The sequence below is a fragment of the Erinaceus europaeus genome, chromosome 12, assembly GCF_950295315.1.
Source record: "Erinaceus europaeus chromosome 12, mEriEur2.1, whole genome shotgun sequence".
NCBI lineage: Eukaryota > Metazoa > Chordata > Mammalia > Eulipotyphla > Erinaceidae > Erinaceus > Erinaceus europaeus.
The window spans coordinates 54,476,841-54,619,249 of NC_080173.1; the positions used below are offsets into that span (position 1 = coordinate 54,476,841).

The 142,409-nt window shown below is 48.9% G+C and overlaps 1 protein-coding gene and 2 long non-coding RNA genes across 4 annotated transcripts; 1 reads left to right on the top strand and 2 right to left on the bottom strand.

Annotated features, from left to right (window-relative positions):
* Window positions 1–34,522: 34,522 nt before the first annotated feature.
* LOC132541955 (uncharacterized) lies at window positions 34,523–100,776 on the bottom strand. 2 transcript variants are annotated; one of them, XR_009553066.1, is made up of 3 exons: window positions 100,671–100,776; window positions 37,553–37,610; window positions 34,523–35,242 (listed from the first exon to the last, which is right to left on the bottom strand). It is a non-coding gene; the product is annotated as an uncharacterized LOC132541955 (long non-coding RNA). The 2 variants fall into 2 exon arrangements; XR_009553065.1 differs by lacking the exon at window positions 100,671–100,776 and adding an exon at window positions 71,595–71,686.
* A 3,704-nt stretch (window positions 100,777–104,480) lies between these two features.
* On the top strand, window positions 104,481–107,031 carry LOC132541956 (uncharacterized). Its single transcript, XR_009553067.1, has 2 exons — window positions 104,481–104,880; window positions 105,032–107,031. It is a non-coding gene; the product is annotated as an uncharacterized LOC132541956 (long non-coding RNA).
* Window positions 107,032–128,827: 21,796 nt separating this feature from the next.
* Window positions 128,828–132,902, bottom strand: DLX3 (distal-less homeobox 3). The gene is made up of 3 exons (XM_007525618.2): window positions 132,321–132,902; window positions 131,201–131,391; window positions 128,828–129,479 (listed from the first exon to the last, which is right to left on the bottom strand). The coding sequence occupies exons 1-3, from the start codon at window positions 132,643–132,645 to the stop codon at window positions 129,132–129,134; spliced, it is 864 nt and encodes a 287-aa protein (XP_007525680.1). The 5' UTR covers window positions 132,646–132,902; the 3' UTR covers window positions 128,828–129,131.
* Window positions 132,903–142,409: the final 9,507 nt, after the last annotated feature.

Genomic DNA, 142,409 nt, shown 5'->3' on the forward strand with positions numbered 1-142,409 from the left:
GGTGTTTGGAGCTTGCTTCCCAGCGGCGAAGGGGATGAGTGTGTGTCCACAGGGGCTGGGAGGTGGCAGGTTTCAGCAAGAGGAGGCCTGAGCCACCAGCCCGGGCTGGTCCTGGCACCCACTGCTCCTCCCAAGATCTGCTGTGGACTCTGCACACCACCACCACCCAGAAGAGAAGCCCTAGGTGCCCGCCCAGGAGGACAGCCAGGAAGGAGGGATAAGAGGGAGGTCACTGGTTGGGAGCAGGGCAGGGACAGGGGAGGATCAGCCTCGGAGACAGGGTGGGAGGGGAGGAAAGACAACAAACTGGGGCCTGGATGGGGTGGGGCAGGCTCCAAAGAACTGGAATTTGTCTGGAGTGTCTCCAGTCTTGGAGAGGGTATTTCTGCAAGAAAGACTTGACTAAGGAGAGGCATTTCTGGTCTCCACGCTGAGAGGGCTAGGTCTGTAGAGGGTAGGGCTAGGAGAAAGGCACAGGGGCATTTCATTCCTTTGTTCTCTAGTCACCTGAAGGCGGGTTGGTGTGGGCTGGAGAGAAGGCCTCTGCTCTGTGAACTGCAGAATGAACAATTGTCCCTTGTATAACTCTACTAGCACCCTCTGAATTCTAAGTGCCAGGCACTCTAACATCTTCATTTAACTCCCACAATGGCCCCATGAAGTGTGTGTGTGTGTGGGGGGGGAGGTTCATTATTGCCCATTTTACACTGAAAGATGGAGAGTGAAGACTGTTCTTTTGGAATTCAGAGGGTGCCAAAGAATCTGTAAGGAAATCAGGCAAAAGACATACACTGAAAGCTCTTCAAATTCTTTCATTCATTCATTCATTCTAGAACCAGCTGTCTTAACTGTGCTAGTGGCCATTACACAAAAGGCCTGTGTGATCTGCAGTCTTCACAGTGATCTTTTTTTTAAAAAATATTTATTTCCCCTTTTGTTGCCCTTGTTGTTTTTCGTTGTTATAGTTATTATTGTTGTTGTTATTGATGTTGTCGTTGTTAGATAAGACAGAAATGGAGAGAGGAGGGGAAGACAGAGAGGGAGAGAGAAAGACAGACACCTGCAGACCTGCTTCACCGCCTGTAAAGCGACTCCCTCCGCAGGTGGGGAGCCAGGGGCTGGAACCAGGATCCTTGCCTATCCTTGTGCTCTGCGCCACATGTGCTTAACTTGCTGCGCTACTGCCTGACTCCCCACAGTGATCTTCTGTGGTAGCTTCCCACTTTACAGGCAAGGAGGTCAAGGCTCCAAGAGGTTACATAATGGCTCAAAGGTATGTGCTAATCACATGATCATTGTCACAGAGCAAGTAAGTAGCAGAACTAGAATTCATACCCAGGTCAATGTGATTGTATTGGCCAGAGGAAGAACACTCGTGAGTAAGGAAGATAAGCAGCCAAAGCAGCTGGAAACCACGCAGCAGAACAGAAGGCAGAAGGTGTTTCTGAAAGCAAAGCAAGGAATTTCTTACTGTTTGCAGTCGGCAATCTGAAAGCCAGGTTTATAACCCTGCCAGGAGAGGGCACTCTGCTTAATCAGAAAAGAACCAAGGAGGCTGGTGAAGAAGGGAAAAAAGCAGGAATTGTTTACAAACAAAATAAAACAGCAATGAATTGGGCAAGTTATGGAGAGGGATGTAGTCTGTTCAGGATTTTGCTCCTTCTCCTTTCCTGCTCAGGATGCCATCTGCTGTTGCCTACAGATGTTTGTCTTGTTTTTGGCCGTAACAGCACTTACTTCTGGCTATTGATGCTGAGGATCAAGTCTGGGACCTCTTACATGCAAGCCAAGTCACGTGTGCTACCACCAGGCTGTCTCCCTGGCCCCAGGCCCTCTTTTCCTCTTTTCCTTCCTCCCTCCCTCCCTCCCTCCCTTCCTCTTTCCTTCCATTTTCTTCTTCCCTCCCTCCCTCCCTTCTTTCTTCCCCTACCACCATTCTCTCCCCATGTCTTTATTTCTTCCTCTTTTATTTTGAGAGTGAGAGACCAGATCAGAGCTCTATTCTGGCATATGTGGCACTAGACATCAAATGCAAGGTTTCACACATGCAAGCTCTAAACTTTATCCACTGAATCACCTCCCCAGCCACTACTGCCTACAAGGCTTTGCTGCCTCTGTCATTTTAGTGTGTCTCCTGAGCCATTTGTTTCCAGCTCTGTCCTGTTTCTCTCTCCTGGAGTAGGTCATATCTGCTCTACAGGTTATCACGCCAGGTAGCTTCTCTGATTCCCCAGTACCCAGTGACCCATCTGTCCCTCAGGGCTGGCCCTGTCCCACCCTTACTGGTTTCCAGGAGTGGAATTCCCCCCAAGAAAGTAGTACCATAGCAACAGGACCTCGAGAAAGTTTGGAATTTGGAGTGAAAGATGATCTGGGAAAGCTCTTTAAAAACATACACACTTTTCTTCTTTTTTTTCCTCCCCTTTTCCCCCCTTTATTGGGGGATTAATGTTTTACATTTGACAGTGAATACAATAGTTTGTACATGCATAACACTTATCAGTTTTCCACATAACAATACAACCCCCCACTAGGCCCTCTGCCATCCTTTTCCAGGACCTGTACTCTCCTCCCCACCCACCCCAGAGTCTTTTTAAAAAATTTTTTATTATCTTTATTTATTGGATAGAGACAGAAATTGAGAGGGAAGGGTAAAGAGGGTGGCAGACAGAGAGACACCTGCAGCAGTGCTTCACCACTTGTGAAGCTTCCCCTTGCAGGTGGGGGCTGAGGGCTTGAAACTGGGTCCTTGCACACTGTAACATGGGCACTCAATCAGGTGTGCCACACACCCCCCATAATCTTTTACTTTGGTGCAATATACCAAAAAATACACATTTTTTGAGTGCTCTGATATATGGCAAGTTTTTTGGTTCCTTGCTATTACCCCAGTATGTGAGCTCAGACCTATAGGGATGCAGAGGTTGCACAGGCTCCTGTGTTGAATATAGGCCCCAAATCAAATTGATGGGGTTTACAGTTAATGGTATTTATATACTTTTCCCATATTTGGGAGCTACTGATCCAACTTTCTAGTTCTATTTCCAACTCTGACATCATCTCCCCAGACAATACTTTTAGCCTGCCTACCTGCCTGTTAGCTGTTGGGCTCAGAGAAAGTTAGTAAAGTCAAGGGCCCCTTGGAATATACCTAAAATAGACTTCCTAGTTTTTTTTTCCAAAATGGAGACCCCAAATCTCATTTACTCTATTCTTACCTTTAGGTTCCGGATTACTAAACAATTTGTTCTGCTTTATATCTTAATGCCTTTCAGCCACCAAGTTGCAGATGCTACCATGATGCCAACCTGACTTCCCTGGGCAGACGATCTCACCAATGTGTCCTGGAACCCCACTTTTCTGGAGCCCTGCCCCACTAGGGAAAGATAGAGACAGGCTGGGGGTATGGGTCAACCTGTCAACGCCTATGTCCTGCAGAGAAGCCAGACTTCCCACCTTCTGCACCCCATAAAGATCCTGGGTTCATACTCCCAGAGGAACAAAGAATAGAAAAACTTCCAATGAAGGGGATGGGATATGGAACTCTGGTGGTGGGAATTTTTTTTTCATCTCATTTTTTCCCATTTTTTATTTGTGGTTAATCGTAGGTTATCAGATTGTAAGATTATAGTGTATAGTTCCATACCACATCCATCAAAGTTCTGTATTCCCTCCCCTCTGATGGTGGGAATTGTATGGAATTATACTCTTCTTATCCTATAGTCTTGTCGATCATTATTAAATCAATGAAAAAAATACACATATATGTATATTTATTTAAGAGAGAACTAGAGCATCATGCTGGTACATACATTGTCAAGGATCAAAGTCAGGACCTCATGCTTGAGGGTCCAATACTTTATCCACATCCCCACTCCCTGGGCCTATGGAAGTTCTTTTTAATTTTTTATTATCTTTTTAAATTTATTTGTTGGGTAGAGGCAGCCATAAATCAAGAGGGAAGGAGGAGGTAGAGAGGGAGAGAGGCAGAGAGACACCTGTAGCCCTGTTTCACCACTCATGAAGCTTTCCCCCTGCAGGTGGGGACCAGGGGCTCTAACCTGGGACCTTGTGCACTGTAACATGTGCACTCAACCAGGTGCGCCACCACCCGGCCCCACCTATGGAAGTTCTTAAGGGGCAATCCCAGGGACAGTAATGGTGCCTCCCAGAGGTGGGAAGAGCCAGGGCATGGAGATGAGTGGCTCCCCCCAGAGCTAGCCCATTGGGAGGATCTGGGTATATTTTACCTCCTCCCAGCCCTCAGGCAGCAAGCAGGGGTCATAAGGACTACTATTCTTGGGCTGGGCATAGGGCCCCTGTTTTGTAGCCCAAGATTAATAGATTCAGTCTATCTTTCCAGCCAGACATCCCCTCCCAAGAGTGAGGACTCCAGGAAGTCAACAGAGGTTTGGCATAATTCCTTTTCTAGGCCACAGAACCTTAAAATTCCCTATCCAAGTAACTCTGAGTCTTAGCCTCAGGGTCTTGCACAGGCTTTTTCCTTCACTTCACCTCCCCTGGGCTAGGCCCATGGAAACCCCTGGATGTGGGGTGGAGTGGATGCTCACCTTCTTACTTCCCTTTGACCTGCACCAGAGAAGCAGAGATCAAGGTAAAGCAGAAGGTGAGGAAGGAAATTTATGCCAAAACCACAATGTTTTGGCATAAATATTGAAAGGGTCAGTCAGTTTAGGGCAAAAGATGGCATAATGATCAGGCAAAAGACATTCAAACTTGAGGCTCTGAGGTCCTATGTTCAATCCTCAGCACCACTACAAGCTAGAGCAGAGCCCTGGTGTAAACAAACAAACAAACAAACAAACAAACAAATTTGGGCCAGAATTGGAAAGGATTTGGGACTCTCCTTTGCTTCTTCTCCCCAGCCTGCTCAGAGTCTTTTTTTTTTTTTTTTTAATTATCTTTACTTACTTACTGGGTAGAGAGCCAGAAACTGAAAGGAAGGAGGAGGGAGAGAGGCAGACAGACACCTGCAGCTCTACTTTACCACTCATGAAGCTTTCCCTCTGCCAGTGGAGACCAGGAGCTTGAACCTATGTCGTTATGCACTGTAATGTGGGTCCTTAACCAAATGTGTCATCACCGGGCCCCAAGAGTGTCTAGTGCTAATAAGACTAGCTTACCTCTAGCACCTCTAAGAGGTGATATCATCTTGTCCAGTCTTTCCCAAGAACCTCCCTGCTTTCCCTGGCAATGTCCCCAATTCCCTGGTTTCTACCTGTACCACTGGTTTCCGTGCCCTAGCCCCCTTATCTTCCTCACTCCTCTCCCTAGGGTTCCTAGACTGTGTATTCCTCAGCTCGCAGGGCCTAGGGGGCTGGCAGAGATGGAAGGAAGGTAGGCAAGCTCTATAGGGAGGAGAGTGCATCAGTCTGGGCTCACCCCCTCTCCCTCCTACCAGCCTGCTGTCAGCTGGCCAGCCAGCGCTATCCCAGAGCAAAAGTGCTTCCATGCGGGAGGGAGGGAAGTCTCTGTTCAGTGGGAGAAAGACTGGAGCTGGTCCCCCCATGTGTTGGTGAACAAATTGGGCCAATTTGGTGTGATTAGTGAAGAATTCACATCTGGCCAGCAGAGTCCTCCTCCCACCCCAGCCCAGCCTGGCTCCTGCTCCCCATTAGAAGCTATTTTCTCTGACGGCTCCATTTGTCTCTGTAGTGGGGTATTTGACAGCTCCCTGGCCAGCCTGGGGGGCCTGGCTCCAAGCAAGAGGCCCAAGGCCAAGCTGCTTTCCCACCCCCTTGACCCTATGCCAGGAGGGGTGCCATGCTCCAGACAAGACCCGGACACCTGTATGTACCATCTCCCCACTATGTGTGCACATGCTGGTGGGGGTATGGGGAGGCATCATGCTCCATATTTCCCCACTGGGGCTTACTAGGACCTTGGTTTTTTGTCTTGCACAGTGATGGCTATGTTTTGAAACCAACAGAGATTTGTGTGTAAGCCTGTGAGTGGTGGTGATGGGAGGCAGGGGCCTGGGGTTTCCTAAGAGAAAACAGCTGGGCATGTGAAAGGGAGGGCCTGCCTCATTTCCTTCACCCCTTCCCCACCCAGAGACCCCTCAGGAATGCTTGTGGAGGGCTGCTGCACAGCTGGAAGGCTCACCCCAGAAGTGGCTTCAAGGTGATACCATGGGGGTGGGGCTGGCCTTCAAAGCCTTAGGTCTTCCTCCCCCAGCAGTGACCCTACATTGCCTGTGTCAAAGACAATTTGGGCTATTTAAAGGAGTCTGACCTAGAGGTCACCTGGGCAGATCTCTTCCCTGGGGAATTACCACCAGATGGCAACCTGGGGCTGGTCTCCTGGAAAGTTCTCCCTAGTTGTCCGAGAGTGCCAGGACTCTGGCAGAGTGTGTGCTTTGGAACAAGGGGCCAGGACTCCCACCCTGGAATGGCATTTCTTCTGGGGAGGGTGTCCTGTCTTCATAGGGTCTGGGGTGTGAAGGAGGGCTACTTTTCCTTGTGATGTCATATAGTTGCTAGGGTGGGCGGTGGAAGCTTTTTGGGCCTCTCACATCTCCCCACTGTCACAGAGATACCTCAAGAAAGCCATGGAGAGTGAAAAGAGTCAGGCATCTATGGTCTCTTCAGTCTTCACACCCACCATGAGAAGGGGTGACCAACTGTTATGGTGTGCACCAGAGTACAGGGTTTCAAGGAAGGTAGCATTCATAGGGGTAATACCAGTATGGCCCTCCCTGGGTTATCTGAGATATCTGGTCACCCTACCTAAGCACATGCTCCAGAGAGCAGGCAGAGGGAAGAAGAAATTCATTTTTTTGATATCTGCGCTTGGTTTCTTCCTGCATGTTATTTGTTTCTTGCCTGAATTTACCTTTTTTTTTTTTTTTTTTTTTGGTAGGTTGTCAGAAGGACTCAGAGGGCTGTTGTGACTGAGGTGGGTGGTTGGGTAGTTCTTATTTATGTGGAGGACTGTGGACTTGGGGTACGATCACAATAACCAAACCCTCCTGCTCTCCCAGTGCACCGACCACTTGGCACCCATGGCTAATTAGGAGATGAACTCCAGAACACTCACTGCATGTGGTTTCTGGATTATTATCCCGTTTCAGAGATGGGAGAACTGAGATGAAGTCACTGGCCCCCTGAGGAAGCTGAGAGAGAGTGAAGTAGGATCTCTCAGTTGCCCTCACCGCCCCCCACCCCACATCACCCCAGTTCTTGCTCAGGCAAAAGGGATATTTTCTTGAGGTCAGGAATAGCCCTCACCCCAAGTGTATGTGTGTGTGTGTGTGTGTGGGGGCTTTGAGTAGAAGTTCCTGAAAGTGGCCTCAGTCACACTCCTCAGACATTAATTACATCATTAACCAAGGACAGAAGGAGGCGGAGGAGGTCATCCTGACAGAATTCCAAAGGCAGAGAAGAGCTTTGGGAAATCTACACAGTAGAGGTCAGCCAGTGGCATACCACGTAAAGAATGCATGTTACCATGCGTGAGGATCTGGGTGGTTCAATTCCCCTGTCTCCACCTGCAGTGGGGAAGATTCATGCAGAATGAAACAGTGCTGCAGGTCTCTCTCCTCTCTAATCCCTCTTTATCTTTCTCTCACTATTGATCAGAAAGAGAGAGGGAGGGAGACTGAGAAAACAGTGGAATCACACAGGTACTGAGCCTTAGTAATAATCCTGGTGGCAAAAAAGGAAGGTGAAAAAAAAGTCTGGACAGTAGACTAAGCTTCTACCTGCTCTAGCAGCAGCAACTGGAGTTCTTGCAGAATCCACAGAAGCTGGGATATGAAGGGGGTCTCTAACAGAAGACTGGTGGATAGACCTGTGCTTCTGTGGGCCTGGGAATTGGGAACTGGAATAAATTCCTACACAGACCAGTTTCCTCCGTATACCCCTTCTCTCCCTCTCCTCTGCACCCCCACCTCCTATACCAAGTGTGTGCACCCAGAGAGGCTGGAAGCAAGAGCTGAGCTTGAGTTTCAAATTGAGCTGGAAGTGCCAGCTTGCAGACAAAAGCAGACAGCTCTCAGCAGGTTTCTTTGCTGGGTCCCAGCTAGATCCTTGGACTCTGGGGCTATAGGCACTTGGGAAGCTGTGAAGTTTGGGGCTATATTGCCCACGACTCTCTTTTCTTGAGTACCCAAAACTCCTTTTTCCCAGAAGACTTGGGTGGGCAGCTGCTCCCCATTCTAGTTTAGGGGGATGGTAATGAGTGTGGGGGTGACTTGGGGAGCAGGATCTCTCTTTGAAGTCCCCCTCTCTGGATCTGCTTGCTGGTCATTCCCTTCACCTCCAAGCCTAGGGGTGAAGGGACAAAGGGGCAAAGGGATATGAATTTCAAACCACCCCCGTTTCCCTTGTCCAAACGCTGCAGTCTCTCTTCTGGGGAAGCCTAAAGGTGGGGTGCCTGGTTGTTTACACCCTGCTGGAGTTTGTTGCCAGGCAAAGGCGACTTCCTGTTTCCAGCAGCCGAACCCAGGAGAGATCAAAGGCAAGGGCTGGTGAGTTCAGGGAAGAGGAATTGAGGATGCCTGCCCTGCCACAAGCTAATAGGAGGCTTCCGATTTATGTGGAGGGCTGGACCGGGCAGGACTCCGCGGACAGAGGCTTCCCAGGAGGCCCTGGCCTCCTGTGCCATCCTGTGCCTGCTCCCCTCCTCCAGGAAGCTCCCGGCAACTCCTCTCCATTCCTGTCCTGACCCCTGCTTCACTTCTCCAGAGCGCGGCTTCCCCATAGCAGGACTTTGGTGCTCTGTCCTAAGCTAGGGCCACAGCCAGAGGGGCCCAGAGGAGCCTTCCTTCGGAAGGAGGCGGCCCCCTCCTACTTTCCGCGGGCGGGCTGGGCGGGCCGCAGCGGCGCCCAGCGAGGGGCTCAAGCGAGGTGGCGGCTGTCACTCACGCACTCACGCGGGAGGAATGCAGACGGCAGGGCTGCCCTGTGGTCACGTCTCCGCCCCACCGACGGAGGTAGGCGCCCAGGTACCCAGCCTGTGGGCCTTGGGAGCCCGCCAAACTGCTGATGAAAGGCGCTGCAGATTAACCCTTTCTTAGCCGCACCCCCTTCACTGCCTCAGGCTGAGGGGTCGCAGACCTCAAGGGGCGAGAGGCTGGAGCAGAGTAATGAGTGGACCGGCCTCGGTTTCCAGGAGCTGGCTGGGGTCTCCCAGCTGGCCTTAGAACCCTCTCGTTTCTAGGGCTGACCAGCTAAGAGACCTGACCTGATTCTCAGTAACATATGATCTGCCCCAACCTTCTCCCTTGGACAGTGGCAATTCTCCCCTCAACCCCATCCTCCCACCTCCCCCCAAAGCCCCTATAACTCAAGAGCATTGGGTAAAGAGTCTAGAAATCCGTGTATTCATTCAGGAATGCAAAGGGTCAGATCAGCTGTTAGTCTCAAAGAAAGCAGTCGCTCAGCCTCAGTTTTCCCAGTCCATAGAACCACAGGGGTTTTCTTTCAAAACGTAGTCTTATTTGGGTCTGTAGTAACCTGCATGATTTCCCCCAGGCTGAATCTCAGGCAGAGGCCTCATGTATCACTCAAACAGAATGGTTTCTGTTTGAAGTAGGAAGTGAGCTAGTGTCCCTGTTCCCCCTGCCCCAGCTCCTGAGAATTCCCCAGCAAGAATTCAGGCAAGAGTTTGGGACTTTCTGAAGGCAAGGTCGGCTGTGAGACTCCATGGGCTCTGAGGTTTTCTCTTGCTTTTACCAGCACCTGCTGCCCTTGCAGATGAGTCTCTGTTCACAGGGGGTGTTTGCTGTGTGCTTGGGCTCCCAGGCATTTTGTCCTGAGGTATGGGTGCTGCCTAAGACCTGGGGTCTGAGCTGACACTGTTACTTGATGTGCAACTGGACTCAATACCTCCCCACAAACCCTGTGCATCCCTCAGACTCTCCTTTCAGTTCTTCTGAGTGTCCAGAGAATCTAGGTGTGTACTAGGGTGTCTGCTAAGCTGGGTGGGGAGGGCAAATCTCTTGGAGCTCAACCTGTCTCAGAGTGAACACTCTGCTGGTCCAGTCCCCCCAACTCCTAACTGCCCAAGAGTCCTCCAGAGATCAAAAGGCTTTAGTAATCCTTACTGAGTTGGGCCAAGGCCTTGGGAGTTCCCAAGTCTCTTCCCCCATCTTGGTCAGCCCCTCTGAGAAGGCTTCTCCCCACATATGAGGGATGGGGCTGTAAGAGGGGCAGGAGATCAGAGGTCCAGTCTAGAAGTAGTGCCAAGGTTGGGCAGGCAGCCAGGTAGCCCCATGCCCAGGTCAAACTCAACCACTCTCCCACTCACTCTCCAGTGGTCTCTGTGAGCCTCACTGTCCTGGGGTAAGTGGTGCCACCTTGAAGCTGGGCCTCTGGGAGGGGCAAGGCAACATGAGCTTTGGTTATGGTAGGAGAATGCAAGAGTAGACATTAGGAATAACTTCCTGAACTATTAATATATGTCCAAGTAGAACACATCTCTCTTGAAGACTGGCGCCTTGGCTATATCTTACTTATCAATAGTTTATTTTTTAAAAAAGATTTATTTGAGGGCTGGTGGTGGCACACCTGGTTGAGCACACGTTGCTATACTCAGGGACCTGGGTTCAAGTCCCTAGTCCCCACCTATATAGGGGAAGCTTCACAAGTGGTGAAACAATGCTGCAGGTGTCTCTCTTTTCCTCTTAATCTCCCACATCCATCTCAATTTTTTTCTGTCTCTATACAATAACAATACATAAATATTTTTAAAAGATTTATTTATTTACCTACTTATGGTAAAGAGAAGAGAAAGAGCCAGAGCATTACTCTGGCACTTCTGATGCTAGGGATCCAGAGCTCTAACCATTGTAGTACCTCCCAAGCCACCACCTTATCTCCAAGAGAGCAGGAACAGATATATTTGGAACACCTTGAGTGTTGACTCCCTCTACCATTCAGCAGGTCTCCAAGCCCTGACCTTTCTGTGATCTTAGAGATTCAGACGTATTGGTGTTTCTTTCCACTTCACTTGTTCTGGATTCAGCTGATGTCCTTTCTGAAGCCAGTCCCTGAAATTATCACAACAATAGCTGCTTCCACCACTACTCCCCTTCACTCCCCAGTTCCAGGGGAGAACACCCCTCCCCCACAGCCCATGCCTCCTCCGCTCTGCACAAAAAGGGATGGATCTTAGAACACAGGTTGGAACACGCCACTCTCATGCTCAAAAACCTTTGATGGCTCCCCATTGCCAGCAGGATAAAGTCCCAATGTTGCCTGGCATTTACAGCCTGCCCTGATCTGGTGCCAGCTTACCTTGCCAGCCTGGCCCCCACTATGTACCTCATCCCCTTCAACTTCAGCCACATCCAATGACTTGTTTTTCCCCCAGACCTGCCTGCACCTTCATGGCAGACCATCTTGGCTCAAGGACAAGCTTGTTTCTGGCACTTTGGATGTTGTGGAGGAGAAGCATTAATCTTATAATCCCATAAATAAATAGATCCTTACAAACTGTGATAAGTTCAGAGTGTCTTTAGGAACTCCAGGAGAAGTTATAAAGGGGGCGGGGCAGATTTAAATTGGGGACTCAGAGAAGGCTTCCAGGCAGAAGAGGCACTTCAGGTATTGGAGTTCCTTTATTGGTGCCCTTCTTAATATACAGTGAGGCTGTCTTTGATCTCTCCTTGGGATGGGTTTTCCTACTTGCACATCCCAATTTCCAGGTATCTTCTTCTAGCTTGTATTTGTGTTGCCTTAAACCCTAGTTTGTCTTGTATGCTGAGCCTCTGAACTGAGAACAAATTGGGGAGGGGACTATTTATTCTGGGAACACCATCATTTAGTACCCCAAAGGTCTGGGACACAGTAGACTTTGGTGTGTATGTGTGTTAAGGTTGGATTATTTAATTAACATGAGGGAGAGAAAGAATCAGAGCCATTACTCTATCTAGCATATTTGATTCTGGGGGTTAAACTTGGGACCTCAAGCTTTTAAACCCAATACTCTAGGCACTGTGCTATGCCACCTCCTGAATAAAACCACACTGAATTTATTATTTATTTTGGGGGGGATGAGCAAGTGATGACTTCTCCACTGATATACATGAGAGTAGATGTGAAAACAGGAGATTCTCCAAGAAGTAGTCAATGACACAGAAGGGAGTGAGGAACAGGTGGTCTATCAGTGATCACCTCTCTGCATAGCTCTGTCCTGGCTCTAAGTGACACTCACCAGTTTATCCCAACATGCCCTAGAACCCCTCCAGCTCTTTTGCCCTGGCCCCCACCCCAAGTCTCCCAGTGACAAGTGGTCCCAATTTGAATGGACCAGTCCATTTTTTTCTTTTAATTATCTTTATTTATTTGATAGAGATAGCCAATAATTAAGAGGGAAGGAGAAGATGGAGAGGATGGGACCAACAGACACCTGCAGCCCTGCTTCATAACTTGCAAAGCTTTCCTCCGGCAGGTGAAGACTGGGGGCTTGAACCTGAGTCCTTGTACACTGTAACATGCACACCCAACCAGTTGTGCCACTATCCCTCCCCACAATTTGAATGAGAAGAGGGACTTTGGGGAATAATAAGGAGACCAAATGCGGGCATTAGAAGCCATAGGCAAAAAAAAAAAAAAAAAAAAAAAAAAACCATAGGAATTATCAGACTCAAAGCTAGGTGTCCTTTACCAGCTTTCAGATGGTCCCAGGCAGCCAGGAGTGCCCTCTATGGGCCCTGCTTTCCTTGGGTCTGGCCCCCTTCACTGCCTTGCAGTTCTGTGGGGACAAAGCACAGAGGGAGAAGAGGGGCCAGTGGGTCTGGCTTTAGCACATACAGGAGGAGATAGAAGACTGGCTTGGGACTGACTTCAGTCTCCAGGCTACATTTCTACCCACACTGTACTTCACACCTTTCCTCCTTTCTCCTTCCATCCTCCCTCCCCTCCCCTCAAACAGCCAAATCTGGATCACAAGGCAGTAGGCAACAGATCAGACTCTCTGGGGATTTCCCCATCAGTGGAGAATTCAGGATCTGAGCAAAGGCTGGGTGATGGTGGGGTCACTGGTGAATCCCAGAAAGTGCCCATTCCTAAATCCTGTAAGCTTGAGGTCTAGCTCTGTCTCAGGGAGTTCCCTCCCCCCTTATTCTTTCTATTACTTATTTATTTATTGACTAAAGATAGAGAAGAGTAGAGAGGGAAGGGGGAGATAGAGAGGGAGAGAGAAAGAGAGATACCCACAATACTGCTTCACTATTTCTGAAGTTTTCCTCTTGCAGGTAGGGGTCAAGGGCTTGAACTGAGGTACTTCCACACTGTAACATGTGTGCTCAACCAGGTGCACCACTGCCTGGCACTTTCTCCCCCTTATTCTGAGAGTGGAACTCTAACACCTGCAGAGAGCACAACTCCAGAGTGAACTACGCAAGACCGAACCAGCATCCAGATGTTCAGCCCCTCCATGATGGCCCCATTAGGCTGTCCAGGTGGGCCTGCTTGCTTTGTCCTTCCCTGTCCCCTGAGAATGCCTTGAGGAGCTTCACAGTGTCCAAGAGAGTGCCAGTACTGGCAGCCAGCAGGTGGGGAAGGCGGGGGAGGAGGAATGTGCCCAGGGCCCAGGCAGGATGCCGCTGGACAGTCCCAGCCACCCCAGCCCAGCCCCTCCCTGTGACCTGCTCACCCCACCTCCTGCCTGCCACAGTCCTGGTCCCACTGCCAGGGGTCATGGGCCAGGTCCTGAGTTCTAGGGAATGATTCCTGGGAGGAGACCTGGCCTGCATACACGAGGGGCATCTTATGGGGCATTAGTCACTGCCACGGCCGCCCTTCCTCAGGCACCAGACCTGGGCTGGCTTATTTTGTGAAGGTAGTTAAGTGCTCTCTCCACCCCCTGCACTCGTGGGGAAAACAAGGCTCAGGTGATAAAGTCACCAACACGAGTGGCCTTGGCAGCCTGCCTTGTTGAGCTAGGGAGGTGGGGGGCACCTAGGGGGAGAGGAAGAGGCTGACTTGTAGATTGTGGCTAGCGGTGCCCATGGGTTTGAGATTCAATCAAAACATCCTCAGCCCAAGAAGGAATTTTTTTCTATGGTGACAGGGCTCAGACATGGGGTGGGAGTGGGAGCATAGAGGCAAGGTGGGACAGTCACCTGAACATGCCAGGACTCTGCACAGGAACACCCCTCTCCCCTTTCTGAGGTTGACTGAGCCCTAGTGTGAGCAGAAAGCTAACCCTGGTGGCAGCTTGGGCGTCCCACTGCCGGTCATAATTCTGAAGATTCCTGTGCTTCAGAGACCTCTCCTTGCGGAAGTTTCAGCATAAAGGAAGGGACCCAGACCAGTGCACCAGGAGAGAGAGACTGCCAACTGCTCCCCGGATGACTGCGCCCCCCCTCTCCTCCCTCCCCACTAGCTTCCCTCCCAAACACTCACTCATTCATTCCCCAGACCACCTACAAACCACCCATTTGCCCAGACCACACAGCTCCTCTGCCCAGCTCAGCTCCGGGATAATGGCCACCCCACCCCCACCCTTCCAGGACACCCCCCCCACACACACACACAAGCCTAATTATCACCTTGGCACCTCCGGGGCGGGGGGGGGGGTTGGGGAGTGGGGGGAGAGGCACTGACCTCCTTTATGCTTGGAAATCTCTCAGGCATGGGGGGCCTGTTTTCCTCTGGACATCAAGGGACAGGGGCAAACTAGAGTCTCTCTCAAGAGCTCTGAGCTCCAAGTCCCTCTGCTTCTTCTCACCTCCCCACCCAGGCTCTGGACCCTTGTTACTGGTACTGACACCATGGTTTGCTCCTCTGTGTTCCTGACTGCCTTGAGGTGTGGTGTCAGGTAGGGTCCCTCAGAAAGTCCCAGACCTGATTTTGGTTTGCTCACCTCTGACTGCACTGTCCTCACCTCATTTGGGTCTCAGTCTCCTGGCATGGGAGAAGACAGAACAAGCTTCCCATTCCAGCTCTGAGGGCTCACCCTGCTTAAGGGATTGAACCCTGGGGAGATAATGGAGGGGAGCTTTTCAAGATGTACCATCAAGATGGCCCTGAGCAGGGGAGTGGGCTCTCTGGATGGAGGGGTCAAGTGGTGCTGGCCCCTATATAGATGGGATTCCTTTGGAGCAAGGGAGGGAATCCTCCCTGAAGCAGCTTGTGATCTAAGAAGGGGTCTATGCTTTTCCCACTGTAGTCCTGCACTGACCCAGGTTCTTGAGCAGCTCAGAAGGATGGGGGCCAGCCCACCTCCATGCCAGTAAATGTGGGGTAAATGAATCAGGGTGCAACCATCCGGGAGAGGTGGAGGCCAATCCAGATGTGTAAGCTTTACCTGTGGTAGGGATAGGGGAGAACAATGCGGGTAGCATGGAGGGTAGGGGTTCACCCTCACCAGGCTGGGCTGAGCCAGGCCTAGGCCCTGGGGGCCAGGGCCACCAGGGCTGGGCCAGGGCGGATGAGGTGGTCTCTGTGGGGTCCCTCTCAGGATTCCTCCTTCCCCCATAATTACTTCTGATTAGCTTTACCACAACAGCCAGGCTGGAAAGAGAGGGTGTTTGGGACTTGGGGGAAGGGGACGAGGTGGAGCAGAGCCACTCAGGACAAGCCACCAGGGCCCCCAGCTGAGCTCTTTCCTCAAAGCCACACACACACACACACACACACACACACACACACACACTCTTCCTGATCTGAAAAATTCCAAATGAATTTCATCTATACAGACTGGATGGAGATTAGTAGTGACCCCCACAAGTAGAGCCCTTTGGACAATTCACCCATATGCCTCCTGGGAAAGTCCAGGGGGACACAGCTCTGAGGCAGAGGGGAACAAGGAACAGAACAGTTTCAGCAGGGCATGTGCTCCATCACCACTCAGACCCTACCTGGAACCATCTAGGGGGTATCCCTACCATTACTCAGAATATCCCTCTAGTGCCCAGCTGGGGGTCTGTCAGACAGAGTCCTATCAGCCATTCTTCTGGGGCAGTTCATGCTGGCCTTCTCAGGAGACCAAGAGGCAGGAGTCCTCTGTACCCTAGGGACAGGACCCTTCCTTAGCAGGCCAAGCCAAGCTCGGGTCACTCATCTACCCTAGACTCTTTCTGAGAAGGCTTCTGGAGGGAGGGACGGGAGGAGGGACAGCATTTGGGTAAGCATTGCTTTTTTTTTTTCTTTTTTTCTCTGTTATTACTGGGGCTTCACGGCTCTGGGCTTACTTTTTCAGATAGAGGTACAGAGAAAGAGAGGAAGAGAAAGACACCACAGCCCAGAAGCTTCCTTCAGTGCAGTAGGAGCCAGGCCCTGAGCCTGGGCTGCGGACATGGCCAAGCAAGTACACTATCCAGGTGATCTATTTTACCAGCCTTACTCTTCCTTCTGGACTGTTCTGGGGGTAGAAGACTGGAAGCCAGGTGAAGAGAAAGAGAAGAAAGGTGGGACTGCCTCCTTGCTCGGGAGCCCAGAGCTCCATCTTTGGAGGAACAATTATAGTCACCAACTGCTTAATAATGCTTAGTCAAGGGAACACCACATAGAGGACAGTTACCAGAGTGGGCTACACCATAGAGCTGGGGTGTGTGGTTGGTTTATGCCACCTGGGTGTGTGTCACTGAGGGCTGCAGGGTGACAGCCTGCCTTCCTATTCCTTGGGGTAAGCAACATACGACTATATCATGTCATAAATAACGTAGAAACTGTCTCTAAGCTCTTCCATTGGCCCCTTAGTCTCTTAGGTAAACCCCAGCTCCTCCATCAGCGATCTCCCATCCTGGTGGGGCAAGGCAGTACCCCAAAGTCTCACCTCGTGCGCCTCGAGAAGCAGTTTTTGTCCTCTAGTCTGGGGGTGGGAGGGCACAGTGGACAGACAGAGCGGGCGCCCTGACCTGGTCTCCCTTCTCCCGCAAAGGGACCTACGAGGGCTTTTAGAGGTGAAGGGGACCGCAGGCAGCGGCGACTTGGGGCGAGCACGGCAGGCGGCCTGAGGGCGGCGGGCTGCCTGGAGGAGGCAGTGGGGAGGCCGGGCACAGAAGAGGCCGCCCCGGCGGCGCTCCCACGACCGGGGCAAGGGTGTCTGGGCGCCGTCTCCGGTCTCGGGGCCTGCGGTCGGGGCTCCGCGGGGCAGTGTTTGAGCCGGTCAGCTCCCCGCGGAAATTACAGGGGCGCTCGGCGCTGCGGTCGCGCCCCCCAGGGCAGCGCCCGCTGGTTGGAGGCGTTTAAATTGAAAGCAGCTTTGGGGAGAGGGGGCGGGTTCGGCCCGGGGAGCTCCGGGAGGAGGTGGCCGGCACAGGGACCCCATTGTTTGCACCCGCCGGGGGGCGGAACCTTGCGGTGAGCGCGGCGCCCCCTCCCCAAGCTCTGGCTCAGCCGCTGCTCCCAACCTGTTCCCACGCTGCCCAGCCACCCGGTCCCTTGTCCCCTGTCCACCTGGGTCCCTCCCTCCTCTCTCTGGCACACACTTCCAGGAGGTCCTCCAGGATTAAGACGTACAGAGAATCAGAGCTTGAGCCTCCTCTAACAGGCTCTGTGAACTTGCACAAATGAACTCCTCTCTCTGGGTTCTATAAACGTTTACATCCTTAAAGATGTAAAGGTTTAACTCTGTTGGCTTCTCAGCTATTTTAAAGATGAGTTGAGCTGATAGATGAGATAGTGTCACGAACACTGTGAAAAGCTGCAAGTATCTCCCTGCAAGTATCCAGACGTGTTGGTGCTGTGGATGGGGTGGGAAGAGGAGTTAAGCAGCCAGTAGTACAAACATGAGAAACCAGGTGGACTTCCTGGAGGACTGGGAAACAGGAAACAGGGCTAGAACGGAATAAAGGGAACAATACTGGGAAGAGAAGAGGGCTCCCACGGCCTCTTGGGGTTGGGGTGCTGGAGAAGGTGAGGCAGCAGCATTGGGAGAGGGGCTGTTTGGTCCCTTGCAGGTGGCATGTCTCCTGGGAAGGTATGGTGGGTGGGGCTGTGCCTGTTCCCCCCTAGGGAGAGTGGGTGCTCCCTGTGGCCCCTTTCTGATTCTGGGCTGGTCCCTGGGCTCTGGGCACCAGGTGCAGGATCTTGGTTGTGTTGTTTCCTTGCTTCCAGCACCGCCTCAAAAGTTGTTTGCCAGGCCCAGTGCCCAGGGACATGTCCACATCCATAGACCCACACATTTCTGCCCTGCTCTCTGGAGGTCCCCAGCGGGCAAGCCAGATATGGAGGGCAAGCCCCTCGGTGCCAGGCTTTTCTTGTGGGGGTAGGGTGGCCTGGCACTCACACACATGGTATCAGGGAGGAACATTCAGCTTGGCCAGAGGGAAGAGGGGTTTGCAAGGATTCCCCCAAGAGGAGGCTGGGGAGCAGACCTGGGAAGGAAAGAAACAAGAGGTGAGGCCAAGGGGGAGGCTGGAGCAGGTGTTTCCACCATGGAGGGGTGGGGCTGTCAGATGGAGTTCCTTCCCAATCTTCACCCCATCACTGACACCTTCTCTGGGCCCCAGTCCCTCCTCCAGAGTGCCTCAAAGAGGGCTTTGATCTGGCAAATGGCATGAGAGCCACAAGGGGGCTTTGGGGCCCAGGCTGGGCAGGGAGGCTCACAGCCTCAACCTGCCCCTTCTCATCTCCTCCCCTGACTGGAGCAGCTGATAGAACCACCTAGACTGGTTCCCTCACCTCCGTGCTATGCCTCATGCGCTTGCCAGCTGGGCACAGGGCAAAGATGCCAACGGTCACCAGAAATGGGGTAGTGACCATTAAGGGGACCTAACTGGTTAGAGCTAGCTGCCCCCAAACTACCCCCTATTTCTGAAGACCTACTGGGACTAAAGGAGTCTCCTGACTGCAAGCCTAGGATCCCTGGCCATGACCCTTCCTGGGGACAGAGGCCCAGGTTTCCCTTGGGTGTGGGGAGGCAGGTGGAAGGTAGAACTCTGTCTACACATATATGGTCCTGGGGAGGGGTGGACACTTATCCTTAGTCATATTTTTTCCTTTGGAAGAACTGAAAGCATCTCACCTGGCCAATTTCTCCTTCCTCAGCCTTCTCCCTGTAAGTCTGGTAGTAGGGGTGACTAAGCACGTTTTGAGGGGTGGGGTAAATTGAGGCTTTGGTCCTCACAACACCACACTGTGTAAGCAGCCAGATCCCCACCCAGACCAAGGCCCCCACCAGATGTTCTCTGAGGACCTTGCCCACCCCAGCCCTCCCTTGTCCATGTTCCTACCTTCTCAGAGCCCAGATTGGCTCCTGCACATACCACACATCCCTCAGATGATAAATGAATCTTTCTCAAGCCCATCTCTTATGGGCAGCCCACCAGGCTGAGCAGGATGGGAAGGAGCAAGCTGAACACACAGGCTGAACACACAGCCCAGCCCAGGTTCATCTGACCTCAGAGTCTATTTGAAGGCAGCTTTTGTGACCCTAACACCTTGCTCTCCATAGGGTTGGGGATTCAGTGAGTCATCAAGTCCAAATCATGATTCAGCACCTTTGGTAGAGAAATAGCTGGTAGCTGGGGAACTAAGAAGACAATAGTCATCTGTCCCTTTCTGGGTCTAGGAAAGCTTCCTGGAGGAAAATAAGAGGGTGTTTCATCACGGTTAGGGGCTATGACCTCTCCAGGACAGCCCCTTGAAGTGAAGTGAGAATAGTGGATGGGAGGGGGTCAGAGGAAGCAGACAGGAGGCAGATCTGACTGCATTCTTCTCTCCTCCAGCCTACAGGCCAGTGTCTGAGGAGTCAGATCCCAAGGGCCAAGTAGGGCCATCACTCTCGGCTCTCTGAGAAAGGCTGCAGCCCCCTACCCCCACCCCACCCCACCCCATCCCACCCCAACACACACACACACACACACACACACACACACACACACACACACACACACACACACACACACACCTCAGTCCTTGCTCCAGGCTGCAGCCACTTGCAGTCATCCGTAGGCCAACATCCCTGGGGGAGACCTGCTTATCTCCCCTGGGACTGATTAACAGCAGACATGTGGAGGAAAACATCTGCTCTTCTCCCAGCGGAGGCTCCTTCTCTTCTCCTCATTCCCTCAAAGGTATGGACACCTCCCATCCCCTCACAGGCACTGCTATGTAGAAACTGTGCAACAAGAAGAAAGGAAAGAACCGTTTCTTGAGGGCCAGCCTTCAGGCTAGTGAAAACACTTTTATTCTATGAAGGAGTTACCTAAAGCTCCATCAGGTACAGCCATTTGCCCAAAGACTGAGGCCAGCTGCTCTAGTCATGAGTCTGGCTCTTTTCTAGTTACATAGTCTGTGCCCAGTAGGTGCATTCTGCCTCCACTTCCAGACCCTTTGCCTATGGAGGAGCCCAAGCTTCAGGAAGGAGCCATGGTCTTGACTGGGTTCCTCTGTGACAGCATGGAGGATAGCAAGGCACTCAGGGGCCTCAGCAAATCCTGTGCAAGCCCACTGCCCACTGCCAAGTTCTTGTTGATTTTTGCTGGTTAGTTAGTAGAGAGTCCACTATGTATCAGGCACTGGGATAGACTTTTTAATAGTTGGTACACTAGGGAGTCGGGCGGTAGTGCAGCAGGTTAAGCGCATGTGGCACAAAGTACAAGGACCAGCATAAGGATACCGGTTCAAGCCCCGGCTCCCTACCTGCAAGGGCATTGCTTCACAGGCAGTGAAGCACTTCTGCAGGTGTCTATCTTTCTCTCCCCCTCTCTGTCTTCCCCTCCTCTCTCAATTTGTCTCTGTCCTATCTAACAACAACTACATCAATAACAACAACATCCAACAACGACATCAACAATAACTATAATAATAAAACAACAAGGGCAACAAAAGGGAATAAATAAAAATTTAAAAATAATAACAACAAGGGAAACAAAAGGGAAAATAAATAAATATAAAAAAACCATTTGGTACACTTAGCTCTCTTTTTCTTGTATTATTGTTTTTTGTATGTCATGACTTTAAAAAAATATTTGGTTGTCACTTTTTAAATTAGTGGCTAATGGCTTGCAAAATTGTAAGATTATAGAGTCCTACACCACACCCACCATACAAGCATGCTTAGTTCTCTTGACAGTCCCCCATAGGGTCCACTACTTTCTATTTTACAGATGAGGAAACCAAGACTTGGTGAGGTAAAGTGACTTGATCAAATCACACAACTATAGGCAGTGAAGGCAAGACTCTTTGGTTGTCTCTCCACCACTTCCTTCAGTGATTCAGTTGCTGAAGGTGAAAAGCTTTTCCATCTCCCCTAACTGGGTTCTGACCCCCTTCTGCTTCTTAGGAAAGATTGCTCTGGGGTTCTGCCTCTGAGAGAGGGAGCCTCTTCCCTAGCCCCAGGAGGCCTGGATGGTCAGCCCCTGTGCTCAGCCCTGTCACACACTGGAGTTTTGGCTCCATCCAGAATCAGAAAGAAATGGCTTTTGTAGTCCCAAGTATTTAAAAAGTATGTGAGGATACAAACCATTCTTCCAAGTGCTTGTTGTGGGGTCCTGGGGAAATCACTTCACTTCTCTGTGTCTTATTGTTGAACCTGAGAATGGCTGGCTCTGAGGGCTAATGAAAGAATTGAGTTGGACCTGAACTGGAATTGGCATATTGCACCAAAGTAAAAGACTCTGGTGTGTGTGTGTGTGTGTGTGTGTGTGTGTGTGTGAATACAGGTCCAAAAAGGATCACAGAGGACCTAGTGGGGGTTGTATTTTATATGAAAAACTGGGAAATGTTCTGCATGTACAAACTATTGTATTTACTGTCAAATGTAAAACATTAATTCCCTAATAAAGAAATTAAAAAAAAAAAGAAAGAATTGAGTTGTAAGCAGTCTGTAGTGTCTGGAGCAGTGCCTGGCACATTGTAGATGTCACTGTTAGTATAATTAGCTGGAGCATCAAGAGAGGGGCATTTCAAAAAGGAGGCCAGGAAATGCAGGCAACCAAGTCCATAAAAAGGACATGGTTGATTTAGGGTGGGGGGAAGGTGTCTACATTTCCTGCTTGTTCAGGCCCTGGGTTCCTGAGAGGTGGATGGATGGCTTCCAGGTCACATCCCTTCTTCTCACTCCCACCCTCAGGAGGATAAAAATTCCTCACAGGTTTCCAAGTGTTTTTATGTGGAGTCTGCCAAGTCCTAGTCAGGCTGATGTTCTGTGCCACCAGCTCCTATGGTTGAGGGCTGCTGGTAGGGGCCCCTTTTCCAGCTGCATCTAGTGTAAGAGTAGAGGCCTTTACCTGAGGTCCCAGCAGAGCCCAGTGGAAGGAATTTGAGGCTAAAGACTAGGGGAGGAAGGCATTCTGTGTGAGCATTAAAGACTGCCACCCCTTCCACCAACACATCCACACACCTGCAGTGCATGCTCATGACCATAATGGTGACCAGGGACGGCCACAGTTAGTCATGTCCTCTGCCCCTATCCACCTCCTGCAGGCTGCTGGAGACAAGGCTGTATATGAGTGACAGGGGACAGGATCCTCTTGGTCCTCCAAGAGAGGCATCCAGTCCAAGTGGTCAGAGCAGGGAAGCCAGGAAGACAGTGGGGAGGTAATGGCAGGCTTCCTGGAAGAGAGGGTAGGAGAGATCGGGTCTTGGGAGTCTGGGAGATAGTCTAATGATTATGCAAAAAGACTCCCATGCCTGAGGCTCTGACATCCCAAATTCAATCCCCAGCACCAACATAAACCAGAGTAGTGCTCTTGGAGCAGTGCTCCACGTTGGGAATTGGAGAAGGGAGGATAAGGGCTGGAGTTTGGTTGGGCATGAGGGATGGAGAGAACAGATTTTTAACTCTCATATGCTCTGTGTTAGTCCATCCATCTGCACACTTTGTACTTACTTGCTTGAACATGACGTACAGAGGCCCTTTCCCCAAAAGCTTGAACTGTCCGACAGTCAGACAGTTTGGAAGCTTCCCTTCATTGAGGTTATGAGCAGCTATTTCAGGAAGGAGCCCTACATGGGATGAGCGTCCCCATGACTGGAAATGTTGTGAGGTCTTTCAACTTCTCCTCAACTGTTTTACCAGCTTCTTCCATCTCTATCCCTGCCATCTGCAACTCAAACCTTGTCTCTGCTTGAAACAGGCCCATGCAGACCTCACATCCCTCTTTCTCAGCCTCTCTACCTCCATTCTGGACTCTTCATTGTAAACACGGCTCTCTCTGAAGGGCCTTGCTGTAAGTGTGCACTTAACCTTGCTCACAAGCCTTCCACAACTCCCTATTGCCTGCAAAAGAAAAATAATAAAAAAAATTAACCAAACTCTTGTGACTACTTTTCAAACCCTCTCCAAGTCTCCAAGTGAGCCCCAAGTCCTCACTCTCACATCTGCTGCACCTTCAGTGTCCTGGGTCCTTGCCAACAAGTTCACTTAGGGAGTTCCAACTCTCTGTTTAGTCTGAGAGACTACCATCTTGATAGAGGCTCTAGTTGGTACACCAAGGCAGTTGTGGAGCTTCCTTGAAGATTTTCTGAGGACAGAACCACATCTACGCATGTGTTCCACCCACAGCATTTCGTGGGGGTGCAGCAAGTGGAAACCAGCAGTTGAAGAAACCAGTGAGTGACTGAATCAGTGGACTGACTGCTTGTCTACTTGGCATTGCTTGTCAGAATTTCTCGGGCATCTCAGTGTCCATCCCTACCCCCTTTGACTCTCCTGGGTCCTCGCCTAGAGTCTCTGCTTTCCCTTGGGTCCTGGAAAATTGTGCTTGCCCTTGTGACTGATCCCACTGACCTGCTTCCTATGGGCAGGTCCTGAGTCTTCCTTCATGGTGCTGGACTGTTAGGAGGGCTGAAATCACTTTGAATGCTTTGTATTTGTGGCAGTGGGGTTTGGACCTGTGAAGTATGTGTTCTATGGCCTCAAGTTTTAATGCTGTAAACACTTTTATTTGTGACCTGGGAGATAGCAGAGTGGCTAAAGATCTTGACTTACAAATATAGGGTCCCAAGTTTGATCCCTAGCATGGTGTTTGGATTCTCTCATAAGTAAATAAATAAATATTTTTTTAAATTTATTTTTTCTATTTTTTTATTGGGTATAAACAGAGAGAAACTGAGGGGAGGGGGAGATGCATTAACCCTCTCAATAAAAAAAAAGAAAAATAATAATAATTTTTTAAAAAAGAAGCAAAACTGTGATCCGGGAGGTAGCACAATGGATAAAGCACTGAACCCTCAAGCATGAGGTCCTGAGTTCAACCCCCACAGCACTTGTACTGGTGTGATGTCTGGCTCTTTCTCTCTCCTCCTATCATTCTCATTAATAAATAAATCAAATATTTAAAAAAGCAAAACTTTCACCCAGGAAAAGGAGATCACTTATTCAGTAGAGCATACATCTTATCATGTAACAGGACCTAGGTTTGAGCTTCAGTACCACATGAGAGTACCATGGATGGCACCAGGGGAGATTCCAGGAATGATGGAATAATGCTGAGGTGTTTAATCTCCTCTCTATCTCTCTCTCTGCCATCCTAGTCCTCTATCTGAAATAAAAAAGTGAGTCTGTCCTAGAGCACTGGAATTTTGTATGGCTTAGGCCCCAGTGCCACAAAAAATAAATAGAAATTAAAACTAAAACTTCCAGGGAGGTGGCACAATTGATTAAGTATTAGACCTTCAAGTATGAGGTCCTGAGTCCAGTCCCCGGCATAGCATGTGCCAGAGTGATGCTCTGGTTCTCTGTTTCCTCTGCTCCTCTCGAATAAGTGAATAAACAAACAGGTCATAAAAGAAACCTGCAAGATCACTCACCTGGATAGCCCGCCTGCTCTGTCATGCACACAACCTAGGCTCCAGCCTGGCCTCTGTGTTTCTTTATCTCTGTCTGAAACAAACAAACAAAAAACAACCAACTCAGAGCTGTAAAGTGCTGGTGAAGAAAAAATGTTTTCACCCATACCCCACTGGTGTCACATTCTGAACCATGATTCTGGTTCAGGACACTGTTCTGGGCATTGTTCTGGGCCAGGGTCGACAGCTGCAAGGCCCCTTAGTCCCATGGGGAGCCAGCATCAGCAAGCCTACAAGGTCAGGATTTTATGGTTTCTGTCCCTGCTTCAGAGCAGAGTGACTGAACTCCCAGAGGCTCATCTCCTGCTGGGCCACCTGGGGTGGTGGTGGTGCTGGAATAGCCTCCAGGATGCCCATTTGCTCTTGTGACTCAGTAGAAATCCTCAGCAGCCCTCAGCCCTGAGCCACCCAGCTGGGAAGGATGCCCACTGCAGGAATGAAGTTACAAATAGCAGCAAATGTAACTTCTTGTTTAATTTTATTCTTGCTTGATTATTTAATTTTATTTTTCTCTGCCATCAGGGCTTCTCTGAGATTTTGTGACTCCACCACTTCTGATGTACTTTTTTTTATTGTTGTTGTAGTTATTGTTGTTGTTATAGATGTCGTCGTTGTTAGATAGGACAGAGAGAAACGGAGAGAGGAGGGGAAGACAGAGAGGAGGAGAGAAAGACAGACACCTGCAGACAGGCTTCACCACCTGTGAAGCGACTCCCTTGCAGGTAGGGAGCCAGCACCTCAAACTGGGATCCTTACGCCGGTCCTTGCGCTTTGTGCCACATGTGCTTAACCCGCTGTACTACTGCCTGACTTCCTTACTCTCTCTCTTTTAGGATAGAGAATAAAAGACAGAAAGAGAGAGAGAGACAGAGAAGAAGGTGAGCTATCACCCAGACCCCTGCATAATCTTATTTTGTTTGGAGTATATTTTTAAAAGCTAGAGACAGAGACAAAGTGGCAGAGAGACTGTGAGAGAGACGATAGTATCAAAGCTTCTTTCAAAGCAATGAGGGTTGAGCTCAAACCTGGGTCATGCACATGGCAAAGCAGCACGCTACCCAAGTGAGCTATTTCACAGGCCCTTTATAATTTATTTATTGGATATAGACAGAAGTCAAGAGGGAAGTGGGAGAGAGACAGAGAGACACTTGGAGCACTGATTTGCCACTTGTGAAGTTTTCTCTGTGCAGTGCAGGTGGGGACCGGGGGCTTGAAGCCAAGTCCTTACACCTTGTAACATGTGTGCTCAACCAGGTGCAAACGACCACCCCCATCCCATCACAGGGTGAAGTCTTTTTGACTAGGAATTCAGAAGGCACCCTAACCAGGTGATGAGTCATTTCCGTTTCTGACACAAAAAGTTATTTCAAGAACAGATTGTTACTTGTAAGATAAGCCAAGGTCAGGCGCTCTAGGTCTTCCACCTGCTTTCTCCCAGCAGCTTTCCTGGGAGTTGGCCTCCTCTGCAGGACCTTCTTCCCACACAGGAAGCTCCTGAGATTGGGAGTGGGTCTTGAGTAGCCCAGTGCTTCCTCTCAGAGCAAAGAAGGGATCCATCCTCTGCTCATTCCAGGCACCTGACTCCCATTCTCTTCTGCTTTGCCTTCTTGTTTGGGGTCTGTGTGTGTGTGTGTGGGGTGGGCCGGGAGGGGGGAACCTCTGCTCTCCAGATTCCTGGCTCTGTCCCCAAAGCCCTGCCTTCCTAGCTGCAGAGCTGACTGCCAGCCCCCTCTAGGCTCACCTGCTTGGCTCCTGTCCCAGGGGACTCAGAGATGTTATCCCTGGGGGCGTGGGTCTCAATAGGAGCATTGTTCCCACCCTGTCCAGAGCAGGATCAGGGAGGGACAGGGCAGAGACTGGGAATGTCCCAGGTGCCACACAGGCCAGCTTTGTCCTCCTCCTCCTTCTCTGTCCCTGACCTCCTTCCTGGCCAGCCCCCTTCTTCTGACCTCCACCCAGACCACAGACTCACAGCTCACCCCCACCCCCTAGCCTGGGCTGTAGCTGTTACAGGAGGGTCTCGGGCAGTTCTACCAGAACAAGGTATCCCCTCTGCCTGATACCACTCTTTGGAATTAGGCATCTGCTCAGGTTGGCACAGCCCTGCCTACCTGGGACAGCTGGGTTGGGTTTCACTCTGCCTAGCCCTTGCCCTAGATCTGCCCCTTCCTCTCCAGGTGCCAGCCAAACCCAGCATTCCCTTGCTGCCCAGGTGAGATTTTCTAAACACTGGCACATGGATAGGCCCTGGAGGAAAAGCTAGTCAAAGATCAGCCCCTGAGCCCTGACCCTTAGTTCCCAGATTCAGTTTTCATCTTCATAAGCAGTTGTGCAGCCTCAATGAGTCACCTCACTCAGGAGAGAAGAGGCTTCCTTGGTCCTGGCTGGAAAACGACAGTCTTGGACCATCTTCTCATAGCTCCTGTTGGTCTTGTGCAGAAGCTACTGGAGACTGACCCCCTACTCCACCCCATATTAAAGAGTGCCCCCCCCCAGCCCCTCCTTCCCCTCCAACCCAAGCTTTGTCCCCAAAGCTTGAGTGACAACCAAAGACAGCTAATGGAAGCCTGCATGTTGCAAGTGAAACTGATCCCCAGTTCAGATCCAATTTCTGCTCTCCACAGCCCCCAAGGCTCCTCACACCTGCTCCCCTTTGTACGTTAGGCCAGTGGGCTGGCTGTCTTTCATCTGCCTCCTGCCCCATTCACGCCTTAAGCCTGGGGGCACCGCCTCCTGCCTCCTGGCTAGTACACCATTGCACTAGGCTGGCCAGGGGCACCCCAGAGCCTGGCTTTCCTCCTCCCTCTCCTCACCTGGAAAGATCACAGGGATGGGGGGGATGGAGAGGGGGCAGAAGCAAGGGAGGCACTGTGTCCCAGAGGATACAGCAAAAAGCATTCTACACTAAGGGTTTTGAGTTTCTGTTGAAGGAGGTATAAATTCAGATAGGCTACCTGGAGGAGGAGCTATTTCTCACAGGAATTCTACATGCCTTTAAATCCTGCAGTGCCCATGAGCAGGCTCTGCCCTGCCTGTTAGGACCAGCCGGAGAGTCTGTCATCTGTGCACCAAATATTTGTTGCTGTGGACTCTATATGAAGCATTGTTCTTGGTGAGGGGACAACAGCTGTGAACTAAAGCTCTTGTTTTCACAGATCTTAAAAAAATTTCTTTCTTTATTTAATAGGACAGAGATAAACGGAGAGGTGGGGTGGTGATAGAGAGACACCTAACTAATTTCTTCAAGCTCCATCCAAGATGAGCTGAAAATGGCAAATTCACCATTTTTAACACCTGAGTAGTATTCCATTGTGTATATATATCACAACTTGCTCAGTCACTCATCTGTTGTTGGACACCTGGGTTTCTTCCAGGTTTTGGCTATTACAAATTGTGCTGCTATGGACATGGGCATACACAAATCTGTTTGGATGGGTGTGTTGTGTTCCTTAGGTTCCTGTTAAGTGAAATAAGTCAGAAACAGAAAGATGAATATGGGATGATCTCATTCACAGGCAGAGGTTGAAAAAACAAGATCAGAAGAGAAAACAGTAAGCATAACTTGGACTGGAGTTGGTGTATTACACCAAAGTAAAATACTCTGAGGTTGGTGGGGTGGGTACAGGTCCTGGAAAAGGATGACAGAGGACCTAGTGAGGCTTGTATTGTTATGTGGAAAACTGTGAAATGTTATGCATGTACAAACTATCATATTTACTATTGAATGTAGAACATTAATCCCCCAATAAAGGAAAAAATAAATAAAATAAATAAGGAAAAAAAAGAATTCCACACCATTAGAGAAGATAACATCACACCTTCCTGGGAAAAAATGGGTGGAAGTGGAGGTGATGATGGTAGGCGGAATTAGGAGGTGAAATACAACCTCCAGGTGATTTCTTAATATGTGGAATATAGATAACGAAAGCAAATAAACTTGTAAATATATATAGTATTGTTTTAAATATTTACTTTATTTCTTTTTTTATATTTATTTATTTATTTTCCTTGTTTTTTAATTGTTGTTGTAGTTATTGTTGTTGTTACTGATGTTGTTATTAGATAGGACAGAAAGAAATGGAGAGAGGAGGGAAAGACAGAGGGGGGAGAGAAAGATAGACTCTTGCAGACCTGCTTCACTGCCTGTGAAGTGACTCCCCTGCAGGTGGGGAGCTGGGGGCTCGAACCAGGATCCTTACGCCGGTCCTTGCACCAGTCCTTGTGCTTTGCACCATGTGCGCTCAACCTGCTGCACTACCGCCCACCTCCCATAAATATATAGTATTAATGACAGTAGTAGTAGTAATCATAATAATAGTAATAATAATAAAACCTTTCTGGGATTATGTTCATGTTTGTTTGTTTATTTTACCAGACCCCTGTTCAGCTTTGGATGATGGTGGTGCTGGGGATTGAACCTGGGAGCACAGAGCTTCAGGCTTAGCAAGTCATTGACAAAACCATTAAGCTATTTCTCCAGCTGGTCTGCTCATTCAGGCTGTTGAGCTTCTGGCAAAGCCTTTTCTTTGCATTTTCTTTTTTTTTAAGTTTTTAAAAATATTCATTTATTCCCTTTTGCTGCCCTTGTTGTAGCTGTTGTTGGATAGGACAGAGAGAAATGGAGAGAGGAGAGGAGACAGAGAGGGGGAGAGAAAGACAGACACCTGCAGACCTGGTTCACCGCCTGTGAAGTCACTCCCCTGCCGGTAGGGAGCTGGGGGCTTGAACTAGGATCCTTATGCTGGTCCTTGCGCTTTGCGCCACCTGCGCTTAACCCACTGCGCTACAGCCCGACTCCCTTCTTTGCATTTTTATGGTCTGCTGCATTTTGAAAGTCCACTGCAAGAGTTTCCACCAGTATCAGAGATTGGTTGCAAGTCAGATCTGCGGGGTCTAAGGAAGCAGAACCAGGGAATCCATGGCCTCCAGGGGGGAGGAGAGTCTGAGGCTGTCTGATAAAAAATATTAAAAAAGAGAAAGAAAGGAAGAAAGAAAGAAAGGAAGAAAGAAAGAAAGAAAGGAAGAAAGAAAGAAAGGAAGAAAGAAAGAAAGGAAGAAAGAAAGAAAGGAAGAAAGAAAGAAAAGAAGAAAGAAAGAAAGAAAGAAAGAGAGAAAGAAAGAAAGAAAGGAAGAGAGAGAGACATCCGCACCACTGCTTGACCACTTGTGAAGCTTTCCTCCTGCAGGCAGGGACTAGTAATTTGAACTTGTGTCCTTGAGCATGGTAATGTATGCATTGAACCAGGTGTGTCACCATGCAGCCCTTCATAGAATTTCTATTCCTGAGCAAGAGTGAGGCAGACAAATAAACACAATGTGTTTTGGTTATAAATGTTTAGGAAAAAACCTAAAATAGGTGAGGACAGTTGGGTAAGTACACACACCATCATAATGTACAAAGTCTCAGGTTCAAGCTCCCACTCCCCACTTGCATGGGAAAAGCTACATGAGTGATAAACCACTGTTGTAGGTAACTCTCTGCCTCTCTCTCTTTCTATATCTCTCCCTCTCCCCCCTCTGAAGTTCTGTCTGTCTCTATCCAATAATAAATAAATATCAAAAGAAAGAAAAAGGAAACCTAAAATAGGTAAGGGAGCCTGAGTTGGACAGGTGACAATTTGGATAGGGAGTTCAGGCAGCCTTTCTGGGGAGGTGGCATCTGAGGAGAGTTCAAATGATAGGTGTGTGTGTGTGTGTGTGTGTGTGTGTGTGTGTAGGGGGGGGCAGGAGGTGCCCAAGCAGAGGGAGTTGTAAGTACAAAGGCACTGGGTAGGGAGTTTACCTTGTGGAAAGAACAGCAAGGAGCCAAAAGTAGAATGGATGGTTGGAGACTGGTAGGCACTGGGTCTGGAACCCTGCCGCATAGGGCCTGGAGGACTGTGGCAATAACTTTGGATTTCATTCAGAGTGAAGTGGGGTAAGGAAACCAGATGTCCCTCCTTTGAGGTCACTGGAAAGTTCTAGCAGTCATCTTTTCCTCTCTACCTGGCATAATTAGAGGGAAATAAAGAGCTAAACTTAGGAATCTGAAAGACCCAGGTTCACTTGTATGTCTATCCATCCAGCTATCCAGTTGTCCATCCATCTCTTCACCCACTTATCTGACAGAGTTTTTTTTTCTTTGCATACCTGCTCTATGATCAGAGCTGCCATCTGCTAGCTGGCTGACCTTGAGTAAGTGGCTTCTTTCTTTCCCTCCCTGTTTCCCTCCCTTTTTCCCTTCTTTCTTTCTTCTTCTTCTTCTTTTTTTTTTTTTGCTGCCAGTTTTTTTTAACTGAGACTTTGAACCTGCATGATCCCACTGTTCCCAGTGGGTCATCCCCTCCTTGCCTCCTTCCTTCCTTCCTTTTTTAAAACTTTTTTGAGCCTCCCTCCCTCCCTTCCTCCCTCCCTCCCTTCCTCCCTCCCTTCCTTCCTTCCTTCCTCCCTCCCTTCCTTCCTTCCTTCCTTCCTTCCTTCCTTCCTTCCTTCCTTCCTTCCTTCCTTCCTTCTTTTGAGGGTGAGACATCGGCTGGGGAGAGAGAAGGAAAACTATCACAACACCACTCTGCTCCACCACTCCTTCCCCTGTGCAGTGCTTCTACGTGGTGGTCAGTGGTTCCAATCCAATGTGCCATCTTCCCTCCCCTAAGTGATCTACTTCTATCTATAAACTGAGGTCAACAATAGTTCTTCCCTACTTCCAAGACTGGGAGGACTGGGCTAGACAAAGTGCTTGATGACTTAGCACAGTCCTGGGCACACAGGAGAGCTTCATACAGGGTCGGTATGTTCTGAGTTGCTGGCACACACTTCCTTACTGTGCTTCACTTTATTGCACTTTGCAGATACTTCATTTCTGAGCAATAGGAGTTTGTGGCATCCCTATACTGAGCAGGTCTAGAAATGCCACTTCCCTGCAGCATGTGCTCACATTGAGTCTCTGTGTCACATTGTGGTCGTTACCCACAACATACCAGGCTCTCTCTCTCTCTTTCTCTCTCTCCATATATATATATATATATATTCAGACAGAATGAAAGAGACCACAGCAACTAAGCTTGTTTCAACGTGGTGGGTGCCAGGCTCAAACCTGGGCTTTGCACATGGCAAAGCAGTAATTACACTAAGTGAGCTATTTTACCAGTCCCCAGATTGGTTTTTCGTTTTTTTATTTTTCAAAGTTTATTTTTATTATTTATTTTTAATTTATTTATCATTGGATAGAGACAGAGAGAAATTGAGAGGGGAGGTGGAGATAGAGAGTAAGAGAGGGAGTCGGGCTGTAGCGCAGCTGGTTAAGCGCAGGTGGTGCAAAGCACAAGGACCGGCATAAGGATCCTGGTTCGAACCCCGGCTCCCCACCTGCAGGGGAGTTGCTTCACAGGCGGTGAAGCAGGTCTGCAGGTGTCTATCTTTCTCTCCTCCTCTCTGTCTTCCCCTCCTCTCTCCATTTCTCTCTGTCCTATCCAACAATGACAACAACAATAATAACTACAACAATAAAACAACAAGGGCAACAAAAGGGAATAAATAAATAAAATAAATATTTTTTTAAAAAAAAAAGAGAGTAAGAGAGACAGAGAGACACCTGTAGCCCTTCTTCACCATTTTTGAAGCTTTCCCCCTGCAGCGGGGAGCAGGGTCTTGAACCTGGGTCCTTGCACAGTGTAATGTGTGTGCTTAACCAGGTGCACCAGCACCTGGCCCCTTTGCTTTTTTTCTTTTAATCAATATATGATATGGATAACAGTGCTCTGTGACATGAATGGTTCACCAGCAAAGAAGGTAAGCTTGATTGATAAAGGTGTGAACTTTACCTGCTCCACCTCCCAGCCCTTCCTCACCCCCCCTTCCTTTCTTTGAGTCTCTATACTCACACAATATTGAAATTAGACCACTGGAAATCTCACAATGGCCTGTTCAATGAATGCATGCCTCTCATTTTGGGGGAGGGGGCGATGGCTAGAAATGCATCTTGGGAAGTGGCACAGCAGATAAAGTGCTGGACTCTCAATTATGAGATCTTGAGTTCAATCCCTAGCATTGCATGTACCAGAGTGATGCTCTGGTTCTCTCTCTCCTCCTACAATTGATCAAGCTCAACAAAGAAGGTCTATTCATTGCCAAGGTAGGCCTCTTATGCCTGCTAACCAAGTGGTGAGTGCAACAAAACAATTCCTTAAAATTTTTTTTTTAAAGATTTTATTTAGGGAGTCAGGCGGTAGCGCAGCAGGTTAAGCGCACGTGGCGCCAAGTGCAAGGACCAGCATAAGGATCCCGGTTCAAGTCCCGGCTCCCCACCTGCAGGGGAGTCGCTTCACAGGCGGTGAAGCAGGTCTGCAGGTGTCTATCTTTCTCTCCCCCTCTCTGTCTTCCCTTCCTCTCTCCATTTCTCTCTGTCCTATCCAACAACGACGACATAAATAACAAAAATAATAACTACAACAAGGGCAACAAAAGGGAATAAATAAATAAATATATTTTAAAAAGATTTTATTTATTTATTAATGAGAAAGATAGGAAGAGAGAGAGAAAGAACCAGACATCATTCTGGTACATGTGCTGCCAGGGATCAAACTTGGGACCTCATGCTTGAAAGTTCAACACTTTATTTATTGTACCACCTCCTGGACCACTCTTTAAAATTTTTTTGTTTTAATGAGAGAGTGAGAGAGAGAGAAAGAGAGAGAGAGAGAGAGAACACACAAGTCAGGAGCAGTGCTCAGCCCTGCTTATTATTGTGGTGTTGGGTATTGAACCTGGAATCTCAGAGCATCAGGCAACAAAGTCTCTTTGCATAACCATTATGCTGTCTCCACAGCCAAAAGAAACAAATCTTTTTTTAAGAAACAAATCTTGAAGGAAGTTAAAAATTTGACACCTTTTATAAATAAAAAATTAAAAATATTTATTAATTCCCTTTTGTTGCCCTTGTTTTTTTATTGTTGTTGCTACTGATATCATTGTTGTTGGATAGGACAGAGAGAAATGGAGAGAGGAGGGGAAGACAGAGAGGGGGAGAGAAAGACAGACACCTGCAGACCTGCTTCACCACTTGTGAAGCGACTCTCCTGCAGGTGGGGAGCCGGGGGCTCAAAGCAGGATCCTTACGCCAGACCTTGTTCTTTGTGCCACATGCGCTTAACCCACTGCACTACCACCCGACTCCCAAATAAAAAAATTTTTTTTTAAATGCGACACCCAGGTCAATGGGTAGTGCACACCTTACTAGGTGCGAGAACCTAGGTGTAATCCCTTGACTCCTACCTGCAGGGGGAAAGCTTCACAAGTAAGGAAGCAGAGCTACAGGTATACAGGTATCTATCTTTCTCTCTCTCTCTCTAAGAAAATTATTTACTTTAATTTCTTTATTGGGGGATTATTGGTTTATAGTAAAATACAATAGTTTGTACATGCATAACATTTCTACATAATAATGTAACCCCCACTAGGTCCTCCTCTGCCATCTTGTTCCAGGACCTGAAATCCACCCTCACACCCAGATCTTTTACTTTGGTGCAATACACCAACTCCAGTCCTAGTTCTGCTTAGTGTGTTCCCTTCTGATCTTGTTTTTCAACTTCTGTCTATGAGTAAGATCATCCCATAATCATCATTTTGTTTCTGACTTATTTTACTTAACATGATTTTTTTTTCAAGTTCCATCCAAGATGGGGTAAAGAAGGTGAATTCACCTTTTTTAGTAGCTGAGTAGTCTTCCATTGTATATATATATATCACAACTTGCTCAGCCACTCATCTGTTGTCAGACACCTGCGTTGCTTCCAGGTTTTGGCTATTACAAATTGTGCTGCTATGAACATAGGTATACACAAATCTGTTTGGATGGGTGTGTTTGTTTCCTTAGAATATATCCCCAGGAGAGGAACTGCAGGGTCATAGGGTAGGTCCATTTCTCGCCTTCTGAGAATTCTCCAGACTGCTCTCCACAGGGGTTAGACTAATTTGCATTCCCACCAGCAGTGCAGGAGGGTTCCTTTGTCCCCACAACCTCTCTAGCATTTGTTGCTGTTACCTTTTCTGATGTGTGACATTCTCACAGGAGTAAAGTGGTATCTCATTATAGTCTGTATTTGCATTTTTCTGACAATCAATGACTTGTAGCATTTTTTTTCATGTGTTTGTTGGCCTTTTGGATCTCTCTTTTTTTTTTTTACTTTTATTTTATTTTAATTAATTTATTTATAAAATGGAAACCCTGACAAGACCATAGGGTAGAAGGGGTATAATTCCCACTACCAGAGCTCCGTATCCAATCCCTTCTCCTGATAGCTCTCCTGTTCTTTAACCCCGTGGTGACCCATGGACCCAGGGTCACCATGGGGTGCAGAAGGTGGAAGGTCTGGCTTCTGAAATTGCTTCCCTGCTGAACATGGGTGTTGACAGGTCGATCCATACTCCTAGCCTGCCTCTCTCTTTCCCTAGTGGGGTGGGGTTCTGGGGAATCAGAGCTCCAAGACATATTAGTGGGGTCGTCTGTCCAGGGAAGTCCGGTTGGCATCATGTTAGCATCTGGAATCTGGTGGCTGAAAAAGAGTTAATACATAAAGCCAAACAAATTGTTGATTAAGGATTTCTTCTATGGCGAATATTCTGTTCATATCCTCTCCCCATTTCTCTGTCTACCTACCCTTTCCCCTCTCAATTTCTCTACCTTCCCATTCCCCTCTCAATTTCTCTCTGCCCTGTCAAATAAAAAAATAATAAATTAATGAAAAACAATAAAAAGAATGTAAATGGGACACTCATGAACACACATTCTAAGAGAGCAAACTCGCCTTGTTGCTGATATAGAGAAAGTTTCAGTGGTCTGGATAGAAGATCAAACCAGCCACAACAGTCCCTTAAGTGCATGCTTAGTTCAGAGCACGTCCCAGCTCCCTAATTCCATGAAGACTGAGAGAGGTGAGGGGGCTGCAGGAGAACATTTTGAAGGGAGAAGAGTCCACAAGACTTAAGGAAAAGATCCACTTCTGTCTCCAGAAGAGTGGAGTACAAGACTGAGCAGTAAGACCTGTTGCAGAGGCTGCAGCAAGTTGTCCAGAAGACAGGGTGAGACCAGTGATGGAGGGCTGGAAGACAGCAGGACTATGCAGAGACTCTCACACCTGAGGCTGTGAGGTTCTTGATTCATCTCTAGCACCACCCTAAACCAGAGCAGAGTCTTGCTCTGATTAAAAAAAAAAAAAAAAAAACTGGGAGTCGGCGGTAGTGCAGCGGGTTAAGCACATGTGGCTCAAAGCACAAGGACTGGTATAAGGATCTGGTTCAAGCCTCCGGCTCCCCACCTGCAGGAGAGTCACTTCACAGGTGGTGAAGCAGGTCTGCAGGTGTCTATCTTTCTTTCCCCCTCTCTGTCTTCTCCTCCTCTCTCCATTTCTCTCTGACCTATCCAACAATGACAACATCAATAACAACAATAATAACTACAACAAAAAAACAAGGGCAACAAAAGGAAAAGTAAATATAAAAAAATTAAAAAAAAAAAACTGTTGATGGAGCTGGCCACAGGAAATAAACCACCTTCAATGTAAAAGGTTTCTTTTTTTTTTTTTTTTAATTATTTTATTTTAAAGAGAGAGAGATACTAGAGCACTGCTCATCTCTGGCTTGTCATGGCTGAGTATTGAACCTGGGATCTCAGAGCATCAGGCATGGAAGTATTTTGCATAACCATTATGCTGTCTCCCAAGGGCTGTAAACTTTTTCTAAATCATAACAGTTACAGAGGTTTTTAATGACATGGTGCTAGTGTGACAGCTCTTTTTAAAAGATGTATTTTCTTATTTATGATTTCTTATGAAATTTGTCCAAATGCTTCCATGTGGTGATGGGGACTTGAATTGGTAGGGGGGAGGTGATGTGCTCTTGCATGGTCAAGTAAATTCTACCAGGTGAGCTACCTTGCAGCCCCCAGTAAGTGTATCTTTTTTGGGGGTGGTGGTGGGCAGCCAGGAACTAAACCCAGGACTCTGTATATGCAAAGCATACACTATATAGTTAAGCTCCATCCCAGGCCTGTAAACATGACTTAGACACACACTGGGAAACCAAACCATTCCTGCCACTTTCGTGTGATGTCCACTTTCATTTGGTGATCTGCCACTAAGCCTGTGGTATCTCTCAGGGTGCTGCCTCTGGGGATCTCTCCCAGTGAACATCCTCTCCCATTCCACACAGCCTCAGCTCTGCCCCCACCCGCCCTCTGCCAGGGTTTGCTCAACATGTCTGACTCCAAAGGGCTTCAAAGCCTGTTCTTTTTCCAGGTTCTGCTCCCTGGAAAAGTTTCTGTCTCTGGCCTTTGAGCGCCCTGATGAGACTCAACATGACAGGGATGGTGCTGAAGCTCACCAGAAGCTTCTCTATGGGGCTCCCATTCTAATTTGCTTTCTTTGTTTGTCAGCCTGCCTCTGCCCTAGCCTGTGGGCCACCCACTCACCCACTCTCTAGAATAGGGCTGGGCTGTCATGTTGAGCCTCATCTGGGTGCTCAAAGGCCAGAGACAGAAACTTTTCCAGGGCGCAAGACCTGGAAAAAAACTAGGCTTTGAAGCCCTTTGGAGTCAGACATGTTGAGCAAACCCTGGCTCCAGCACAACCTGCTGTTGATCCCGACAAGTTGCTTCATGTCTCTGGGCCTCAGTTTCTTTATCTGTAGAAGGGAACAGTAACACCTGCAGGTGCAGGGCTGTTGGAGAACCGGAGACCATACACATAGGGCTCCTGAGTGAAGAATGTGCTTCACAGTGGGAGGAGGATGCTCAAACCTGCACTGAGCCCAGGTTTGAGGTGCCAGAAATGGGGGATGGAAACCCCAGAAACTGTCTTCAAGTTTACCTGTGTGTTTTTCACCAGGATTAAGATCCACAGCTTTCATGGGATTCTTCAAGGGGTTCTGAGTAAAAAAGGATGAGGATGAGAGGGTGACATGTTCTGAATTAAAAAAAGAAAAAGGCGAAGAGGGCGAGGTGGTGGTTCACTCTGTAGAGCACACATTATCTTGCATGAGGTCCTGAGTTCAAGCCTCCAGTCCCCTCCTGCAGGGGAATAGCTTCATTAGTGGTAGAGCAGTTTTGTGTCTCTCCTCTCTGTCTCTCCTCTTCCCCCATTTTCTGTCTTGAGAGATCTCTCTATAGAAAAGGAAAGGAAGGAAGGGAGAAAGAAAGAAAGAGGAGAGAAGAGAAAAGAAGAAAAAGGGAAAGAAAAGAAAAGAAATGGCCACCAGGAATCATAGAGTTGCATAGGCATGAGCCCCAGTGATAACTCTGGTGACATAAAAATACAGATTAAAAAGTATTAGAGACTAAAGGGAACTGGAAGGCAGCTCACTTTGGAGAGTGCACACTTTATACTACATCCAGGGACCCAGGTTTGAGCCCTGGCCACCACATAGAAGCACTATGCAAAAGGGAAGCTTCATGGTGGAGCAGTGCTGTGGTGTCTCTCTTTTCTGTCTGTTCCTTTGTCCCTCTCTGTCTCTTACCCTCTTTTTGAAAAAAAGAAAGAAAGAAAGAAAGTTCACTGGGAGTGCTGGAGTCATGCAGACTTGAAGCCCTAGCAAAGACTTATTAGAAAAATAAATAATTGAATGAGTAAGGCAATAAGTGAGCTGAAGAAGCAGAGAGATAGAGTCCCAGCTACATTCCTGATACCTCAAGGCCACAGGTTCAACCTCTGGCACCATCTTATGCCTGAGATGAGCAGTGCTCTGGTCCTCTGTCTTTCTTTCCTACTTCTCTCATTCCCCCCCTCCTCTCCTTCCCCCACCCCACTCAGGAAATAAATCTTACTTAAAAAAATGAACTGAGGAAATAAGGTCTAGCTTTTGTTCATTTACTTATTTTAATTATATATGATTTGTGGAGGAGGGATACCAGAGCTCCTCGCCTACATTTGATACTGTGAAACTCAGGGTCTCACACATGCGCTTTACCTTCAAACCACCTCCCCAGTCCCTGTTCATTCACTAAAAAATTTGCTTATACAGACATAAACTTAATGCCTATTTTGTGCCCAACCCTGTGGAAGAGTCAAAAACATCCAAGGAGAACCCCTTTCCCACCAAGTGTTCTTCTTCCTTTAGCAAGTGAAGGCAGTGTCCCACTAGCCACAGGAGTACCACACTTCAGTATATAGAGCAGCTCATCTAGGTCATATTCATTTCTGCTCCCCAGAGGGAGAGACAGTGCTGGGGATGAGGGTGGAATCATGTTTTAGACATGGCCACATCAAGATTCAGAGATGTTAAGTGATGGAGTCAGAGTCACATAGCTGGTAAGTCAAGACCAATAGCCGTGGGCTCAGACCCCCTCCTGCCATAAATACTGACACACCTGGAGTGGAAAGCTGCTTCCTTTCTATAGGGGTATGTGGGGGGCTCCCTCTCATATAGGCTGACTCTTCCTCCTAGCCTCTTCGGCATGGGCTCACTCCATGCATCCCCTCAGGGCTTTCTGCTATGGAAACAGGCAGGTTCTGGTCTCACCTGGGCTCCCTTCTGATAACCACCTACATTTTCTTCTCCATCTATAAACATTGTCATCTGGACTTGTTGGAAGAGGTAGGCTGGTTTTGTAGCCCAGGCACTGAAGGAGAGATCGGAACGGCCTGTGCATCAGGTTGGATGTTCTATAGTTGTGAAAGATGGGGGGGGGGGGGCACCTGCTTCTACACACAATCTCCCTTGACCCCCCCCAACTCAACACACAGTCTTTTTGATGCTGCAGAGGATAAGCTGGGGTTCAGCCCACACGAAACTCTTCGCACACACCTTCAGCTCCAGGCGGTCCCCAAGACCTCATCAGGGGTTGGCCTGGTGCCTGAGTCCCAGCCCAGGGTGTAGGGCAGCCATGAGTGGCAGGAGGCCCAGCGTGTTCCAGTATTTATTTATTTACTTGTAGCCCAGCCATTTATACACACCAGGCTTTGATTAACCCCCCTGGGGCTGGGAGGAGGGGGAAGCTGTTGCCTGGGCCTTTGATGTGCTGGAGAAGAGATGGTGAGATGGTGCTCAAGTCGCCTGTTGTGGAGAATGTGTGCGTGGGGGGAGCCTGCTGATGTCACCTCAGGAGGCCTAGCATGGCAGTGCCTTGGCCAGAGGTGACCAGAAGAGGATGATGGGTGGGAAAAAGAAGAAAGGAAAGGGAGCCAGGGCCTTGGCCGACTGTTAAACAACCCTATCCAGTCATTGCCTAGAATTTGGATGTACTATGCCCTCTAGAGAGAAGGGGCAGAGAGGGAGAGGGCTGCCAAGCCCTGTGGACAGGTTTCAGCTCTAAACAACTAGACTCACTACCTCGCATCCCACCCCACAGGAACCAAGGTCTAGGAGTCAGGAGTACCCAGGCATAGGCCAGAGACTCACTTAGAGGCACACTAAGACTCACCAAAATTGGCTCCTTGAGGGGGATCATCTATGTCTAGGGTTACCTAGAGGATACATCATGAGTGGTGAGGTTTATTTACTCATATTCGAATGAATGAATGGCTGAATGAGTGAATGTTGACATAGATGAGAAGACAGAAGACCATCACATATTCAATGTGTTTCCAGGAGTGAATGAATGAGGAAGATACAATCTTGAGCAATTCAGGGTGAGGGCTGGGGGAAGGAAAGCTGGAGCCAGACCATCAGCCAGTCTTTTCACTTTTTCCTTAAAAACTATCTCAGACTTAGACAGGTACTAAAATGCAATATATATGTTGGAGAAGTCATGATGTATTTTCCTATGTAAATGCGAATATGCGTCATGTCTTTTCCAACAACCCAATATACATGTATATGTATCTTTCACTCAGATTAACCTCTTGTGAATATTTTATATCATTTGCTTTATCATTCTCTCTATATATGTATATTTGTACATATAAAAAATGTATATAGTCTCCCTGAGACCCCAGAGGTTCCAGGTTCAGTACATGGCACCACCATCTGCCACAGCTGAGCAGTGCTCTGGTCTCTTTCCCTCCTTCCTTTCTCACAATAAATAAACTTTTTTATTCCCTTTTTGTTGCCCTTGTTTTCTTTTATTATTGTTGTAGTTATTATTGTTGTTGTTATTGATGTCATCGTTGTTGGATAGGACAGAGAGAAATGGAGAGAGGAGGGGAAGACAGAGAGGGGGAGAGAAAGATAGACACCTGCAGACCTGCTTCACCACCTGTGAAGCGACTCCCCTGCAGGTAGGGAGCCGGGGGCTTAAACTGGGATCCTTATGCTGGTCCTTGAGTTTTGCGCCACCTGCACTTAACCTGCTGTGCTACCGCCCAACTCCCATAAACATTTTTTAAAAGTATATATACCTTCCCTAAACCATCTGAGAGTAAGTTACATCTATCCTGGTCATTTACTCCTAGATATTTCAGTGTGTATTTTCCTTCCCTCTCCTCTCCTCTCCTCTCCTCTCCTCTCCTCTCCTCTCCTCTCCTCTCCTCTCCTCTCCTCTTCTCTCCTCTCCTCTTCCCTCTCCTCCCTTCCCCTCCCCTCCTCTCCTCTCCTTTCCTCTCCTCTCCTGTCTTCTCTTCTGTTCTCTGCTCCTTTCCTTCTCTCTCTCTCTTTGCCTCTCAACCTCCCTCCCTCCCTCCTTCCCTCCTTCCCTTCCTTCCTTCCTTCCTTCCTTCCTTCCTTCCTTCCTTCCTGACACTAAGGTTATTGTTGGGGCTGTGCCTCAATGATTCCATCATTCCCAGTGACCATATTTTTTCCTTTTTATTTTCTCTTATTTGATAGGACAGAGGGAGAGAGGAAGAGAGAAATAGAGACACATTCAGTGCCCATGAAGCTTTCCCTCAGAAAGTGGGGACCAGGGGTTTGAACCTGGGTCCTTATACATGATAATGTGTGCACTCGACCCACTCAACTAGGTAGGTACCAGGGAGTCTATGGAATTTATGGCAAGTGGATTCTCTACCTACAGCATTGCAAGACAACTGAATTCCTCCTGTCTCTGAGACCACTCTGAAAACAGCCCCCATCCCTCTGAAAGGCTATGACTCCTTGCCCACACAGTTCATATGGCCAGGAATGGAGTCTTCCAGGGAAAAGCCCTATCTTTCTTCTTCCCTGCTGGGCTCCCATGTTTACAACAGTGCTTGGCATCTAGTAGGTATTAATGAACATTTGTAGAGTGAATGATGAATGAATGAACAGATGTTTCTTTTGTTGCTAGGACTTCTCTGGGGCTTTGTACCTGTGCAATTCCATCATCCCCAATGGACTTCCTTGCCTCCCAGATAGAGAGTAAAAGACAGGGGACCGGGTGGTGGCACACCTGGTTGAGCGCACATGTTACAGTGCACAAGGACCCAGGTTCGAGCCCCCAGTCCCCACCTGAAGGGTAAAAGCTTTGCAAGTGGTGAAGCAGTGCTGCAGATGTCTCTCTGTCTCTCCCTCTCTATCACCCCCTTCCCTTACGATTTCTGGCTGTCTCTATCAAGTAAATAAAATAAAGATAAAAAATTTAAAAAAAAGAGAGTAAAAGACACAAGGAAAGATAGAAAGAGAAGGAGAGATACCATAGCACCATAACACCACACCACTTCTCCATCACTCATGAAGCTCCCCTTTTCATGATGCTCCCTTGCAGCAGCCAGGGGACTTGAATTCAGGACCTCACACATGGTAAAATGTGTGTTCTACTGGGTGAGCTATCTCCTGACCCCCATTTCTTTCTGTTTAGGAAACCAACTTCTTCTTTTCTTGGTTCTAAGACTCAACCAAATCATTGGGAAGTTAATCCAGGTGGCTTTAGGATTTGTGCAGTAGTGGAAATTGGCCAATCTCTATTACTCCCATAAACCACCTCTGGGAAAACAGAAAAGGAAATGGACAAATAAAGTGTGTATAGTAGAGTTGGGCGGTAGTACAGCGGGTTAAGCGCAGGTGGCACAAAGTGCAAGGACCGGTGTAAGGATCCTGGTTCCAGCCCTGGCTCCCCACCTGCAGGGGAGTTTCTTCACAAGTGATGAAGCAGGTCTGCAAGTGTCTGTCATTTCCCCTCTTTGTCTTCCCCTCCTCTCTCCATTTCTCTTTGTCCTATCCAACAATGATGACATCATCAACAACAACAACAACAACAACAACAACAATATTTACAACAATAAAACAACTAGGGCAACAAAAGGAAATAAATAAATAAAAAAAATACATAAGTAAAAAAGAAAGTGTGTGGATTGGGAGGGGCAGAGAGGTGTCCCAGGTAGAAAAGTGACTGCTTTGTCTTTTCCCTAACTGATGTTCCCATGGGTCTTGCCACAAGAAGATATACATAGGTTGACATCAAGAAGGACTTTCCTTTATATTTTGGTGTATTTTGAATGATTTCACTGTAAATCAATCTTAAGACAGGACAACTCCAGAGATGAAAGCCTGACCTTCCCCAGATGGCCCTTTGGGGCCTTCCAGATCCATCCAAGTTTCCACCCACCAGGCGTGGGAGGCTGGACTGTGGATGGTTGGCTCAAGCCATCATCTTTGGAATATGTCAGCCCGGCCAAAGGTGCCCCACACATTGCCTTGCCTGGGAGGGTGTCCAGACTTGGTCCCCAGAGCCCTCCCACCCCTGCTGGACATCGGCCTCTCCCAGTGACTCAGCCCTGACGTCGTGGGGCAAGCGGAAAGGCTGAGGGTGTGGGAGGTGGTGCTCCCTCCCTCCTGTCCTCACCTCCTTGGGCTTAGTCCCCATAACCACCCTCCTACTACCCCTAGTTTGTGGAACCTCATCACGCATTTCCCATGAGCCTATACACTGTGGTCCTGTGTGCGTGCTCTGTGTGCGTGCCCAGGTATGGCCAGACCCCTGTGGCTGCTGGGATAGAAGCAGTGTTGAGAGTTCCTGGTTTGGACCCCCAACTCTGATTAGGCAGCCCCTGCATCAGGAAGGGGTGGGCTGCCAGCCCCTTTCTTAAGTGACTGAGGCTTTTTCGATTTACATTTGGGCCTCTCATTGTCCCAGGTCTGGGATCTACATGTCTAGTCCCTGCCCTCCAGTCTGCCACCCTTAGGTGTATAATCTCAGTCTGTCTTATCTTCTCCAGATCAGAGAGGGACCCTGGGACCTGCTTCCCCCAACCCTGTAGGCCAGTATTCTCAGGTCTCTAGCTCTGTCCTGCCTGCACCCTGCCCAGGTACCCCCCCCATCCCACTTCAAAGCCCAGAGCCAGCAGGAGCTAATTACATGCCCCCCACACCCCTCGCTCGTTAAGTGTCATTAGCCCCAGTTTACAGATGAGGAAACTGAGACTGGGGAGGTGGAGGACGTCACCCCCTGCATCCCCACCCTGGTCCCTGAGCCAGGACTGGCACAAGGTTTGGGTATCCTGCCAAGACTCCCTTCCAGGGAGAAATGATGGGGGGGGCAAGGTAGGGGAATCTTCCTGTGACCATTCCTGCTTCCTGCCTTTCCCCAGCCCTCCTCTCTTCCCCAGGGGTTTTGGGCAGACAACTATGGATCCCCTGGGATGGGGTGGGTAGGGCACCTCTCTGAAATCACACTCAGGCAAAATGCAAATGAGCCCCCCCCAATTAGTCCAGAGTCGGGGTGGTAGCACTTTAGGTAATGAAGCTTGGGGAGTGGAGGGACCCCCCACCCTCTCGCTCATCACCTTGTTGGTCTGGGAAGATGCTGTCACCCCAAGAAGGGCTGGGCTAGGTGGGGCTGGTGGTAGAGGGTGCTGACTCCAGTAGACCCAGGAAGGCTTGGAGCTGATGCTGTCAGCTGGCCACCCTGCCCTGGGGGTCAACCAGAAAGTCTGCATTGTTCCCTTCCCTTCTGGGAGAGGCAGGGACCTCCCTGCCAGGGTCTGGGAGTAAGGCCAGTGTCTTTGACCTTGTTTGACTTTGACAATGAAGGCCTAGTGAGCCCAGGTCTTTGAGACACCTACCACACACACGTGGAAAAGGGACAATATCCTTTACCCAGATTGGGCGCTGGGGTGTCCAGGGAAGGGAATGTTTTGTTTAATTAGGACTCTGCAGGACAGAGGGAAAAACAGAGAACCCAGAGAACACAGCCAATGAAACCAAGGGAAGAGAGAGAAGAAAAGCTTGGGGGTGGGAAGATTAGGAGAGGGGGGCCAGAGAGAGAGGTAAGCAGTTGGGGTCTGAGTGGTGAAAGTGCAGTGCTTACAAACCCATCGCCTCCCCAAAGGCCAAGACCTTATGGTAATTTTTTTTTTTTACCTCTCCTGTGGACACATGGGGTCTGGTGCCTATGGTGGAAGAGAGAGACCTAGCTGCTCTGGGGGGCTGACCACTTCCTGAAGGCACAGGGCTGAGTTGCAGCAAGAAATAGGGGGTCAGAGGCCAAAGGAGAAGAAATGTGGAGAGCAGACTTCTGGAAGAGTTGTGCCTCTTGGTAGACACAGGCCTCTGAGACAAGCACCTAGCTAATAAGCAAGCTGCTACTCTGACCCCTTGCTGGGTGAGGGCCTTCTCAGACATGTCCCCCTCCACTGTGATAGGCATAGACTCAAAGGCTCCTGGGCTTTGTCCTCACAGGGAGTGTAGCCACTGCAGCTCTGGACCAGGCATGCAGCCACCATTGGCAGCTGGGAGGAACTCAGCTTTGGGAGCACTGTGGGGAGGAGAGGTCCTCTTCCTCCTTTCTGCACATGCTGTGGCTCTCAGGACTGGTTTGCCCTAGAATTCCTTGTTTAGGCCCAGTACTGGATGAAGTAAATGACTTGAAGAAGACAGAATGCATGGAGCATGGTTGTATGTGCCTCAGTGACGCATCACTGCCTTTCTCTGAACCTGTGTCTCCTCAGCTTGTCAGTGAGAAGACCTAAACAATGGTGTTGCTAGCGAAAAAGGAGCCCAGGCTGTGGCAACCGGTGTGTCAATGGACAACTCAGGAGACTCGCATGGGGAACTAGAGGGTGTAGAAGAGGCCTTCTGTCTCTTGGTGCTCCGACTCCTTGTTCCCTCTCCCAGTGCCAGAAAGAACCTCTTCTTCATTAGTGATCGGCAGATGCCCTGCTCAAGTCTGTCCTTAGCTATGGTCACTGAGCCTTTTCTAGCTGCCAGTGGGTGCTGCCCACTTGTGCCTGGAGAAAGGGAGGCTCTGTAAGGCAGGGGTGAGTGTGCTGGGGCTGGCTGAGCACTTTGTGAAATATGGTAGAAGTTTTTTTTTTTAAATCTTTTTTTTAATATTTATTTTATTTATTTATTTATTCCCTTTTGTTGCCCTTGTTGTTTTATTGTTGTAGTTATTATTGTTGTCGTCGTCGTTGTTGGATAGGACAGAGAGAAATGGAGAGAGGAGGGGAAGACAGAGAGGAGGAGAGAAAGATAGACACCTGCAGACCTGCTTCACCGCCTGTGAAGCGACTCCCCTGCAGGTGGGGAGCCGGGGTTTGAACCAGGATCCTTATGCCGGTCCTTGTGCTTTGCGCCACCTGCGCTTAACCCGCTGCGCTACAGCCCGACTCCCATGGTAGAAGTTTTATCTTGCAACCTGGGCTATTATCCATTGATCACCCGTGGGATTTGGGACAATATTCTCCTCACCTCCTGCCCAAGACTCAGCTCCTTCCACCTGGTCTGGTGGCCAGAGCCCTGTGCCTAGTGCCAGTGTTGGACCTGCCTGCCTATGTGGCCATGTAGTGATCCTTCCTCCCTGGATCTCAGTTGCACTAAGTCTCTTCCAGCTTGCACACGGCATCAAATCTATACTCAGACAGTCACTTGGTCCCACAAATAACCCTGCCTTTCTTTTGTTCATTTGTTCTATTTATATCAATCTGCTGCACAAATCTAAACAGTTTCTGCATTTCTTTCTTTTTTTATTTATAAAAAAGAAACATTGACAAAACTACAGGCTAAGAGGGGTACAACTCCACACAATTCTCACCACCAGAACTCCATACCCCATCCCCTCCCCTGATAGCTTTCCTATTCTTGAGAGCTTGTTTGGAGGTTCTAGCAGGGGAGCGCAGCTACTCATATACCCTTGACCAAAGACCAGTCCGTCTTTATTAGGGGAAGGCCATCCTCTTCGACCGAGCGCGCAGCTTCGGGAGGGACGCACATGGAGTGGTGAGGGAGGAAGGGGACACCCGCCTAGCCAGGCAGATCAGCTGAATCAACCCTGGCGATCAATGGGGTGACAGATGTCGCAGCCAGATCGCCCTCACATCCAGCTTTCCTATTCTTTAATCCTCTGGGAGTATGGACCCAAGGTCATTTTGGGATGCAGAAGGTGGAAGGTCTGGCATCTGTAATTGCTTCCCCGCTGAACATGGGTATTGACAGGTCGAAACATACTCCCAGCCTGCCTCTCTCTTTCCCTAGTGGGGCAGGGTTCTGGGGAAGCAGAGCTCCAGGACACATTGGTGGGGTTGTCTGTCCAGGGAAGTCTGGTTGGCATCATGTTCAGCTTCATGGGGCAGGTGGGGGTGGGGTGGGGGAGTGGAATGGGACATAGTCTTTTGGTGGTGGGAATGGTGTTTATATACACTCCTATTAATCTGTAGTCATATAAATCACTATTTAATTAATACAAGAGGGGGAAAAATTGACTGAATGTCTCAAACTTTTTAATGCACAGACCATAGGCTGAGTCTTTGATATGCTGACTCTCTTAAAAGCTTAGACCAGGAGTTGGGCGGTAGTGCAGCAAATTAAGTGCAGGTGGCACAAAGCACAAGGACCAGCATAAGGATCCCGGTTGAAACCCCCAGCTCCCCACCTGCAGGGGAGTCGCTTCACAAGCGGTGAAGCAGGTCTGCAGGTGTCTATCTTTCTCTCCCCCTCTCTCTTTCCCTCTTCTCTCCATTTCTCTCCGTCCTATCCAACAACAATGACATCAATAGTAACTACAACAATAAAACAACAAGGGCAACAAAAGGGAATAAACAAATAAGACCTAAAATAAAAAAGCTTAGACTAGGGAGAACAGAAGCAACCAGTGGCACAGCTATATACAAATAATATCAAAGGATATAAATTATGGTGAGGTTGTGTATGATACAGCAAACCCTAACGAAAGGATTTTTCAAAGTTAACCCAATTGCCAAATAATATGATTATAGCAATAACAATTTATTGCCTTCTTAAACCCTAAGGCAGAAGGAACCTCCCACTTCTTCTTCTTTTTTAATATTTATTTATTTTCCCTTTTGCTGCCCTTGTTTTTTTTTATTGTTGTTGTAGTTATTGTTGTTGTTATTGATGTCTTCGTTGTTAGATAGGACAGAGAGAAATGGAGAGAGGAGGGGAAGACGGAGAGGGGGAGAGAAAGACAGACACCTGCAGACCTGCTTCACTGCTTGTGAAGCGACTCTCCTGTAGGTGGGGAGCCCGGGGCTCAAACCGGGATCCTTACGCCGGTCCTTGTGCTTTGCACCATGTGCGCTTAACCCGCTGCACGACGGCCCGACTCCCCTCTCCCACTTCTTCTATAGAGCCTATACTTCCCCAGTCCTGGAACCTCTAGAGTGGAGCTGACTTTCCTGCATGCTTCTTTCAATTCAGTCTCTGCATTTCTTTGTTGAGCTGCCTTTGCTTCCCATGTTTGGTTTCATCTCTTCCCTGAATGACATGAACAAGGAGCTGGTGCAATTGATAGAGAACACATCTTGTCTCTATGACCTGCCACCTGGCTAAGGGTCTGCGAATGGCATCCCTCAGGGGTGTGGTAGCTGCCCAAGGCAGAACTCAGAAGCCTTGCCTTCTGGGCTACTGCTGGAGAGTTTGGGGTTAGGGTCTAGAGCGTGTGTTCCCCTTCCTATGTCACTCTGCCTCACACAGCAAGGAGAGTTACACTCCATTTGGTCTCTCTGTTGCCACCAGGGTTATCACTTGGGCTCAGTGCTTGCACAGCGAATCCATTGCTCCCCACAGCCATTTCCCCTTTATTTTATTTGATAAGAAAGAATTAAAGGGAAAGGGGGGAGAGAGAGATCTTCAGCACTACATCAGTATTCATGAAGCTTTCTCCCTGCAGGTGAGAACCAGGGGCTTGAACCATGGTAATGTGTGCACTCAACCAGGTACACCACCACCCAGTCCCTCCTTTCTTTGTTCACATGGAATCAGGAACCTGTGGGAAGGGGCTGGCTTCTCTAGATGGTTGAGGGGAGCCCAACTGCCCAGGGACCTATGAAAGATATAGAATCTGACTGCAAAGGTCCTAGGGCAGAGCACCACAGTCTCTACAGCCCTTTGGGATCTGAAAGAAGTTCTGAAAAGGGAGTGAAATCCTTTCTCTAGAGGTTTTGGTGAATCAGGAGAAGACTCCTAGGTGGTTTGAGATCAGCCTGGTGTGGTATCAGGGGACAGACCCACTGAAGCTACATAAAATCTTCCATCCTGTGGTCAGCAATGACAGAGAGGGGAGGCAGAGCCAGCCCACCTCAAAGGCTGGCATGCTGTAGTCTGCGGGGGGGGGGGGGCAGGTTAATCTGGGGCTAGCAGCAAGGGGGAAGGGTTGGAATAGGATATTTTAGAGAGGGAATTAGAGCATCCAAGCCTATTGTTCCTTCAAGAAGGGGAGCTGGATCAGGCTTAGAAACTGGCAAGTGGGGGTCTGAATCCACTCTTCAGGGTCCAGCCTGCCTCTCCATCCCTCAATCCCTGCTCATGACCTACGTCCTTGCCCAGCTTCTGAATACATCCCAAGACCACTGACAAAGAATAAGGGAGAGGTGCTGGACAGTGACACACTTAGTTGAGTGCACACATTACCATGTGCAAGGACCCAGGTTTGAGCCCCTACTCCCTACCTAAGGAGGGAAACTTCACAGATGGTGAAACAGGTTTGCAGGTGTTTATCTTTTGCTCTCCCTTTCTATTTCTCTCTCTTCCTCTTCCCATCTAAATTTTTCTCTGTCCTTTCAAATAAAATGGAAATAAAAAGAGAAAAGGAGAGAGAATTAGTGAGGCACCCTAAGGTCCAGAACCCCCTCTTCTTGTCCAGAACTCTGCTGTTTGACAGGAAACCATGCCTCTGTGAATGGCCCCTCCTGAAGGGAGTCCAGTGGATCTCAAGCTCACAGCATTCATAGGGTTTGCAACTCTGCTTTCAGGGAGCACTCCAGAGTGGTGGGAGAAGCAGTAACCCATCTTACGGGGGAGGCAAGACACCAGGGAACTCTGGGTAGTGACACAGGGAAAGGCAAACAGAGTGGAGGCCAAATGAATATCGAAGGGCTAAGGTGCACAGCAGAAGGTGTTAGAGTTAGAGCTGGGGAGTCTTGGCAGGTTGTAATGGAAAAGAGGCCTAGAACCTAAAGAGAGAAGGAGAAAGGGGGTGAGGGGGTGCTTAGGAGAAGGGAGAGCACCAGAAGGATGACACTCCTGAGGTAGAAGGACTAGGATTGGGAGGGGACAGTGCAGGGCTCTGAAAAGATCCCCAAAGGGCCTGTGCAATCTAGCAAAAATAGGGCAGATGGGGAGAATGGCAAGACAGAAAGAGGGGCCTCAGTGGCAGGCAGAGGGGCTAAGGAGAGTGGAGGGAGAATGCAGAAACTTCCAGGCAGAGGGAAGGATGGAAGGGATGCTTGGCCCAAAGGCAGGCCTGGCCCAGAGCCCCAACCGCACTCCCCCTCCCCTGTGCCTTCATGGCCCACCCTGGCTCTGCCTAAGGCCAGTCGCATCCTGGCCCCCAGCTCTCTCTAAGCAAAGCCAACCCCATGCCGGTGCCTGGAGAACAGGGTGCTGCAGCTGCTCTGAAGGTTCAGCATGGAGCCTCGGTGGGGGTTGATGGGAGACTGCCAGGCGCCGCTTAATAGGATTTTAATTATACAGCTCCAGCAAGAATTTTTTCCCCCCTGGGCTTGGGCCCTCACAGATACCTCCATCTCCACCTCAGCATCTTCCCATCCCTGGCAGCCTGCTCTCCCAGGCCCCAGCTGCCCGCCCCCACCCATGGTGGGGGACTCCAGCCTATCTTCCGGGGGCCCAGGCAGGCCTGGCATCTGCCTCCAGCAAGCATGTAGAGGACACAGCTCCTATGGGCAGCAACTTTGAGGTTGGCATCCAGGGCTAGACAAGGCCAGACCTGACTTGGGCTCTGGGCAGAGGAGGGAACTCCCTGTCATTTCCTCGTGGACATGAGGTTCATGTTCCCAGAGTGACTGTGCCCTGTGCCAGGCCCTTCCACCAAGAATGCCTCATATGATGCTCACAGCACCTCTGTGAGGCATGCAGGGCAGATGAGGCGATAAGCTGCAGTTTATGGATGAGGAAACTGAAGCCCTACAAATCTAAGGGGCTTGCCCAAGGATACAGTGAGTAAGTAGTCTGTACTTCTAGCCCAGTGTCCCCTCCACTGAACACTTCAGCCAGAAGGAGCTCTGTGCAGGCCCTCAGAAAGTTCTTGTCCCTTCTCCCTGTAGCTCCACCTTACCCTTCAGCATTCGAGGCCTGGGTCTGGATTCCTATTTTCGTGCTTTGATAACTCCTCATTCTGCTGTCATAGCCCTACTGCTGCCATATTGGCTTGTCTGTTTACCTTTCCAACTTGCCCTTTGTCTGAGACTGCCGGGTCCTGTCAAAGCTTCCTGATGCCTAGTCATCAGTCACTAAGAGCCTCCCCCTCAGTTGTGCTCTGCAAAAGGCCCCTCTCCCCTCTCATGTCCTTGGCTTGCTCTGGATCCCTCCCCACCCACTCTGTCAGGCCAACATTGGTCACCAGTGTGGCAGGGCCATAAGATTTTCTTTTTTATTTTTTTTAAAATATTTTTATTTATTTATTAATGAGAAAGATAGGAGGAGAGAGAAAGAACCAGACATCACTCTGGCACATGTGCTGCTAGAGATCGAACTCAGGACCTCGTGCTTGAGAGTCCAAAGCTTTATCACTGAAACACCTCCTGGACCACTGTTTTTTTAAGTTAATCAGACAGTGGGTGTTTTGGGAGTCGGGCGGTAGCACAGTGGGTTAAGCACAGGTGGCACAAAGCGTAAGGACCGGCGTAAGGATCCCGGTTTGAGGCCCTGGCTCCCCACCTGCAGGGGAGTCGCTTTACAGGCGGTGAAGCAAGTCTGTAGGTGTCTATCTTTCTCTCCCTCTCTGTCTTCCCCTCCTCTCTCCATTTCTCTCTGTCCTATCCAACAGCAACAACATCAATTACAACAACAAGGGCCGGGTTGTGGCACACCTGGTTGAATGCACATGTTACAGTACTCAAAGACCCAGGTTCGAGCCCCCAGTCCCCACCTGCAGGAGGAAAGCTTCACAAGTGGTGAAACAGTGCTGCAGGTGTGTCTCTCTGTCTCTCACCCTCTCTATCCCTCCCTTTCATCTTGATTTCTGACAGTCTCTATCCAATAAAAAAAATAACAGCAATAATAACTACAACAACAAAGAAAACAAGGCAACAAAAGGGAATAAATAAATATTTTTAAAAATAAATAAAAAAAGAAAGTGGGTGTTTTGATTTCTATTTTGTTATGAGGCTTGAAGGTGGGGAAAATCCCTTTAAAATTATTTTATTTTATTATTATTATTAAAAATTATTTATTTATGAAAAAGAAAAGAACCAGAGGATTACTATAGCACATGTGATGCCAGGGATCAATTCAGGACCTCAGACTTGAGAGCACAATGTTTTAACTACTACACCAACTCCTGAGATACTTATTTTATTAATTAGAAAGCAGGTGAGAGGGAGAGAGAGAATCAGAACACGATTCTCACATATGCAGTGTTGGGGATTCAACTCTGAGCCTCAGGCTTACCCACTGCTCCACCTCCTGGGCCAGCAAACAGACCTTAGAGGTGGCCCTTTGAGGAACTTTGGGAGGAAGAATCTTTGCTATATTTTTCAATACCTGTTTTACTTTTGATTGTGTTGGAATGATTTTAGGTGTGTAGAAAAGTTGATATGACAGAACAGAGAGTCCCTGCATGGCCTCACCCCACTCCCTCTGCTATTAGTAGACTGTCACCTGTGTACCTGATGCCAGCTGGGACACCCACATCTTTATAGGACTGTTATCAAAACTCAACAATCTATTTTGATTTCACCATTTATTACATTTTTAAAAAATATTTTATTTATCTATTAATGAGAATGATAGGAGAGAAAGAACCAGGCATCACAATGGTACATGTGCTGCCAGGGGTTGAACTCAGGACCTTAAGAGTTCAGTGCTTTACCCATTGCACCACCTCCCAGATCACACTTATTACATTTTCTAATTCCACAGGCAATAGAGGAGTACATCTTTGCATGAGTTTCAACCATGCGGTACAAAATACAAACCTACCCCCTCTCCCAGGGTACTCCTGCCCAACCAACCTGAGCTCATACATGTTCACACGTTCTCTCAGCCCCTTTGGGTCTGGCAGCCAGTGCATCCACTTTCCTTCCTGCCCTGAGCGATGGCAGCTATTCTCACCCACCCCTCCTCCCTGTTGCGGTGAACCTCTCTTCCCTGATTCCTGCCACCTGTCTAGGCTCTTGTTCAGTTCAGCTTCCTCTGGGCACCTGAGGAAAGAGCTTCCAGAAATACCCCTTCCACTTGATGTTCATTCAGTGTCTTTGTTGAGGGTGAGGACAGTGCGTTGGTGCTCCCATAATGCCGGAGGTGCTCAGTGAAGAGACTGTTGCTGTCTCTTCAGAAATGAGGTAGGACTACAGGACCGTCACCTGGGTGGATGCAGCAACAGGCTGTAACTCACTCATGCGGTGGAGCAGGGAGAGCACGGTCTGGCCTCACCACCATCTCCCAGCCCTGCAGAAAGCACCCCACATCCTGACATGGCTCCTGGTAGCCCACAAAATTCAGATCAGTCCTACTTGTCTGTGTCCAGAGGGTGCCTGAGATTGGGGGGTACTAGTGGGGTGATTTCTGGATAGAGCCTCTGCACCTTACTCCCTGCTGGGTGTGGCTTCTGATCTTTTCTGCTGGAAGCAGGGGGACGGCCAAGATAGGCCTCGACCTCAGCTTACCTTGGAGGAGGAGCAGCCTTTCTGTCTCACCCATATTTCCCACCACAACAAGCCCTAGAGGGTAACTCAGAGCCATTGGTCCAGCCTTTCTGCTCATCAAAGTGTCACATGCATCCTTCCCAGCCTCCCAGCCTTGGGGACCCAGGTGTCCAGCCCTGCAGGACCCACATGAGAGGCTGAGGAGCTGGGCCACTGGGGGCAGGGGATTGCAGCATAGTGGCCGGCTATTGTGGCATGAGATGAAAGGCCAGGAGTGGGGCTGTTGGCAGACGGACAGGCGGGTGGTGGAGGAGGCGTGGGGTGGGGGAGGGGAGATAACCATCTGCAGAGGTTGCCAGGTGTAGACATGGTGGAGTGTGGAGGACGCGGGTGGAGTTTTAGCCCTTGGGAGCAGGGCAAGGAGCCTGGAGTTGGAAGGGTTCCCTGTGAGGTCATCTCGTCCAGCCCAATGCCTCCAGGCACTCGGGCTCCAGACCAAGCTGGCCCTGCCTGAGGATGGCTTCTGGGGCTGAGTGCTCCTTCCTAGCCCTAGCCTGGCCCCTACCTTGTACTGGTTCTGAGCAGTGCTCCCAGGAAGTCTCATTTGGGTTTCTCTTGGTCCTAAAGACATTTCCTTCTGTGAGGAGAGAAGCCCCTACCTTTGGATAGTCATTGGCTAGTTGTGGGACTGTATCAGCTACCTCAGGACATTGTGGATCTCTGTCACTTTTTGCCCTTGAGGGAGCCAGGTGGTGCTGTACATGTTTGAGCCCACACATTACAGTGTGCAAAGACCCAGGTTTTAATCCCTGGTCCCCACCTGCAGGGGGAAAGCTTCATAAGTGGTGAAGCAAGGCTGCAGGTGTCTCTCTCTCTTTCTCCCTCTCTACCCCTTCCTCTCAATTTATGGCTGTTTCTGTCCAATAAATAAGGATAATGAAAAATTTTAAAAAATTTTGTTCTTGATCCTGAATTTCTCTTATTTTGACTGTATAACTAAATATTTTTCCATACTTGGAGAGAAGGTTCTAGAGATAAAAGTAGAAAAGAGAAGGAACTGTCTTGCTTTCTAGTAACTCTCTTAACCTTGCTTCTTTTTTTTTTTTTTTTTTTTACTTTTTTAAATAGTTATTTAGTCCCTTTTGTTGCCCTTGTTGTTTATCATTGTTATTGTTGTTATTGCTGTCATTGTTGTTGGATAGGACAGAGAGAAATTGAGAGAGGAGGGGAAGACAGAGCGGGGGAGAGAAAGATAGACACCTGCAGGCCTGCTTCACCGCCTGTGAAGCGACTCCCCTGCAGGTGGGGAGCCAGGGGCTCGAACCGGGATCTTTGTGCCTGTCCTTGCGCTTTGTGCCACCTGCGCTGCTTAACCTGCTGCGCTACTGCCTGGCTCCCACCTTGCTTGTTTCTATATCTACACTCACTTCTCTGTTCTATATATCTTTTGTCACCCAGAAATTATTTTAACAGTCTCTATTAAAAGTCTCCTGAATATGTCACTCTCCTTTAATCTATGCTCTGGAGCTTCTCTTTCTTTGATTAACACCATTCAATGCAGTACTGCTCTTGACTCTGCTACAAGTTCCTCCAAATATAGACACAGTGGCCCCGGAGGTGGCACAGTGGGTAGAGGAACAGATATGCAAGCATGTGATCCTGAATTTGATCCCTAGCATCTCCTCTGCCGGGATGGTGCTCTGGTTCTCTCTCTCTCTCTCTCTCTCTCTCTCTCTCTCATTAAATATTTTATTTATTTTAATGAGAGACAGAGGCATAAACCAGAGCACTGCTCAACTCTGGCTTATGGTGGGGCTGAGGATTGAACCTGGGACCTTAGAGCCTCAGACATGAGAGTCTTTTGCATAAACATTATCCTGTGTCCCCAGCCCTTCTGGTTCTCTCTTTCATCAATACATGATTAAATCTTTAAGGTATAAATAAATGCACATAAATATAACAACAGTGCCAGATTTGTGCATTCACCTTTGATACCTAGGGCCTTCAGGACCTGGTACTGAGTCCACAGCTTACTTACTCTCTTTCCTTCTGTCTTTATTTTATTGCCACCAGGGTTAGCTGGGGTTCTGTGCCTGCACAATGAATCCACTGGTCCTGGTGGCCATTTTTCCCATTTCCTTTCCTTTCCTCTCCTTCTTTCTTCTTTTATTTCTTTTTTCTTTATTTCTCCTTTCCTTCTTTCTATCTTTTCTTTTCTTTTGATAGGATAGAGAAAAGTGGAGAGTGGAGAAAGGGAGAGAGAAAGAGAGAGATGTCTGCAACCTTGCTTCACTACCTGTGAGGATTCTCCTCTGCAGGTGGAGACAAGGTGCTTGAACCCGGGTCCTTGCACACGGAAATGTTGAGCACACAACATTTTATTTTATTCTATTTATTATCTTTATTTATTTATTGGACAGAGACAGCCAAAAATCAAGAGGAAGGGGAAGATAGAGAGGGAGAGAGACAGAGAGACACCTCCAGCCCTGCTTCACCACTTGCAAAGCTTTCCCCTTGCAGGTGGAGACCAGGGGCTCGAACCTGGGTTCTTGCACATTGTAACATGTGCATTCAACCAGGTGCACCACCACCTGGCCACAATAGACATACTATTTTTTATTATTATTAGTGATTTAATAATGATTGACAAGATTGTGGGGGTAAGTCGGGTACAAGTCCATACAATTCCCACCACTAGAGTTCCATATCCCATCCTCTTTATTGGAAGTTTCCCTATTCTTTATTCCTCTGGGAGTATGGACCAACGATCTTTATGGGCTGCAGAAGGTGGGATGTCTGGCTTCTGTAATTGCTTCTCCACTACACATGGGCATTGGCAGGTCAATCCATACTCCCCAGCCTGTTTCCATCTTTCCCTAGTGGAGTAGGGCTCTGGGAGGTGGGGTTCCAGGACACAGTGGTGAGGTAGTCTGCCCAGGGAACTCAGGTAGGTGTCATGGTACCATCTGCAACTTGGTGGCTGAAAATCATTAAGATATAAAGCAGAGAAAGTCGGTGGTAGTGCAGTGGGTTAAGTGCAAGTGGTACAAAGCGCAAGGATCAGCAGAAGGATCCCGGTTTGAGCCACCGACTCCCCACCTGCAGGGGAGTCGCTTCACAGGCAGTGAAGCAGGTCTGCAGATGTCTATCTTTCTCTTCCCCTCTCTGTCTTCCCCTCCTCTCTCCATTTCTCTCTGTCCTATCCAATATCGACGACATCAATAACAACAATAACTACAACAATAAAAACAACAACAAGGGCAACAAAAAGGAATAAATAATATGAAAAAAAGATACAAAGCAGAACAAATTGTTCAATAATCAGGAACCTAAAGGTAATAATATATCAGATGAGAATTGAGGTCTTTATGTTGGAAGAAGCTAGCTAGGAAGTCTATTTTAGGTATATTCCAAGGGGTCCATGATTTTACTAATTTTTGCCTGAGCCTGATAGCTAACATGCAGGTGGGATAAAAGTATTGTCTGGGAAGATGGTGCCAGAGTTTGGAATAGAACTAGAAAGCTGGATGAGGGCAGCTCCCAAATATGAGAAAAGTATATAAATATCGTTAACTGTAAACCCCTTCGGTCTGACCTAGGGCTGATGTCTGTTCATATTTAGCCTGTGTAACTGCTGCATCCCTGTTGGTCTGAGCTCACATTCCACAGTCAGAGCTAGGAACATTCTAGGCTGCACTAATTTCAGGACCAGTCTTCCTCAGGTGGCAATTATGTTGACTCAGCCTCCCTTTGGAGAGTGGGGCAGTTTCTACCATTGTTCTACATTGAAGGCAACAGCTTTTTTCCAATACTTCTTATTCTCAGTTATTATTTTTTTCATTTTTAATATTTTGTTTTATTTTATTTACTTATTTGGATAGAAACAGAGAAAACAAGAGGGAAGTGGGGAGATAGAGAGGGAGAGAGACAGAGACGCCTGCAGCACAGCTTCACCACTTGTGAACCTTCCCCTCCTGCAGGTGGGGACCTGCAGCTTGAACCCAGATCCTTGTATATTGTAACATGCACACTCACCCAGGTGCACCACCACCTGGCTCCTGAGCGCACAACTTTAAACAGTTGTTCTTGTGATTAACACCCATCGGGTCCTCAGGTCTATGTAGGAGAAACACTTCTTGCTCTGAATTCTTGAAAGAAAAAGCAACTGTCTCTGCATGCCCTCAGCCAGAGACAAGAATGGACAATATCAAGAGCTGGGGGTGAGGGGAGAGCAAATAAAAGGAAGTGCTTGTCTAGTCTCTTCTCCGATAGCACACTTGCACTCAGTTATTATTTTTTCTTTATTGTAGATTAACGGTTTACAGTCAACACACTTGGTTGTTTTTAAGAAAATATTCAATGCTAATGCCATCAATTTTTATATCAAAATTTCCTAGTATCAGTGGAATCAAAACCCTGTCATTGCTTTGTTGTGAGTTCCAAAAAGTATAGTGTGCACTATATTCAAAATAGGGGGTCTGAGTGGTGGTGCACCTGGCTGAGCACACACATTACCATGAGCAAGGATACCTGCAGGGGAGACACCTCTCTCAAGCTTGCTCTGTCCGATCAAATAAAATAGAAAGAAAAAAAAATAACAGATGTGCCCTCATAGGTGAGAGGTGGTTTACTAAATAATTTACATAATCCTTACTCTGTATAACGGTAGTTCTGAGACACATGGTGTTTGAAAGTGAGTCTGTGGTATTTTTTTAATAAATCTTTATTATTTTATTTTTAATTATATTTTTATCTATTATTGCATAGAGACAGACAGAAAGTGGGAGGGGTGAGGAGGAGGTAGACAGAGAAAGAGACAGCAAGACACCTGCAGCCCTGCTTCACCACTTATGAAGCTTCCCCTCTGCAGAGGGAGACCAGTGGTTTAAACCTGGATCCTTGTGCACTGTAATGTGTGTGCTTGACCAGGTGTGCCACTGAAGCCCCCCTTTTTTCAGTATAGGGGGCCTTATGCATAAGTGACTTCACTGTTCCCTGATGGACTATTTCATTCTTTTTATTTTAGATATAGAGACAGAGAGAGGAGACAGGACAACATAACAACAGAGCTTCCCTTGATGCCATAGCATATGCTTTGCCAGGTGAGCTACCTTTTGGCTCAAGAGAATGAATATTTATATTGGCAACTTGGTAGGCACTGAACATTGGAGTTACAGACCATTATGTTTTACTGAAACATCACATTTAATTATATTTACAAAAGCATAAGTTAGGGAGTCTGGCGGTAGCGCAGTGGGTTAAGCATAGGTGGTGCAAAGCACAAGGACTGGCTCAAGGATCCCGGTTCGTGCTCCCAGCTCCCCATATGTGGGGGGGAGGGGGAGTCGCTTCACAAGCGGTGAAGCAGGTCTGCAGGTGTCTGTCTTTCTCTCCCCCTCTCTGTCTTCCCCTCCTCTCTCCATTTCTCTCTGTCCTATCCAACAACGATGACATCAATAACAACAACAATAGTAACTATAACAATAAAACAACAAGGGCAACAAAAGGGAATAAATAAATAAATATTAAAAAAGCATAAGTGAGAAATTTCTATTGTTTTTCTTTTCCAGCGTCAGGGCTTCATGCATATGTAATCTCATTGTTCCAGGCTGCTTTTTCTTTTTTTTTTTAAAGATTAATTAATTAATTAATTTATATTGGATAGAAACAGAAACTGAGAGGGAGGGGGAATAAGGAGTGAAAGAGAGAAAGAGAGATAGCTGTAGCACTATTTCACTGATCTTGAAGCTTCCCCCTGCAGGTGGGGACTAAGGACCTGAACCTGGGTCCTTGTGCACTATAAAGGCACACTCAACCACATGCATCACCACTCAGCTCCTCTTTTTTTCTTTATTATTATTATTATTATTATGCTGCTGCTAGGGTCATTATTGGGATTCTGTGCTTATACAACTCCACCACTCCTGGTGACTATTTTTTCCCTTTTTTTTTTTTTTTCTTTTTTTGAAAGAGGATGGGAGAGAGACAAGAGGAGAGATACCTACAGCACTGTTCCACCACTCATAAAATTTCCCTCTTCCTCCTGTGGGCCTGGATCTTCACACATGGTAATGTGTGACCTCTACCTGGTAATTCAGGCTGCTTTTTCATCTAGAGAGAGAGAGACAGGCAAAGATAGAAAAAGACAGCACAGGGGGGTCAGGAGGTAGCGCAGCGGGTTTAGCACACATGGCGCAAAGCGCAAGGATCCCAGTTCGAGCCCCCAGCTCCCCACTTGCAGGGAAGTCGCTTCACAAGCAATGAAGCAGGTCTGTAGGTGTCTCTCTTTCTCTCCCCCTCTCTATCTTCCCCTCCTCCATTTCTCTCTGTCCCATCCGGCAACAACAACATCAATAACAACAACTACAATAACCATAAAAACAAGGGCAACAAAAAGGAAAATAAATAAATAAAATATTTAAAAAAGAAAAAGACAACACAGCATCAAATTTCCCCTGGTGCCATAATATCTTCTACTTGTTGCCGGGGTTCAAACCTGGACCACACATATGCAAGACATGTGCCCTATCAGGTGAGACATCTATCTCTCTGAGCACTTCAGTAATTATTTTTACTATATTGATACACGTTGTATGCTGCCTTTTAATTTTTGCCATCACACAGGAGCATTTTGGTCACATATTCATTCCTATAAAAGGCATGGCTTTATGCAAATCTCTTGATTGTATAGGTCTGAAGGCACAATATTAAAGGACACAGGAAGAACAATCTGTTTAGTAACTTGATATCTGTATTTGTCAACTTCTACTTGCACTCTTATCCTGGGTTCCACACATTTTAGAGGTGACCAGCTGCATTGTCCCTCATTTCCTGGCCCACACAGGCTCCCAGGCTCTCGCTGCCTCTCCAATGCCGTTGGCTGGGTGTCTGCAGGGCAGGGGTGGGGGTGGAGCGTCCCAGAATATTCTTTGCCTGCCTTCTTCACCTCTGGCCGCTGTTTAAGATAGCCAAAAAAGTTCTGGGAGTCAGGCAGTAGCGCAGTGGGTTAAACGCACATGGCGCAAAGTGCAAGGACCGGCATAAGGATCCCGGTTCGAGCCCCAGCTCCCTATCTGCAGGGGAGTTGCTTCACAAATGGTGAAGCAGGTCTGCAGGTGTCTATCTTTCTTTCCCCTGTCTTTCCCTCCTCTCTCCATTTCTCTCTGTCCTATCCAACAATGAGACATCAATAACAATAATAACTACAACAATAAAAAAACAAGGGCAGCAAAAGGGAATAAATAAATAATTATTTTTAAAAAGATAGCCAAATACCAACTAACACTGCTAGTACCAGCCCAGAGAGTGCCCTGCCCTCACCCAGCAGGCAGGTGGGCACCTACCACACTGTCAGACCTGGGAGGCAGGGCTAGGCTTGGCGGGACTCCAGGGCTGGGTAGGACTCCAGGGCTGGGTGGGGCCTCTGAAGGGGGCAGAGGTCTGTGTGGTTCAGGAGGTCTGAGTGTCAGGACCAGGAAGGCTTGGACACCACTGAACTCTGAAGCCTATCATACTTGGGTCCAAAAGAAAATAAGCATTTTGGGGAAACTAGCTGAACCTTTGGTCTTTGCCCAGGTCTATCTCACTTGAACAGACCCCAGAGGCCTGTTTGCAAGCGGACTGGTGGAAAACCAAGCTGCCAGCTCTGGGCTTGGGGAACGAGGGGATGGGCAGGATGTAGGGAGATAGTCAGGGAGTGGGAGGTGGGTTGGGTTGAGTGGATTCTTTCCACGCTACAGATTATAGGGAGGAAATGAAATGAACAGAGGTGCCACAAAGCTCTACCTTCAGGAGCTCACATTCTAGAAACTAAACAAGTGACAGAAAGTAGAGAAAAGCAATGAGCCAATGGCTCATCCTGTATTAATAGTGTGTGCAAGAGAGAAAATAACCATGAGAGAGGAGAGGGTTGGGAGTAGGTCTAGCTGCAGTCACAGCACAAAATGAGTTATTGTTGAGACTGGAGATCCCAGAGAACAGAGAAGGGACCTCAGATTCCTCCTACAGCTATGTCTGAAGGGAAATGGAAGTGCGACAGAGGGTTTTGGAGTCTCAGCATAGTGGTATGCGAATATTTTCAGAAAACATAGCCGCCATGGGGCCTCCTGGAAAGACCAGCTTGTGCCAGGACCAGCAGTCCCTGTGTGTACCCAGAATGCACAGGGACCGGCCTGCACACACATGGGCATATGCTTACCTGCACACAGCTCTACAGAGGCACCAGTTGTAATGGGCACCAAATTCTCAAGCACCCGTGCTATTCCAGCACCTTGTCCCTATGAATCTGTCTTGGAGCAAAGTCTCAAACAGGAAACACTTGTGAGCACAGAGGCAGAGGAATACTAAAAAGCAGCAGCAGGATGCAGCAAAAGAGATTACAGAAAAAACTTCCAGAACTTGAAGAGACAGAGACCATAATGGTGATGCCAGAGGCTGTGAGGTCCCAGGTTCCATTCCCTATACCACCATAAGCTAGAGCTGAGCTGTGCTCTGGTTAAAAATAAACTAAATAGGGAGTCAGGCGGTAGCGCAGTGGTTAAGTGCAAGTGGCCCAAAGCGCAAGGACCAGCGTAAGGATCCCGGTTGAAACCCCCAGCTCCCCACCTGGGGGGGGGGAAGGGTCCCTTCACAAGCAGTGAAGCAGGTTTGCAGGTGTCTATCTTTCCCCCTCTCTGTCTTCCCCTCCTCTCTCCATTTCTCTCTGTTCTATCCAACAACAGTGACATGGATAACAACAACAATAAAACAAGGGCAACAAAAAGAAATAAATAAATATTATTTTCAAAATAAACTAAATACTAATAAATTTAAAAAACCTCCTGGAGACCACAGAAATTACTCTGAATTGAGTCATCTATACTAGATGGAACTCAAATAATTTTCTGTAATGAAAAGGACTAAGCTCAGAGGCAGGATGGGGCTCATCACAGGAACCTCAAAGGAAAGCTTGACAACAATATGTGAAGAGGGTTCATGGACCAGATTGTGAGTAGCAGTGATGCTTTTTAAAAAAATTTTTTTTTATTTGTTTTATTTATTTATTCCCTTTTATTGCCCTTGTTCTTTTATTGTTGTAGTTATTATTATTGTTGTTTTTGGATAGGACAGAGAGAAATGGAGAGAGGAGGGGAAGACAGAGAGGAGGAGAGAAAGATAGGCACCTGCTGACCTGCTTCACCGCCTGTGAAGTGACTCCCCTGCAGGTGGGGAGCCGGGGTTCGAACCGGGATCCTTATGCCAGTCCTTGTGCTTTGCACCACCTGCGCTTAGCCCACTGCACTACAGCCCGACTCCCGCAGTGATGCTTTTTGTGGCTACTCTGACTTTTGGGAGCCACTAAAGAATTGAGGGAGGAATGGCAAGGCGAAATTCTAAGATTGTTATCTTAGAAGGAGGGGTCGGGCGGTGGTGCAGTGGGTTGGGAGCATGTGGCGCAGAGCACAGGGACCAGCGTAAGGATCCCGGTTCGAGTCCCCGGCTCCCCACCTGCAGGGGAGTCGTTTCACAGGCGGTGAAGCAGGTCTGCAGGTGTCTGTCTTTTTCTCTCACTCTCTGTCTTCCCTTTCTCTGTCCTGTCCAACAACGAACAACATCAACAATGGCAGTAATAATAGCCACAACAAGGCTACAACAACAAGGGCAACAAAAAGGGGGGGAAATGGCCTCCAGGAGCGGTGGATTCATGGTACAGGCACCGAGCCTAGCAATAACCCTGGAGGGAAAAAAAAGGGGAAAAAAAGAAAAAAGAAGGCAACGGGGAGCCAGGCCAGTGTGTTGGAGCAGAAGTGGGAGAGACACAGGGGAAACTTAGTCTCAGGGAGATGAGTCAGTACTGTGCTAGACAGATGATACTGGCATATGGAAGGAAGGAGACCATACACTATTAGCCACACTTACCAATGGGTGTGTTCCAAACTTGTGAGCACATGTAGGATGATGCATGCGCAAGCAGAATGCACCAAAGGTGAGACCACCATGAGCTGTGAGCGTGTTGAATGGTCTCTAGACTCAGAGGTTTGCTCAGCCCTATTTCTAAAAATTTAGGCACATGCTACAGGTGCACATGGGTGTGTGTACACAAGTGTATGCATAGCTCACCACTCTTCACTCACAGATAGCGCTCTGTACAGTTAGCAGGAAGGCATGCTCCAGAGTGACTTGGCATTGGAATGGCTTTGGGGACCTCTATTTGGGGGTGAAAAAATCATGCAGCCACCACATGGGAGTCTGTGGGGAGGGAAGTTCTGGAAACTGCTGCCACAGGTGTGGCTCACAGGTGTGACTGTGTGTGTTGGGGGGAGGATTGGGGAAGGCAAACAGAACATGGGGCTTTGTGGCATTTGCACATGCAGGCTTGGAGAGGGGACCTAGCAAGCTGGTGTGTGGCTTCAGGACAGATTCTGATTTCAGCCTTTCCAGGGGAACCTGTACTGAGGGCTGCTCGGTGCCAGGGACTTCCCTGCACATCAGCCTCTGAACTGCCTCAGCTCCCTGAATGGCACATATACCCCTTCCCCTTTCAACAGGTGAGGACACCCCTGGTGTGAGCCCCCTGCCCAGAGTCACAGTACTTCCCAGCCAAAGCAGGCCCAGAGCCCAGCTCTCCTCATTTAGGTGCTCCTAAGGGCATGATCCACCACCCCCGACCCCTCCAAAAAATTTTCAATCATCAGAACAAGGATTTGAGGGAAGGGGTGCTCCCTTTAAGAATTTCCTCCCAGGCACCCATTTATTTGCCCACAGGATCCCTGGCAGTGAGGATCCACCTGTCTAAATTCTATGCCTCTGCCCCTTCCCCGGGGGTCCCCTTCTTCCTAACCCCCCCCCCGCACCCCCAAGGCTCATGGGCTCCTTCCTTCCCTACAAATCCCGCAGCTGCCTCTCTGCAGAGCAAGAACAGCTCGCTAGAGCAGCATCCATATGTTTCCCCCCAGCTGGGCGCTCTAGTTATTGTTCTGGCGCAGGAGGGTGAGGGGGCGGCTTGTGGGCGTAGCGACGCCGGGCTGTCTGCTCCGTTCTCCGCTTGTTATTACCTCTCCTCCAGGCTCCCATTAGCCCGCCTGCCCCAGAGGCCTGCGCAGGCTCCCGTGCTCCTCGGCACCTTTGTTCCTTAATTATCACTGGGGAGCTCCGCTCACCTGCCTGCCACTTTCTAAGAAGCCGTCTGGCTCCCTGGCCCCATCCCGCACTCCCAGGGCCTAAGCCCTCCACCTCCTGGGGCGGAGCTCATCTAGTAGCAGCTTGCCTGGGGCTCCAGCGGGCTTCACAGCTGGGGGGCCTGGCAGATCCCTCCGTACCCCTCAGAGAAGCCTGCCCTTTTTGTCCCTGCTGCCACCTCCTCCAAGAACTCTACCCGGATTGGCTTTTCTTGGATCTCTGGGTTCAACACCCACCTCCCTATTCCTAGGCAGGATTGGGCCACCTGCAGAAGGCACTCAATGAATATTCAGTGAGAGAGTGATCACTTCTGTACCGCCACTCCTCAACAGTGCTCCTGGAGTTGGGCCATTGGATGAGCACTCAGCCAGTCTTTTCTGCTGGAGACTCATGGGCACCAACATCCCTGGAGGCAGAAAACCTCCCTGTGTGAGGCTCTTTCCAGGGGGCCTTTCTGCCTTCTCTGAGCTTGGGGGACTCAGCAGTGCTCCAGACCACCCCTGGCCCCTGGCTGGCTCTGATGTAAGACTGGTGTTTTAAGCAAGCAGGCCCAGGGGAGGAGGCACTGGGGGGGAAGAACCCTTGGGCCAAACAAGCTCCTACAGCCAGCCAGCAACTACTGTGGAGGAGGAGAGTACCTACAGGGAGGGAAGGCCTCCGGGGAGTCCAAGCTAGTGAGAGCAGAATCTCCCCTGCCTAGCCTACCTGCTGCCTTGCCTCCTGACCCTTGCACAACTGTGTGCTTCAGTGCACTGTGGGTAACAGGAGGTCAGAGACTGAGTTTCCAGACTAAGGAGTCAGGGACGTACTGACTCCATGATACCTGTCCTCAGTCCTAGGGAACAATGCTTCTCTCCAAGGGGGTGCCAATGGCTGCCCAAGCCTGTAGCTGCCTTTGAGCCAAGCTTCCAAGAAGAAGGAAGAGTACAGAGGGACCTTTACCCAGTCTTGTCCCTACTGTCCTTGGGGACCCTCAGTGCCCCACCCCTCAAAGTTCCCACCACCACACATGTCTGCTTCTCTCCTTCCTTCCTGTTCCTGCATTCTCCACTTCAGTTGTTTTGTTTTGTTTGTTTGATTATTACCAGAGTACCACTAAGCTCTGGGTACTGGTGATGCTGAGGATCAAATCTTGTACCCTTCATGTGTAAGCCCTATGTGCTAACTCCATACTGTGTGCCCAGCCCAATTCACTCCAGTATTTTTTTTTAATTTCTTTATTGGGGAATTAATGTTTTACATTCGACAGTAAATACAATAGTTTGTACATGCATAACATTTCTCAGTTTTCCATACAACAATACAACCCCCACTATGTCCTCTGTCACCTTTCTTGGACCTGTATTTTCAACTTCTGCCTGAGAGTGAGATTATCCCATATTCATCCTTCTGTTTCTTTTTTTTTTTTTAATTTATTTCTTTATTGGGGAATTAATGTTTTACATTCAACATTTGTACATGCATAACATTTCCCAGTTTCCCATTTAACAATACAACCCCCACTATGTCATTTATCATCCTTCATGGACCTGTATTCTCCCCACCCACCCACCCCAGAGTCTTTTACTTTGGTGCAATACGCCAATTCCATTTCGGGTTCTACTTGTGTTTTCTTTTCTGATCTTGTTTTTCAACTTCTGCCTGAGAGTGAGATCATCCCATATTCATCCTTCTGCTTCTGGCTTATTTCACTTAACATGAATTTTTCAAGGTCCATCCAAGATCAGCTGAAAACGGTGAAGTCACTATTTTTTTTTTATAGCTGAATAGTATTCCATTGTGTATATATACCACAACTTGCTCAGCCACTCATCTGTTGTTGGACACCTGGGTTGCTTCCAGGTTTTGGCTATTACAAATTGTGCTGCCAAGAACATACGTGTACACAGATCTTTTTGGATGGGTGTGTTGGGTTCCTTAGGGTATATCCCCAGGAGAGGAATTGCAGAATCATAGGGTAGGTCCATTTCTAGCCTTCTGAGAGTTCTCCAGACTGTTCTCCACAAAGACTGGACCAATTTACATTCCCACCAGCAGTGCAGAAGGGTTCCTTTGACCTCACAACCTCTCCAGCATTTGCTGCTGTTACCTTTTCTGATGTATGACATTCTCACAGGAGTGAAGTGGTATCTCACTGTTGTCTTTCTTTGCATTTCTCTGACAAAGACTTGGAGCATTTTTTCATGTGTTTCTCAGTCTTTTGGATCTCTTCTGTGGTGAATATTCTGTCCATGTCCTCCCCCCATTTTTGGATGGGGTTATTTGTTTTCTTGTTGTTGAGTTTGGCAAGCTCTTTATATATTCTGGTTATTAGCCTCTTGTCTGATGTATGGCATGTAAAGATCTTCTCCCATTCTGTGAGGGGTCTCTTGGTTTGGGTACTGGTTTCTTTTGCTGTGCAGAAGCTTTTTTAAAAATTTTATTTATTTATTCCCTTTTGTTGCCCTTGTTGTTTTATTGTTGTAGTTATTATTGTTGTCGTTGTTGGATAGGACAGAGAGAAATGGAGAGAGGAGGGGAAGACAGAGAAGGGGAGAGAAAGATAGACACCTGAAGACCTGCTTCACCGCCTGTGAAGCGACTCCCCTGCAGGTGGGGAGCCGGGGTTCGAACCAGGATCCTTGTCCTTGTGCTTTGCACCACCTGCGCTTAGCCCGCTGCACTACAGCCCGACTCCCGCAGAAGCTTTTTAATTTGATGTAGTCCCGTAGGTTTATGCTTGCCTTAGTCTTCTTTGTAATTGGATTCGTTTAATTGAAAATGTCTTTAAAATTTAAGAGTTCTGCCAATATTTTCCTTTAAGTATCTGACAGTTTCTGGTCTAACATCCAAGTCCTTGATCTACTTAGAGTTTACTTTTGTATTTGACGAAATATAGTGGTTCACTTTCATTCTTCTGCATGTTTCAGCCCATTTTTCCCAACACCATTTGTTGAAGAGACTCTGCTTTCCCCATTTAATAGTCTGGGCACTTTTGTCAAAGATTAGATGTCCATAGGTGTGGGGGCTTCCTTCTTGGCTCTCAGTTCTATTCCACTGGTCAGTGTGTCTATTCATGTTCCAGTACCAAGCAGTTTTGATGACAACGGCCCTGTAACACGATTTGAGATCTGAGAATGTGATGCCTCCAGTTCTGTTCTTTCTTCTCAAGATTATTTTGTCAATTCTAGGTCTTTTCTGGTTCCAGATAAACATTTGTAGCATTTGTTCTATTCTCCTAAAAAATGTGGTTATGATCTTGATGGGGATAGCATTAAATTTGCATATGGCTCTGGGTAGTATATTCATTTTGATGATGTTTATTCTTCCAACCCATGAACATGGAATATCTTTCCACTTTTTTGTGTCTTTTTCAATTTCCTTGAGTAGTGACTCATAATATTCAGTATACAAGTCTTTCACTTCTTTCATTAGGTTTATTCCTAGATATTTTATTGTTTTGTTGCTATAGTAAAAGGAATTGATTTCTGGATTTCAACTTTTTCTTAGTGTTTGTATAGAAGAATGCCACTGACTTTTGAATGTTAATTTTGTAGTCTGACACCTTACTGTATTGCCTGATGATATCCAAAAGATAATTGCTGGATTCCTTAGGTTTTTCTATGTATACTATCATGTCATCTGCAAATAGAGAGAGTTTGACTTCTTCTCTTCCAATCTGTGTGCCCTTTTTTGTGGGCCATTGGCTTGTATGATAGTTTTCCATCCTTTCACTTTGAGTCTGTGTTTGTCTTATTGAGTTAGGTGGGTTTCCTGTTGGGTTCTATTTTCTGAGCCATCTTCCTACTCTGTGTCTTTTAATAGGTGAATTCAGGCCATTGACATTTATTGATATCAAATACTGAAGATACTTTAATGCCATTCTTGTAGAATTTTAGAGTGTTTTGATATATGGCCTATTTATGGTGGTCTGACTGTTTATAGGATAACTTTCAGAACTTCTTTCAGGGCAGACTTAGTGATAGTTGATTCTTTCAGCTGTTGCTTGTCTGAGAAAGTTTTTATGCCTCCATCTAGTCTGAATGACAGTCTAGCAGCATACAGTAGTCTTGGTTGAAAGCCTTTCTCATTGAGCACTCAATAGATATCTTGCCATTCTCTTCTGGCCTGTAGTGTCTGTATGGAGAAGTCTGCTGCTAATCTTATGGGTTTTTCTCTGTAGGTGACTCTTTGTTTTTCTCTTGCAGCCTTCAGGATCCTTTATTTAGCCTTATTCCTTTCCATTCTAAATAGGATGTGTCTTGGTGTCTTTAAGTCTATGTTAATTCTGTTTGGGACCCTCTTGGCTTCTTGAACCTTTATGTCTTTTATGTTGTCTAGACTATAGAAGTTCACAGCTATTATGGCCTGAAGAATGCTTTCTTCCCCCTCCCTCTCTTTCTTCCCCTGTTAAGTCAATAATGTGTATATTATTTCTTTTGAAGTCATCCCATAGGGTCTCTGTTATTGTATTTATTATCTCTTAATCTCTTTTTGAGATTGCCTACTTCTTTTTTTAGTTGTTTCTAATTCGTCCTTGATCTTGCTAATTCTGTCTTCAGCCTCATTTATTCTATTCTCTCTCCCCCCTCTACTGTTTTCTGGAGTTCAACTATTTTGTTAGCTGTTCTTATACTGTTTTAGCTTATTCAGCTAGTTGTGTTCTTAGCTCAGCTATTTCAGCTTTCAGCTCTCTAATAACCTTGAGATAATTAGTGTTTTCTCCCAGGGTCTCATTTGTTGTTTCTGCATTTCTGATGACAATTCTTTCAAATTCTTTACTCACTCCTGTGATTATTTCCTTAACTAGTGTTTGGATGTTGACTTCATTATTTTGTGCTTCAACCTTTGAGGGGCTTTTAGCTGGACTCCTGTCCAGGTTCTTATCTCCAATATTTCTTCTTGTTGGTTTAACCATTTTATATAGTATCTTATGAGGTCCCTCTCTCAGAACAAATTACTGATCACTCTTGCCTGGATTGACTTGTGTCTAAGTAAGGTACTTAAAGGGTTCACAGTTGTGGAAATTAACAGTTGTTTCCATATTATTTTAATCCCTGAGTTGGAGCTCAGTGGCTTAAAAGCCTCTTTTGTTCTTTTTCTTCCCTGTAGGCTATGGGAGCCTGAGGACTTTTAAAGTATAAGTAGGCTTCTTAGCTTAATCACTGACTCCTGACCAAGAGTTAAAGCAGGGTAGGGCAGAGATAATCCAGTAGTTATGCAAAGAGACTCTCACCCCACTGCTAGGCCACCAAGGAATAGATATTCCCCTGAGTTTCCTCTGTCCCCTAGTGTCAGCACAGCCGCTCCCCCCCCCCCCCCCCGCTGCTCCAGATTCTGAGGATAGTAGCAATGGAGACTCACAACGCATTTGGTGAGTCTCAGGGGAGTCCTCTCCTCTCTTCAGCCATCCCCTTGTTGGTGAAACAGACTGGAGGTGGTGTCTTAACTGGTAAACTGCCAGACTGTTATCAGCCACTTAATTTCTCCCTAGGCTCCTCTCTGTCCATGAGCCACACGTATTTGCACTCACTGGTGATTTGGTGGGTTCCTGAAGTCATTCTACTCCTGTCTTGTTGTGGTCTCAGGTGATTTCCTTTGGTATTCCTAGTTGGCCCAGAAGAGGAGAGGAGATGAGGGAAGCACAGCTGCTGCTGCTCCGTAGCCCTGCCTCCAAAAGTCTCTCACTCCAGTCTTGATCCAACTGGCAAGTTTCCTTCTATCTCTATCTTTAGGTTTTACTCTCTCTCTTTTAAATTATATTTTTTAAGAATTTATTTACTTATTCATGAGAATGATAGGAGGAAAGAAAGAACCAGACATCACTCTGGTACATGTGCTGCTGGGGATTGAACTTGGGACCTCATGGTTAAGAATCCAATGCTTTATCCACTGCACCACCTCTGGACCACTTTTAAATTATATTTTTGTTTATTTGTTATTGGATAGGAACAGAAAGAAATTGAGAGGAAGGAGTCAGGCTGTAGTGCAGCAGGTTAAGTGCACGTGGCACAAAGCACAAGTACCAGTGGAAGGACCCAGCTCCCCACCTGCAGGGGAGTCGCTTCATAGGCGGTGAAACAGGTCTGCAGGTGTCTATCTTTCTCTCCCCCTCTCTGTCTTCCTCTCCTCTCTCCATTTCTCTCTGTCCTATCCAACAACAATGACATCATCAACAACAACAGTAATAACTACAACAATAAAACAACAAGGGCAACAAAAGGAAATAAATAAATATTAAAAAGAAAGCATGAAGTCTTTAAAAAAAGAAAATAAATTGAGAGGAGAGGAGGAGGTAGAGAGGGAAAGAGACGCTGGGTAGTGGTGCACCTGATTGAGCACACGTTACCATGTGCAAGGACCCAGGTTTGAGCCCCCCAGTCCCCACCTGCAAGGGGAAAGCTTTGCAAGTGGTGAAGCAGTGTAACAGGTGTCTTTCTCCTCTCTATCACCCCCTTCTCTCTTGATTTTTGGCTGTTTCTATCCAATAAAGATTAGAAAAAATAACTTAAAAAAGAGAGACACCTACAGCCCTGCTTCACTACTTGTGAAGCTTTTCCCCAGCAGGTGGGGACGAGGAGCTTGTACCTGGGTCTTTGTGCATTGTAATATGTATGCTTAACTAGGTGTGTCACCATCTGGCCCCTAGATTGCTCTTTCTTTCTTTCTCTCTAGATTTGTTTATTCATTAATAAGAGAGAGAAGAAAGATGAGGAGGGAAAGGAGAAGGAGGAGGAGGGAAAGGAGGAGGAGAAAAGGAGGAGGGGAGGAGGAGGGAGAACCAGAGCATTACTCTGGCACATGCAGTGTCTGCAATCAAACTTGAGAAATCATACTTGAGGGTCCAAAGATTTATTCACCATACCATGTCCCAGGTCACCATCTCTGGGTTCTGTAAGTGTATCTTAGTCTTCTCTTGGTCAAGGGCCTCTTAAGACAGGATCAGGCCTGTCTACCCAGGAAGAGTGAAGATTGGTGCCCAGTCACAGTCTGGTTTTGACCCCAAATATCCTGTGTGCCACGAGTGCTACAGGGAGTCCAGGAAGGTGCATGGCAGAGGGCCTTTAGACAAACACCAGCTGCTGGTGGAGGAGTTGGGTCAGAAGGCCACCTCTAGCCACCAGACCATGACCTCAGCCAGCTGCCCTGTGCTGTTCTCCGGATCTGACTCAGATGCTTCCCAGAGCCGTTGGGGATCTGTCCCCAGGGGCAGCTCGCAGGAGGTCTTCCAGATGCCGCAGGCCCCACCCGACTGGACACCCACCCCCTGCTTGGCCGGCCAGGGGCTCCAGCAGGGTTGAAGGGTCATTTGCTCCACTGCCTTCATCTCCATTCATCTCCACTCTCCTCACTTTACTTCCTCCAGGCCCCAGATTTCTATCCAGCTGTTGGTGTGGACCTGGTCTAGAGGAGTCATCCTCCGCACAGACTCTCAGATACAGAGGCACCCCCATACCAGACTTGGGGACAGAGTGACCCCCAAAGGATAAACAAAGAAGTTCAATGATAGCCACTCCCTGGCAGAGCTCCTGAAATCAGCTCCAGAACCTCTTTCATTATGAGACAATAAGTTAAGGCAACCCATCTGGAATGTTTCCAGGAGCTGGAGTCTAGAAGCACAGAGGTATGTAGGGGCTGAGGTATCATCTAGGGACTGGGGTATCATCTTGAAAAGACCCTGACTGGACTCAGTCCTCAGCCTATCATCCAGAGGGACCCTTAGGAATGGCAGTAAGAGTATGTCTTCAGACCTTGCCCTCAATATGGAACAACAATGGTAGAAGTTGCCCCACCTTCTGCAGCCCATAAAGATCTTTGGTCCAAACGCATAGAGTGCCACTCCAGCATGCTTTACTTCAGACTGTGTCCAGAGACTTCAGGTATGGAATGACAACCCTTCAGCTTCATCACTCGGGTGAGACCTTTCCTTTCATAGTATTCTCTAATTCCATCCCAGGTGGTTCACTTCCTAACAAAGTCCCAAAACCTAGATATAGACCAGGTCCCAAGAGATAGAGCATATGTTCACACATATCCATAAACTAGGGCAAATATATACCTGAAAGCAGTAGTACACTAGAGTGAGTTTGCAATGAGTACCCCCCAATACTTCATCTCCACTATTCCAACCTTTGGGTCCATGATTGTTCAACAATTTGTTTATCTTTGTATGTTAACTCTCTTTTCAGCCACCAGGTTCCCGATGCCATCAGGATGCCGGCCAGGCTTCCCTGGACTGAAGACCCCACCAATGTGAACTGGAGCTCTGCTTCCCCAGAGACTCACCCTACTAGGGAAAGAGAGAGGCAGACTGGGAGTATGGACTGACCAGTCAACGCCCATGTTCAACGGGGAAGCAATTACAGAAGCCAGACCTTCCACCTTCTGCAACCCACAACGACCCTGGGTCCATGCTCCCAGAGGGCTAGAGAATGGGAAAGCTATTGGGGAGGGGATGGGATATGGAGATTGGTTGGTGGGAATTGTGTGGAGTTGTTACCCCCCCCCCATCCTATGATTTTGTTAATGTCTCCTTTCTTAAATTAAAAAAAAAAAAAGCTTTGGTCCATACTCTCAGAGGGATAATGAATAGGGAAGTTGCCAATGGAGGGGATGGGATATGGAACTCTAGTGGTGGGAATCGTATGGAATTGTACCCCTTTCACCCCACAATCTTGTTGATCATTATTAAATCACTAATAATAAAAAAAAAGAGTATGTCTACTGTGGCCAGGTGGTGGTGTACTTGGTTGAGTGCATATGTTACAATGCATAAGGACCCAGGTTCGAGCCCCTAGTCCCCACCTGCAGAGGAAAAGCTTCATAGGTGGTGAAGCAAAGCTGTAGATGTTTCTGTCCATTCTGTCTTGATTTCTGACCATCTCTATTCAATAAATAAATATAGTAATAATAATTTTTTTAAAGTATGTCTTCCTGGGTCAGTGGGTTAAGTACACATAGTGCAAAGCGCAAGGACCAGAGTATGGATCCCAGTTCAAGCCCCCGGCTCCCCACCTGTTTCATAAGAGGTGAAACAGGTCTGCAGGTGTCTATTTTTCTCTCCCCCCTCTCTGTCTCCCCTCCTCTCTCCATTTCTCTCTGTCCTATCCAACAGCAACAACATCAATAACTACAACAATAATAACCACAATAAAAAAAAGTATGTCTTCCTCCTGTATCGTATGTTCCACCGGCCTCTCACTCAAAATGATACATGAAATAGCCACAGATCCAATATTATCTGGGCCCTTCTCACCTCTTGGGTATCATCTTCTCTCATTTTGCTCTCATTCAGTCCTCTTCAGGCTGACCAGCTTGCTATTTCTCCCAAACACCAAGTCTGCTTCCACTTCAGGGCCTTTGTACTGATCATTGCTTCCCACTAGAATGGTCTCATCAGTACATTTCCTTATTTCTGTTATTCAAGCCTCAGAGACCTCTGTGTAGGGTTATTCCTAAATGACTGAATTAATCTGGTCTAAGTGATCTAAATAAAATCATATATAATAGTGCCCTGGATACCCCTGTCCTCTTTGTCTCCACATTTTGTTGTATTCTTCTTTATACTTCCTAAAAGGAGTTTCTCTCTGTCTTTATGCTATATTGGTACCTTGTGGAGATACAATACTACTAAGGGACCTTCCCCAGACCCACCTTCCTTCCTTCCTTCCTTCCTTCCTTCCTTCCTTCCTTCCTTTCTTCCTTCCTTCCTTCCTTCCTTCCTTCCTTCCTTTTTTTGTTTTATCAGAATATTGCTGGGCTCTGGGCTTATGGTGGTACTGGCAATTGAGCCTGGAACCCTGAAGTTTCTGTCATGAAAATCTTTTTGCATCACCACTATGCTATCTTCCTTGCTAACCCTCTTTCTTTCTATTTAATTTTGTTTGAGAGAGGGAGAGAGAGAGAGAGAGAACACAGTCCTGCTTCATCATCCATGGAACTCTCATATATACACAGGGTTCAAACCAAGGCATGGTGACTACTGGACAATCTACTGACTGATCCCTCACTTGAATAATATGACTGACATCTGCCTCACATAATAGAGCATAAGCTCTGTGTAGACATGGCTGTTTCCTTTGAGCCCAGCCTAAGGCTTGCCACAGTGGGTGCTCAAGATATAGCTGTTTAGGGAGTCGGGCTGTAGCGCAGCGGGTTAAGCGCAGGTGGCGCAAAGCACAAGGACCGGCATAAGGATCCCGGTTCGAACCCCGGCTCCCCACCTGTAGGGGAGTCGCTTCACAGGCGGTGAAGCAGGTCTGCAGGTGTCTATCTTTCTCTCCTCCTCTCTGTCTTCCCCTCCCTCTCTCCATTTCTCTCTGTCCTATCCAACAACGACAACAACAATAATAACTACAACAATGAAACAACAAGGGCAACAAAAAGGAATAAATAAAATAAATTTTAAAAAAAGATATAGCTGTTTAATAAATGAGTGGCCAGGGGAGGCGGGGGAGATAGGTGTATGCAAACCAAGGGCTAGAATGGCTGGTCCCAGCAAGAATGAGGAGAGCAGTTCCTGTGGGAATGTGGAAGAGGGAGCGGGGCTTGTGGGCCCAAGGCTGAGGGAGGTGAAGAGGAAGGAAGGGAGCTGCCAGTAAGTGCCTTCCTAGAATGTTCCCCCAGGCTTCACTCTGAGCTAGTGGGAGAACCAAGGAAGAAGCTTCCACAGTGTTCATTCTCCTGGTACCCTAGTCTGCTTTTAGTGGGAAAGAGTGCTTGGACAGTCCTCAAGGGTAGACCTCTGTATTGAGCCCACAACTTGGATTTCCACAGCAGTGGGAGATAGGTAACTTCTGCTCATCCCATTAGATCAAAGCTCAAGGAAACACACCAGAGCCTCGTTCTTCCTTTCCAAAACTTGCTCTGGATCCCCAGTTTCATCAGCAGTTTCTGACTCCTGGTCAGGCTGGGGTATCTCTTAACAATCTCCCTGGCCCACCAGACTCCTATCGGTATGGTGAACAGAGGAGTGGGCTCTTGCCTGGTTCCTGAGCTCCATCCCACAAGTAACTGGAAGACCAGCCTGCTAAGACAGTTTCCTCTTATTAACTGCACCCCCTTCCCAGCAAGCTCCTTCAAGGGGTCAGTGCAACTGGAGAGGGGAAGAAGGGTCTGATCTAGTTCTGAATCACTCTGCCCAACTCCACTCTCTTTGGAGGAAACCAGATCATGCTTCATGGGGAAACTTCAAAACCTTCTCTGAATTCTGTGATCTTTGGAGAAGTTACTTCATGCTCCAAGTCTCAGTTTCCCTCCCTGTAAAATGGAGCCATCAATGTGTATCTCTCACCGAGCTGCTTGGAGATGAAGTGAGAACATATATCATAAGCACCTAGAAAAATCTAGGAATACAGTTGATGCTTAATCAATGAGAATCCTAGTCGTACAGTTTTAGAATCTGCTATGGCTCCTTATTTGCTACTGTTGTTGGATCTCAGTTGCTCTAGTTGGCTTGCAAAGGTCTAGATCACCCTTCTCTTTCTGGTCTCCCCTCTCAGGGGTCCTCGCACTTTCTCCCTAGCCCTGTGTCCCCAGTGGGCACAATAGAGTCATTCTTCTGCTGTGTGCTCTGCCTACACTGCCATTCTTCTCCCCTCTACTTAGCTTATTTGTCTTACAAAGCTTCTTTCTCCAGGTAGCCCCCTTGAGCCACTCCTGTCATAACCACTCTGCTATCCACTTGGCCTAACCTGGAAACTGCATGATCAGAGTGGTAGGATGCTTCTTGTTTGTAGATGCCACCCAGTCACCCCCAGGCTGGCAGCTATTTCCCAGGAGGTACAGAACCCTCCCTGAGTCTCCCTAGAGCTTGCTGCAGTGTCAACCATGCAGTAAATGCTTGGCAAGTATCTGTCTTTTTTATTTGTTACAAATTGAGAAACAAGGGAGTCGGGTGGTAGTGCAGCGGGTTAAGTGCATGTGGCGCAGAGCACAAGGACTGACATAAGGATCCCAGTTTGAGCCCCTGGCTCCGCACCTGCAGGGGAGTCGCTTCACAAGTGGTGAAGCAGGTCTGCAGGTGTCTATCTTTCTCTCCCCCCTCTGTCTTCCCTTCCTCTCTGTCCTATCCAACAACAACAATAAAAAAACAAAGGCAACAAAAGGGAATAAATAATTTTTTAAAAAAACAAATTGAGAAGACAAATCAATGTAAGACAAACTTAGGCACTAGGATGGCTTCTGGGACAGATGGAGGTGCAGAGCAGGAACTAAGCTTGGAGCTTCATGTGCTATTTCTCCATTCTCACTACCTAATGAGGTTTGATGAGCCCCATGCTACAGATGAAGATAATGAAGCTCAGAGAGAGACAGAGGTTTCCAGGGGTCAGATTGGTCTGAGGTTGAGGGGAGTGTGGGAATTAGTGTGTGTGGAGGGGTGGGGGGCAAATCAAAGCATCACTCTGGCTCAAATGATGCCAAGGACCAAACTCAGGACCTCATGCCTGAGAGCCCAACATTTTATCCACTGTGCCATCTCCCAGGCCATGAGAGTAGCCTGTTCTAAGACTCAGAACGGTAGGTGAGTTGAGTGAGTAGAAGAGGGGATACATGGATAGGAGCCTTCCCAGGTAGGAGTCACTGGTTTGTCCATTTGAAGAGTGGGAAGCAGGGTCTAAGGTCTAAGGGAGTGGAGGGAAATACAGCAAGACCTCCCTGGGAACTGGTTGCAGAATTTCCCTAATCTGGAAAAGACATTGTTGTGGTTAGAGAGGGTGCAGCTGTAGAGCATAGGGCTTGCATGTGTGATACCCCTGGCACTGCAGGTGTCAGAGTGGAGCTCTGGCTCTCTCTTCTCATAAATAAATCTATTTTTTTGTCATCAATAGAGCTCCACTACTCTAAGCCAACTTTTTTTTTTCAAAGAGACAGAGAGAGGGAGAGAAATCAAGAAACCATAGAACCAAAGCTTCCTCCAGTGTGCCAGGGGCTGGGCTCAAACCTGGAGCAAGCACGGTAAAGCAGGCACACTACTATCCAAGCGAGCTATCTTGCTGGTATACGTGTGTGTGTGTGTGTGTGTGTGTGTGTGTGTGTGTGTGTGTGTTTTAAGAAAAAGTCAAAGGGCAGGGTTAGACAGCATAATGGTTATGCAAAGAAACTCTCTTGCCTGAGGCTCTCAAGTCCCAGGTTCAATCACCCACACTACCATAAGCCAGAAATGATTTGTGCTCTGATAAAAAGAGGAAAAGAGAAAAAGAGAAAGAGACAGACAGAGAAAGAGAGAGAGAGAGAAAGAGAGAGAGAAAGTCACTGCTAATCCTCCAAATCCATACCCAGTGATAAACTCAGCCTACCACCCCCACACCTTTGAGACAAGGGACAGAGAAGATGGCAGAGGCAGAGGTGACAATGACACATGGATGACCTCAAGTTCCTCACCTTTCAACCCAAAGCAGTTTTTTTTCAGAGTCACTTGTTCAAGGGACTTGCTCCAAACCTTTTATCATAGCCCCCTGCTGCAGTCATGCCAGTACTTGTCCCTGCTATGACCTATTGGGAACCTTACCTACCCCCAGCTCTCACTGGGGTGCCACTCCCCAGTTCTCTGGTTCCCAGGACTTGGCACAGAGACCCTCACAGCTCCACAGCTCCCCTTCCCCCATGGGCCAAGCCCTCCCTGTGGGCAGCCAGGCCCAGCTGGAATAACACAGTTTCCCTCCTCCCTCCCCACCCTCCCACGAACACTGGACTATTTACAGCTCACCAGGGCCCTCACACCCATGAGCTCACTGGAACCTTCCCCACCCACCCTGAGAACCCAGCAGGGCAGGCGCCATTAGCCCCATTTTGCAGGTGGAGAAATTGAGACAAAATGCCTTGCTCAGTGACTTGCCCAAATCCCAGCCTTCTGCCTCTTTGGCTGGAGGCTCTTTTTATTCCTGTGGGATGGAGTGGTGGGGTGGGGGAGACCTGTAAACACCTCTATATTTGAAGTGGAGGGGTGTGGGGAGCTGCTGGCTAGGGCTAGGTGGAGGGCAAGGTAGGCTCTAAAGAGTCAGCCAGTCAGTCCCAGGGACCGCAAGTCACTTCAAGGTAGTATGCCAGGAGAGTGGAATCTGGGGCTTGTTTTTTATGGCCTCAGCTCCTGGCTGGTGAGCACCTGGCAGGGGCATCTTCAGGGAAGACACAGGGTCTAAAAGAGGGCCTACAGTTGTGGCGAAGTTTCCCTTCCAGGCATCCTGACTCAGGTGCTGGTACACAGGCTGCAGTTGGAGGAGGCCCAGCTAGACACCAAAAAGGACTTCCTATCCAAGGCCTCTGTTTAGGCAGAATCCTCCATCACATGGAAAGATACAGCTTTAGCTCTTTCTCAACAGCTCCCACAAAGACATGACCCCTCTCCTATGTTGCTTCCATCCTGGGGTCCTCTCCCTTGGCCAATCTCCACAGCCTTCCTCCCAGACTTCATAAAATCCTGAAGCCAGGCCTGGGAGAGAGCTCAGCCTATGAGAACACCCACTTGCATATATGAGACACCCCAAGAGGCCATAGGCTCAATTCCCAGTACCACTTTCTGCCAGATTTGAGCAGTGCTCTGCTCCTCTCTTCTCCTTCCTCTCTCATTTTCTTTCTCACATAACAAATAAGGAAGGTTAAAAAAAAAAAAAGAAATAATAATTAGAGAATAAAATGATGTTTATGGGAGTCTGGCGGTAGTGCAGCAGGTTAAGTGCATATGGCATGAAGTGCAAGAACCGGTGTAAGGATCCCAGTTCGAGCCCCAGCTTCCCACCTGCAGGGGAGTCACTTCACAGGCAGTGAAGCAGGTCTGCAGATGTCTGTTTTTCTCTCCCCATGTCTGTCTTCCCCTCCTCTCTCCATTTCTCTCTGTCCTAGCCAACAACAATGACATCAATAACAATAATAATAACTACTATAACAATAAAAAGCAACAAGGGCAACAAAAGGGAATAAATAAATATTTTTAAAAATAAAATGATGTTTAGGGGGGTCGGGCGGTGGCGCAGTGGGTTAAGCGCATGTGGCGCAAAGCGCAGGGACCGGCGTTAGAATCCCGGTTCGAGCCCCCGGCTCCCCACCTGCAGGGGAGTCGCTTCACAGGCGGTGAAGCAGGTCTGCAGGTGTCTATCTTTCTCTCCCCTTCTCTGTCTTCCCCTCCTCTCTCCATTTCTCTCTGTCTTATCCAACAACGAATTGCGTCAACAAGGGCAATAATAATAGCCACAACGAAGCTACAACAAGGGCAACAAAAGGGGGGAAAAATGGCCACCAGGAGCGGTGGATTCATGGTGCAGGTACCGAGCCCAGCAATAACCCTGGAGGAGGAAAAAAAAAAAAAACCCAGAAAAAAAAATGATGTTTATATGAGTAACTTAATAAATTATGATTTAAAAAAAATCTCCGAAGTCCATTCCAGAATCTTCTCTGCTTCTTCCTCAGAGCATGGCTGTTTTTCAAGCTCAGAAAGTTGTGGTTTGAATTTTCCTTGTCCTTTGTCTAAGAGCCTGTGTTTGGAGGGTGCTGACTCCCCTATAAAACTGGGGTGGAGTGGTCCGAGAGGTGGCACAGTGAATAAGACATCAGACTCTCAAGCATGAGGTCCTGAGTTCAATCCTCAGCACCACATGTGCCAGTTCCAGTTCTTTCTCTTTCCTCCTATCTTTCTCATAAATAAATAAATAAAATCTTTAAAAAAAAACTGGGGTGGGGGTGAAGGGTCCCAGGGACAGGGACTGTGTCTCTCCCATCAAACAGCAGCTCTCCTTCCTCTTGCTCCACCTCCTGCAGCCTGGGCCACCTCTACCCATAGGGGGCGTCCAAACTGTGTCATTGAGTCAGGCCATCCTTGCTACTGCTTGAACTGGCCCAGGTGTGAATTACCTGCAGCAAGTGGATCTGGGTGAACTGTCAGAGGCTCTATCAAAGTCCCAGCTTCCTTTTCAGTTGTCCTTGCAACTAAAGGAAAGGGAAAAGTTTTAGATTAAGGAGCGAGGGCTTTTGTTTGAGGTCAGGGGGAGGAAGTGAGGCAATGGCCTCTAAAGAAGACCCTTGGTCTTCCAGCTTGTAAAAAGGTGAGTGGTGGGAGGTACTCACATAGCCAAACACAACCCTGGCATCTTCCTTGGCCTTGCACTGAAATCCCTGAGTTAGTGGGCAGAGGCCCCAACCCAGCAACCCCTATTTCCTTCCCCAAGTCTCTCGGAAAGAGTGGTGAGTCAGTCTCGGCCTTGAACTCATGGGAGGCAGTAAAAATAGGAAAACAAATAGGCCTGTCCTCCAGGCGGGAGAAGAGGGGAAGGGGGAAATAGGTTTTCCCCCTGGGCAGAAAAGACAGCCATCTTTTGAAGTCCTCTAGGGTGAGGCGGTGTCCTTATGGTCTCTGGAAACTCAACCACATCAAAGCTGTCCAAGAAAGGTAGTTTGAGGGGGGATGCCAGCCTCACACACAGTCACAGTCACACGCAATGACACCACTGAGTTCCAGGGTGACACACCATTGAGGGCAACACACCAAGCTATGCGTACAAGGTACAATACCAGTGCCCATCAGTGGCTCAAGCAGAGGCAGACAGTCTCACAGCTAGACTCATGGGCACACTTGGTCATGACATCACTGTGTGTCATATCCAGCCAAAGAATCCAGCAGGAGGAAGACACAGATCTCGAAGATCAACATGCCCTCAGTCAGCTCCTCAGAACCATAGATAACACCCATTTCTACACACATAGTCACACACACACACACACACACACACACACACACACACACACACACACACTTTGAAGGTCACATACAGCCCACAACCATACAACTCCCACAAAACAAGCAGAGGCACACCCAAGCCACAAAGAGTCACACACACAGTTTCAGTTACACACTAGTCATATGCTCACAGTCTCAAAGGCAACACCCCCCACGTTACACACACCATCTTCCAGAGCCTGCAGGGCTGGGGTGTGCCAAGAGTTGACCCTGAGGTGGGATGGGCAGGCTTCTGGTTCCCTGCTGCTCTCTGTAGCTTGACTTCCCTCACTGGCCATCCCTCTTCCTCTGAGCACCCATTGTGTGACCTTCTCTAGCTTTGGTGAGTCCCTAGTCCTCTTGCCATTGAGGGGACTAGGAGGTGGCTGAGTCCATTCAACACAAAACACTGACCATCATTTCACTCTGTGCTAAGGAGTGTGCTCAGCACTGGTGACAAGAGAACTTTTATCTAATTAAACCATTTTTTTTTTGCCTCCACGGTCATCACTGGGGCTCAGTGCCTGAACTATGAATCCACTGCTTCTGGAGGCCATTTTTCCCATTTTGTTGCCCTTGTTGTTGTTGTTATTGTTGTTGGATAGGACAGAGAGAAATCAAAAGAGGAGGAAAGACAGAGAGGAGGAGAGAAAGACAGACACTTGCAGAGAAAGACAGACACTTGCAGACCTGCTTCATCAATTATGAAGCAATTCCCCTGCAGGTGGGGAGCTGGGGGCTCGGACTGGGATCCTTAAACCGGTCCTTGCGCTTCTTGCCATGCTCACTTAATCCACTGCACCATCGCCCTCCCCCTAAAGCAAAATTCTTACCAGTGTCTGACTGTTCCCATGTGACCCTCCATGGATCTGGCCACCATTGTCTTCTTTCACAACTTGGATTTGGGGACAGCCCTGCATGTCTCTTGCATTTTTATCTCAGTGGCTATTGCCAGGAGGGTGAATGGTTCTTGTGTAATTGACACAAACTCTGAAGTAGGCATGGGGATGGGGAGGTGGGAAGCAGCTGACAGACTCAGAGAAACTTGAGGGATAGCTACCTGGGAGGAGGTGCAGTGGCTAGACCTTGAACTTAAAAGCATGCAGTCCTGAGTTTGGTCCTTGCTATTGCAAGTGTCAGAGTGATGCCCTGGTTCTCTCTTAATTTTTTATTATCTTATTTATTTATTTTTGGATAGGCAGAAATCAAGAGGGTAGAGGGAGGTAAAGAGGGAGAGAGACACTGGCAGCTCTGCTTCACCACTTACAAAGCTTACTGCAGGTGGAGACTGAGGGCTGGAACCCTGGTATTTGCACACTGTAACATGTGCACTCAACCAGGTGCACAACTTCCCAGCCCCTCTCCACACTCTTTTGTATAAATATATAAATAAAATGATAATTTTAGCCAGAGCACTGCTCAGCTCTGGCTTATGGTGGTATGAGGGATTGAACCGGAGAATTTTGAGCCTTAGGAATGAGAGTCTTTTAGCATAACCATTATGCTGTCTACCCTCACCCCTGATAATTTTTTAAAATTCTTTTATTTATGTATTTATTTTCCCTTTTGTTGCCCTTGTTTTTTATTGTTGTTGTAGTTATTGCTGTCGTCATTGTTGAATAGGACAGAGAGAAATGGAGAGAGGAAGAGAAGACAGAGGGGGAGAGAAAGGTAGACACCTGCAGACCTGCTTCACTGCCTGTGAAGTGACTCCACTGCAGGTGGGGAGTCGGGGGCTCGAACGGGATCCTTATGTCAGTCCTTGCGCTTTGCGCCATGTGTGCTTAACCCGCTGCGCCACCGCCAGACTCCCTCTGATAATTTTTTTTAATGGGGAGCCAGCAAGATCACTCACAGGCTAGGATTGTTGTACTGGCATGTACTCAATCCAGGTCTGAGGCCCAGCATGGCATGGAAGGTGCCACAGCAGTAAGGGAGGGTCTGGTACTGTGGTATTTTTGTCTCTGTCTCTCTCAATCTGAATGGGAAAAGTAGCTTAAGAGAGATGGAACTGACGCACATTTGAGGCCCCAGCTCCTTAAAAAGAGAGAAAGAAATTTTGAGTGCCCCTGCCCTCCCCTTCTTAGAGGGAGTGAGCCTTCATAGGCAGCTGGGCTGGAAAACACTGTGTCAGGGTCCAGAGAGCTGGGCTCTTATCCAGTTCCAGCATGTCCTCTAGGGTCAGTCATGTTCCTCCTGGGCCCAGCTTCTCACCGTGTAATATGAGGACATTGGGGCTGGGCCCTGTCAGTCCCTCTCCACTGTGTGAGTGTGTATGCATGTACATACGTGCACATGTGGGGGTGTTTACTAACATGCAGATTTCTAGCTCCACCCCAGACCTTCTGATCCCAGAATCTGAGACCATCTGGTCCTTCTGAACAGCCTTCCAGCTCAAAGGACTAGGGAACATTGGCACCAGTGCTGAGAGCTGAGTGCTGCCCCAGAGGTGGCTCCACGCCCCTCCCAGACCAAGGTGGCAGGTATGCAGGAGCTACTGCCCACCTCCAGGAGGTGCTGCATAACCTGGCTGGTTTAGAGGGCATGTGGCTGTCAAATCGGAATGTCTGGGTCCTGTTCTTGACTGAGGCTGGACTTCCAGGGTAGACTGAGCTGTTTGGGACTCTTAGTAGGTTTATTATTTTTATTTTGTTTTGTTTTGTTTTGTGTTATAGAGAGGTGGGAGATGAGCTCAGGTTCTCCACGAAGCAGTTCTCATCCCCAGGCCAGGGGGGCTTGCCCAAGAGGGGTCAGACAGAGCCAAAGTAGGAAGAGTTCAGGCACTACTTAAGTTCCTAGGCACTTAGAATGGGGGTTCTGTTTATTTGGAACCCAGTTTCCTCCACTGAGTCAATCTGCGTCTTGGTTTCTACTGAGCTCCCTTCCTGATGCTTGTGTAACAGGATCACGTGCTGACAGAACTAGAGGGGTATTCATGGACAATTACTCCCAGTGCTCTAGCCTGTGAGACAGCCCCTCAAACACACACATTATCTAAAAAGCTGCATTATTAGCTTTCCAAGTGCTGGAACACTGTGCTAGTCACACACCCCAGTGCATCATTCAGTCCCCACAACAATTTTACGTGGTATGTGTCATTAACTCCACTTTACAGATGAGAAAAAATGAGGCTTGGGAATTCAAAGCCACTTCTCTGAGCAGCAGAAGTAGGATCCAAAACTACTGCCACCTGCTGCAGAGCCCAGACTCTTGGCCACACCATAAAGCAGCCCCCTGGCTCCTGCTGGAACCTACCCAGCAATGGGGACCTCAAACATGAATTGGGAACACAATGTCTACATTAGAAGAAGCCCAATCAATGATAGGTGAACCTACCTCTCAGAATGCCTTACTCTGAAAGAAGAAACAAGATGTGAATAGTCACGTCATTCAAGGTAGCGAGAGTTGGTAGCTAAGACAGAAGCAGAAAAGATACTGCTCTTGGGAAACTCACTTAAAATGCCTCCATGTATTGAACTCAAATCTACATTCCTGTGGCTTCCATTGGTTCTTGGCATCCAGGCCTCAAAAGTCACAAAGAATTAGAATGAAGCTTTTCATGCACTGACAGACAATGCTTATGTCCTCATAACATTCTACCCATGGGGGCTGGTTGCCTTGATTCTCCAAATGTCTCATCTCTGGTAGTGACACCATCTTCCTGCAGAAATAAAGGCCCCCTCACCACACCACCCTCACATGCACAGTCGCCCACTCCTGTAGGCCTGGGCAGCAGGCTAAGACTTCTGTCCCTCTCTCCCTCTTCACCCATTCTGAGCCAGCTGGGCACCTCTGGGAAAACCCCAAGACCTCAGAGCTTCGAGGCTAGGGTTACAATCTCAGGTCTGTCCTTTTCTGGTTGTGTAATGTTGGACACAGCCCAGAGCCACTCTCAGCATTGTTTTCTTCACCCATGAAGTGGGAACAGCAATACCCGCCCCACTTGATGGGGTGGTGAGGCTAAGCTGAGACCACATGGAACCCTGGACTTAGAAGGGGCTGAGGGGAGCTTCTGGAGAGCTCGGGAGTGAAGCCCAGGCATTCAGTGTCAGGGCACAGTGTCAAGTGCCCTGAGCATGAGGAGCTGAGTGAAGCTTTCATTCTTTGTGGTGACACCTCCAGTCATCACTGCATCTTCTCAGGACTAAGAGCTTTTCTTTTTAAATTTATATATTTTGGGAGTTGGGCAGTGGCGCATCGGGTTAAGTGAACATGGTGCAAAGTGCAAGGACTGGCGTAAGAATCCCGGTTTGAGCCTCCAGCTCCCTACCTGCAGAGGAGTCACTTCATAAGCAGCGAAGAAGGTCTGCAGTTGCCTATCTTTCTCTCCCCCTCTGTCTTTCCCTCCTCTCTCCATTTCTCGCTATCCTATCCAACAACAACGGCATCATCATTATCAACAACAACAATAATAATAACTGCAACAATAAAACAACAACGGCAACACAAGGGAATAAATAAATTAAATAAATATTTTTAAAAATATATATTTTATAGCCACTAGGTCTCGGTGCCTACACTACAAATCAACGACTCTTGGAGACCATTTTTCTTTTTTCATTTCTTTTCTCTTTTCTTCTCTCTCCTTTTCTTTCTCTTTCTTTCCTATTTATTTGATAGAACAGATAGAAATTGAGAGGGAACTGGAGATAGAAAGAGAGAATGAGAGACATCTGCAGACCTTCTTCATGGCTTATGAAACTTTCCTCCTGCAGGTTGGGATCAGGGGCTTGAATCTGGGACCTCACCCATAGTAATGTATGCCTTAACTGAGTGTGCCATTGCCTGGCCCTCAGGACAGGAACTTTTTCTGGTATCTTCCAGGTGGGCTAAGTGATGGGGGCAGAAAAGCCCTTGTAGGTGAGTCAAAGGACCCAACAGAAGGTGGAAGAAAAGATAATGTTTGGGAGTTGGGCGGTAGCAGCAGGATAAGTGCTTGTGGTGCAAAGTGCAAGGACCAGCATAAGGATCCCGGTTGGAGCCCCCCGGCTCCCCACCTGCAGGGGAGTCGCTTCACAGGTGGCGAAGCAGGTCTGCTGATGTCTTTCTCTCCCTCTCTCTGTCTTCCCTCCTCTCTCCATTTCTCTCTGTCCTATCCAACAGCGACATCAATAATAACAAGAATAGTAACTATAAGAATAAAACAATAAAGGCAACAAAAGGGAATAAATAAATAAATAAATATTTTTAAAAAGATAATGTCTGTGAAATACCTGCTATATGCTAGTTACTAGAGTAATTTACTGAATCCTTGCCACCCTGTGAGGTTGGGTTTCTTATTCTTTTTTATTTAAATTATTTTATATTTATTTACTTATTTTCCTTTTGTTGCCTTTGTTGTTTTTCATTGTTGTTATAGTTATTATTTTTATTATTGATGTCGTTGTTGGATAGGCCAGAGAGAAATAGAGAGAGGAGGGGAAGACAGAGGGGGGAGAGAAAGATAGATACCTGCAGACCTGCTTCACCGCCTGTGAAGCGACTCCCCTGAAGGTGGGGAGTCGGGGGCTCAAACCGGGATCCTTCTGCCAGTCCTTGTGCTTTGTACCACATGTGCTTAACCCGCTGCACTACGGCCAGACTCCCTGAGGCTGGGCTTCTTATGATTATGCTTATTTTACAAGCAAGGAGGCTGAGGCATAGGTAAGTCTCATTTGTCCAATATGGTATAGAGATGGGATTTGAACTCATATCTGGTAGCCCAGGAGGTAGTGCAGTGGATATAGTATTGGACTCTCAAACATGAAGGCCTCAGTTGATACCTGGCAATGCATGAACCACAGTGACACTTTGATGTGTGTCTTCTCTCCCCCATCTCTCTCTCTTTCTCTCTCTCTAACACACACACACACACATTAATGAATAGTTTTTAAAATGTGTTATTGAAAAAAGAAAAAGGGGACCAGATAGTGGTGCACCTGGCTAAGCACACACACTACAGTGAGCAAGGACCCAGGTTCAAGCCCCTGGTCCCCACCTGCAGGGGGAAAGCTTCACAATTAATAAAGTAGGACTGCAATTGTCTCTCTGTCTCTTTGCCTCACTATCCCACCCCTCCCTTCTCAATTTCTCTCTGTCTTTAACCAATAATAAATAAACAAATAAAAATTAAAAAGAAAAGTAGGAATCAAAAAAAGAAAATTGAAAAATAAAAAAAGAACTCATAACTGCGGTGGCAGAGGAAGATGGCAATATGGTGATGGGTGAAGTGTGTTGATTCCTATTCTGGGGACATGTGAAAATACACCCCTATGATAGCAGCATTCTAGTAAATCAGCCTTTCCTCAATAAAGATACTTGGCTGAAGAAAGAAAAATTAAAAAAAAAAGTAGTTATGAAGTCGGGTGGTAGTGCAGTGGGTTAAGCACAGGTGGTGCAAAGCACAAGGACCAGTGTAAGGATCCCTGTTCGAGCCCCCGGCTCCCCACCTGCAGGGGAGTCGCTTCACAGGTGATGAAGCAGGTCTGCAGGTGTCTATCTCCCTCTCACCCTCTCTGTCTTCCCCTCCTCTCTTCATTTCTCTCTGTCCTATCTAACAATGATGACATCAACAACAACAAAAAACAAGGGCAACAAAAGAGAATAAACAAATATTAAAACAAAGCAAAACAAAAACAAGTAGTTATATTATATTTCTAAATGACTAAATAAAGTAATTTGACTCAACTGTGGTCTGGGTGCATCTGAGTAAGTGCTGGAAAGGCCCAGAATCTAGTGAGACATAATTTATAATCTCTTACCTCAAGGAGCATTGGGAGAAGTGAGGTGAGGGGGTCCTACCTTTTAAATGCCACCTTCTGGTTCTGGAGATCACCCCTGTCCCTGGGGCCTCTCATACATGTGAACAGAGGCACAGAATGTCACTCACACTCATTAATTCGCTCATTCATTCATGCAGTGTCTGTATCTCAAGAATGCCTGGCTTTGTGTGCGTACTGAATTCACTGAGGCCCAAGTCCACATTGTGGCCTTTGAGCAGCAAACCACCTGGAGCATCTGACAGAGCTGAACATGTGCTCCAGGGAATCTGAGGGAAGGGGAGGTGGGCACAAGATGGATGAGGCCGGAGAAAGAGTCCTCCAATCAACACACAGTCAGGAGAAGGAAGCAAGAAGGCAACGTGCAGTCTGATTTCCTTCCTAGGAAGTTTGTGAACAGGTGAAAATAAGTAGAGAGAAATGATAAAACTGAAGGGGGAGGCAGAGGAGTGATGACTATAAAGGCATTTACCCTGGTGGGAGAGAGGGGTCCTCTTTGGGCTTCCAGTCTTCCCCTTGGGGGAAGACAGATACCTATTTCTTGAATTGGGTGTCTAGGTTATAAATATTCCCTGCGTGCACATACTTGTTTTAATTCATTTCTGTTGCTATACTTTTTCACAACTTTATTTTTTAATTTTTACCACAGTACTGCTCAGTTATGGTTTATGGTGGTATGGAGGATTGAACCTGGGGTATCAGGCATGTGAGAGTCTGTTTGCATAATCATTATGCTATCTCCCCACCTTTTTCACAATTTTTATATATGGAAATTGCCAAGTTTCCATTTTATTAGAATCATCCATTTAATAGATGGGGTGGTTAATTCAAATAATAGAATGGGTGGCTTATTAGAAGCAGACATTTAATAGAATCACCTATACTGGGTGAAGTCTAGGCCACTAACTCATAACATTCTGCAAAGACTCCGTACCTAGTAGACTAAAAAGAGAATGTTGGATTTTAGTGCTTCTTGAAGGGGTCAGAGGAGGGAGTGGGGTACATGGTCCAAGCAAACAGTAGGAGTATGCCCTCAAGCCTGCAGACAAGAGTCACTTATTCACTGAAGATCTTGAGACCAGTGAAGATTAAAGGCGTCTTTCTCATGACTGTCTGCATACCTGAGTGTCAGAACTAGCTTCCCCTGCCCTAAGCAGAACACACAGCACTAAGTCTAGGTCCAGGAGGCTGCAGTGTAAATTCAACTACTAAGTTCCAACAGCCTTGTTTTCCCCAGCAAATGATACTTCACAGCAAGAGCCTCCATGTCTGCTGTAAAATGGGGCTAACAAATAATCTGCTATCTAGGTTTCTGAGGCCCCAAAGAAATGACAGGGGAGAATGCTGAGGAGAATCCTGAGAACCTGGTATGCTCACAAGGGGCACAGGTCCCAGGCATTCCTCCTGCTGTCTCTCCTCCTGCCTCTGTAAGGAGAGCTCTGAATCAGGCCACACTCTTTATTTAGAAAGTCCTCAGCTCCAGCCTTCAGGTCCTCAGGCTTGTGATCTTCTGGGTCTATGCTTCAGGGTTATTCTGGGAGCAAGTTCCCCAAGTTGGAGGAAGCCCAGCTGGGGAGGTGGCATTCCAGGCGGCATGTCAGCGGGTGAGTCAGGCCTAGGACTGCCTGCCCCCTGCCCTAGCTCTTGGCTCAGGGCCCAGGCTGGGTTACTCTCATTTGCATACATCTGCATACAGGCAGGTTTCACCTGTGCATCCTGGCAGGACCCATGAAAAGACACCTGTGTGGGGGCATGGAGGGACTCCAGAGTGGCTGGCTGCCGGCTGGGCCATCCAAGCCTAGAATCTTGGCTCACAATCCATCTGCCTATCAGATGCCTTGGTCTTTGAGCCAAATGCATAGCTTATTTCCTGGGCTCCTTTATGTGCCAGTAACTTCAGGGACACCCCTGCCTCTATTCTTATACAGTCACCAGGCTCAGTAGACTTTATCTCTGAGTCACCCTTCTCATGCTTGCCCTCAACCACCAACTTTCAGGGTTCCCTCTCCTCACTTCTTTCTTTCTTTCTTTCTTTCTTTCTTTCTTTCTTTCTTTCTTTCTTTCTTTCTTTCTTTCTTTCAGCCTGGGAGGTGGCACAGTGGCTCAAGTAATGAATTAACAGGCATGAGATACACAGTTCAGTCCCCAGCACCCCATGTGGCACTGTGCCAGAGTGATGATCTGTTTCTATCTCTCTCATAAATAAATAAATAAATGGAAGCGGGTGGTGGTGCATCTGGTTGAATGAGCATCTTACAGAGCTCAAGGACTTGGGTTCGAGCCTCCGGCCCTCACCTGCAGGGGAAAAGCTTCACAAGTGGTGAAGCAGGGCTGCAGGTGTCTCTCTGCTCTTTCCCTCTCTATCACTCCCTTCTCTCTTGATTTCTGGTTGTCTCTATCCAAATAAATAAATAAATAAATAAATCCAAGGCTGGGCAGAGGTGCACCTGGTTGAACACACATAATATTATGCACAAGGACCCCTGCAAGGAACTGGGTTTGAGCCCCCTGCTCCCCACCTGCATGAGGTGAGCAGTAAAGCAGGTCTGCAGGTGTCTTTCTTCCTCTCTGCCTCTCCCTCCCCATTCAATTTCTCTCTGCCTTACCAAATAAAATGGAAAAAGAAAAAGAAAAAAAAAAAAAAAGAAAGGAAAAAAGTGGCCACCAGTAGTGGTGGATTTGTAATGCTGGCACTGAGGCCCAGTGATAACCCTGGAGTCAAAGCAAAATAAATAAGTAAATAAATAAATAAATAAATAAGTCCATATGGCCCAGGAGGCAGCCCAGTAGATAAAGCATCAGACTCTCAAGCATGAGAGGTCCCACATTTGATTCTTGGCAACATAAGTACCAGATTGATGCTCTAGTTCTCTCTCTCATCTTAAATAAATATAAGTATTTTGTGAATTAACTCCCCTTTTAAGTTTTATTTATTTAGGAGAGAAAAAGAGAATCAGAGCATCACTATGCCACATGTGACATGACAGATTCAGCTCCTCATGCTTTTAAGCCTAAGCCTAACCCTCTAGCCTCTGTGCTACCATTCAGGCCACACCTCATTTCACTCTTGACCTACCTGTAGCATTCCCCTACCTGGGTGCTTTGTTACTGACCCTCTCCTTCCCAGCCCCTATGGTACCCAAGATGTTCCCAAGATGTTTCTGAGCATCCATCCTGGTCTCTCCTCCACTGCCCAGGGACCCCATTCTAAACCTTTGGTTGATATTCAAGGTTCTTCACACTATGGGACCTCCTATCTCTCAGTATCTCTCAGTCTCTGTACTGGGCAAACGCTAGAAGAAGAAGAAGTCTCTGTACTCTCTCCTCCTTCTTATCTTTCAACCAATGTATGCCCTGCACATTCTCTGTGCCTATGTCCTCATCATTCATAAGAAGGGAGACCCTTGGGGAGTCGGGCTGTAGCGCAGCGGGTTAAGTGCAGGTGGTGCAAAGCATAAGGATCCCGGTTCGAACCCCGGCTCCCCACCTGCAGGGGAGTCGCTTCACAGGCGGTGAAGCAGGTCTGCAGGTGTCTATCTTTCTCTCCCCCTCTCTGTCTTCCCCTCCTCTCTCCATTTCTCTCTGTCCTATCCAACAACGACAACAACAATAATAACTACAACAATAAAACAACAAGGGCAACAAAAGGGAATAAATAAAATAAATATTTTTTAAAAAAAGAAGGGAGGCCCTAATGAGGAGGTGTACTGATATTGCTTCTCCTACCACTATTCTTTATAAAAATATTTTAGTTATGTGGTCCGGGAGGTGGTGCAGTGATAAAGCTTTGGACTCTAAAACATGAGGTCCTGAGTTTGATCCCTGGTAGCATGTGTGCCAGAGTGATGTCTGGTTCTTTCTCTCTCCTCCTATCTTTCTCATAAATGAATAAAAAAAATCTTTAAGATATTTTATTTACTTAATATTTTATTTATTTTAATGAGAAAGATACAGAAAGACCATAGCACTGTTGAGTTCTGGTTTATGGTGGTGGTGGGGATTGGACATGGGACCTTTGAGGCCTCAGGTGTGAGATTCATTTTGCATGACAATTATGTTGTCCTCCAACCCCTCATTTATTTTTTTTTAATGACAGAGAGATACAGAAAGATATACACACAGAGATACCAGAGCTTATGATAGTGCTGGGGATTGAACCTGGGACTTTGGAGCTTCAGGCATGAAAGTCTTTTGCATAACCACTATGCTGTCTCCCCAGTCCTCCTACCACTATTCTCCACCTTCTCCAGGGATCTTTCTGCCTCCTCAATCTTTCATCAGTCATTGCTAAATGGGGTTTTGTGGGCCAAGAAGACAATTCACCTGGGTAGAGCCTATACTATCATGAGCTTGACCCAAGCACTGGAAGAAACTCCAGTAGTATCTTTTTTCTCTTTCCCTCTATCACTTAGTTTTTCAATCTAAAAAAGTAATTAATTAGTTAATTGACCCTGGACCCTGTCACAGTGGCTAGAGTTAAGAGTGTTGGACTTGAAGGCGTGAGTTTTTAAGTTCAATCCTTGGGTGGGGGTAGATAGCATAATGGTTATACAAGGAGACTCTCATACCTGAGGCTCTGAAGTCTCAGGTTCAATCCCCTGCCATCACCATAAGCTAGAGCTAGTGCTCTGGTAAAATAAATAATTTTTTTTTTAAAATTCAATCCTCAGCACCACACATGTCAGACTGATATTGGGGGGAGGCAGGGGGGAGTGTCAGGCAGTGGCACACCTGGTTGAATGAACATCTTACCATGTACAAGGACTCAGGTTCTAGCCCTTAGTACCCACCTGCAAGGGAGAAGCTTCCTGAGGGGATGAACCAGGGCTGCAAGTGTCTTTCTCTCTTCCTCTCTCTATCTCCCCATTCCTTCTCCATTTCTTTCTGTCTCTATCCAATAAAATAAAATATTTAAAAAAAACCAAAGTGATGTTCTGATTCTCTCTCATAAAAAAAAAAACAAAAACAGGGCTGGGTGGTGGCACACCTGGTTAAGTGCACACATTACCATGCACAAGGACCCAGGTTCGAGCCCCTGCTCTCCACTTCCGTGGGGGGAAACCAGTATTGTTGAAGCAAGTGCTGCAGTTGTCTCTCTGTATTTCACCCTCTCTATCTCCCCCACCTCTCTCACTTTCTTTCTGTCCAATGAAAGAAAGCAAAAAAGAAAGAAAGTGGACAAAATGGCTGTCAGGAGCAGTGGATTCATTGTACAGGCACTGAGCCCCAGCAATAATTCTGGTGGTAATAAACAAATAAATAAATAAGTGGTCCAGGAGGTGGCGCAGTGGATAAGGAATTGGACTCTCAAGCATGAGGTCCTGAGTTCAATCCCCGGCAACACATGTACCAGTGATGTCTGGTTCTTTTTCTCTCTCCTATCATTTCTCATGAATCAACAAACAAAATTAAATAAATAAATAAAATTTGAAAACAATAAAATAAATAAATAAATTGTACTTTGCCAGGTAAGGCTTCATGATAATTACAAGTTGACCAGGGTTCCAAGTTCAGCTTTTAGGCAAACTACTTAATCATCTTGTTCCTCAGTTTCCTCATCTGTAAAGTGGGGTGATGTGAATACTTACTTCACAGAATGTGTGTGATGCATGAAATAATTCACTCGAGGGCTTAGCACAACATCTAGAACACAGAAAACATGTAAAAGTATTAGCCATTATTATCACTGTTCTTATGCTACCCAAGACACTCTTAGATCATCATCACCGCTACTCCTCTCTTTCTCCAGGGCTCCTGAAGGTTCCTTAGAGATGCTTTTAAAAACAGAGGGCCAGGGGGATGGCCAGTAGTGCAGCAGGTTAAGCGCACATGGCGCAAAGCACAAGGACCAGCATAAGGATCTGGGTTCAAGTCCCTGGCTTCCCACCTACAGGGGGGTCCTTCACAAGTGGTGGAGCAGGTCTGCAGGTGTCCATCTTTCTTTCTCTCTCTCTCTGTCTTCCCCTCCTCTCTTGATTTCTTTCTGTCCTATCCAGCAACAATGACAATAGCAACAACAACAACAATGACAAACAACAAGGGCAACAAAAGGGAAAAAAAATAGCCTCCAGGAGCAGTGGATTCCTAGTGCAAGCACTGAGCCCCAGCAATAAGCCTGGAAGGAATAAATAAATAAATAAATAAATAAAAGAACAGAGGGTCCATCTGGAGCCTCCTGGGCCTCAGACCAGAAGCACCAAGTGGTCCTCTCTTTTCTGTAATCAACACTGCAGCTAGCCAGTGGCCCCAACTGGTTGGCTAGTAGTGGTTGGGGGATATGGCTAAGCTTCTCCCTCCCAGTGGGTCTGGGGCACATCCTAGGAGAAGCTGGACTGAGTGGGGGTGGGTTGTCCTCCTCAGAGTTGGACAGCTGCACCTCTGGACAGGTTTGTATTTAGTTTGTGGGCCTGCTGAGACCTGGAGAAGGGCTTTCAGGGGAGGGCACACTGATCTGTAAGAGAAGTGGGTAAAGGAGACACCATAATAGTTATACAAAGAGATGTGTGAGGCTCTGGAGTCCCAGGTTCAATCCACAGCACTACCATAAGCCAGAGCTGAGCAGTGCTATGGTAAAAGAAGAAGAAAGTCCTGGAGGAGAAAGCAAGTATAAGCCCTAACCTCTTCTTTTGCCCACCCCTTCTTTTTTCCGCAAGAATTCCAGCTTTTTCCAAGCTACAGTTCATGGGTTTCCAGCGCGTGATTTTTCCAAGGAGAGTTAATAAAGCTAAATGATCCCGGAGGCCGGACGGATGGGGGTGGGAGGAGGTGAGCAATGGGCCCCTTTAGTCGAGCTGGGTGAAGAAGGACCGAGGAGGGGGCGGGAGGGGTGGGATTGAGTTGCCTTTGGCTGCCGAGCTTGCCCGCCCCCCTGCCCCCCCTACCCCCACCCCCACCCCCACCCCCACCTCAAGCAGGCCTGTCAGGCCGGAGCACCGCGCTGAACTGCCGCAGAATTGCTTTTGTGATTGTTTTTCTCATTTTCAGAGCTAGGCATTGCGGGTGCGCCTCCCATGACCCCGTGCTGCTCCCCAAGACCCTGTTTTTCCCAGACCCAGCTTGCCCCCTTCTCTCAGAATGCGGGGTCCCCCTCTTTTCTTATGAAGGAAGAACAGCTCCTGGGGGGGCTATGTGGGGAGTCAGAAAGTGAAACCAACCACCATCTAACGGGCCCAGACCTTCCGCGAAGTGGGGGGGGGGGGGGTCCAGGGCTGCGGGAGTGAGTGTAAGGGTGAGCTGTGCAGGTGTGACATGGCTTCGTGCTGCGGGTGGTGTGAGGTTGCTTGTGGAGCAGGTGCCACCGCCAGGCTGCGGGGCTGTGCGTGATGTGTCTATGATGTGTTGGGTGTTATGCGGGTTTTCACGCACACGCGCTTAGCTGGTGAGCTGGACTCACCCCGCACTCCCTGCAATGCTCTGACCAGAGACTCTGCAGGCGGCGGAGACCTCGGTGGTGCGCCCCAGGTTCGGTGCTGGAGTCTGGGAAGGGCTGAAAGATACAACCGAGTTGTCTTCGTTTGGGGCGTGATGAATTCGTTGCAGATGGGTCGGCTTCGGGGCCTCCCTCCAGCTCTCAGCATCCGGGGCGCAGTTCCATGGTCTATCCGTACTCTCCGCGTCCTGGCTCAGGGTAGATGAGACGCCGTTGGCGACCTGGCTCTGAAGCCCCGCCCCGCTGCCACCGGGGCAATTTACCAGCTCCTCGGAAGCACCAGCAAGCACTCTCTTCTAGTTATCTCTTCTAGTCAAGCGTGTCCATGAAGGGTGAAGGTGGGGGGGGCGGGAGGGGAAGGTTACTTGTTCAAGGTTTTGTCTTTTAACATGTTTTGGTGGTTTTGAAAGCTTGCATCCTTTTGCCGTCACACTACAGATTGATGACATTTCCAGGAGCGGGATCTGGTTAAAACAAAGATGCGGGGAGCGTAGCTTTGGGCACCTGGTGCCAGACCCCTTCCGGCTGCTTCGGATCTGCTGGTGGCACCCATCCCACCGCCTCTGCCCGCCTCCCCAGGGCGCAGCTCTCGGGTCCTCTGCAAAAAGCGAGCTTGCGGAGAAACTTCCAGGGCTGCGGAGGCTTGTGGGGCTTGGGCGCAAACCCGAGCACAGGACCAACCACAGTGACTTCACTGGCCGGCTGGGTAGCTAGGGCCGGCAGATGCTGAGCCAGAAAGAAGAAACACAACTGCGCCACTTTACCGAAATGTCACACCAGAATGCAGGGCTGGGGAGGGGTTGGGGGGCTTGACCTCCACACACCAGCCCTTCTCCCCTGCGTGTGGGGATGGGAGGACTTTAACCCATGCCGGCCTAGTAGAGCGAGAATCGCATCCCACAGGCACCCCCACCCATCACACCCGTTCAAACGTAAGCTGTAAGTTCCCCATACCCAGTTCCTACGAAAACCCCCACCAACCGAACTTAAACTCCTCTGAGTAGGGGCACAAGTGATGTCAAATTTCATTTGGGGACGGTGTGAGGGTACAGGACAAAGGACCCAGATAGTGTGTCGCAGGTGCTGCCAAAGACCCTGGAGCCACAGGGCACTTCAGCACAGGCTGCTCTGGGCACACAGCCCTGGGCCCACTCCAGCACTCCACCCCGACTGCTGCGGGGGCCCAGGACCTACACAAAAAACTCTGCGCACCCAGCAGCATTTTGGGGTGAAGGTGAGCTGTTAGTCTGGATGTAGCGCCCTTTTTCAGGGGGTAGTCTGAACTCAGGGCAAGGATCAGATCCTGCCACCGAGGTGTTTTTCCTGGCCTGATCCAGTGGGACATGCTCCCCGTAGAGGGCCTGCTGGCCACTGTGAACTGTGCCTGCCTTGGGAGGGAGACCAACCGATGGATGGCCCGCTGCATGGTGCCTCTCTCTGGTGTGGGTGCCTAGGGTTTCACATAGGGTGTTGAGGCTCTTGCACTAGGGGAGAAGACCTGAGTGAGGAAGCTGGGAGATCTTGATTCTCTCCACTTTGTTTTTTGTGAAGTGACCTGCCTCTCCTCCTTTTTCTCCTCCAGCTGCCTTCCTCCTCATTCTCCTCCTGCCACTCTCCTCCTTCTCCCTTTCCCCCTCCTCCTTCTCCCCTTCCCCCTCCTCCTTGAATTTTATTGTTTGGTGATTCTTTGTTTCTTCATTCACTCTAAAAGAAAGTAACATAGAGGTCTGAAGGTCTTTAGTGCAGCACCCTGGTTTTACCCTTCTTGCTAAAATGCATCTCAGAATTGGGAGGTAGCTGATGCTGGTTATCAAAGCCTAAGAGCTAGTGGCTGAGCAAGGCTACGAAATCCAGACTAGGGCCTCTGGGCTCAGCCCTCCGCCCTTGGCCAAACCTACAGCCTTTCTCAGCACCAGCACATCCCTTCTAGCTTTTCTACCACGCCACCCCCCACCAGTCATTCACATACCCTAGGCCAGAAGTTATTGGACCCTGACACCTGTCCTTAAGGAGCCTTCCCTGGGTGTCTGCATCTGAGACCTTAGGCTTCTCAACTAGGTGTCCCAGTACTACATGCCATGGGGTGGGGGAGAGACCCGTGAGGAGGGAGGAGGTGTTAAAAGGAGAGCCTTTGCTGAAGATGCTCATGGGTTGGATGTTGCAAGCACTTCTTCTTCTTCTTCTTCTCCTTCTTCTTCTTCTTCTTCTTCTTCTTCTTCTTCTTCTTCTTCTTCTTCTTTTTCTTTCTCTCCAGGGTTATTGCTGGGCTCGGTGCCTGCACCATGAATCCACCGCTCCTGGAGGCCATTTTCTCCCTTTTGTTGCCCTTGTTGTTGTAGCCTCGTTGTGGTTATTATTATTACCATTGTTGATGTTGTTCGTTGTTGGATAGGACAGAGAGAAATGGAGAGAGGAGGGGAAGACAGAGAGGGGGAGAGAAAGACAAACACCTGCAGACCTGCCTCACCACATGTGAAGCGACTCCCCTGCAGGTGGGGAGCCGGGGGTTTGAACCGGGATCCTTACGCTGGTCCTTGCGCTGTGCCACCGTCTGACCCCCAGCACTTCTTAAGTTCTAAAGGCTGCATGGGATGACCATGAAATTCACAGAGGTCCCTGAGTGTCCAGGAGAGGTTCCAGATAGTTCATTCACCCCAGAAAGCATTCTCTTTTTGGCGCCACCATTCTCCTTTTTTATATGCCACCCTAGAGCCCAGGATGACACAGTCATGAGACTGCCTCCCTTCAGGCAGAAAGGAAGGTTTGGGAGGCACATCTTCCTAAATCCATAGTCCCAGCTCTAGGGAGGGAGTGGCACAACAGCTATTGGGTAAGAATGGTGGACCATATGGAAATAGCATTTATCAACTGAGCAAACACTATAGACCCTGTTGGATGAGAGGGGAGGAAGGGGAGTTCTCCAGCTAGTCAAAGGAGAGGACTCCTCTATAGAGCCTTTTCTCCTAAGACTCCAAGGTCTCAGAGTAGAGAACTCAAAGATGGTATCTGAAGAGCATTTTTACTCCTTGTTATCAGAAGCATGTTTTGAATCTGTTCATTCCAGCAGTAAGTCTAGTTTGAAGCAGATTTTTTTTCTACCCAGGGACACCTGACTCCACCCTTCACTTCATGCTCCTTTGATCTTTTCTGTCTCTCCTAAGAGGTCTGAGCAGCCACCTGCCAGTGGCTTCCCATCTAAGCTTCTCTCTGATTATCCTCTCCCACCCCCCAATTCTGACTGCTGCTTTCACTCTGAGCCCATATAATGAGAATGATTGTGTGTGCAAACGTGGATGTGCCTACTCTAGTTGCACACTCAGAAGGTGGTTACAGTGGGGGAATTCATGGACTGGTAGTTTGGGATATAACTGTCTCTAGACTGGCATGAAGTCATTTGTGATATGTTTATTTGATAGGGGCGTTGTTATGCTTGAATTTTTCGGTATTTCTGGGTGTGCAATGGCAGTTTGATTTGTGGGTCCATCTAATAGACAAACATTGTGTTTTTATTCAAGAATATTACTTGGTAGTTATCTCTTATATGTAGATACATATACATCACTGTAGTCTGTATTTGCTGATGCTTAGATGAACCTTTCTGTTCAGGAGGCATGCTACTGTAAGCATCAGTGTAGATGACTGTGCATTGCTGTGTTTGTGTTGTATTTGAACGAAGCCTCTGCGTACGTATGGCCATAGATGGTTGCAACACATGCCTAATCTTAGTTCTTGGGGACAAATTGTCCAGCACACAGACTGAAAACGCGGCCACCGAGCGAGCAGGGCTTGCTATGGATTAGTAGGATCTGAGAACCCTCCCAGGAGTTCACAAACTGGACTGGCCTTCTACACCCGGATTTCGTCCCGGTTCGTGCAAGGGTTCAGTCTCGCGCGGCGCCAGGAAAGGCGGGGTGCGGCAAAGGCGAGAGCCCAGACGGCGGACCCCTCCTTCGGCCTCGGGGGCCTGCGGGAGCTCGGGTGTCGCAACCCAGCCGGGGCCCCTGCCGGAAGCGGAAGCCCAGACGGCGGGATGGGGGCGGGGAGGCGCGTGAACGGTGGTCGGCTCGGTCTAGTAGGGGAGCGCTGTGCTGGTTGAGGGCGCCCACGGGGGTGTGGGCGGGGCACACGTGCGGTGCGGGCTCTAGACCCCGTGGAGCCTCCCTGCAGCCGGCGTCTGTTTACCAACAAGCTGCGGGCGTTCGGCCGCGTCACATTCCGACGCGCCGATTAAACCGCGGGCGCGGGGGGCCGGAGCTCCACTCCTGGGCAGGTCCCCGGGGAGCGCGCCCAGGCCCCTTGCGCCCCGGGCCTCGCCAGCTCCCGCACGTTTCTGTCCTTGTGACCTAGACGTCCGAACTGCTGCCAGCGTCCTGCATCGCAGTACCCGTCCGGGAGAAAGCCGGGTGCATCTGGGCCTGGAGCGTGGGTCTCCCCACTCCCATCCCACGGCCCCATCTCTCAGCAGAGAACCCAGGCGGGCGACGCGGAGGGGGCTGGCCCAATGAGGCCACTGCCAACCGCAGCCAATCCCGGGCGCCTCGGGGGGCGGGGACCCTGTCGGGTCTCTAGAACCGAACCGAAAACCAAGACGAAGTCCCTTCCCCCGTGGACTTAGGGGGGAGGGGAGAAGTCATGGGGGGACATCCCCGCAGGACACCCCCCCGCCAGGCGCACGCTGGGAACCAATTTCCCCGGGACCTTATTGTGGGGGAGGCTGGCGCGGGGGGGGGGGGGGGGGGCTCGCCAGGTCCCCACGCCCGAGACTGGGGAATGACAGAGTTGGCGGGAGGAGCGGAATACGCGCCCCGCCGTGGCCTAGGTCCCTGGACCTCAGCCGCAATGACCTCTCTGCCCTGCCCCATCCCTGGCCGGGACGCCTGCAAAGCCACCTTCCCGGACGTCGCCCCCGTCCCTTCGGCAGCAGCTGCCTACCCGCTTGGCCTGCCTCCCGCAACCGCAGCCGCCTCGGATCTGCCCTGCCCCGGGCTGTAGAGCCACCTCCTGCCCTCCCCTTGCACCGTCCCCGAGGCCCCTGGAAGCTCCTACCTGCCCAGCCAGCCACTCGCGACGCTCTGTCTGCAGGAGCGCGAGGCAGGTAAGTCTACTGCGGCGCTTCCCAGCTCCGGGGGACCAACTCCTGTGCACATCTAAAATTCGCCTGCGCGGGGTCTGCCGCAGCTAGCGGGATTCAGACCTAACTCAGATTCCAAGCATCTGGGGGTGGGGGGAGGGGGGAGGGAGGGTTGGGGCGGGAGATGGGGGAGGGGCGGGGGCGAGTTGATGGAGGTCTCCTTCCCAGCCTGACCTGGTTTCCATTTGCAGTGTGTGAAGCCGGGCGGCGGGGCTCCCTACCCACACCCCACCCCTGGATCCGCCGGGCCTTGTGGACCTGCGTGTAACGGAAAGCTGAAGCAATCCAGATGTGGGTGTGGGTGCCTTGCCCTTCCCCAGGATTGCCTCCCTGGTCACTCCTTCCATTGCCCCGTGTCATCCTGTGTCGCCCCGTGTGTGCCCTCTGCATCTTGGTCTTGTCTATGAAAGCATTTCTCCAGCCAAAGCCTGATGACTAGAAATCCACCCCAGTTGGAGGACAGTGGAAGTGAGGACATAATCTGGCCTCAACCCCAGAAGCTTGGTCTAAACTGTCTCATCAGAAACTGCTGGTCTGGCCAAATTTGAGACTGGGACATCACCACCTGTTCTAAACAAGTAGCCCCAGGTGGGTCAGTTACTCACTCTTTGTGAAGCCTGGCAACCTCAAGTCTTCCAGCCCAAGGAAACAGCTGGCACTGTCCTCTCTACCCAAGCCTTTAGGGTAGGCTGAGCAGCTGCTGTTACTGGCCATTCCCATTGCCTGAAGCAACTCTGAACTCCATAGAAAATGTTGTGGTCAGGAAGTGATGCAGTGGATAAAGCATTAGACTCTTGAGCATGAGGTCCTGAGTTCAAACCTCAGTAGCACATGTACCAGAGTGATGTCTGGTTCTTTCTCCCTCATATCTTTCTCATAATAAATAATGAAATCTTTTTTTAAAAAATGCTCTCAAAGAAGCCAAGGAGTCAACCGGCCTTCGAGGTCCTGGCCCTGGTCCAGCCTGGACAGTGCCATCTGCAGCTACATGGACACTCACTTGTACAGCTTCCCACTTAGAACTAAGCTCCCTTTTCCCACCTAACTAAGTGCCCCCTAATCACCTTTTGCACACTACTCCTCCAGGGATGGACATCCGGGGGGTGACTTCTCTAAAGTCAGTCCAGGACCAAGATGTTGCTCTCTCTCTTTCCTGTATCTCAAAACTCATCAAAGCAGAAATGACCTTAGAGGTTTTAGAGCTCAGTCTCCTTGATGAGCAAACTGAGGCCCAAAGAAAGAGTGAGAGGGCATTGGCTTTGCCTCTTTTCCAGGCTTTTAGGTTTTGCGTGTTGACTTTCACCATGAGGCTAGAGAAGAGGATTTTAGGGGGCCTCTCAGAGCCCTCAGAAGTTGGCTGCCTTCTGTGCCAGAACTGGGAGCACTTAATTCAGGCTGCTGGTTCTTTTTTAGGAGGAGGGGGGTGGGTGTGGCCCTAGAAATGATCTACTTTCTACAAACAGATCACTCAAAGCTTCCCTTAAGTTTGTGTGTGTGTGTGTGTGTGTGTGTGTGTGTGTGTGTAGCAAAGTTGGAATAAGACAACTTTTCCCGTAAGAGAAATGCTGGGACTGGGGTTGTTATTTTTGGTCCTGTCTCTCCTACTCCTTTCTTCCCCTTTGTCCTAGGACAAGGGAATGGTGAGTTGGTTCTTTTTTTTTCTTTCTTTCTTTCTTTTCTTTTTCTATCACTTTAATGGAGGGTTAATGTTTTACAGAACAGTTGTTGACACACAGGAGAGCTGATTCTCTTTATGGACTATCCCTGATCCAGCAGAAGCCATACATTGATCATTGGAGGAGCAGCAAGCATTTTCTATGGGAAACTTATTGGCTTGCCCATTCTATAAGTCCTGGCTCCCCTTTAGCTATCTGCAGCCTCCTCACTGAGCAGGCAATACTTCTGGTGGCTGGAGAGAGGCCCTTAGGTAGTGACCCTGATCAGGGCAAATCCAGTGGTGACCTGCCACATAGCTGGAGTGACAAGAGGCTGCAAGCAGGGAAGGAGCTGGGAGGGGGCATCTTCTGGGCAAGTCAGGATTCAGGGGGCTTTAAGAGTTCAGCGGTGGCGGGGGTGCTGCCCAGGCTCTGCATCGCCGCCCCAGGCAGCCAGAGAGGCGCAGGCTGCCAGCTGCAAGCAATAGGGTCGAGCTGGGGAGGCACTGGACAGGCGCGGGTGGAAGCGGAAACTGAAGGGTTTTTCTGGGAATTGGCTGAGGCGGTGGTCGAGGAGGGGGGTGAATCTGAGAAGCCTGCATGCAGTCTCTGAGGCCCAGGGTGAGGGCTGCGGGGGAGGTGAAGGCAACTGGTCACTGCTGCCCAGGGCAGGGTGCCCGACTTGTGTGGTGTGAGCAGGATTAAAGGGAAAAGGCGGAGAAGTGGCAGTAGAGGGTGGACGGGGCCCAGAGTTCTCTCAACTGACACAGAATCATGTGGGGTGCAAGAACATTTCCCTAAACTTGAGGGACATTGCAACCACTTGGTGCAGCCCAGTTCCACCCCCATTTGCACTCAGTGGTCTCTGCTGTCCAGGTGGAATTAAAGTTTGGGGTTTCAGGGAGAGGGAGGCCCCTTCCCTTCCTTGTCCACCCTTCCCCTGTCTCCCAGTGCCCAGCTGAGGCTGTTTCCTAGCCAAGATTCCTTAAAAGGACTGGGAGTGGGAGAGGCTGGTGGTTATCGGATACCCCATTCATCTATCCTCCCCCCCTAAGCAGGGGCACTACTGAGGAGCTTTGGGGAGGGGGGATCTACACTCCCTGGTCCTGCACACTCTCTCAGCACAGGTCATTCTTCCCACCCACCAGAACCCATCTTTGTGCAAGACAGGGCGGAAAAGGGGACAGTCAACTTCGTTTCTAAGATCTCCCCACCCCCACACCAGCTTGCCTGTTAGGAAAGGAGCGGTGGTAACTTTCTTTCACAGTCTGCCTAGGAAAGGGAGATCTCTTAGGATCCCGGAGGCCATACAAACCCTGGAGGCACTTTCCTTACTGGTACTGGGATGGTGCCTCCCTCCTCCCCTCAACTATCCCTCCTCTGGTAGCAGCGAGGCACCTGATTGCCTTTCAGGTGCCAGAGTACAGCTTTGAGTTCTCTCAGCCCCCCCCCCTCCCTCCCTCCCCCCCTCCCCCCTTCCCCCGCCATCTCTGGGCCAAGACCTCTCAGCCCTGCCCCCCTTCCAAACTGGCGCCAAAGCATCAGGTGGGACCCTGACCTCCTGGGTAGGGGCCATTCAAACCCCCTTTCTGGCCCCTGACACTTTCTTCTTAGGGTCACTTGACCCATAAGAATGGGTGCCCCCTCGGGGCCACATTGCACTTTTTAAAAAATTTATTTAAGAAAGGATTAATTAACAAAACCATAGGGTGGGAGGGGTACAATTCCACACAAGTCCCACCACCCAATCTCCATATCCCCTCCCCTCCCGATAGCTTTCCCATTCTCTATCCCTCTGGGAGTATGGACCCAGGGTCATTGTGGGTTGCAGAAGGTGGAAGGTCTGGCTTCTGTAATTGCTTCCCAGCTGAACATGGACATTGACTGGTCGGTCCATATTCCCAGTCTGCCTCTCTCTTTCCCTAGTAGGGTGGGTCTCTGGGGAACACATTGCACTTTGTACCACGTAGCACCGGCAGCTGTGGGTACGTCCAGGTAGGGTGGAGGAGCGGTGGGTCCAGGCACTGATGACCTTGCTCCCCTGCTACTGGCTGGCGATCAGGCCGGATGCAAGTGAACCTGCTGAGCTGCTCTTCCTACCCACTCACCAGCCCACAGATGCCTCCAAGAAGATGCGGTAGCCTGTTGGTCCGGGAACCCGAGCCCAGGCTCTGACAAAGAAGCTGTACGCCCAGGACCACCCACTGCAGCCTCCAGTTGCAGCATCTCAACCAGCGCTTCCAGCACACAGTACCTGGTGCTGCCCAAAAGGGCCAAGCTGGCTGTGCAGCTCAGCCTCACCTGGACCCAGGTGCAGCCGCTGCCATTCTTCCTGCTCTAGGCTCTAGGGAACTCACCCCCTTGGCTTGAATGAAGAGTGGGCCAGCCCCCTGTCCTGTGCTCAGATTTGTTCCCAGCTGGCCCTTAGACACTGGGAATTTGTTAAGGAGATGGAGACTGGTAGATTCAGGTAAAAGAGGGAAAACTGTCTAGGAAGAAACTTGGGAGTCTTGGGGGGGCCATGGAGGGCTGGAGTGGGTGTTCCTAACCTCTGCTTCCTCCTAGGCCTGGTCCACTTGAGTAACCCCTGATCATTCTTTCTTTCCCCTTTTTCTGCAAAGGTGACAATCAGTTTTCAGAACAAATGCTCCAAATACAAGAAGCTCCTGAAATAGAACTCTGGAGGCCAGGAAGCAGACTTCCTAGGGAGGCTCCCCGTCACTGTCTCTCTGCTCCCCTCCTTCCATGCCTTTGGGATCTATCCCAGGCATGGGCCCCTGTCCACTGGTGGCTTTGGTAACGGGCTTTGGAGCCTGGTATCAGAACCACTCCCCAGATGTCCTGGTTCCCCCTCAACTGATGTCAGTCTAGTGATGGGTGATGGGTCTGCTCCCAGCCCAGCTATGAAGCCCAGGATACAGCTCACCTGCACCCCTCTGGATTAGGAGAAAACCAGCTCAGAATGGGTTTTCTCAGGAGGGCAAGTAACTAGAGGGGGGGAAAAAGTGTGCCCCCCCCATCCTACAACTCAAACTCCTTAATCAAGGACTTCAAACTAAGCCAACTACCATGGGACTGGACCTCCACTCCAGTTGGTCAAAGGCACAAGACAGGCAATACTGGAATTCAGACTGTTCCCCAGTAAGGACATGCCAAGGACTGCCACCACAGTGAGGATCAAAGGCAGCAGGAAACACTGCCTCTGAGTGTGCTCCATTCATTTCCAAGCAGAAGCAGAAGCAAAGTGGACATCCAGAGCCTTCAAGTCCTATGCACAGGTTTTTTTTTTTTAGGTCAATCTGCTCCCCCTATAACTGACCCAGCTACTTACTATGGAAGTAGAAAAGATGGGGAGAAACAGTCTGTGGACCTGTGAGTAACTTAGGCCCTCTTCCTCCCCCCACCCCAAGATCATCTTTTTCTCATGTCTACCCATTTAAAAATTTTTTTTCTTTTTCTTTTTTTAAATTAATTAATTTATTTATTTATTACCTTTTGTTGCCCTTATTGTTTTATTGTTGTGGTTATTATTGTTGTTGTCAGATAGGACAGAGAGGAATGGAGAAAGAAGGGGAAGACAGAGAGGGGGAGTGAAATATAGACACCTGCAGACCTGCTTCACCGCCTGTGAAGCGACTTCCCTGCAGGTGGGGAACCAGGGCTCAACCCAGGATCCTTACTCCAGTCCTTGCGCTTTGTGCCACCTGCGCTTAACCACTGCGCTACAGCCTGACTCCCTTTCTTTTTCTTTTTTTTTAATATTTATTTATTTATTCCCTTTTGTTGCCCTTGCTTTACTGTTGTAATTAATTGTTGTTGTTATTGATGTTGTTGTTGTTGGATAAGACAGAGAGAAATAGAGAGAGGAGGGGAAGACAGAGAAGGGGAGAGAAAGATAGATACCTGCAGACCTGCTTTACCACTTGTGAAGCGATTCCCCTGCAGGTGGGGAACCAGGGGCTCGAACTGGGATCCTTCTGCTGGTCCTTGCACTTTGCGCCACGTGCGCTTAACCCACTGTGCTACTGCCCGACTCCCAATGTCTACCATTTTGAGTGGAGAATTGTCCACATGGCTCATCAGGTATTTATTTATTTATTTATTTATTTTTAGAATATTTATTTATTCCATTTTGTTGCCCTTGTTGTTTTATTGTTGTAGTTATTATTGTTGTCGTCGTTGGATAGGACAGAGAGAAATGGAGAGGGGAGAGGAAGACAGAGGGGGAGAGAAAAGATAGACACCTGCGGACCTGCTTCACTGCCTGTGAAGGGGCTCCCCTGCAGGTGGGGAGTCAGGGGCTCGAACCAGGATCCTTAGGCCAGTCTTTGCACCACCTGTGCTTAACCCGCTGCACTACCGCCCAACTCCCCAGGTGTTTATTAAGAGTCCTCTTATACTTCACCCCTAATGCCCAGCAAACCCACAGGTGCACACCCTCAAGACTGGATCCCCTGAATGTGAGTAGAAATAACCCTAAATAGGTGATTAAGTGGACAGTTCAGCCCCTCACAGCAGTTTCTTGCTCATAATTATAACCAAGTTGACTAGCAACCCCCACACTCTCAGCATTCCTTAAATCATGAATTTTCAGAGATTAAAGTCTGTACAGAAACCTTGACCCTGGCCTTGATGTGTTTGTCTCCTGACTTCTGGGGTAGAGGTTGCCTCTCTCCATCTGACTTTTTGGGAATTGAACTAGAAGCACTGTATCTTGGTTTTATCTGTACCACTAACTAGTTATGTGGGTCTAGCTCTGCATGTCCTCACAGCATCCATATATCATATGCTCTGGTGTGAAATCAAGACATAAATACTGGGGATCAAAAGTTTGAGGGGGGCGGTGGTGGCATACCTGGTTGAGCATACATATTACAGTGCGCAAGGACTCGGGTTTGAGCCCCTGGTCCCCACCTGCCAGGGGAAAGCTTTGAGACTGGTGAAGCAGGGCTGCAGGTATCTCTCTCTGTCTCTCTCCCTTCTTATAACCCCCTTCCCTCTCAATTTCTGGCTGTCTCTATCCAATAAATAAATAAAGATAAAAAATAAAAATTAGGAGTTGGGTGGTAACTCAGTGGGTTAAGTGCACGTGGTGCAAAGCGCAAGGACCGGCATAAGGATCCTGGTTCAAGCCCCTGCCACCCCACCTGCAGGAGAGTCGCTTCACAAGTGGTGAAGCAGGTCTGCAGGTGTCTATCTTTCTATCCCCCTCTCTGTCTTCCCCTCCTCTCTCCATTTCTCTCTGCCCTATCCAACAACGAAGGACATCAACAACAACAATAATACCACAACAAGGCTACCATAACAAGGGCAACAAAAAGGGGGGGGGATGGCCTCCAGGAGCAGTGGATTCATGGTGCAAACACTGAGTCCTAGCAATAACCCTGGAGGAAAATAAACAAATAAATAATAAAAATCACTGAGAGTGACCCCACAGAATGTTTGTTTGTTTGTTTTTTTAAAAAAAAGTCTGAGGTGGGGAAGGGATAGGCTAGATAGCATAATGGTTTTGCAAAGAGACTCCAAAGTTCCAGCTTGAATCCCCCCTTCACCCCACCACCACCATAAGCCAGTATACTGGGGGGAAAAAATCTAAGGACCTTGGCCCCGGAGGTGCCATGAGGTCCTGAGTTCAGTGCCTGCATTACATGTGCCAGAGTGATGATCTGGTTCTGTCTCAATTTCTCTTCCTCCCTCTCATTAATAAGTAAGTAAAAAAAAATTTTTTTTAATAGGTTTGAGGATCAGGGAAGTAGCAGCAGATTTTCACATCATAGGCTCTGATGTCCCAGGTTCAGCACTGGGTTTCACCATAAGCCAGAACTGAGCAGGCAGGACACTAGCAAAAATGAATAAAGCTGAGTGAGCCTCACCAGCAAAGTTTCTCCTGCCCTAGTTCTGGAGGGAGTGGGGAACCTTGCAACCATCCTTGCCTGTCTTCAGCCCAAGAAGTCTTTCTCCCCTAAGAGGAGAAATGCTCACTGGTCTACTCCTTGAAAAGGAATGATCCCAGCACAGCCAGGGGGAGGGGGACAAGGACAGTTTCTCCACCCATCTACACACATTTGTAGAACCTCTGCTCTGTGTATATATCTCAGCTACAGAAGTGACCCAGGCAAACCCTACCCCCAGCTTGGGAGGGGGGTGCAGACTGGTGGCCAGGTGCTGAGGCTTAGACTGAGGTGAAGAGTCAAGGTGACCTGAAGACAAGTGTGGGCTCCAGTAACTAAGGGCATCCAGCCTGGTGGTGGCCTAATGAATCCGGGAAGGACCTCTGGTTCTAGACAAGAAGATCCCAAGTAGGACTTGCTGTTCCCCAAACCTAAACTTGTTCCCAGGTGCTACAAACTCTGGGGGGGGGGGGTCCCAATAGGAAAAGTCTTCGCAGGAAGTCACCTGGAAGAGCATAAGTCACCATGCCCAATGATCCCAGTTCAAACCACATTACCCTCATCCCTCCATCTCCTTTCCAGGGAGCTTCACAAGTAGTGCAGGTGTCTTTCTTTCTCACTCTGTTTCCCTTTTTCTCTCAATTCTTCTCTCTCTACCATATAAAAAAAAATGTAGGTAAATATAAGGAAAAGTTCACTCAGGCAGAGAAAGACCCAAAGGAACCATCTACAGGGGAAAGAGGTGTGAAATTTGTGTGCTCCCCTCACCCATCCACCCTGAAGGGTCGTACCTCCTAGCCCCATTCTAGGCAGTCAGCCACCCCAATTCCTAGGACACAGAAGGGTTCTCCTCAGGATGACCAAGGACACAGGGTGACTCAAGGTGAAGATTCTGTTGGAACCCTGAGGAGAAACACCCTCCTCTCCGTCCCCACCAACCCCTCCCCCCCCCTCAGGTCCTGTCTCTGAGGCCCCAGGCCCTCCACAGCGGCTGTTCCCTCCCACTGCAGGTTGCACACTTCTCTTTTCACAGACCCAAGATAAGATCTACCGCCCCATCTCGGAAAGCCTCCAAAGGTGAGATTAATTGGACAGCCCAACACGAGTCGCACAGTTAAAACAACAGCCCAGGTTGTAAAGTTAAGTAGCAGAAGTGTAATTACCATGCCTCCCCTCCACCAGCCAGAGACCAGCTGAGCTGACAACACCCCCTTCCCTCTTCTCAGACCTCCCCAGTCCTTTTCCACTTGGAAGCTGGCCCAGTCACCCTGTGTGCCCAGGGATGGATGGCACTGGGACCCTAGGGGAGGGGAAGCGTCCACTCCCCACCCCCAGCCAACCACCTGAGCTACAGAAGAGGAGCTCAATAAAAAGGGTGTGTGTGTGGAGAGGGAGTAGGGCGGTAGCGCAGCGGGTTAAGCGCAGGTGGCGCAAAGGACCGGTTGCTTCACAAGTGGTGAAGCAGGTCTGCAGGTGTCTGTTTTTCTCTCCCCATGTCTGTCTTCCCCTCCTCTCTCCATTTCTCTCTGTCCTATCCAACAACGATGACAACAATAACTACAACAATAAAACAACAAGGGTAACAAAAGGGAATAAATAAATATTTTTTAAAAATCTTGAAAAAAACTTTGTTAAAAAAGGGGTGGGGGGGCAAGACTTAGTGGTTAAGAGCCAGGGCTTTTATTCCCCCCTACCCCAAAGAGTCCAGTTCCACTGTATGACTTTCCACAAGTAACTTAACCCCTCTGAGTCTTATTTTCTCCCCCTCTAAGATGGGGCTGTGATGATGGAATGAGACAGTGCTTGTGCTTGCCCTAGTGCCTGGGACACAGCATCACTTTAAAAATGGCATTTATAGCTGCTGTTTGATGAACTGTTATGAGTTCAGTGCTGCCAGGGCCACCCATTCATCTCTGCCTCCCAAGGAAAGGGAGGAGGCCAGAGGTCTTCAACCCTCCCAGATGACATCCCTCCCCCTTCCATTGCAGGACCCTGTAAGATGCTAAATGCAGCACGGGGCAGGGGGAATCTGAAATCCGCTCAAAAGGAATCAGGGATCTAGTCTGGTGGCTTAGCTATGAGGGGCTCAGCCACCAGGCCGGCTGGGGCCTCCTCTTCCCCAGGGACCCTCCCCTTCCCTCTTCCCATATGCTATTTTAAGACTTGCCCCCCATTCTCTTCCCCATCAAAATGAGATTCAATTAATTCAATTAAAGCAATTTTGGGAGCAGCTCCTGAAGGCTTTCAATGTGAGATAATTACAAGTAATTTGCTGCTGTGGAGAGGAAAAGGGCACCGGGGTCTGAGGGGGAAGGAGGTAACCCCCTCCTCACCAAAGGCGCAGTGATCTAGGGGGATTCCACCCTGCAATCTTAACTGCCCTCCCATTGGCCAAATTACTTGCAGGTGGGGAGGGGGGGGGTGTCTAGTAGTGGGGTGGGGGGTGCTGGGAAGACACAGCCACTAGCAGCCCCGCCCCCACCCCAAATCCGCAGTGCAGGGTGGGGGTGGGGAGCGGGTTGCTCCCGGACAGCATGTCTGCATAGCCCGCGCAGCCGATTACTCAGCTCCAAACCTCAGTGGAGTCTGGGTGCCTGAACTTGCCTCTGGGATCGCATCCAGAGTCAATGGAATGTTATTCGAAGTAGCTGAGGCCTGTGTAGGCCGGGCTTTGGAGCTCAAGGACTTCCCCGGCACCGGCACTGGCACCGAGGCACTGACGAGGGGTGTGGGGAAGAGGGGAAAAGCCGGTGGAGGTACAGGTTGATTTCCTGCTTCCCAGGAGGTGAGGATCCCCCTCTCTCCATCCTCTCTGCTGTTTTCTAGCTCTGCCCGCTGGCTCGCCAGCCCGCAGGCGACCAGTCTCCAAGCTCCCCATTGTGGCGGCGGCTCCCTCTCAGTTTTCTGTCCTCAGGGCCACCAACGCTTCCGCCTTCCAAAGCGTCCTGCAGGTATTCCCACCCCCCAGTCACCTGAGCTAACCCCTTCCTCACCAGCGCTGGTAGGCCTAGGGGAAGAGGTAGTGCAGAGAGCCAACCCCAGTTGTAGGGGGCCCTGACAAAAGGACAGGATGGCTTCTGCAAAGTCCCCCTTTAAACCTTGCCCGTGAATTGGCTGGTTTTCAAGAAACTAGGGCTTCCCTTGTCCTGAGAGCCGCAATTAGGATGGGGGACTGAGGAGACAGCATAGTGATCATGCAAAAAGACTTTCATGCCTGAGGCTCTGAGGTCCCAGGTTCAATCCCAGATGCCATCACAAGTGGGACCTGAGCAGTGCTCTGGTAAACAATAAACTAAAGGGCAGGGGTAGATAGCATAATGGTTATGCAAAGAGACTGTCATGCCTGAGGTTCCAAAGTCCCAGGTTCAATCCCCTGTACCACCCTAAGCCAGCACTGATCAGTGCTCAGGTAAATAAATAAATAAGTTAAAATAAAATGAGATGTGGAAATGCAAAGATTCCTTGACCCCAGTTCATTCCTGGGGAATGATGCAGAGGGGGGGGACCTGTTTTCTCCCCTGCCCCCACCCCAGGCCTTAACATCCCCCTCTGTCCTGGCTCCAGAAATATTGGTTCAAGGGGTGGGGGGACAGAGAGAAATCCTGTCTGTGAGGCCTTGGGCAGCAGCAGTGCCTCCTCTTGCATAAGCAAACTTCATAGAGGGGAAAGTGACTGCCTCCCCACACCTGCCCTACGCAACTTTCCCCAGTAGATCAGGCTGATTATTAGGGGCAGCTCATCGAAGTCCTTTCCACCCCAGACTTCAAAATAAAACTGTACAGATGCAGGTCCCAGGCAGAGGGGCTGTAAGTTGCACTCACCACAAATGAATAGTGCCCACACAAACAGATACACACATATGTGGAGTGCGCCAAGCTGCACACCAGCATGTGGAATACACTAAGCACAAGTGCAAGAAGCCTTCCAGTGGTTATGCACACACAAAAAATACACCCAGGGGCTACAGTCTCACAGATGGAAATACACCATTGGGGGGGGGGAGTTAATGAGATGCACAGGGACATGCATGCAGAAATGGACTGAAACCAACTCAGAAATGTGCAGGCTAGCTTCCCTGCACTGTGGGGTGTGTGTATGTGTGTATGTGTGTGTGTGTGTGGGGGGTTCAGGTCTCTTTCTCTTTCTTCTCCCATCCTCTTTGTATTTTCACCCCTTTTCCATGGCTCCCCATCTTCCATTTTCTGGGAATATTTCTGGGAGAGGGAGACTGAATGGCCACAGAAATACTATCATTTTGTTATGACTTTATTCATTTTATTTATTTGTTCCCTGAAGGCTTGCCTGCTTCTTCTCTTGAACTCTAGCAAGAACTCTTGTCCAAGTCCTTCCTGGCACATCTTGTGGCTCCCTGCCCAAATCATTAATTCATAAATTCCAGCCCTGCCTCAGGAAGCCCAAAGCTGCCCTCTCAGATGTGCATCCTGCCTCCTCTGACCCGATCAGACCACATGTAGCACCTGGGAGGGAAGATGGAGCTTTGAGTGCTGAGGATGGCACTGCTGTACTATTGCTTTCTATGTGACCTTTAGCAAGTTTCACACCTTCTCTGACGTTCAGCTTCTCTTGCTAAATTGTGTGTGTGTGTGTCCTTTCTAGTCTGGGACTTTGTTAAGCAAAAGTAGTCTCTCCTATAGTTTGATGCCTCTCAAGTCCTCAGCTCCATTGGCACCCTGGGAGTGGGAGTGGGGGGACATGTCTGGCTAGCCCAGGAAGGGGAAAGGAGTTGGCTTCCTCTAAACATCAAGGTTTCTGATTCAGCTCCTCATAGTGCCAGGCCTTCAGCCTTTCTGGCCCTGAGTAGAGAAATTACTTCATTTCCAGGGGAGGGTGTCACTCTTGTGGAATATATGTGGATATGTATTCCTCTTAGATTCCTCTGAACCGTATTTCTTTTCAAACTTCAGTTGCCTTTAGGTCAGATCAAAGGAAGACCATTTGGCCACTGGCATGAGGAATCCCACTCGAATCTGTGGGCCCCATTTCTCTCCTCCCCACTTGACGAAGAAGATGAATAATGTACAGGCCAAATCCTGAGGCCCAAAGCATGGCATCTGGACTATCCTACTCAGAGCTGGTGTGTGGGGAGGGCATATTCTTTACCCTCCCCATTGACCTTTTCTGTCCTATTCCACCTGAACCCACAGCTTTGTACTTCTCCCTCAGACTGATGTTTGCCCCAGCCTGACCTCCCCTCTCAGAATGGAGACTTCCCCATCAGTGGTTCCTTCCTATTCCTGATAGTGTCACCCACAAACCTGGTTCTCCCACTCTCTTTGGGGGGCAGTAGAGCAACTAAGAATATGTGGTTGGGTAGAGGAGTAAAAACAGATGTGAGGTGGGCAGTGACTCTCCCCTCTCACTGCCATATGCAGGTCACTAAGCTGCTAGCCCCCTCCTCCCAGGCTGGACCCAGGAACTGCTTTCTGTCCAAGCAAGCTGGGACCTGCTGTGAACTCCTCCTCCCAGCCCTGGAGCCACCGGGAATTCTTTGCTGCAGCAGATCCCTGGGGAAGCTGGTTTGAAGGAGGCTTCTGACATGCCCCTGCTCAGCTCCTGTCACATTCCCCAAGTCCAGGGGGATCAGCTGGATTCACCAAGGCAGGCTTCTCCCACCCTCTGTGACCCACTCACATGTTCCTTCCTCTAGTCCTCAGCCTGAATTCTGCCTGGGACTCATCATGTCCTCCTCCTACCAGCCCCCATCTGAACAAGAAGTATTCCCTCTAGATTCTGGAGAAATAAGATTCATCTCCTCCTCCAGAGATGGCACAGAGTCTCTAGAATTCAAGCACTCAGCTGAGAGGCCTTGGGCCTGTCACTTTACCTTGCTGGGTCTTTAGTTCTTCACCTGTGTGGTGGGGATAGTGATCAACATGACATCTCAAGATATCATGGGGGTGGAGGTGGTGGGGAGGAGACCCATTGGTAAGGTGGAAATATACCACGTATGCCAGGTGACAAGATGACTTGCTTCTCTACTCTGGCCTGGCCATACTCATTTGGTGTGGAAAGTGTCCCTCTTCCCCCAAATTCTCCTCTCACTGACCAGATTTCACATTATGGTAAAGAGTATAGTTTTAGTGACTGGGGAAAATGGTTCAGCTGGGCTTTCACACCTGGATTCCAGGTTCAATTCCCGGTGCCACATGTATGAGAGTGGTGCTTTGGTTTCCCCACCCCTTCATGTGAAATCCTCTCTCATGTTTAATAAATAAAAGAAATGAAACCATATATGTACATACATATATATGTATAGTTGTTCTTAAGAGTATAGTTATGGCTCTAGACAAAGAGCTCATGTTGAGTTCACATCCAAGTCTAGGAACTTGGGCAAATTTCGTAACCTCTTTGTGCCTCAGCTTCCTCATCAGGAGACAAAGATGACGGCATGTGTCTCACAGTGTCTTTGTGAGAACTGAATGAAAGTTTAAAGAGAAAGACAGAAAACAAACAAACCAAAACCCTTCTGTATCCATGAGGTCTTATGCCCAAGTACCCCTGTACCTCCACTGTTCTATGCCTGGAAGCTGCTGTCTTTCCTTGGTGCCCAGCAGCACGAGAGAGGATAGCTGGACAGCACTAGCTTTGTAAAATGGAAGGACATTGTGCAGAGAATTGGCAAAAGGGCAAGGATATTTGACTGGCCCCCTGGATGACCTTCTGAGTACCCCACAAGGGAAATCACTTAAATAGGTGGAATCATAACAGCACTTAACTAAGTCAGAGATAATTAGACAAACAAGACCTCTTGACATCCCTCCAATAATCCCAGAATCTTTTCCCACTACACAAAAATAAACAAATGAAAATCAGAGATAAAATAATTTCTTTTTACTGGTCATTGATTCTATTCCTAGTAAACTCTAGGAGACAAATTTTGCATCATTAAGAGAATTTTCTAGGGGGCTTGGTGGTGGCACACACTGATAGGTGTACACATTACCATGTGCAAGGACCTAGGTCAACCCAACTACAAAAGGAAAAGCTAGCTGTATGAGTGGTGAAGCAGGTCTGCAGGTGTCTTTCTCTTTCCTTCTCTACCTCCCCTATCTTTTTTTTTTCTCCTCCCCTTTCAATTTCTTTCTGTCCTATCCAATACAACAGAAAGGGGGAAAGAAAAGGAAAGAAAAGAAAAGAAAAGAAGAATATGGCTGCTGGGAGCAATGGATTTGTAGTGGTAGCAACGAGCCCCAGTGATAACTCTGGTGACAATTTAAAAAAAAAAATTGAGAGAGAGAGAGAAAGAATTTTGGTATAGTGACTGGATACAAGATCAATATAAGACATCAGTAGGTGTTCTCTAGTCTAGCAGTAAATAAGTAAAAATATTTACCTTATAAAGGAAACACAATAAAAAATTAAAGTATAGGGATGTGGAGATCAGCTCTTAAGCTGCTTAGTAACTGAGATATTTTTATTTTAAAAAAAGATTTATTCAGTGACCCAGGAAATGACACAGTAGATCAAACCTTGGACTCTAGTCAGTGGTCTCAGGTTTGATTCCTGGTATGACATATGCCAGAGTGATGCTCTTCTTCCCTCTCTTTCTTTCCCATAAATAAATAAAGAAATAAACAAACAAACAATCTGTCAACAGCAGATTGTGAGACAATAATCTTATAATCAGTATTTCCTCAAGAAAGTGATACTGAAGTTGGGGAAAACAAAACAAACTATCTGTCTTACAAAAAATAAGATTATTATTTTTTTGCCTCCAAGTTTATTGCTAGGGCTCAGTTCCAGACACCTGCAGACCTGCTTCACCACTTGTAAAACAACCTCTCTATAGGTGGGGAGGGCTTGAACTGAGATCCTATGTGGATCATTATATTTCATACAATGTACTAGGTGAGCCACCGCCCAGCCCACTTAAATCTTATTATTATTATTCTTTATTGGATAGAAACAACTATAAATTGGGGGTTGGGCGGTAGTGCAGCAGGTTAAGCGCACATGGCACGAAGCGCAGGGACTGGTGTAAGATTCCTGGTTCGAGCCCCCCGCTCCCCACGTGCAGGGAGGTAGATTCATAGGTGGTGAAGCAGGTCTGCAGGTGTCTATCTTTCTCCCCTTCTCTGTCTTCCCCTCCTCTCTCCATTTCTTGGAGAGAAACAACAGGGTTTCTGCATGGCCATACTTGCAACCCCAATACTTCATGGGAGGTAGTATGACAAAAGAGGGAGTTCCAATGCTGTAGTGTCACTTTCCACCTCCACCCCTGCCCCCATCACTCACCCTACCCCCAATATTCCCTATGATCTGAATGAAGAATTGGTCCAGAGTAGTGAAATCCCACATGCTCTAGATCCTGACCCCATAAAAACCAAATCAAGAAAGCACTTCCCTAGTAGAGGAAAGAATACCAGTGTGAGCCCTGAGCCCTCCATCCACAGAGAAGGAAGATACAACTCTGGGCCCACTCAGAGTCTAGAATTCCCCAGGATAACTGAAAAGTCTCCTAAAACTGATAATATGGGGGCCTGGCCATTAAGCATACACGGCGCAAAGTTCAAGGCTCCCCACGTGTAGGGGGGGTTGCTTCACAAGCAGTGAAACAAGTCTACAGGTATCTATCTTTCTCTCTCCTTCCCTGTCTTTTGCTCCTCTCCTGATTTCTCTCTGTCCAATCCAACAACAACAACAATATCTATAATAACAACAACAAAGGCACTGAGAGCAACAGAAATGGGAAAAATGGCCTCCAGAGATAACCCTGGAGGCAAAAAACAAAACAAAACAAAACTGACAATACATGATAGGAAGTATGCTGACTGCCTACCATACACTAAGCTTTGTGTTAAACCTTTTACTTTTATTCATTTATTCCCTTTTGTTGAGTTTGTTGTTTTATTGTTGTAGTTATTATTGTTGCTGTTATTGATGTCATCATTGTTGGGTAGGACAGAGAGAAATGGAGAGAGGAGGGGAAGACAGAGAGGGGGAGAGAAAGATAGACACCTGCAGACCTGCTTCACTGCCTGTGAAGCGACTTCCCTGCAGGTGGGGAGCTGGGGGCTCGAACTGGGATCCTTATGCCAGTCCTTGCTCTTTGTACCACATGCGCTTAACCCGCTGCGCTACCGCCCGACTCCCCCCATTTATTTTTTTTAAGAATTTATTTATTCTTGAGAAAGATAGGAGAGAGAAAAAGAACCAAACATCACTCTGGTACATGTGCTGCCGGGATTGAACTCAAGATTTTATGGTTGAGAATCCAATGATTTATCCACTACGCCACCTCCCGGACAACCATTTATTTATTTTATTTTATTCTTTTTTTAAAAATAATTTTTTGAAGATTTTCTTTATTTATTAATGAGAAACATAGGAGGAAAGAGAAAGAACCAGGCATCACCCTGGTACATGTGCTGCCGGGGATTAAACTCAGGACCTCATGCTTGAGAGTCCGATGCTTTATCCACTGCGCCACCTCCCAGACCACATTTTCTTTTATTCTTATTATATAAAAATTATTTATTTATGGGAGTCAGGTGGTAGCGCAGCGGGTTAAGAGCATGTGGCATGAAGCTCAAGGACCAGTGTAAGGATCACAGTTTGAGACCCCGGCTCCCTACCTGTGGCGGAGTCGCTTCACAGGCAGTGAAGCAGGTCTGCAGGTGTCTATCTATCTTTCCCCTTCTCTGTCTTCCCCTCCACTCTCCGTTTCTCTCTGTCCTATCTAACAATGATGACATCAATAACAATAAAAAACAACAAGGGTAACAAAAGGGAAAATAAATAAAATAAATTTTTAAAAAATATTTATTTTATTTTTTTTCCCTTTTGTTGCCCTTGCTGTTTTATTGTTGTAGTTACTATTGTTGTAACTGATGTTGTCGTTGTTGGATAGGACAGAGAGAAATGGAGAGAGAAGGGGAAGACAGAGAAGGGGAGAGAAAGACAGACACCTGCAGACCTGCTTCACTGCTTGTGAAGCAACTCCCCTGCAGGTAAGGAGCTGGGGCTTGAACCAGGATCTTTATGCCGGTCCTTGTGCTTTGTACCACGTGCGCTTAACCGGCTGCACTACCACCCAGCTCCTATTTTATTTTATTTTATTTTATCTTATTTATTTTTTTGCCTCCAGGGTTATTGCTGGGGCAAATCCACTGTCCTTGGAGGCTATTTTTCCCATTTTTGTTGTCCTTGTTGTTGTTGGGCTTGTTGTAGTTGTTATTGCTGTCATAGCTATTGTTGTTGTTGGATAGGAGAGAGAGAAATTGAGAGAGGAGGGGAAGACAGAGAGGAAAAGCGAAAGACAGACACCTGCTGACCTGCTTCACTGCTTGCTAAGCAACTCCCTGCAGGTGGGGAACTGGGGACTAGAACTGGGATTCTTATGCCGGCCCTTGCGCTTTGTGCCATATGTGCTTAACCTGCTGCGCTACCACCCAGCCCCCCATTTATTTATTTTTTAACCAGAGCATTGCTCAGTTCTGGCTTCTGATGGTGCTGAGACTGAACCTGAGACCGCTGAGCCTCAGGCAAAGTATGCTATACAGATCATTGTGTTATCTCCTTGGCTCCATTAAGAACTACCACCACTCCTCTCGGGACTTTTTAAAAGATTTATTTATTAATGAGAAAGGGAGAGAGAGAGAACCAGAGTATCACTCTGGCACATATGATGCCAAGGATGGAACTCTGGGCCTCATGATTTAGAGCCCAGGGCTTCATCCATTGTACCACCTCCCTGACTGCTATCATGTGCTATCGTATTTAATTTCCTCAATGGCCCTGCAAGGAAGACATGATTGACTCTATTTTATTGATGAAGGAAAGTGAGACTCAAAGAGAGCAAGTGAGTTATCTGGGATTATATAGCAAGTCACTGTCAAAACCATTGAGTTTGAGCTCATATATGAGCATACCTCAGGGGCCTGTATGTTTGGACATGTGCGCTCAAGTCCATGAAATGACATTTGTCATGTTTTTTCTTTTTTTATTATCATGGCTTTATTGCTCCACACTAACTATTTCAGGTAGAAAAAGAGAAAGAGGGAGTCGGGCGGTAGCACAGTGGGTTAAGCGCAGGTGGCACAAAGCACAAGAACTGGCTTAAGGACCCTGGTTCAAGCCCCTGGCTCCCCACCTGCAGGGGAGTCGCTTTACAGGCGGTGAAGCAGGTCTGCAGGTGTCTATCTTTCTCTCCCCCTCTGTCTTCCTGTCCTCTCTCCATTTCTCTCTGTCCTATCCAACAATAATGACATCAATAACAACAACAATAATAACTACAACAACAATAAAAAACAAGGGAAACAAAAGGGAATAAATAAATAAATAAATATAAAAAAAGAAAAAGAGAAAGAAGGGAAGATACTGTGTACACTGAAGCTTCCCTCCGATGTGGTGGGGGCTGGGCTTGAACATGGGTCAGGTGACAAAGCAGGCACCCTCCCAAGGCTAACTATCATGCCATCTGGCCAGTCTGTTATATTTTATTTATTTATTTATTTATTTATTCCCTTTTGTTGCCCTTGTTGTTTTTTTATTGTTGTTGTTATTGATGTCGTTGTTGTTGGATAGGACAGAGAGAAAGGGAGAGCGGGGAAGACAGAGAAGAGGAGAGAAAGACACCTGGAGACCTGCTGCACCACCTGTGAAAGACTCCCCTGCAGGTGGGGAGCCAAGGGCTCAAAGCGGGATCCTTATGCTGGTCCTTGCGCTTTGTGCCACGTGTGCGTGGCTTAACCCACTGTGCTACATCCTGACTCCCAGCCTGGTATCTTTTAAAGACACAAGACAATTCTGAAAAGGAGCGGGGTAGGGGTTTGAGGCGTACCCAGCTGAGCATACATGTTACTGTATACAAAGAGCTGGGATCAAGAAACCAGTCCCACCTTCAGGGGAGAAGCTTCAGGACCAGTGAAAGAATGTTGCAGGGGTCTCTCCTTTCCCTCTCTATCTCTCTGTCTTATTAAATAAAAGAAAGGGGGGGGGGAAGATACCACTGGGAGCAATAGGTTTGTCATGCAGGCACTGAACCTCAGCCATAACCATTGTGGCAAAAAAAAAGAAAGAAAGAAAGAAAGAATGAAAGAAAGAAAGAAAGAAAGAAAGAAAGAAAGAAAGAAAGAAAGGAAGGAAGGAAGGAAGGAAGAAAGAAAGGAAGAAAGAAAGAAAGTCAATTCTGGAGGCAACAAGGGAAAGGTTGAGGCTGCATTCCTCCCCTCCAAACTCCATTTCAGTCCTGGAAGCCTTAAGAGGCCTGCTGGCTGGACACTGCTTCCCACTTAGTGGTAAACTCACTCTGCCTTTGTTTTTTTGTTTTTTTTTTTAATATTTTTTAATATTTATTCTTTTTTGCTGCCCTTGTTGTTTTTATTGTTGTAGTCATTATTGTTGTTGTTATTGATGTTGTTGTTGGATAGGACAGAGAGAAAATTGAGAGAGGAGGGGAAGACAGGGAGGGGGAGAGAAAGATAGATACCTGCAGACCTGCTTCACCGCCTGTGAAGCGACTCCCCTGCAGGTGGGGAGCCAGGGGCTCGAACTGGGATCCTTGCACTTTGCACCACGTGCACTTAAACCGCTGCGCTACCGCCCGACTCCCCTCACTCAGTATTTGTTATCTTGCTTGAGAAATGGGGTAATAATGCCAGGCACTTGAGAGGATTAAATAAGCCAGTGCCTGTGAGGGCTCCTGGCATAGGGTTTAGTGCCGAGTAGGCACCCAGCTGGCACCTTCCATGCTCAGGTCTTGGGTGGTTTTGAGTCTGCATATATACACAGTCTTCCCCAGCTCCCTTTCCTTGCCACTTGCCACTTGGCTTCTCAGGCCCTCTCTGGCTTCCTTCTGCTCAGCTTCCCAGAGCTAAGGGTGCACCAGCCCCTCCCCCAGGGTGATTCCTGAGCACAGCATAGGCACTACCAGCCCCAGGGTTGGGTGGGGGACAGTGCCACACGCATCGCATGACGTGGCTAGGCTCCCTGGGTGCACAGGGAAGGGCAAGCTGCTGTTTGCCAGGTGTGAGGTGAACTGCCCTGGGTGGGGGGCGCCCCCTCCTCCACCTTAGCTAATCCTCCGGGTGTGGAGTCTCCATTCCCTGCTTACTCAGCAGACACTTCCAGTCCTGCTCTGATTTGCCCCAGGAGACAGCCCAGGCATCTAAATCTCTGGGTCCCGCCCATCCCCACAGCCCCCTCCCCAGGTCTGCTTTCCTCAGGTGCCTATATTGAGCCCCTAAGTCCCTCTACCCTCAGACTGACTGCTGGGCCAGAGACCCTTCCCATCTCATCTCCAGGACCTCTGAGCTTCCTATTAATCTCTCTCTGGTGCTTTGCAGGCACCTTCCCCTGCCTTCCCTCCTCACTTTACCTGTGGCCACCCTGAAGAAATGCAAACTGAGGAAGCAGTGCTGGGACTTAGTCATTGCATGTAACCTACTTATTGTGCAGGAGACACTTGGTCCATTAGTTAGTTGTGCCTGTCTAGATGTGACCCCAGCATAGATAGGAGAACCCCATAGGCCCTCAGAACACTGCCCCAACTTGCTGTGTGGCCTCAGGCAAGTCACTGGTCCTTTCTGGGGTTGCTGGACTGTTAAATGAGATAATACCCAGGCAGGGTGCACTAACCATTAGCGCCTGCATTTGCTCAGAAGTCATTTTAATTTATTATTTATGGGATATAAATAGAAATCAAGAGGGAGAGGGGAGAGAGAGAGAGAGATTGGGGGGCAGGTGGTGGTGCACCTGGTTAAGTGCTCATATTACAGTGCTCAAGGATCCAGGTTCAAGCCCCTGGTCCCCACCTGCAAAAGGAGAACTTCACGAGTGGTGAAGCAGTGCTGCAGGTGTCTCTCTGTCTCTCTCCCTCTCTATATCCTCCTCCCTTTCAATTTATCTGTCTCTATCCGAAAATAAAAAATAAATAAATAAATAAATAAATAAATAAAAAAGAGGGAGTTGGGTGGTAGCGTGGGGAGTTAAGCACAGGTGGAGCAAAGCACAAGGACCAGCAGGGGAGTTGCTTCACAAGCGGTGAAGCAGGTCTGCAGGTGTCTATGTTTCTCTCCCCTCTCTGTCTCCCCTCTTCTCTCGATTTCTCCTGTCCTATCCAACAACAACATCAATAACAACAATAAAAAACAAGGGAGGGAATCGGGCAGTAGCGCAGCGGGTTAAGCGCAGGTGGCACAAAGCACAAGGACTGACAGAAGGATCCCTGTTGGAGCCCCCGGCTCCCCATCTGCAGGGGAGTCACTTCACAGTAGGTGAAGCAGGTCTGCAGGTGTCTATCTTTCTCTCCTGCCCCCCCCCCCGCCTTCCCCTCCTATCTCCATTTCTCTGTCCTATCCAACAATGACATCAATAACGACAACAACAAAAAAAGGGGCAACAAATGGGAATAAATAAGGAAATATTTTTAAAATAAAATAAAATAAAAAAGAGAAGAGATAGGGGATAGGGAGAGGGAGAATAAGAGAGAGAGAAAGAGAAAGGAGAGAGAGAGAGACAGAGAAAGAGAGAGAGTGACCTGCAGCACTGTTTCACTGATTGTGAAGCTTTATCCTTGCAGATGGGGACTGGGGACTTGAACCTGAATCTTTGTACATGATAATATGCACTCAATCATCTGATGGGAGTGTGAGCTAAGGCCCACAGAGATTGTGGGGAAGTGCCCAGAACTCTCTGTCACTCATCTATTCCTTCAGGCATTTGTTCTTCACAGAGAAGCCTGTGCTACATGCTTGAGGTGGGAAGGTATCTGCTGACACATCCCCCCCCAGACATATACCTGGGAATAAAGGCTTCTCTAATGGGGGCCAGGCAGTGATGCATCTGGTTGGGTGCGTACATTACCATGCGCAAGGACCCACGTTGACACTTCATGAGCAGTGAAACAGGTCTGCAGATGTCTATCTTCCTCTCTCCCTCCCCCTCCCCTTTAAATTTCTCTCTGTCCTATCAAAGAAGAAATAAAAAAATAAAAATAAAAGGAAAAAAATGGCCATCAGGAGTGGTGGACTCATAGTGCCTATACCAAGTCCCAGCAATAACCCTGGTGGCAGAAAGAAAGAAAGGAAGGAGAGAAGGAAGAAGGGAAGAAAAAAAGAAAGAAAAAAAGGAAAAAAGAAAGGAAGGAAGGAAGGAAGGAAGGAAGGAAGGAAGGAAGAAAGGAAGAAAGAAAGGCAGACCCCCTTGGCCACTTGCCCAAGCATCCTTCAGAATACTTCCTGTGGTCCATGCCCACTGCTCTGAGCTGAGGACAAGCAATAAAGGTGAGATGTGGTCACCCGCAGACATCAGACCTGGGCCTGGAGTCACCTAGTTAGTGGTCAGTAAGGCCTGCAAGACAAAGAAGGGGGGTGCTGGAGACACAAACGTGTGTGTGTGTGTGTGTGTGTGTGTGTGTGTGTGTGTGTGTGTGTGTGTGTGTGTGTGTGTAGCTGACCTCAAGGGCTTCAAAGCACTCAAGGCTGGCCTTCTCTGACATGCCTCAACCCCAGCTTCTCTACCAGCACCCCCTACCTAATGCAATTCCTCCCCAGAACCCCCATGAACACTGCTGTTCTCTGGACCCCTTCTTCCCTGAGGCAGAGGAAACTCATCTCCAAGCACTTTTTGGCTTCTAAGTCTCCTGGTCTCAGGCTGCTCAGTGGCTGGTAAACAGCTTATTAAGGTGATTAACACTGCAATTAAAAGCTGGAAAACAGAGGCCAGGGTGCTGGCTGCAACACCCCCCACACACTCCCTCCTCTGCTCTCCCCTTCCCTCTCTCCTCTTCATCCCCTTAGGGTTTGGTTGATGCAATTCAGCATTTAGCCAACCTGTGCCCCCATCTAGGGGCTGAGAGGTGACACACAGGGAACCTGTGTTAGCTGCCCAGGACCCCCTTTCTGTCAGGCTGTGGGGTTCTGCTAGGTTGGGGGACATGTGGCAGTGATGGGGTGTTGCTGAGGTGGATGTTGCTTGAGTCTGAAGTCAGCTGAGGTCTTTAAGACCTCCCCAGATGCCTGAGACCTTTTAAAGGGAGGGGACCTCAGGGTCAGGGGTAGAAACCATCCCCCAAAGAGAAGGGGGGATGACTCCTCCCAGAGTGAAGGCAAGGAGCTTCCTTCTCCCCAGGCTCACCCCACTGGGGAAGCTCTCAGAGACCCTGAGATGCTGGAGGCTGCCAGTCCCAAGCCCCTCTCTGAGCCCAGCATTCCAGGAAGACTTCAGAGACTCTGTTGTCTATGTCTCCTTACTTCAGCATTGACTGGACTCTAGCCAGCCCATAAGCATCCAGCAAGCTGTCAGATTCTTCCAGAAGCCTCATTCTTTTCTCCCCTGTGGCCTCCTGCAAGGCGAGTTACCCCTTAGGTGGGGTCCCCAGGGAGTTTGTCCCCAGGCTGTGGACTTTGTCCTGTTGCCACCCTTCTTTCAAGGCTTAATCAAATGCCATCTCTTCCACAAAGACTTTCTAAGTTTCCTAACCAACTGCTACCAGCTGTCCCTGCCATCCAGCCCCTCCACCCCCAACTATATCAGGTTATATTCCAGGGCTGGCTCTGCTTCTGAGCCTGAAGCTGCTAGCACATATCTGTGTCCCTTCCCCAGGCTCTGGTCATCTGCTGTAGCTGTTCCTGAAACTGGTGCTCAATAAATTGTATAATACGTGTTTAGAAAATATATGCTGATTTACTCACTTTGGGAGTGCACCCAGAGATGACTGAGCCGACCAGTGTGACAATGCAGCCAGGGGGTCTGGTTGGGTGGGCTAGGGAAGGCAATGAGGTGGGGAGTGTTCCCTTCGTTGTTACCACCTTCAACAACAACCTTCAGTAACTGAGCAGTACTCGCTTTGTTGTGTGCTGGGCTCCTAGGGAAGCATCTGATTACTATTATCCCATTTAATCCTCTGCTAGGTTGGGACTAGGGATTCCTGTGATACAGCTGAGGAAATCATGGCTTAGGAAAATCAAGTGATTTGCCCCAGATTACTCAGTAGAATGTGGTGGAGGCAGGATTCAATGTGGGTCAGCTGACTCTAGCATGCACATTTCTGACCAGAGACATATTAGGCTTTTCCTAGGACCAGCCTTGGCCAAAGAGGTTTGTGCACCCTGACTCACCACCCTGACACACACACACACACACACACACTCGCACACACTCTCACACACACACACACACACACACACACACACACACACACACACACACATTCTCCCTCCTCCCTGAAGACTACCTCAGGAGGAGGCAGGTAGAGTAGATGGGCGGGGCTTCTGAGACTCCAACTCGCTGACACTTTGCCCTGGGGCATCTGGGTAAACTGATTTGCAGAGAAGCCCATTAAGAGCACCAACTCTGCAGGTGGCTGAGTCCAAATCCTGGCATTGCTACATTTGACTTATGTGGCCTTATCAGAGACTGACTTATTTGAGCCTCAGTTTCCCCATCTGAAAAAGGGGCTCAGTAACATCCATCTCTGGCTGTGGTGAGGCTCACATGCCAAATGCCTGACACAGAGTCTTTTAGCCAATGCCAGCTGCTACTAATGTTCAGAGAACAGTGACCCTTAAGGCAGGATGGGGTTCCTAGCCCCCCTCTCCCCGCTTCCCTGGAGGTTGTCACAAGGCAGTGGGTGTTGTCAAGAAGCACCTGGCTCAGTTGCCCCACCCTGGCCCTCTGCCAGGTCCCCCACCCAAACCCCTGTCCTCATGCCCTCCACCCCCCACCCTGAGGCTGGTGCAGAGGATGACCTGCCTGGCCTGGAGGTGAGGAAAGGAAGAAGGGGAGGTCAGGGGTGGGGCTGACCCCCGAGGGAGGTCACCAGGGCAGTTAATCCAGCCTGACAGAGTCGGGATGAGCAGGGAGGAATTAGGGAGCTTACAACATCCTTTCATCCCCAGCAGTCCGCCTGCCAGCCCGCCCTCCTTCCTTCCTCTCTCTTTCTGCCTTTTTTTTTTTTCCTTCTCCCTCCCTTTGCTGGCAGCCCAGCCCTAATAAAATGCAGTGTCTCCAGCAAGTCTGCCCGGCTGCCGCCTCGCTGCTCCTGCCTGCACGCAGCCCTCAAACCAAACTGCTCAGCTCAGCCCCGCCTGGCAGCTGCCACTTAACCCTTGCCAGCCCGGCTGGCGACTGGCGTCTGTACGTGGGCTGAGGGCCCTCCTCCCTTCTGCCTCCCAACCCAGTGGGGGAGGGGAAGGCCCAAGTTTGAGGGGTGAAATGGCAGCGGGGTTCCCCACTGGTGCCAATTTCTGTGGCCCAACAAGCCCACCTGCTCATCCCATTCTGCTTTGTGCCTCACAAGGGACGGTGGGGGTGTGTTTATGTGGACTGGGAAGGGACAGTCCTCCCTACTCCCATTTAACAGATAAGGAAACTGAGGACCTTGACCAGGCCAGGCCAAGCCTAGGTATGTTCCTGCTTCTCCAACAAAGACTTTTTGGGTTGCAGGAAGCTGCCTCTGCTGTGTGTGTATGTACGTATGTATTGTGTGTGTGTGTGCATGCACACATGCATGAGGTATGTACATCTGCAGAAGACACTTTTGCTACAGTCCGGGGTTTATGTATGTGAGATGACAAAGTATTGAAGTATTGTATGTGATAGAAAGGCAAGTTCACAGGCGTGTGCTGGCATTCAACAGCGTCTCCTCTCCATGCCAAAAGGTGTCCTGCACACACACCTCCATTCATGCTTCCACTGCCAGCTCTGGCTCCCCAGGTCTAAGCTTGGGGGGAAGAGTAGAGCTGGCTCAGCGGTCAGTGGCAGAGGCAAGAGGGCTGTGAGTCAGGACTGAGTGCTGCCTGAAAAGTAAACACACAAGGCCCCTAGTCTGTTCACTTCCATCCTGCCTGCCACGTTCTTAGTGGCCCCGGGGTCCCAGCCAGCTGTGGGAGCACCATATCCCTGCCTGAAGCCCCACCCTCCCCCCAAGCCATCAGGGCTAGATAGGAGGGTGAGGGGCCAGGGAGTGCCTGGGCGTGGTGTGTGGGGGGGTTACACTCCTGTGCAAGCATGTCTGCTTGTGAGCCCAAGATCAAAGAGCAGCCCTGAGGTGACCCGGCAGAGGCAGTGGTGGAGGGTAGCAGCCTGGCGGGGAACGCCAAGCTGCCAAGCAGAGTGGAGTCAGGGAGGCCACAGCTGGACACCTCCCACCCACCCAGGCTGGCCCATGTTGGGACAGTCAGGGGGTCAGCGGCAGCTTCCCTCCCCACCCCACCCCCAGGCCATGCCCAGTCCTTTAGTTCAGAGGCTCAGCATCCTCTCCCCACCAAATACCTGTCCCACTCCCCCAGGCCCTCCCCAGTGTTGTCTGCCTCCAGCCTCCAGCCTCCAGCCTCCAGGTTCAAAGAGCTCCATGGTTATGTTCTTCTTTTTTATTAATGTTATATATAAAGATGGGTCCAGTAAGAAAGCAGAAATGAGAAGGCTAGGACAGGGTAGGAGTGGGCTTTCATTTCTATTCCCCCACCCTACACACTCTCCCCAGATCCACACATCTTGCCTCACTTCTGCTTCTCCCACCAAACCCCAATTCTGTGGGAGCCTCCATCCCTGCTCCTCTCCACTCTCAGGCAGGTAGGTCCAGGAGGAAAGAGCCACATAAATAGGAAACCACAGGAGGGAGGAGGCTGCTTCTCTCTGTTGCTCTTAAAAAATACATACCATATATATATATATATGGCTACAATCTTCTAGCTCTCCTGTTCTTCCATGGTTGACCACATCAGGGGAAAGTCAGCTCTGAGGGACATCTGGGCAGGCCAGGGAGGGACAGTGCCTCCAACCCTCCAGACCACATCCCCTGCCTTAAAGGCATTAAGCCCCAGCCCCCCCCCCCCCACTTCTCAATCCTGTACACCTCACCAAATCTGCTCCATCCCAGAAGGAGTAATCTGTCGTCTTCAAGACCACCAAAATGGTGGTGTTTGGGGTTGGTCTGGCCTGGCCTGTCTCCTTAGAGATTTGGGGTTTGGTGCCCAAGCTGTCAACTTAGTGGAGGAGAGGAAGACATGGTGGGAGTGGGTGGGGGACAGATCAGAGGTGCCCATGCAGGGGACATTGGTCCTATCTGTCAACAATGCCCTTTGTTTTCCTATTTTTTCAACAGCTTTTTAAAAACCAAAGTTGTGCAAAGTTCTGTACATGGAGGCCAGTCCATCCTCTTCACCAGGAGTGGGAGAAGGGAGAGATGGCTGTGTAGAGTTCTTCCCTCTAAAGCACAAGTATTAAAAAGATTCCCTCACTTGGCCACTTGGCGGGTGGAAGTGGGGCGGTTCTTTGGTTTGACCCTCAAAGTTTACAAGAGGGCTAGAAGTGCGGAGCCAGGGCTGCCTCAGGTTTCCACCCTGAGTCCCAGTCATCGAATGTTCAATGTCACTTTGGCAGAGGGGACACTCAGGAAGGGGAAAGCAGGGCCTGGATCCATGGATGCATGGAGCCCAACCACACACACCAGCCCGTGACCTTCGAGTGCACCATAGTCCCCCAGCTTCCAAGTCCCCCCCCCCCCCAGGTCTCTAGTTTTGGGGAAGGGATCCTAAGTTTCAGAAACTAGAAGGTGACAAGTCATTTAAAATCATTTCAGGCTCCTGGAGTTCCAGCTAAGATGGGATGTGCCAGCATTTGGAGTGGTACCCCAGTGTCTAGGCAGGAGGAAGGAGGTTCAGGGGGCATCCTTAGTCCACGCAAATTTCATCTGGCAGCTCTTGGGTTCCTGGAGGAAGGGACCAGGGGAGTGGTCAAGGGGGCGCCCTTTCCCCTGTGCTCCTCGATGATTCCTGAGTGTTGGCTAGGCTAGGACAGAGGCGCCTTCTGTCTGGTCCTGTCTGGTCCGGGGGTCCTTCGTGGTAAGTTTGGATCGCATGGGTGCTCAGTACACAGCCCCAGGGTTGGGCGGGGGCCCAGGGGAAGCATGGTGTAGGGTGGCCTGCTGAGGCGGCTGCTGCTGTAAGTGGGGTCCACTCAGGTTCTGTGCATGGTACCAGGAATTGGTGGGGTCGTCCAGGTAGCTGGGGGAGGCACTGTATGGGAGCGGCGGGGGCAGCTGGGTGCGGTTGGGGGCTGGAGTGGAGTGAGAGGAGGTGTCCCAGAGAGCAGGCGATGGTGGTGAGTTGCAGGCCATGGAATCACTGTTGTTGGGACTGTGCTCCAGGGGTACCTCCCCATTCTTGTAGAGCTTCTTGAATTTGGATCTGCGGTTCTGGAACCAGATTTTCACCTGCATGGGAGAAGAAGGAGAGGGAGGAAGGTTAGTTAGCTTCTTAGAGTGCTGCTGAAAACCCTGAGGGCAGCCCAGCCAAGAGAGGACCAGGCCAGCACCCAATGTCACCCATCAAGAACCAGACAATACCCAGGTATTCTGGGGCTGGCAAGATAGCTAACCTAGACAGTACACCTGCTCTGTCATGCATGCAGCCCAGGTTGCAGCCTTGGCCCCACTGTGCTGGGGGAGGCTTCAGTGCTCTTTCCCTCTCTCCCTCTGTCTGTCTCTATCTGGAGAAATAAAGAAGGAAAAAAAAAAAAAAAGGAAAGGAAGAAGTCACTCTGACTTTAATGCCAGCATCTTCTTTCTTTGCTTTTTAATTCTGGGGTAGAACTGTGGCTATACACATTCATTCTGCAGCCTAGGTCTGAATTCCATTCTTCCATTTGATAAGTGTGAGACCTTGGGTAAGTTACTTAACCTGTCTGGTCTGCTACCCTCAACTACAAAATGAGGGTAGTAACACCATCCTTCTCCCTCACGGGGCATTACACAGATGAGAAATAACAGCAAAGAGCTTACAGCCTGGCACCCAGGAAGTAGCCAGTAAAGACAGCTTTTGGGGGAGAGGGTGCGTGTTGGAACCGGGGAGCAAAGGTACACAGACACAGAGGCAAATACACACCCACACAAACCTTTCCCTACCAGGGACATCCTCACTCACAGATCAGCACCCAGGTGCCATTGGATGGAGGCGTGCAGGCACAGAAGCAGCCAGAACAACACCCCACAGACAGAGCTGCTGCTGCTCTGTGTGTATGTGTGAGTGTGTTACACACACTCACACACACACACACACACACACACACACACACACACGCACGCACATTCAGGGTGGAGAAGCACTCTGGCACCCAGGCTGGCTAATGGGGGTGACCTGGGGACTCAGGAGCAGGTGAGCCAGGCTTCCCCAAATTTCCCTTGGGGTATCTCCCCCTCCCCCTGCCACTCCCCACCCCATGACTGGTACAAACAATGAATCAGCTCCTCACTGGGTGACCCAGATTCCCAGAGGACTGGGCCCCACGCAGCCGCAGCCCAGGCCCGCCTGTCAACACCTGGAGGGAGGCTGGCGCCCGCCACTCCTCCCCAGAAGAGCTCCAGATCTCCAGGGCCTTAGAGACCCTTGTGAGTGGGGGTGGGGCCTCCACCCCTGAGCCCTGACTCCCCCCCCTCCTCCTTGGCTACGGGCAAAGGAAGGCTGCTGGGCAAGAATGTGGTGTTTTGATATAAGTGCACACTTTTGCACCCGCACTCACTAGTGTGAACCAGCACCTCCGAGTATCCATGCCTTTCCACCTAGGGACACAATGACCTTTGAAGAGTCTGGCTTCTTAAGTGAGCCACCCCTTCCATGAATGCAGATTGCACGTGTGCAAATGACATACATGCACATGTCTGCGTACCTCCAGCTCTCTTCACAGGCATGCCTAGTTGGGGATGGGAGAGACACTTGTGGACTCCTGTTAAGTGGGTAACCGGTGCTACTGAGGGGCTGTGGGAGCTAGGCAGGGGGACACTTCTCCTGTGACAGACATGCATGACTGCCTCCATTAATGCAGACCCCCCCCCCCCACACACACACAGAAGTGGAGATCTGCAGGGTTTTTAAAGACTAGGCTCAACTTACAACCGGAGAGCCCCCAAATCGTGGCCCTCGCCAGCCAGGCACTGACCTGAGTCTGCGTGAGGCCCAGCTGCGCTGCCAGCTCTGCGCGCTCGGGCAGCGCCAGGTACTGGGCCTTCTGGAAGCGGCGCTGCAGGGCGGCCAGCTGGTAGCTGGAGTAGATGGTACGGGGTTTGCGGACCTTCTTGGGCTTCCCGTTCACCATGCGCACCTCGGCTTCCGGCTCCTCTTTGACGGACACTGCGGACAAGGCACCGGGATGGCGGGGCTCAGTCTCGGCCTTTGGCCCCAGCTCCCTCCCGGGCCCTGCGGGAGTCCTCCCCCTCCCCCCGCCAGCCCGCCCTAGCTGCGTGCCCGCTGCAGCTGCCCCCCGGGAAGGCGCCGCGGCCACAAAGCCCGGCTCCGGCCGCCCACGGTGTGGCGCTCCCAGCTCGCAGACCGGCCCAGACGCCAGCGGCCTCCAAGACCTGCACCGCCTCGGCTTCCCCCTCGACGCCTCCCAGCGTCTCCTCCCACCCGGCCGCTGGCCGCCCCTTCATCCCACCTCGCCGTCTGCCTGGTCTTGCCCTCTACCCCATCTGTCCTGCCATTTATATTTATGTACGTTGTTTTGTTTGTTTTCAGAATGGTTTTAGATTTTTCACAGGAGTTGCAAGCATATTACAAACTCCTTCCTTCCATCCACTTTTCTTCCTTCCCCCTGTCCTCCCTCACTCATCTCATTTTTCCTTTCCTTTGTCACCACCTTTCTCTTTTTCCATGTCTCCACTCCTCAGCCACTGCCTCCCTCCAAGTTCCCGAAATTCTGGTGGTTCTTTCTTGGCATCCTCCTCTCCCCAACTCAGATCCAGAGGGACTCAGGAGCTGTCCAGTCCCCACTGCCCCCCTTTTCCCCCAAGTCTCTGCATTCACTGAAGTGGCCCGAGGAAGCAGCCTCACGAGCAGGCCCCTTCAACCCACAGTTCTCTGCCTCCTCCCCTAACTCACCTCATCCTTGCCAGAGACCCGGGTCCCCATGCAGGCAGTGTCTGGGCAGGTCTCCTTGCAAGTCACCTGCCCACCTCTTCTGACTCCACACAGTGCATTTCTTACACCCCAGGCTCCGCCTGGATTCCGGATCCACTCCCCCCAGCCCCGTGCAGCCCTCCTGGGGACCCCGTCCTCCTCACCTGGGTCCTGGGCCGGCAGCGGCTGCTCGCGGTAGGCTCCGTACTGCCGATACGAGGCTCCGTAGGTGTATTCCGACTTGGGCGAGTAAGCGCCGGTGCCCGCGAGCCCATTGAGGTTGAATTGGTGGTGGTAGGTGTAGGGGTTCACCGTCTGCCCGTAGGGCTGGCCCGAGTAGTAGTCGTGCTGGGGAGCGCTGTAGTAGCCCAGGTCTGTGACGGAGGACTCGGGCAGGGTGGGCGAGTCCTTGGAGCCCGCATGGCAGCTCAGAGAGCTGGAGATGTCGGTGAGGATGCTGCTCAGCTTGCGATCGAAGGAGCCGCTCATGCTGGCGGCGCCGCGCCTCCCCCGGGCTGGCCTGGCCTGGACGGAGCGGGCGGGCGCGAGCGGCAGAGGCGGCGGGAGCGGCGGGGGTGTGTGTCCCGAGGGCGCGGGGAGGGCGCGCGGCGTCTGGGGGAGGGGAGGCCCAGGGGCGCTCAGACTATCGCCGGGGCTTCGGGCGGTCGCGGGGCGCCTCTCGCCGCGTCCCAAGCCACAGTCAAATGCTGCCAGCTCCGCCCGGCCAGCCGGTTATAGACTCTATAGTGGAGTCGCAGGGGAGGCTCCAGCGCGCTGATTGGCTGCAAGTCTTGCCTTCGAGGCAAAACAGCCTCTTGCGCTCTTCGGTTCTCTCTCACTCTCCACCCCCCTTCTCCCCCATTCTTTGTTACCCAAATCTCCCTCTCTCTCTGTTTCTCTCTGTTTCTCTCTGTTTCTCTCTCTCTCTCCTTCTCCCCCTCTCCCCCTCTCCCCCTCTCCCCCTCTCCCCCTCTTCCCCTCTCCCCCTCTCCCCCTCTCCCCCTCTCCCCCTCTCCCTCTCTCCCTCTCCCTCTCTCCCTCTCTCCCTCTCCCCCCCCCATTCCTCTCCTGTCACTCTTCCCCAGGCCAGATAAACCCCTAGTGCTTCTGAAGGAAATGGGGACTGGTTTTCAGAGCTCCAAATATCTGTCAGTCTGTCTGCCTTTCTGTGGGGGTGGGAGGACTCAGGTGCCCCAGGGAAGCAGAGGAGTTTAGTCTTTGGGAATTTGTGGAGGGAGGTTGGTCCAAGTGGTGTGTATGTGTGTGCACAAATTCCAGACACATAAATGTGCCCAAAGTGGAGACCACCCAGCACCATTTTTAAATTACTTATAAAATCACAAGACAAGAAATAAGAAAATGTATGTTAAGAAAATGACTAGTGGCCCTGGAAGTGGCACAGTGGCTAAAGCACTGGACTCAAGCATGAGGTTCTGGGTTTGATCTCTGTCATCACATGTGCCTGTGTGATTGCCTCTCTCATACAAATAAATAAATCATTAAAAGAAGAAGAAGAATAAAGAAGAGGTTGAGTAGGTGATATTATTATCTCAGCTTTATAGCAATCCAGTCATAAAATATAATTAAAAATTTTTTATGGAGAAAGCAGCTCCCCAGCAAAAGTACTTTGCATAGAAGAAAGTTATGTTTCTGCTCAGGAAGGACCCTGTGCATCGGAGGCAGCTAAGTATGGATATAGGGGCTCACTGGGAGGGGGGGTGCAGTCTGCCACAGTGATATGCAGGCTATCTCTAGAACTCTGTGCAGTTTCTGAGATGCCTTGTTGGAGGAGGCAGAAGGTCTGGGGTCCTCATAAGGGCCTTGGGACACAGGGTGACTCTCAGTGCTTCAATAAGCTTGGGGGTGGAGTCTGTCAATTGGGGACAGCACTGGGACTGTGGACATTTTTAGATATCGGTGTATGGGATGGGTGTATTTTGGGTGTGTGGCATGAGGCTGTCACGATTCCACAGCTTTCCAAGATGTATGATCATACAAGAGAGTGTGTGAAGAGAGAACAACAGTGTGCAGAGGCCATGGACCGGCATATCTGTGTAAACGTGGAGCTGCATGCAGATGTGTATAAAGCTCTCTGTCTTCCTGACCTCCCCCCATGCAGATGTGTATAAAGCTCTCAGTGTCTTCCTGACCCCACAGGCAAAGTTACAACCCTGAACCCAGGCCTCAGAAAGACTTCCCCCCCTGAGCACCCCCAGCTCCCAACACTAACTGATGCACAAGGCCATCCACATTTTTCCCAACACCTTACTCCTTGGGAGTAGATGTGTGTGTGTGTGTGTGTGTGTGTGTGTGTGTGTGTGTGTGTGTGTGTGTGTGTTGGGGGGGGTTGAGTGTGTGTGTAACTCCAGGGACTGCTGGGTCAGTTCCCGCATCCTCTTGGCCTCCCAGGACGCACAGTGCCAGCGCGCCACCTTGTGGCCAGTCTGGGGGCCCGCAGCCTTCCCGACTTACTCAAGCCCCCCAGGAGGTCTCTTTCCTAGACTCTCCAGCAGAATAATTCACAGGGGGCTTCTTCCTGCTTAAGTCAGATCCTGGGGCAGGCTGCCAGGGGTTCTAAAGGCTTCGAGAGCAGCAGTTGGCAGAGAGGGAGGGTCACGGTCTGCGGGCGGAGGGGCAGGAGTGCCCGCCAGGCCTGAGCCACCCGGGGAGACCGCGGCGTGGGAAAGGTGGGGGCGGGGGCCGGGTGAGGGGAGCGCTATCTGTCTGTCTATCTCCGCGTCCCCCCAGCGCCTATCGCCCGCCGCTCCGAGACGGTGGCGGGACGAGTTGCCACCCGCTCTGGATGTCCTCTGTTCTGTTGCCAAGAGGGCGCCTAGAGCCCGCGGCGTCGGGGCAGGAAGGGCACTGGGCGGGCCGGCTCCCCCTGCCGGGATGCTAGTGGGGGAGGCGGGCAGGGTCTGGCTGGGAGATCCCGGTTGCCCCAGAGAAGGGTTAGCGTTCCAAGAGTCCCTTCTGGGTTTTTATTCGCCCTCCCCCAACTCCTCAGTCAGGACAGAGAAGGACTAGTTAATTCAGAAGTGGCAAGGAACCCACTTTTTTTCCAGGAGAGTTTCACCAAAATCCTACCATGACCTTCTCTTTCTCAGCCTGTGGCTTCCGAATAAAGCAAGTGAGCACTGGACTGGGAGTCTGGAGTCAGTGCAATAGTGGTGAAAATACATTAGGATCATTTCTGTGCCCAGCTCTGCTCCGAAATTCTACCAGTCCTAGAAATAGAAACTGCAGTATCAGGGACTGATGTGTGCAATTAAGTAATTGTTGGTCAATGTGAGCTTAGCGCCTGGTACCCCACTGCACTTTGAGCTCCAGGACAGCAGGGATGGTGCCTGGCCAGCTCACCACCACCTTCCAGAGGGCCAGGCAGGCCCTGGCCCATACAGCCTCAGTGCTCAGGAAGTGTTGAATGACCAATTGAGGTTCCCTAATGCTGGAAAAGGGTGGGATCACCCCAACTGGGCATAGCTACAGAATTAGGAAAAGGGGTGGCACGAAGCAGACACTGGTTTCAAGATGCCCCATTCCCAAGAACAGGAACACCTTCCCAGGTGTGGACCCATAAGTAGCCCCAGAGGGGCCCGTCGGGCCAGCAGGACTGGAGCCACCAGCCACTGGGCGGGCATCTGCTGTCTCAGGGCGGCAAGGTTGCCAGAGGACACAGAGGGACCAGTGCCACCCACTGTACCTTGTCTGAGTCAACAAGATGGTCAGGTGTTAGCCCAGCCAGAGTCCTGTTGGCCATGCAGGGCATGTGCTACAAGGATCTTCAGGGCTGGCAGGACAGAGAAAGGGCAGAGCAAGCTAATATCCAGGCTGGGGTCCACAGCCTACCCTCTTCCTGGCACCTGTTGAAGTGGGTGGTTCCACAGAGCCCAAGTACCATCGTGTCATCTTGGCTCTGCCACATCAGCTGGGCTCACAGAGCACCAGATCTGGGTGGGGAGGAACTTAGTCCCGGAGGATGGAACCAGAGTGTGAATCCGCCTGTCCTTTCCCTCCACCTCTCACTCCTGCCTGGGGAGCTGGCGCCATCTAGTGGCTAATATGAGGACAGAGTCCAGCTCCACTGGGGAGATCAGGCAAGTAGACCAAGACCACACCATCCTCCTACCTAGAAAGAATAGTATCTGTATTTGTTTTAGGAGTCCTATCAGCATTGGCTATTCACTTTTTATTGCCACTTCACCTTATTCTGGAAGCTTCTACCTTGCCTTGCTTTCCAGCCAGGGGATCATTTATAAAAAAATTAAAAAATGTTTTTTAAATGGTCTCAGAGCTGTCTTTAAGCTCTGCCATTCTAATGTTAAATTCTAGTGCTCTTGCTTCTCATGGGGCAATTCCCTTCTATTTTCTCTCCAGTTCCTTTGGAGAGCTGGACACCCCAAGTCCCTGGAACTCTGCAGCCTGGATGCCCTTACAGAATCCTTCATTCACTTGCAGATTTTCCCCAAGCTTGTGCTCTACAAGGTGCTGGGGACGTAAGATGGACGTGTGAGCCCCTTCCGTGGAACTTGGGGTTCACTGGGGAAAGTGGATACATAAACAGGCAGTTTCACTGCCTTGTGACATGCTTAGAGGGGGTGATAGCCCAAACCCTTCATGGAAGCAGAATATCTGAACTGAGATGTGATGAATGTGTTAGACATGGGCAGGAAATTCAAGGAATGAGGTAGGAGGTCCCAGGCACTGTGCAAAGGACAACAGGACTGCACCAGGACAGGGTCAGAGAAAGGTAAAACTGAAGTGGAGTCAGAAACCCAGCACACAGAGCACTGCAGTTCCAACAAGAGAGTGAGCTCAGTCTAGAGACTATAGAGATTTGATCCAGGGGAGAGGCATAACTGGATTTTCACTCTAGAAGCTGCTGTGTGGGATGGAGCATGGGGTGGGGGGAGGACTAGAGACTGGGGGGAGTGAAGAGCTAACTTACTGCAGAAGCTCTAGCAAGAAGGGAATTGGGTCCAAGTTAAGGAAGAGGTCATGGTGGTGGAGAGATGTGGATGGATGTGAGATAGTGAGGAGGTCTGACTAAGGCACTGGAGATGGATTAATGTGAGTGACAAGGAGACTTGGGACTAAGCCCCAGGCTTTTAACTTGGGCAACTCAGTGGTAAATATGTCTTCCTTTTTTTCTTCCTTCCTTCCTTCCCTCCTTCCTTCCTTCTTTCTTTCCTTCCCCATCCTTTTCTTCTTCTCATTTTTTTTTTTCTAATCAAAGGGCCAGGTAAACCAGTTAAGCACTAGCTCCAGTTCTCAGCTGACCAACAGAACCCAAGCCCAGGTGATTCCCAGATCTAATCAAGTCCCCCTCTCCTAAATCTTAGTCAAAGGGAGCCCTGATGTGAGTCAGGGTCACCAATCCCAGGTAAAGTGAAGTCCTGGGACCAATTCAACCCCTTCAAATGCTTTGGAACTGGACCTAATATGCTCAAAGAACCCAGTCGAAGGGCTGAGGGACAGTTTACTAGGTGGACTGTGCTTCTCACATAGTACCCAGTAAGCCAGTTAAAGACTGACTCGTGCTCTCAGCTAACCTACTTCCTCAGAAACCAAGCACAGATCACTCCAGGCTCTAATCCAGTGCCCATACCTAAGGCCTAGCCAAGGGGTAGCCTGCTCTCAGAGAGCACCCAGCCCCTGCCGAGAAGTTCCTGTTCTAATCTAATCAAGGACCTTGTGGAGTCTTGATCTAATCAAAGAGCTGGGTAGCCCAATTAAAGACTGGTTCCTGCTCTCAGCTAAACGAGATCCTCAGACCCCAAGCCCACATAATTTCCAGCTCTGCTTGACTCCTCTCTAATTTAGGACCAATTTCTGAGAGAGGCAGAACATCAGGAGAGGGGCCCTTGATGGGCGGGGGGGCGGGGGGGGGGCGGGGTAAGAATGAGTGCTGTTTTAACTCTTCATTGAAGCCAAATACCCCAGAAGAAAAGTGTGCACATCATAATCAGTGAATCTGCACAAAACAAACACACTTGTATAACCAAGAGCTGGGGTAAGTGACGTGACCAGCACCCCAAGTCCCCTCATGTCTCCTTTCAGCATTTTTAAAAAAAGATTTTATTTATTTATTCATGAAGATAGAAGGAGAGAAAGAGAGAGAGAACCAGACATCACTCTGGTACATGTGCTGCTGGGGATTGAACTCTAGACCTCATGCTTGAGAATCCAGTGCTTTATCTACTGCTCCACCTCCCGGACCACACCAGCAATTTTTTTTTTTAAGCCAGAGCACTGCTCAACTCTGGCTTATGATGGTGCTACAGATTGAACTCGGGAGCTCAGGCATGAAAGTCTATTGTGTAAAGCTCTGTGATGTTGCCCCAGTTCTCCTCTGTCCCCCTCATGCTTTCTTCTTGTTACTATTCCTCAGTGATAAAACTGTCTTTAAAAATTATTTATCTGCACATCATGTTAAGTAAATGTGTTACCATACAAAAAGACCCAGGTTTGAGGCCCCAATCCCCATCTGCAAGTAGTCCTGCAGGTGTCTTTCTTTCTCTCTCTCACTTTTCCTTATTTATTTACTTTTAAAATTTATTCTAATTTTATTTGTTTATTATTGGATAGGGATAGAAAGAAATTAAGAGAGGGGAGGGAGAGGTAGAGAAGGAGAGAGACTTCTCCCTTCCCCTCTCAAGTTCTCTTTGTCCCTATCCAACAATAAAAATGAAATAGAAGGAACAAAAAAAGAAAAGAAGACCACTCACAACTGATAAAGCAGGTCTGCAGCGGTCTTTCTTTCTCCCTTTTTTTAAATTTTTCTTTCCCCCCCCTTTTGTTGCCCTTGTTGTTGTTTTTTATTGTTGTTATAGTTATTGTTGCCCTTGTTGTTGTTATTGATGTCATCATTGTTAGATAGGACAGAGAGAAATGGAGAGAAGAGGGGAAGACAGAGAGGGGGAGAAAAAGATAGACACCTGCAGATGTGCTTCACTGCCTGTGAAGTGATTCCCTGCAGGTGGGGAGCCAGGGGCTTGAACCGAGATCCTTACACCAGTCCTTGCGCTTAACCTGCTGCGCTACCACCCAACCCCCTCCTGCTCCCTTTCTATCTCTATCTCCCCCCCACCTCAATTTCTCTCTGTCCTATCAAAAACAAAATAGATGAAACAAAAAAGGATGGCCACTGGGAATGGTGGATTTGTAGTGCTGGCACTGCTCCCAAATGATAGCCATGGTGACAAGGAAAAAAATATTTATTAGTGAGAAAAGGGATGAAGGGAGAGAACCAGAGCATCGCTCTGCTATGTACAATGCTGGGAGTCAAACTTGCAACCCCATGGTTGAGGGTCCAACACTTTATTCACTGCAACATCTCCTGGAGTCCTAACATTGTCCTAACTCCAAGCACCATGAGTCAGTTTTGCTTATTTTTGACTTCTGTAAAAATGGATAGACACGCTATATACTCTTTCATGTCTGGTTTCTCTTCGACAGCATTACATTTGTGATATTTATCCATGCTGGTGAATATTACTATATATAATTCAGTTTTTTATTACCATATGTAATTATTATATCACATGAAGTTGCTATCTATCTATCTATCTATCTATCTGTCTATCTATCTATCCTTCTGTTGATGGACATTTGGATAGTTTCCATCTTGGAGCTATCATGAATAGACTAGCTCAGCACTCTTTTTTTATTATTTATTTTCTCTTTTGTTGCCCTTGTTTTTTATTTTTATTATAGTTATTATTGTTGTTGTTGATGTTGTTGTTGTTGGATAGGACCAAGAGAAATGAAGAGAGGAGGGGAAGACAGAGAAGGGGAGAAAAAGGCAGACACCTGCAGACCTGCTTCACCGCCTGTGAATCAACTCCCCTGCAGGTGGGGAGCCAGGGTCTCAAACCAGGATCATTACACTAGTCCTTGAACTTTGTGCCACCTGAACTTAACCCACTGCACTACTGCCCGACTCCCTTTTTCTAATTTTTTAACCAGAGCACTGTTCAGCTCTGGCTTATGGTGGTGCGGGGGATTGAACCTGGGACTTTGGAGCCTCAGGCATGAGAGTCTGTTTGCATAACCATTATGCTATCTACCCTCCGCCCAGCTCAGCACTCTTGACCGTGTCTTTTTTGTGTACATATGTGCACAAGTGCTATCGAGTACCTAAGAGGACAGCTGTGGACTGCAGGGTGTGTGCATGTTTGGTTTTTGAGGAAACTATCAAATCATTTTCCAAAGTGGTTGTGCCACTGTTTAATTGGGATGGTGTTGAGTTGGAGCATCTTTAAGACATCAGGGGGAGCTGTCCAGCAGGCAGTTAGCTACTTTGATTTGAATAATCAGTGAAGAAGCAGAGGTTGGAGGTCTTGCAGTCAATGAAACCATGGACTAGATGAGATGGTCCAAGGAGGGAGGGAGAGAAGAGAAGGCTGAGGAGGGTCCCAGGAAGCCCTGGTGAGAGAGCAGCAGTGAGACACAAGGCAGTGCAGAGGGAAGTGGCCCTGAGCTGGAGGAGCATCTGGGGGTAGTGACTCAAGGAGAAAGTGGCCAGCAGGATGAAGATGGAGATGGAGCTGTGCCCACTGGCTGGTTTCTCCAGGAGGCAGTTGGTGATACCAGGAAGATTGGGTTCAGTGGAGGGGAAACTGGAGGGTGTTTACAGCAACTGAGTGGGTGAGTGGGAGGGGAGGAAATGGAGAGAACAAGTGCAGGCAACTCTGTGTGAAGTTTGGCTATGAAAGGCGCAGGGGAGAGAGAGAGAGAGAGGGTGGTAGCTGGAGGGTGTTTGGCATGTGGGGAGAATGTGTGTGAGTGTGTTTTAAATGGGAGCAAGCCCATTTAGATGTTAATTATAGCAGCCAGTAGAGAGGGGTTAATCAAGAGTGCTTCTCCAGTATGGAGGAAGGGCAGGACCTGGAATCTTGCCCAAGGGGCTAGCCCCACGTAGAATCTCTTCCGTTGAGCCAAGAGGGAAGATGGACCGATAAGACCTGGCTTTCAGCACTCAGGAAGTAGCATAGTGGCTAAAGTGCTGAACTGACAAGCACGAGGTACTGGTTCAATCGTTGGCATCACATGTGCTAGAGTGATGCTTTGGGGGAGGGAGACACTGTCATTTCCACCTTTTGATAGTGGTGGGATACTAAGGCTCGTGGAAGATAAGTAAATGGTTCAAGACTTAAGTCCAGGGAGTCTAATTCTTCACTTGTGTGGACTGGGCCGGTGCACCTGCTACTCGGGAGTCATAAAGTGATTTAATAGTACTAGGCACTGGATGCTGAGGAATCTGGTTGGCCATCCCCTGTCTTTTATCATGCTTGAAGCATTGAAGGGTGAAAAATGTGTTCAAAATTGGGGGGTCCCCTTTTTTGGTTGTGTATACAAAGCAAGAATGAAGTCAAAAACTAAGGAGAGGAGAGGTGGGAGGACTAGAGGTTTAAGGACAGAGATTGGTGGGCAGGTATAGCTGGTGAAACAGGGATGAGAAGAGAACTGAGCATGGGATGTGAGGAATTCCTGCAGGCTGCAATTCTCTCTATTGGTTTCAGTGAGCCCAAGAGGCTTGGTGGGGACCATGCCAAGTCGGGGGCTGCTCTCCAGCTTGGCTCAGTAGCCTTCTGTGGGGATGGGGCTGGGTTGGCTCAGCTGGAGGCAGATGAGGGAGCAGAAGCCATTGGCAGAGACTTGCAGGGGAGGCCAAGCTGAGTAAGGTATGGGGTGGAGGGTGGTGTAACAGGAAGAGATGTGGAGGAGATGTCCAAGGCTGGGGTTTCGAGGTCAAAAGAAAAGCAGCCAGGAAGTTATAAAAAGGCTTTTCTTGGGGTAAGAGAACAGGAATTTACTCAGACCATGCAAAGTTAAAGGAAAAGAGAACATTTTTTTAAAAAGATTTTATTTACTTACTAATGAGAAAGATAGGAAGAAAGAAAGAGAGAACCAGACATCACTCTAGTACGTGAGCTGCTGGGGATTGAACTAAGGACCTCATACCTCAGAGTCCAATGCTTTATCCACTGCACCTTTTGGATCATGAAAATAGAACATTTTGAATGAAACTATACAAGAGATACCCACCTAATTTTCCCTTCCTTCCATTCTTTCTCCTCCTCCTCCTCCTCCTCCTCTTCTTCCTCCTTTTTTTTTTTTTTTTCACCAAGCATTGCTCAGCTCTGGCTTATGGTGGTTCTGAGGATTGCATCTGGGACCAAAGAGGCTCAGGCATGAAAGTCTTTTGCAGAACCATTATGATGTCTTCCCAGCCTGCCCACCCCCATAAT

What these genes read in the sequence shown, in the direction of transcription:
- DLX3 (XM_007525618.2), bottom strand. Translation starts at nt 132,645, where the DNA reads ATGAGCGGCTCCTTCGATCGCAAGCTGAGCAGCATCCTCACCGACATC. An exon ending in GCTGCCGGCCCAGGACCCAG is followed by an intron (nt 131,392 to 132,320) that starts GTGAGGAGGACG and finishes CCTTGTCCGCAG; the next exon opens with TGTCCGTCAAAGAGGAGCCG. An exon ending in TGGGCCTCACGCAGACTCAG is followed by an intron (nt 129,480 to 131,200) that starts GTCAGTGCCTGG and finishes TCTCCCATGCAG; the next exon opens with GTGAAAATCTGGTTCCAGAA.